General features: G+C 38.6%; 4 protein-coding genes, 1 long non-coding RNA gene and 1 pseudogene across 19 annotated transcripts; 2 read left to right on the forward strand and 4 right to left on the reverse strand.

Annotated features, from left to right (window-relative positions):
- Positions 1-15,203: 15,203 nt before the first annotated feature.
- On the forward strand, positions 15,204-37,350 carry LOC103706510 (kinesin-like protein KIN-4A). Of its 2 annotated transcripts, none has more exons than XM_008790633.5 (25): positions 15,204-15,871; positions 18,488-18,634; positions 18,748-18,897; positions 20,879-21,132; positions 22,471-22,658; positions 22,744-22,868; positions 24,292-24,328; positions 24,798-24,889; positions 25,008-25,121; positions 25,397-25,510; positions 25,704-25,797; positions 25,968-26,086; positions 28,810-28,908; positions 28,989-29,102; positions 29,189-29,305; positions 29,419-29,499; positions 31,775-31,846; positions 33,294-33,387; positions 33,469-33,500; positions 33,591-33,688; positions 33,788-33,883; positions 34,092-34,313; positions 34,966-35,128; positions 36,375-36,530; positions 36,603-37,350. In XM_008790633.5, the coding sequence occupies exons 1-25, from the start codon at positions 15,749-15,751 to the stop codon at positions 36,804-36,806; spliced, it is 3,105 nt and encodes a 1,034-aa protein (XP_008788855.4). In that variant the 5' UTR covers positions 15,204-15,748; the 3' UTR covers positions 36,807-37,350. The 2 variants fall into 2 exon arrangements, with proteins under 2 accessions (XP_008788855.4, XP_088563380.2); XM_088707254.2 differs by having other exon boundaries at positions 36,399-36,530.
- A 1,086-nt stretch (positions 37,351-38,436) lies between these two features.
- Positions 38,437-68,766, forward strand: LOC103706509 (SEC-C motif-containing protein / OTU-like cysteine protease family protein). Of its 12 annotated transcripts, none has more exons than XM_088707257.2 (13): positions 38,437-38,733; positions 54,093-54,199; positions 54,363-54,438; positions 54,764-54,913; positions 60,123-60,184; positions 62,830-62,914; positions 63,051-63,200; positions 63,329-63,434; positions 66,203-66,327; positions 66,422-66,519; positions 67,905-68,038; positions 68,162-68,244; positions 68,318-68,766. In XM_088707257.2, exons 1-11 carry the CDS (start codon positions 38,680-38,682, stop codon positions 68,029-68,031), a joined length of 1,140 nt encoding a protein of 379 aa, XP_088563383.2. In that variant the 5' UTR covers positions 38,437-38,679; the 3' UTR covers positions 68,032-68,038; positions 68,162-68,244; positions 68,318-68,766. The 12 variants fall into 12 exon arrangements, with proteins under 12 accessions (XP_088563383.2, XP_088563382.2, XP_088563388.2 ...); XM_088707255.2 differs by having other exon boundaries at positions 38,502-38,733; positions 66,194-66,327; XM_088707256.2 differs by having other exon boundaries at positions 38,474-38,733; positions 67,905-68,244.
- Positions 68,767-69,423: 657 nt separating this feature from the next.
- LOC103706508 (putative E3 ubiquitin ligase SUD1) lies at positions 69,424-80,071 on the reverse strand. 2 transcript variants are annotated; one of them, XM_088707253.2, is made up of 9 exons: positions 79,509-80,071; positions 76,848-77,543; positions 74,129-74,908; positions 73,818-74,029; positions 73,312-73,686; positions 71,244-71,401; positions 70,966-71,129; positions 70,706-70,852; positions 69,424-70,449 (listed from the first exon to the last, which is right to left on the reverse strand). In XM_088707253.2, exons 1-9 carry the CDS (start codon positions 79,794-79,796, stop codon positions 69,925-69,927), a joined length of 3,345 nt encoding a protein of 1,114 aa, XP_088563379.2. In that variant the 5' UTR covers positions 79,797-80,071; the 3' UTR covers positions 69,424-69,924. The 2 variants fall into 2 exon arrangements, with proteins under 2 accessions (XP_088563379.2, XP_089782274.1); XM_089926148.1 differs by having other exon boundaries at positions 71,244-71,404.
- A 2,539-nt stretch (positions 80,072-82,610) lies between these two features.
- On the reverse strand, positions 82,611-92,756 carry LOC103706507 (polyadenylate-binding protein 2-like). Its single transcript, XM_008790624.6, has 9 exons — positions 92,158-92,756; positions 89,437-89,555; positions 88,639-89,295; positions 88,466-88,543; positions 88,281-88,370; positions 85,324-85,461; positions 83,535-83,717; positions 83,177-83,383; positions 82,611-83,052 (listed from the first exon to the last, which is right to left on the reverse strand). Exons 1-9 carry the CDS (start codon positions 92,432-92,434, stop codon positions 82,804-82,806), a joined length of 1,998 nt encoding a protein of 665 aa, XP_008788846.3. The 5' UTR covers positions 92,435-92,756; the 3' UTR covers positions 82,611-82,803.
- A 6,347-nt stretch (positions 92,757-99,103) lies between these two features.
- On the reverse strand, positions 99,104-102,453 carry LOC103706506 (floral homeotic protein APETALA 2-like; annotated as a pseudogene). The gene is made up of 10 exons (XR_015971347.2): positions 101,370-102,453; positions 101,205-101,230; positions 101,016-101,046; positions 100,800-100,887; positions 100,545-100,690; positions 100,330-100,374; positions 100,157-100,248; positions 99,904-100,055; positions 99,626-99,814; positions 99,104-99,543 (listed from the first exon to the last, which is right to left on the reverse strand). The product of XR_015971347.2 is annotated as a floral homeotic protein APETALA 2-like (transcript).
- A 6,631-nt stretch (positions 102,454-109,084) lies between these two features.
- On the reverse strand, positions 109,085-110,396 carry LOC148700713 (uncharacterized). The gene is made up of 2 exons (XR_015971348.2): positions 109,679-110,396; positions 109,085-109,583 (listed from the first exon to the last, which is right to left on the reverse strand). It is a non-coding gene; the product is annotated as an uncharacterized LOC148700713 (long non-coding RNA).
- Positions 110,397-110,802: the final 406 nt, after the last annotated feature.

Consider the following 110,802-nt stretch of genomic DNA (forward strand, 5'->3'; position numbering starts at 1 on the left):
GTGAGGCATACCGACCCTCGACCCATGGCCCCAGGAGCCCGACCTAATCAAAACTACCTCCCACAACCCAGGCAGCTTCCCAATCCTTCTAACCAGCCCGGCCCTAGCCAAGCACCGATTCGGACATCCCCGATACCTGTCCAGAACTCTTCAAATGATAAAGAAAAGGGCATACTAGGTCCCAATCCTCGTTCTAGAAGCCAAACACAATGTTTCAGGTGCCAAAAGTTTGGCCATATCGCGTCCCAATGTAATGCCAAGACCTATCTAATGACTGAACTTGAAGTAGGAACCCAGGAGACTGGATGTGTCGAAGAAGTCTATGAACCAAACATCGAGGATTTTGTAGAAGACTTTGGAGACGAACAGACCGGGTTAGAGTTTATCCAGTCTGAACCCCAAAATGAGCCCACTGATCGGAATGACCAAAATCCTAGGCTTCATGTGGTTCGGTATACTCTAGCTCAAACCAAGACCGAACAAGATTGGCGTAGAACCTCCATATTTTACACGTTTCTTAAGATCAATGATAAAACATGCAAAATCCTATTTGATAGCGGGAGTTGCATCAACGCCATTGCGTCTGGAGTTGTTTCCCGCCTCGGCCTGAAATCTACCCCTCATCCCAACCCATATAAGGTAGCCTGGGTAGATAAGACATCCATCTCGGTGTCGGAAAGATGCCTTGTACCGATTCAATTCCTATCTTATAAAGACGAGATCTGGTGCGACTGCCTTCCGATGGACGTAGGTCAAGTCATTTTAGGGAGACCTTGGTTATACGATAGGGACGTCACACGTCATGGACGTTCGAATTCGTGTAGCTTTATGTTCCAGGGTCGGAAAATTGTACTGAACTCATTGCCTCCCCGAGAGCCCGCCTCTACAAAAAAGAGTGCTACCCTACGGAAAGATAAATCACTTCACATCATTACTTCGAACGAGGTAATGAAAGATATCGACAGCCAATCACCTGTGTTTAACCTTGTGGCTAGAGTTATCAATGTGGAGTCGAATCCTGAGCACCCACCCGCAGTAGTTTCCCTGTTGGAGGAGTTTCACTCTGTTTTCTCTCAGGATCTTCCAGATACACTTCCTCCGATGTGTGACCTCCAGCACGTCATTGACCTCATTCCTGGAGCATCCGTACCAACTCTTCCCCATCATAGGCTCAACCCAAACGACCACACCGAACTGAAATGTAAAGTTGACAAACTCCTCACTCGAGGGTATATTCGTGAGAGTTTGAGCCCCAGTGCTATACCCACACTCCGCACCCCCAATAAAATTATGGTTAAGTATCGTTTTTCCATCCCTAGGCTGAACGACCTCTTCGATTTTATGTCGAGTGCCACGATCTCATGGCAAGATGTCAATATGGGCTTCGTGTTGGGACTTCCTCGTACCTATATCAAGCACGATTCCATATTTATGGTTGTGGACCATTTTTCGGATGTGGCTCCTTTTCTCCTATGTCCTAGGACTTCTAACAATTCTAGAATTGCCAAACTTTATTTCAATGAAGTCGTTAGACCTCCTGACCTTCTAACACCTATTATATCTGATAGAGATGTTAGATTCGTGAGTTCCTTTAGGAAAATTCTTGGACACATGATTGGCACTAAATTAAAATTTTCGTCGGCCTATACTAGGACCTGGGATTTAGTGTTACCGACCGTCGAGTTTGCATATAATAGTTCGGTCAATAGGTCCTTAGGCGTGAGTCCTTTCGAAGTGGTGAATGAATATAAACCGAGGCAGCCCATAGACTTGATTCCCATGTCACATCAACATAGAGTCTCTGAGTCTGCACAATCATTTGCTTCACACCTGCATTCATTGCATCAGGAGATCAGCAAACTTATTCACTCTAATAACTTAAAATATAAATCCTTTGCTGATTTGCACCGCCGTTATAAAGAATTAAATGTAGGTGATTCAGTCATGGTAAGAATTAGACCTGAACGACTTCCTTCGGGGACGTTCAAAAAGTTGCAATCTCGTAGTGCGGGACCATTCAAAGTCCTAAAGAAAATCAGTTCGAATGCGTATGTTGTAGATCTTCCTGAAGACTATGGGATTCGTGCGACATTTAATATTGAAGATTTAGTCCCATACAAGAAATCAACATTCATTCCTTCTGACCCTTTTGTTGATACATCCACTGTTGGTGATCACCCTGCTCTAGCACCTGCTAGTGAGCCTCCACCTCCCCAGTTTCATGCACGCAGAGAACACATAGAACATATATTAGATGAGCAGGTTATCTCTACCAGGAGAGGAAGCTACCAACGTTACCTTGTTCGGTGGAAAGGTCGACCCGAACCAGATGTGTCGTGGATTTCGCGAGCTGAGTTGCCGCGCCTTGACTCGGATCTTCTGGAGCAGTACGACAGCCGCCCCGATTTACACTCGACGGAGTCGAGTTTTTCTCACCCGGGAGGAGTTGATGGGGACATCAGCTAGGTCCCCATTTTATTTGCATATTTGCTTATTGTTATTTCTGGGTTTATTTGTGTTTAGGGATTTATTTGTGGTTTATTTTATTCTGGGCTTATTTTCATTTTAGGGCTTGTTTGTGGGGAATTATTTTATGTAAGGGGTTTATTTTAATTGTTCTTATGGGGCCCTATTTAAAGGGAACTTGTAAGCTGATTAGGTTTTTTTAATGCAGAATTAAAGAATTTCTTCCCCCACGTTTCCTCTTCTTCTCTTCTCCTCCCTTTTCCTTCTTCTCTTCTTCTTCCCCCTTCTTTTCCCCTCTTTTCCTGTTTCATTTTAAAGTTAGTCCGGCATCAGTTGGGGTCCTACATTTCGCCAATATTAGCCTAGTTTCGGCCTCCAAGTTGACCTACTGTGCCCATCTGTCTTACATGAACTAGTTGAGAAAGCAGCAAGCGCAGTAAATAGGGCGACCCAGATAGAGAATGGTGCGCATCCATATGAAAAATCCGTTCGGCTTTCAAGGAAGCCTTAATTTTTTTGCTTCCAATGCATCAGGAACCCTAGCGCAAACATTGAAAAAGCCGACCTATGTACACAACCTGAACCAGATCTCGATCCTTGGATTTATGATCTCATGCTATAGGCATGCTCACCATACTTCCCAGCGACGGACGGGAAAAGAGATCCCAGTGGGTGGCCCTTCAAGGGGCCGAGGGACCACATCACCCCAATGATGATTCTTAACCATGATGATTTCTCTACTTGAATCATCTCTATCTATGCAGCTTTTTATTATTTTTTCCTAAGAACAATGAGTGCACGAGCCAGCCGCGGTCTTTGCAGTGAGAGCTTCACGACATCATGCGTTGCATCAAGTGAAGGTTTGGGCTTGCACAATGATCGATGCAACGCGGCTTGTTAGAAGACAGGTGTGGAGCATGTGGGATGCATGAGCGTTGGGAGCAACATTGGCGAAACTAGGCACCACACCCATTATTCGATAGTACAAGCCGGTACGAGCCTACGCCATATATTGATACAGTAAAAGAGATTAAAAAAAATAAATAAGAGAAAAAAAAGAAGGCAGAGAAAGAGATGGATGCCGACGGAGGGTGCCGTCGAAGGCTTGCGGTAGCACAGCAACGGAGACTGCAGCCGTTCTTCTATTTCGTTTGAAATAAAAATCCGGCCGCTAAAAAAATTTACAATTTTTAAGTAAAACCGGTGAGCGACGTTACTTAAAAATTTTAATTTTTTTTAGCAGCCGAACTCCAAGAGAACAATCATGGCCTCCACTTGCTGCCTCGGCGCTGGCCTCTAATGGCCTTCTACCGGTTTTCCTCTTTCTTTTTTTTCTCTTTTTATCTCCAATAATTATTTACTAATGAATTGCCGGGATAGCTCAGAACGACTGGGACGGTTCGCCAAACTTGATTGGGAAAGGTTCGCTCGTGCCACAAACTGGATAAAATGCCAACGAGCGTGAAGCGAGCGCACGCGAAGCACTACGTGCTGCGGGTTGGTGCGTTGGATCGAATGCATTGTGAAGCCCCAAGTACACTTCTTTTAGGAACTTTAATGATTAGCTGGTCAGTGCAGCATGTACTTCGTTCCCTTCATGTTGTGCTATGGTGTATCCGGAGGGACAACATAAAACATTTTGGCCACCTACTGGTGTCTCATGCTCAAAGTGATCATTTGATATTTTGGCATGCCAAATGCAATTCCCCTGCCATTTCAGATATGCATGCAGTGTTAAAGGTACATAAATTGAAACATTGAAGGTTTTTTCTGTCAATTATGCAATAGTTTAGTGGCTGCACATCTCCTCTTGATGGAGGAGATCCTACATGCATATAAGGCTTTGAAGAAGGTGTTTAAATTCCATTAGATATAAATTCTTGATCTTTTCCTGAAAGTGATTGGTAATTAAGCACATAAAAAAAAAACTTGAGATTGTTTTCAGGCACAACATTGGTTGTCAATGTAAGTCTAATGCTTGAGCTCAATGCTGCAATTCCTTCCGAAAGAAATATGGTTAAGTGGAGCCATTCCACATGCCGGTTTAAGCAGTTTGAAGATCAATTCAAGAAGATCTAGACTCCAATCGCTTTTTGTACATCGGCAAGATGCCCACGCATTCAGTATGTGAGATTTGGCTTTTAAATCTGCATCGAATCATGTAGTAGGGACATGTTGGCAGAGTAGATAACCCCACAAGTGTATCTTTTCTGAAGGAACCACGTAGATCTTATGATTAAAAGTTACCAAAAGCTCTTCTAAATGGAATCTTAAAACATAGTTAAGTTGTAGCTATTGACCATCGTTGATGACTAACGAGAGGTTCACCTGTTTTTGTTGATTGTTAAGTCAGTCTTCTCTCTCTCTCTCTCTCTCTCTCTCATTTATTAAAAGTCTTTGCCGGTGAGCTAATTAAGAGAAGCACCAAAGACGAAGAAAGGTTTGAAATTTCCTAAATCTGGGAATTAGCAATTTTTATTAAGAACTCAAGAGATAAAGTGGAAAGAAAACAATCTACATTGGACAAAATCATGGTGTTCTGCATATCAGGAGACACGAATATTGTAGAATTGTTGTAGAAATTGAAAGCAATCAAATCTGATTTTTCAAAAAATGATGGTCGAAACATTGACAATCTATCTTCTTGGGAAGAACATCGACAAACTATCAAACGGTGGACCCCTAGCTAATGTTCGGTAGGATTTCTCGACAATATGATATGCATCCATTAACTAAATGAACCATAAAAAAGGGCTAATGTGAGCCCTAGTGATCAATATAAGCAAGGTACTGGTATCTAATTGAATGATTTTTTGCATACATATACTCCTAAAGATTAAAATTTGCATCTACATCTTTTCAAAATTAATATTTGCATACATGCCCTTATACAATACTTATTTTGCGTGTATACCTTTTATTTTTTTCCTTTTTTTTACATACGTGCTCACACCATCTAACACCGTCAAGAAATTAGTAGTTTAAAATTAAAAATAACTGAAATACCCTTAATAGATAGATATACAAAAAGAAATATTTATAAGGATATATATGCAAATAACACTTTGTGAGAGTATTCATGCAATTTTACATATTTAGGAGGGTTTACATGCAAAAAAATTTAATTTTATTTCTTCTATTTCAACCTATTTTAACACTCAAATTTGTCTAGTGTCTGCTCTTCAATATTTTCCATAAAAATATTGCTCAAGAAAAAGATTGATTCGACAATTAGATAACAAAAAGAGTTATAAAAGTTGTTTCACTTATCATGAAATTATTCTATTTTATTCTTTTTTATTTATAACAACCACCATATCTTATTTATTGAAATATAGCTTATAATATTTATTATTATACATGCATATATGCGGACATGTATTAAAATATAGAAAAAAATTAGAATCTCTTAAAGATACACGATAGATTGCAATGATCAAGCTTCCTTGCTACTACTATGCTCATGGATGGAAGAACAACATCGATCATCCTCAAGCAAAATTATTTAGGGGCTTTGAACCTTTCGAACTTATTAACAACCTGTGGCTCTATGGTAGAAAGTCACCCTTTATATTCTGTACCTTACACCACTTTTTTTTTAGCTTCAATTTTTTAGAGAAGGAAAAATTAATTTAGTGTATGGGGCCCATCTTATCACAAAAATTTTAAATGAGCCACCAGCCTGCACATAAGAAATTTTCCAACTCTAAAAGATAACCATTGCAAATCTCATACACTAAAAAGTGACTCACAATATTTTTTTTTGAAATAATTCAAAAAGCTAAATGTATGACCGTGTTATGTAAAAAAATGATACAAAGAAGGGCAGTTTATGGTGGAGAAGGAAAAATTTCTATAAGACCCCATGACCTGGCCGACCCAAGCAACCTATAACCTACTGCCATCACATGACCTAAGTCCAACTAATCCAATTTGACTTGTAACAAAGTTCTAAAGCTTCTTGGTACCTCCATTTGGAAGTGAGCTAGACAATTAGTTGCATGTAAAAAAAGGGACTGGTTACTCCTGAGTCTCCAGCCACTCATTTTTTGTGGTTCTCCAAAAGGTGTTCTTACTTCCATCATCTTTTCTGCAGCAGGTCACTTGGTTTTGCTCACTTTGTACATTCTCAATCTTTTCTTCCAACTGGTTGTACCCTCTGTAAATATTGTATATATTTTGCTTATTAGTCTCCATTTCACTCAAAAACAAAAAGAAGAAAAAGGGATGGGCCACTAGATGGCTTAAATTAATCTAAATAAAACTTTATCTTCATGACCCGAGTAAGATCAACGTCTAGGCCTATATCCAATTCATTTAAAGTTTGAGACAAAAAGATTAGATTTTCAGGTCAGGTGAACTTTTAGCACCTCCAGCATTTCCATTGTGCCACTAGATGGCTCCTTGCACAATTAGAAGTCAAGGTTGGTCTACTAGAGGGAGTAAACCTTTACATTATGACCAAGCAGTAGGTAGATCAACTAGTGTATCACATAATTTAAGGAGGATTCTAGGCCTAGTGTTGTTTAGATTTGCGACCACTTCAGCGAGCATTCATAGTGTATATGTTATATATTGAATAGACCAAGGGAACCAAGTAGTGATGGCTAGGAAACCTTACAAGGAATCACATTGTCGGCTTTTTTTTTTTAGTACGCCGGGACTCACACACAATAGGTGTGAGTGTAGCCTATAAAGTTAGAAAAAAGAAGAAAATACATAGGAGACGGAACCGGAACGTGGTTATTCCAAATAAAATCTCCAGAATGATGAGCTGCAAAGGATGCCATCTAGTCCACTGTAAAGAAATTGAGTCATTCAACTGTTCTTTTAATGCATTGCTAGTTGGGAATCCCATGGTGGGCGTTGTGCGTTCTCCCTAACCAGCTAGCAAGTAGCTCGTGTCCACTTCCGCCGGGCTCATTCTGATTTGCCATCTGAAAATTGCGTGTCTAGAGACAATTAAATTTATCCATAATGACTAATTAAATTTATTTGTTCAATCCATGTATCAATTTAAAAAAGGAAGAAAGTCCATTGAAGACCATACAGTTAGGCGAGACGACAAATGATTGTCAGGATCCACAAATTGCATGGTTATCCATTTTAATTTGGAAGAGTGGTACTTCGTGGTCTATCTCCAATCAGCCCAATGTAACAAACGTGAGTTTGATGAGAGTTTATCTATGGAGAGGATGGAAGTAACCTATGTGACCTTTTACCCTTATAAAAACATAATTTTATTTCAAGGCATGATTGATTCAGGAGAATCATCGACTCAATGCGGTATTTTAGCTACTAAAGACAAAGCTGGACAAGATTTGGGATCTGCATATATAGGAAGTTGAATTATGTGCCAGACTTTCGAAGATCATAATTTGATCGTATGATGGCCGATAGAGGTGATTTGTTTTTTTTTAAAAAAAACAAAATCGAGCTATACGACGTGGCACCACTCCTTGAATAAAGAATGTGATGTACCAACCAATCAAATCTAAATTCTATCGAAACGGATAAACCAATACAAGGGTAAAGCTCACTATTATAAATAGAGATTATGTATCTAAGTTTTTAATTATCAATAAAGAAAAATGGAACTTAGATCTTACTTTCTCCAAATTTTTTATTTTTTCTAAATTTTTTTGAAAGGTTCAAGTTGAACTTGTTGAGCAAATTTTTTCTTATCTACGAAACTAGCCTAGATTTGGTTTCCTTATTATAATACGCCCCTCCCTAAGGATCATCATATATGGGCATCCGGAGAAAATTTTTCAATTTTCATTATTGTGTGCTTTTTTTTTCGGTAGAAAGAGGAGCTTAACGTTGTATTAAGCAAAGCTAATAAGGTGACATCATGCTATAAATACCCTCCCAAAATAACCCACAACTTGGAGTCCCAGTATTGTACATAGTATGAAGATCGTTCCCCAACTAGTGACTGATATATAAATACTATCCATTCCATATATCCGCATTGGACTTCTGGCCCTGGTCACCTTAAACCAATAGTTTTCAGGCATGGTGACCGCGTTGTTCAATTAGCATAGAATCAATGCAATATTAAAACTAGGTCATCGTACATGCACTTTGCTCGGCCAACCTTAATTCATCATGATTAATTCCCAGTTCAGTCCGCTGTGGGCCCATCAATCCAGAAAAAAAAGAAAAGAAAAAGAGAGGACATAAAAGGCTGCTACTGGGCGGCTTGCATCTAGGCCACACTCCGCCAAAGCAAAGCCTAGGACAACTGGAAAGAAGTCCATCAGTACGGGATGCAAGTGCATCAAGAGTTCGAAACTCCTTGAGAAATTGATCGGAGTGTGGTATCTCTGAAGCCATTTCCTATCGCCTTTTTTGTGTTCATTTGATACTTAGATTGCCCGGTGGTGCCTTATTGCTCTCTTGTTGCATGGACCAAATCATAGGCATGTCCCGGGTTTGGCCACCATTGAGAAGCTGCAGCCTAGAACACTGAGAGTTCCTAAACATGAAAAAGTCATGAGGCCACAATTTTGATGTAATCTATGTAACAACCCACGTTCTCATCCAAAATGACTAGCTAAAAGGTATTATTTGGGTTCCTTAATTCTGTATAAATATCCAAAATTTATCCAACGAATAATCGATGTGGAACTAAATACAAGCCACGCCTGCACAAATTCTCACACTCTAGGCTACATATATTAGCTTGTCTTTCAGCCACCGCATGCTCTTTAACCTTCAATTATTGTGGCACATATTCAAAGTGTAATTCACTGCAGGTTGCATTTGACGACCATACATGACAATGTCTGGATATTTTTATTAGATTTTCTTAAGATGATTCTCAATTGGACACATGCTTGCAGGGCTTGCCCCAGATAGTGTGATCAACACCACATGTTTGATCATGTGCAAAGAAATTGGACTATGGCGCCCGAGCAACTCATTCAAAAATTAGGTCTAATTATCGGCGCTAGCTGCGGGAACTGAAATCATGATACTGCTGACAATTTAGCTGACAATCTGAGGATGTAGTTTTGTTCATGCTTGCCTCATGATTTAGTTATGATGGGCAGGTTAAGCTTGCTAGATGCAGGGAAAAATATTTGGTGCATATGTTAAATTTGTAGTCAGGGTTCTGTGGTTTTTAATGCACGGTTCCATGGATTACCCTTTGTTTTTGACGTTTCCAGGATGTTGAATTCTTTTCCACCGGAAAGCGAGGCTCGTATGTATGGATGGCAAAGGATCTGGACCCTCCACATGCACGCTAACGGAGCTACTGAACATAAATAACTAAATATAAACAACAAAATAAAACAACTTTTGTAGATAAATACGTTCATAAATTAAAGAGTGGAAGAAGAAATCAAAACCAATATATTTTAAACACCTAATAAAGACAGAGTTCCAGCCTGCAGCTGAGCATATATACACTACTCCACACCGTTCCACTCTCTACTTAGATCCCTTAATTTATGTTATTGATGGTATGAAAAAACAAACACAATGCATAGTCAAATAGCTAGTACATGATATTTCCATGCATGTCATTACGACTGAAGTGTCTAACTACTAAATTAAGTGTTTGCTGTCAAGACTTTAGACAGAAAATAACAACAAAATGTCGCCTCGGGTGCACCCACCAAATCACATGCAACACTTACAAGTCCACGACACACCTAATACACACACACGCATATATAATATATATATATATATATATACACATACATACATACATACATATACACACACATACATACTAAAATGGAGGTTTTGCTTCAACACAGCTTTTTGCTTGCGACCTATACAGATGCTAAAGCTCTTCATGTATCATGTGGTATCCATATTAATAATATTATTAATAAAGCTCTTATTTAATATTGTATTAAGTAAGAAGCTTGTTGATATATTACTAAGAAATTTATTAACTTATTAAATCATATTAAATAAAAAATATTTTATTAGCTTCACTAAATTAATATAGAATTTAATTATATTATTAATAATTATATTTAGTTAATATATGTTGGTATTAGTGAAAGATATTTTTTTATTAGTATTGTATCTTGTTCATATCCTGCACGGTTTATTATATTACACTAATATTTTATTAATTTTTATTATATTTTGTGATCATATTATATTTTAACGTGAAAATACAATTACTAATAATCCTACTATATTGCATTTAAATATCTTTTATATGTATTACTTTTTTTATTTCTTATTTATACACAAGTTGGATCATAATTTTATTATTTTATAATAATTACTTTTCAGTTATCTATTTTATTATATCTATTTTATATTATATTTTAAGATTAGTTGAAAAAAAATTTGCACTTATACATCATGCAAGTTACAAGGTAATGCTAAACTTAGCTATGTACCATATTTATAATACTATAGAATTCCACCACATACACTATATTCAACAAAACCAAGCAACTAGTAGTATAGAGATAAAGAAAAACACTTACATGCACTTATTTTGTTTTTTTTTTTTTTGAGAATAATGATGAGAAAGCTTGGTTGGGCCCGTTGGGGGGCCAAGGTGGCAGCGAATCTCAAAGCTATCAACGAAGCCACGTGAGGTCGGGTCACGCTCGCTGCGGGTCCCCTCACCACCCGACCCTCCTGGCTCCTCCGCTCCTCCCACAAAAAGCGCTTCATCCAACTTTCTGAACACCCAATTTCATACCCTCCCACTGGATGGGCCCCGCCATAGAATTAATCGAACAAACAAGGGAAGCTGCCATGGTAGGTATCGTTTGTTGAGTGTATCATGTATTACTCTTTTCCAACGTAACTGCACATTTCTTTGGTCAGCGGTGCCTCCCGCTCCCTCTGTGGCACTAAAACTTTGTACTATTGGGAGGAACAGCCTGCGCTAATAAAGATATATGGCAGTTTTTTATTACTTAATATGAAAATATGGCGATTTTTCTGTCCAACTCCGTGACACCTTCATCACGGTTGAGTCCTACTCAAGAGAAAAAAACCCATCTGAGATAGCTGGAGACATCGGAGACACTCGCACTGCTGATATAGCGCCCAGGCTTCTCCTTATCTCTTGTGTGCCTCCACCTCCGATTATTTCAAGATGAAATTCGATGGTAACGTTACCAGTGAGGGAGGTAGAGCAGGTATGGATTTTGTGATTAGAAGTCATAATTCACAGATGATTGATGCGAAAGGTTGAAGCACTGTCGAGCTATCAACTGCAGGGGTGGAGCTCAGGGCAGCTTGGAAGGGCCTCTTCTTTGTAAGACGGAGGCTAAGTGCGGAGCGCATCATTCTGGAGAGGAACTCGACCATAGTGATAGATTGGATATGAGAGGAGAGGTGGAGAGGGGATGTGAACCCTCTACTCCACGACATCAAACAGATGTTGGAAGGTTGCTGCACCGATGTGCCAGATTCTTGCTCTTGATTCAATGGGCAACACTTATACTAGAGTAGGGTGAGCAGCTATGGTACCAAAAACAAGAAAAAGAAAAGAAAAGAAACCCATCTATCAGATCCTTCTCGACTCTAATATCTTTAAGTGACAAGCCCACATGGCCAATAAAGATTGCAATGTACAATAAGCCTTGCTTAGATACTATTTATCATGGATTCATAGTCTCAAAGCTTGGGCTGCTAGAAAGACCGATCCTACCTAGTATCTCCCCCACTTTGTTCAACTCCTCGTCCCACTTGTTCCCCATGGGTTCCTTAGGAAGCCATGTGATCGTTTGATAGGTTGGATGAAATATTTTGAGGGGAAATAATGGAGAAAAATCGTTAAAGGGAAGTCATGGGCATGACAGGGCCTCGTGCAAAAGGGTTCTCACATTCTTCCCCGTTCTTTTGCGCGTGGAGAGAGAGATGAATGGGCGTGGTGGTCGGCTTCCTCACATCTTCAATACCTATCTATAAAGAAAAAGAAGATAATGAGAAGACCCACCTCAAGCTTCCTATCTTGCATCTATTGTCTCCACCTAGATACCAAAACACGTGCCCCTCTCTCTCTTCCTGTAACAAGCGCGAAGATTACAGTTGTCCTTTAGCATTTGGAAGATGGAATGAGTGCAAGAAATGGAGCAACGGAACTGCAGTGGAAGACACGATTATTTGGCTACTTCCTGCACCGTATTTAAATTAGTTCATGGGAGCCAAATCGGATCATATTATCTTTGCTTGATTTTCATAATAAATGCTTCATAAAATTACCATGAGTGATTTAATATTGTACCTTATATACATATATATATATATATATATATATATATATATATATATATATATATATATTGGACTGTGAAATTGAAGGCAACCAGTTATGACACAAAACTAGAGATATTTAGTTGTGGTCAGACCCTGGAGAAGAAGCAACGACGGTCAGAAAGTCTGTCAAATATGAACTTCAGCCAACCACCTGTTTTGCAGCGCCTCCACTCTTATCTTCTTCATTTGTTATATTTCCCGTTCCCCTCACTGCCTCATAGATGGAAGCTCTAATCTCTGCGCAGTTACTGCTAGTGAGAATAGACCTAGCTAGATTAGGAATGATATAGATGGAGAATTCTCCCCAAAGTCAATAGCAATGTTATTGAGCTTGATAGGCTCCATTCTTTCCTTTATCAGGGCAACCATATACACATTCAGCTGGGATATGCTTTTGCTCAAAAATTAGGCACCGTAAAAGAAGACCCTTTTCTGGCTTTCGGCCAAAGCTAATGATGGTCACCCCTGATCACATTGTATCTAATACATTTTATATTATCTTTTTCCTTTCCTCCTCCTCTTTGTTTCCTTGCCGAAGGATAGGGAGCCTTCAAAATAAGCACAGGACAGAGATTTAACAATGTCGACATTCCTCCCTATGTCCAAAGGCATGTTCTCATGAATCGGCCATTGCCCACTTTCCTAACTCTCCTCCTTTTTCTTTGGACCCACCGGCATGTGAGGTGGGGACCGGGGCCGAGTCCGAGTCACCTCGGAGCGGGTTATATTACGTGGTGGGGAGACTGGAGAGCAGGCGCTTTGCAGCTTCCCTTCCCCATGCAATGAAAGAAAGAAGAAAAGAATAATACCCTTGCCACTTGCCATCACCTTTACCTGGCATGCATGGAGGAGGAGATCACTCGTAGCAACCGCATTCTCTTTGGAAATTTTAGTTGAAAGCAGCGAGAAGGAAAGATGATTATTTTTTTTTTTGATAAATTTCTACTATAACTAAATATATTCATGAAAATCAAAAAATAAGATCAGAAAAAATTGAGACAGTAGAAAAAATATTTACTATCAATGATAAATTTTCTAATCTATTAGCTTAGTTAATAATTTATTATTATTATTATTATTTCAAAAATCCTACATATTGAACTGCTATAAGAACGCTCAACATGACAACCTCTCCATTAGGGGCATCATACTGTTGAATGGTACATGTTCATAACAGTACTGAAAAGTGCAGATTATCATTGCTATGCTGGCGTCCTTTCTCTGTTAAAGTGAAGCATGAACGTTCAATGCAATAGAGTGCGACGTATATTATTCATATTGGTGATGCTATAATTAATGGTGCATCGGTTTTCTATGTCTCCATCTGGCTGTGACAAACTTTTTGCCGGACCCACGCATGAAACGTAGACAAGCGCTCTGGGACAAACAATACCACAGCACCTGCATGTTATATATATTATATTAAGCATCCGATGACAGGAGACACCCCCTTAACCCGTCCCCATGTCTTGGTCCAGGTTTTGCTGATGGTGAAATTAATCTTGCATTGAGGGCCAAGCCAAATTCAGTACCATTATAAAATTTTTATAATTTTATTAAAATTTATCATTTAAATACTTGACTCTATATCGATGCTACATTAGCATAATATTAGTACAATACAAAATTTTTTAAAGTACTGGATACTGATATCGAATCGGTACTATATGGTGTGGTGCACTTCATATCGTCTGGTTTGGATCTGCACGGCATAATATAAATTTTATAGTTAAAACCAATACTATTTTATTTTTGACTATTAAAAAATCTAGCCGATATGGTCACGGTAAGCAAAGCTTCTTGGTGCCATCTTAGTACAGTAAAACATGATTAAAATAACACTGTAAATCGTCAACTGGGGATTTAATAAGTAACTTCGGACCCAAGAGAACCTAAAACCAGGGAATAAATTAAGGGCTCGTTTGGTTCGCGGGAAAAGAAAGGGAGAAAGTGTGGTCAACGGGAAAGTAATGATATGCCTCTTGTTTGGTTGGAGTTTTCAAAGGAGAGAGAAGGAAAAGTTGTATTCCCATGGGAATGTGATTCCCACATTTCATGGGAAAGTCTTTTCCATGAGAAACATGGGAAAGTAACTTTCCCATGAGGCGGGAATCACTCCATTTTTACTTTTTCCCAAAAAGTCCCTTCAGCATTAAAGAAGCATTAAAGAGGCATTAAAAACCTAATTTTTATTAAGGGCATAATAGGAATTATATATAACTTTCCTAGGAAAGTGGATGACCAACCAAACATAAGCACCTTGGAAATTTGTCACGTTCTCATGGTCAACCAAACATGCCAAAAGTACTTTCTTAGGCATTCTCTTTCTAGGAATTTATTTCCCAGAAATCATGTTTCTAGGAAAAAAAAATGCTTCCTGCGAACCAAACGAGCCCTAAAGAAGCGAAGCCTTGGACCAAAACCCGGGACCCAAAACCTTGCCCACACCCAGATACAAAGCACGACGTCACCAGTTGGTCGTGAGAATGGCAAAAAAACAAGGGAGATAGAGATAGCAGGGACAGCAGTAAACAGGAAGAGTACCACGTAGTTTCCCCTACGCTACCTTCCTGAACTCCCACCACCACCTCCATAGTCACCACTCCAAAACCTCCAACTTTCCTGGTACCATTGAAGTCTCCCCCTGGTCCTCCCACCCACCACCATCACCACCACCTCCTCCACCTTAGTTTTCTCTTGGGGGAGCTTGCAGTGAAGTCCAAGAAAGAATGATGGAGGTTGTTGCCTCCACCTGACTACGTTTCTCTCTCACAGACACATTTTCTTCTTTCCTTCCATCCTTTTCTTCTCCAACAAACCATCCCATCCCATCCCACCCCATACAATTCCCCATTTGTCCCACTCATCTCTCGTTCTTTCGATTTGCGTCTACCCTCTTAGATATCTGGAGCTACTTGGAAACGAGCGACGAGTCTTCTTCAGTATAACAAAGCTTACTGTTTCTTGAAATATAGACAGAGGTTTATGGTTCTGAGAGGGTAGTTCTTTCCGGTTCTTGGTAAAGATGACGATGGAGAATGGGGAGGATTGCTGCGTCAAGGTGGCGGTCCACGTCAGGCCGCTCATCGGGGACGAGCGGCTGCAGGGCTGCAACGATTGCGTCACCGTCGTCCCCGGGAAGCCCCAGGTTTTTGTTCTTTTTTTGCCCCCTTTTCTCGGTGCTTTTTTATTTTTTTGGTTCATCTACCAGTTTCAGATCGCATTCACTTTTTTTGAAAGAGGTTTTCTTGACAAAAAAAAAGAAATCTTTTTCATTGCCTTTGCTATGAATTAATGGCTCTTTTTGTGTGAATTGGACTGTAGATCTGTAACGAGAGTTGGTAAATTAGTGGCAATCTAACTTTTTGAAAAAAGTTATAATAATGGTGGATAGGTGAATGTAGGATTGTTGAGAAAATAGATTTATTTTTTCCTTTGGTCAATAGATTTATCCCTGGCGTCTCATTTGGCGTGACCGCGTGAGTTGGCTGCTATGCAATCGAGTGGGAATTCCCACTGGAATTGCCTGCTTTTAGATTTATTTTTTTTTGGCGGGGGGGAGCGGGAGGGTTTTTGGAGAAGCGATTTGGTTACTTCTGTGTTTTTGTGTTTTTCCGCCTCTGTGCTCTGCATTATAAAAATCTGTGCTAATTTTCCTTTCTGACCTCTTTTTTGCGAAGTAAGGTGAAAATTTGATTTCATATAGATGGTCATCATTATTCAAAGATTCTGTCAAATTCGCCGAGTTTCATGTATTATAACCTGGTTTGTCATCTCATTCAAAACATTTTTTCTCTTCTGCATTCCTGATAACCTATTTAAGTTGGGCATTTCCTGGCGACAGGTGCAAGATTCTCATCCCTATGGTTGTTCAGGTTCTTCTGGTGATTATGAATGTCTTAAAAGTGAACGTCAGTAGTTTAACAGCTTTATAAATTGCGAATGATGATTGAAGAAATTTCAACAACTTCTTTTTTCTTTTTTTATTTTTGAGGGAAAGAAATTTCAACATCATTTCCATCATTATTCACAAGTCACAATCTTCTACTCCAGTGTGCTAATCTCTTCTTCCTATCATTATTCTCTTAGCCTTCATTTCTATGCTTAAGTAATTTTTGATACTCCTTATGTGCAAAAAGAGAAGCAAGGAAGATAGATTATACAATTTGTATCCTAGTGGCGTTGTCTCTTATAGATCATGTTTAGGCATTAGGAAAATGCCAAATAAATTAGAAGATATTAATGATGATAAGGTACGTAAGATTTGTTCTGAAATCTTTCAACAAAATAATATAAATTAAAGGAAAAATAACCATTAATATTAGGCCTCTCCAAATTTGTTGCCCTACATACACCAATATATAAAAGTAGTAGAACTACAGTTTATGAGTTATCTCACAAGGGTTTCGTGTAGGACTCTTTCAGATATATTTCATCAAAATAAGCTTTACAAACTTTCCGAATCTAACAGACCTTAAATAAATGACATAAACAATAAAATTTACTTAAGAAACTCTGCTCACTCATTGAACATTTTCTCTACACATGTCAGAAGATCAAGCTTACATTTATGTGGCATGTGTCCAAGATTCTGCTCCTCCGTCAATGCAAAATTAATATAGAGAGTTCAAAGTTTCAGAGGTCAATTTCATGTCATGTACTCTTTTGCATGTGAATCTATTTAAGGCTGTATCTACGGGCTAGAATTTGAAAAAGATCATCATTTTTTTAAAAGGAAAATCCCTCCCTTTCCAACGCCTGTTGTCATTTCTGATCGATACTTTGTTCTGCTTAAAGAGACTGATTTCTACTGGTGGTCTACTGATCATGGCCAATGAATTTAGAAATCTTGTTAGTCATAAACCTAACAAAATTGTGTCTATGTCACTGGAGATGCAAAAATACTTGGTGGCATGGTTTCGGATGTCCAGGTAAGCAGACTATAATTTTTAGCCTTATTCATGCCTAGTCGAATGATTTCACTTCATTTTCTGTAGCTGCTTTCTGTTTATATTCCAGTAATTTCTTGAGTTAAAGTTGCCATACGTCAACCATCCTTTGAAACCCGATACTACCTTTTTCTAAGCTAAAATGCTTAACCTTCTGTATCAGTTTGAGGCACACCGGAATTAAGTTTTCCCAAAAATGAATCTCAAGGGAGATGTTTGCGCATCTAACTTTCCTTGGTCTGGTTTATACACATGAACATAATGGATCAGAAGATTCATGTGCGAAAGGAAGGCAGGGGGGGTGGGGGCGGCAGATGTGGAATATTTGATTTACGAATAGTTGTAAGAAGTGAGGGAACTGGTTCATTGTATTTATTTTCCCTTTTCTGTTTGACTGATTTTAAATTACTCCTTTGATTCATCGTGAGATTGAACTAAATAGCTGTGTCATTCCAGTCCAACTGGTTCAAACAGGTGGTATTTTCGGGTCTTGAGATATCTTAGGTCAACTTTGCTGCATAGTTTTTAGTCGTCTCATAGCATGATTGTGATACTGTTGCAACATTGAAATTGCGTGTCAAGAGTAGGATGATGAAGTTATGCAGTTAACACTCTGTTACCTTCTGCAAGTATTGTAATTTTAAAACTTGACAGTTCCCTGATGGTTTACTGCCTTTTTTTCCTGATAAAAAAGTTTCAAATGTCTTGTGTTATTTTATGATGGAATGCTCCCACTGTGATCAATTATTCTACTAGAACTTGTCAGATATTGAAATCATTATTAATAGATTTCATCAAAAACTCCTGATGTGCAGGTGCAAATTGGAACTCATTCTTTTACTTTCGATCATGTATATGGTAGTACAGGTTCTCCATCATCTGCCATTTTTGAAGAATGCATTGGCCCACTTGTTGATGGTTTGTTCCAAGGATACAACGCCACTGTTCTTGCATATGGACAGGTCAAGTAGTGCAATGTCTTGTGCTCCCTAGCAGCTTATTCAATATGAACTGTAATGTATCTGCAGCATGTAGCCGATGTCTTGAAACATCTGAATTTTATAATGTGCCACAGACGGGATCAGGGAAAACATACACCATGGGAACTGCATGTAGGGATGGTTCTCAAACTGGACTTATCCCTCAAGTTGTGAATGCATTGTTCAGCAAAATCGAGACCTTGAAACATCAAGCAGAATTCCAGTTGCGTGTCTCATTCATTGAGGTATAAGGAATGATCACCTCTCCTACTCTTGTTTTGTATGTGCTGTTTTTCAGGTCTTGAATGAGCTAAAAACTGAAATGTACCCTCGCATGTCTATCTTAAAATGATTGTACCATGCTCACAATATTGAGTGTACAACAACTTTTACATTAATTCTCTGAGCTTTTGAGGTGAACAGGTTTGTCTTTTCTCTTGTCGTTAATCATATTTCATATTATTTACCATTCTGGACAACATCTTGTTGTTCTTTGAATATCTTAAGGGCACAAGTTTCTAGCTCCATATATCTGGCCGCTCACAAAAGGCTTAATCATACTTTACCTTTCATTTCCTTTTTCCTTTTTCCTTTTCTTTTAGTGTGGTTGAAAAATTCACACAGAAATGAGTACCTGGACTCAGCTCCAAGGATTAACTGCCAATTATGCTGATTGGCATGTACTTTGCCAGGCCTGGATGGCACATGGCATGGCTGTCTTCCAATGCAGGTATACCAGCTCATGACATGCTTGCCAACTATTGGTGCAATTACACATGCCAATGCCAGGTCAGCATAGAAGTAGAATACAACACTTAAAACTTTGCTCTAATCACAACTATAAAAACAATATTTCTGGCAAAAACAATGATTTGATTATTCCAGGCCACCTGTTTTGATAATTTCTTGGTGTAGCATGGAAACATAAAGAACAGGATGCAAAAATATTTATTAGGGCGAATTAAATATTTGCATTTCGGATGTAAGATTATGGACCAACACTGTCTGAATTATAGTTTCCCAAGGTTCAACACAAATGTATAAGTCATGCTAACTTTTACTTTTTTTCACTTTAAAGATTGCCCACCAGATCACTGCTCATTTCACTGGATCAATGCGGAAATTAGTGATTGGCTAAGTGGTAGGCGGGGCCTGACTAACACCGTTGAACCCGCCATTTACAACATCAATCTCCAACTACCACATCAGCCTAGTGAACTGAACGGTGATCTAACAGTTGATAGGATGCAGTACTCTATTTTTATGATGTGCTGTAGTCTGGAGGGCATTATCATGATAATATATACATCCTTCGTGCTTCAAGTTAGTTGGATTATTTGTGGATCTAGTTAGGCAGAATAAGGATTGGATGTTTCACATGCAGTAATCTCATGAGCAATCATGCCTTTTCTTTGGGTTTATTAGGCTGGAAGGTTCCATTTGACAATTCAATATCTACTGGGGCTTTGTGTGAGCTCCTTTGTAAACTTCACCTGTATGATGTGCAAATTGAAAGAGAAAGACTTCATTTCCATCTACAAAAGTAGTTGCTGATAATGAAGTTTGGGTTTGTTCATGCTTTGCTTCTCCTTTATTATGGCTAATGCAGGCTGCTGGAACAGTTAAAGTGAACCATTTGCTTCACGAGTCTAGAACATCCACATTGAGATTATTGTCGAAGAAAATTTGTATTGTGTCATTGGGATGGTAAAAGAATCCCATGAATGCTTGCTTAAGCAATTAATAACATATGATATGCTTCTGGGAGTGGTTGCCAATGATTTTTGCAGCCTCTCTTGCTACAGAGGATGCTTTGAGACAAAGTCACTTTGTTGCATACATATGGCCTTATCCCCTTTTATATGTTTATTCATTCATTATATATGCATTCACCACATATAGTATAGAAATAGATTGTGTCTATGGCATCACTGAACCCCTGATGTTTAGCACCGATGACACATTCCAAACCTGGCTTCATACTGCAAAAGCTTATCTCTTACATACTGGCACCCGAGTTTCATGTTCCTGTGTTGGTCTCTGATAGCATTATTATCAATGCCCTTTAGTCTATCATTTACATAACGAAACATTGCATGCAAATTTCTATTTTCATTTTTTCTCATTGAAAACAATTTGATAAATATAAGCCTTTGACAATATTTACTGCATAGACATATTACCTTCTCATACCAAGAATGTTAACTAAAACTTTTGATTGTGAAGATTTTAAAAGAAGAAGTGAGAGACTTGTTGGATCCTGCATTTGTCAGCAAAGTGGAGGCTGGCAATGGACATGTGGTGAAGGTAACAGTACCTGGGAAACCTCCAGTACAAATCCGTGAGGCATCAAATGGGGTCATAACACTTGCTGGAACCACTGAAATTGATGTTAGTTCCCAAAAGGAAATGGCTTCTTGTCTAGAGCAAGGTTCACTAAATCGTGCAACTGGAAGCACAAACATGAATAACCAGTCAAGGTTAACACTATACCTGATTTCATATTATGCTGTACATATATATCTTGGTGACTAATATTCATGCACATTTTTCAGATTTGGAGTGTACTTTCGTGCCTTTTTTTGTTGCTTCTGACTCATTGTGATCAAGCATCTTCTGTTGCTGTCATATACTTTCAAGATTGAGTTTAGTTAAATTTATCTCTTCAGTCATCCTCCAAACCATTCATGATATGTTCTTAAAAGTATGAGCATTAAATTCACATATAAAAGAAATTTAAAACCACCATTTAAGTGGACCTTTTCCTAGATGCTTCACTTATTTTTTGGAGAGCACCATTCACCACCCTTGCATTTTGATATGCTCTTTGCTTAGTTCAGAGTATTCATATGAAATTCCACATTTACTCCTAACACTTGGTGAGCCTTCTTTAAATAAATTGCACAAGTAACAGATCACGTCTTTGTTCAACAACTTGCAGAGATATCCTTTCCATCATCATCTTTCCATAGGACCATGTCATCCTCACACTCAATGCATATATAGTGATTTGTTTTTTATATTTCCTGACTCCTATGATATGCTAAATGGTAGATCCCTTAATCATCAAGCGGATCCATGTCACAGTGTAAATTGTCATATGCCATAAACTTAGACTTACATATTAGCTTTCTGTGTCTCGTTAGTTCTTTGAATTCTTAAAAATTACCCCTTCTCAAGAGTGGCCTTTTTTTCCCACCTACTTGATCTTGCCTTTAGATGCTAAAAGCATATATGCCATTTCCTTGCATTTGAACTAAATACATTTGCATTTCAAGAACTAAATCTGACTAATGGATTATATCATATAATCCATTTATAAGTTGAAATTTAATCATAATTAATACAATAACTTTTAATTATAAATGGTTGTGAATCTGAAGCTAGTGTTCCTTTCTTCGTACGCGGTCTATTATCAAATTTTTATGGTGCACACAAGTGAAAAAGAGGAGGGCGAGCCTTGGCGCAATGGTAGGGTTGCTCTACTGTGGCTTTGTTGTCCCTTTTTATACACAAGTGGAAAGGAAACAATGGTAAAGGCACGGTAAAAGATGTTGGTATCTAAATTACTTGATAGTAGAAAATGGTTAAAAAATACAGAATATAATCTGAAGATAGTTAACTTGGTTTGGTATTATGAAATGTAATTTAATTTCATCTGCATCTGTATGGAAATGTGTTCTTCACGTAAGTCAACAAGATTAAATTTCCTTGTTGGCAAAACTGTTAAATAGATTTTTTTTTTTTCATGTTTTATGGTTCTGCTCCACTTCATACTGTTTTTAATGTTCTTATTTTTGATTTCTATACTGTGATAGTCGTTCCCATGCCATCTTCACTATCACATTGGAGCAGATGCGCAAACTTGATCCAATTATTACTGCTGATGGTGTCCCAATTGAGGATGTGACTGAAGATTTTCTATGTGCAAAGTTCCATCTAGTAGATCTTGCTGGATCAGAGCGTGCTAAACGAACAGGTTCCGATGGCCTTCGATTCAAGGAAGGTAGTTTATTTGCTCCTTTATTTATCTAAACCATGGCTTGAACTCAAGAAAAATTCTCTTAAGACCATCTGTTTGCTTGTTGTAGGGGTTCATATTAACAGGGGTCTTCTGGCTCTTGGAAATGTCATAAGCGCTCTTGGGGATGAGAAAAAGCGGAAAGAAGGAGCCCATGTTCCTTACCGTGACAGCAAACTTACTCGACTCTTGCAGGTTGGATCATATTCTATTTAACTTGTAGATATGATGTGTGTGACCTAATTTATTTAATAGGATAATAACAAATGTATGTTTGGTCCAACACATGGATAATTATCAGGATTTTGAAACTCATTTCCTATAGTTTGAGACAACTTGGAGTTTGAAAATGAAATGATTGCGGAGGGGTGTGAGTTTGTCAAGGGACAATACAATTGTATCAACAAAATATGAAGTTTAGTAAGTCTCTCTGCATCCACATCACAAAGAAGCAACCTTGGCAATAATGGTCACGGTTACATTGCTGAGTTATCAGACTTTTTTGAAGTAATGGTAGGGAATACTTTTCATTATACTAATTGTAATGCAATTTTCAAGATGTCCGGGCATATATCCGGGCATGCCATGAATCATGGCACAGGGTGCTTGACTTCCCCCAGCCTTAAAAACTAAAAAAATATGGTGGAGGATTGTACAAAATGGATAACTGGATAGTATAGTTTATTTTTCGTGAATCCGCTTAAACATCTCTGTGGACTCCAGCCAAGAAACTGGTTACCTTTTTCCCTTCCTGGTCACAGAGAACAAGGAATTGTTGATCTAAATCTTATGAGGGAGAGATTGCAAAAGGAAGATGGGTTATTGTTTCATAATCCATGAAAATAAGATGAAGGTTGGCGAGGGGGAGAAAGCAGATGACTCCAGGGAGTTGACTATGACAAAATTAAGTTAAAAATTGCTGTCCAAATCTGAACTCAAAACTTTTATTCTCTTTTTCAACTTTGAACCTTTAATCTAAATAAAAAATTCTTAACAGGCTCTGGCATCTCTTCGGTGATTACAACTCCAAGCATCATCCTTACGAATTTAAAAATCAAAATCAGCAATTTTTGGACTTCCGATGGTCCAACACAAAATGATTTCTCCTGATTCAGTTTGCAACCATTACCTTCTGCTTGACTGGATGGTATAATTATTGCACACAGCCTGATTGAGTGGTGCCTTTTTCATAGAAGCAGGACTCTTTTGTAGCTCTTAATGATAACACATCAAATTTTCAGGTCACATTTTCTTCATGGATTTGATCTCGGCTGCACCCTGATTGGTTGTTACTGTCTTATTTACCCTACATCAGTTTGTTCCCAGACCAAGCATACAACATATAGCATGGGTGTATTTTCTAGGTGGTTAAAATTGGAATACTTAGTCTAACAGGATGAGTAGGATGAATATAGAAATATCCGTAAAAAGCGAAGAAAAGAAAAAGGAAAAAAAGAAAAAGAAAAAGCAAAAGAGAAAAAGAAAACAAAAAAAAAATAAAGAAAGAAAAGAATGACCTCATCCTTCTAATGTTGAAGTTTCTTTTGATAATTAGAATACCCAAGTAAAAAAAAAAACGTATTTCTTCTGTCTAATTATTTATGTACATTTTTTGCAGGACTCACTTGGTGGAAACAGCAGGACTGTCATGATAGGTAACCCATTTTGCCACCAAAAGTCCTTCATGTTATCTCTATTGCCTTTGACTGTGCCAATAAAATGCATGCAAAATTACGGCTCCTGAATTTATGATGCCTTATCGTATGCATCTTATGATTTGGAAAAGGCAAGTTTAATAGCATGTATTCATGTTGTTTTGATTGATAATTTGAATTGTTCTATTGATGTCTAATTAATGATAATGTGATTCATTCTCTCTTTGCCAAATAGCCAAACAGAACCCTAGTTTCAACCGTATCCTTTTTTTTTCATCTGCTCTTTATTGGTAAAGAATGGCTGCTACTATTAATTAAAGATGTTAATCAGCCGTTTCTTGTTATATTGTAAGTATATGTATGTATGATGCTGAATGAACAGCATTGCTAAAAAGACTATGCTATAAAGTTTTTCTCTTTGACTTCCTTCAAACATACTCTCTAACTATGTTATCCCATTTTTTTCCAGCTTGCATCAGCCCAGCAGATATTAATGCAGAGGAAACCCTTAACACACTGAAATATGCTAATCGTGCTCGCAATATTCAAAATAAGCCCATTGTGAGTCTACAAAGGACAATATATTAGCGAAGCAATTACTACCTTCTATGCAGAAATGAATGCTCTTGTTTCTTACTGGTGGAAGTGCATATTTGCTTATATAAGTTTTCCTTTCCAGGTTAACAGAAATCCAATATCTAATGAAATGCAAAGGATGCGTCAGCAGATTGAATATTTGCAGGCAGAGCTACTTTGTGCTCGTGGGGGAGGAGCTGCATCTGATGAGATTCAGGTAAGAAATCTTTTTCCACAGCAGTATGACTCTGCGAATTGGGCCCAGATTCCTGGTCAGAGCAGTTTTAGGCAAGAGAGGGTCCTATTGTGGAACCTAGAAGACCACCAGTTGGAGAGCACAGTATCTATTTTGTAGGACGCAGACCAAGCTCATGCAACCAGTGAAGCAACCACATATATGCACATACATGCATATGTGTTGATGTACATATATATGCATATTCTGAGAATTCTTTTGTAGGCATTAACATTTTAGTGTATTTATATATGTAGGCTCTAAAGGAAAGAATTTCTTGGCTGGAATCTACCAATGAAGATCTTTGTGGGGAACTCTATGAGTATCACAATCATTCTGCTCACACTGAACATTGTGGGACAGATGTTCATGTACACTACTCGACACTTTCTGTTGCTTTAGTTTCTTTCCAATCTGAGTTTCTCAAAATTTGACTTCTTTATTTTATTTAATTTGTCCATTTTCAGTTAGGTTAATGGCTCTTCTATGTATATTTGTAATATTGAGGAGCTTCATTAATTGGATAAATGCTTTATTAGTGTTGCTTTATGCTTACTCTTTCAGAAAGGTGGAAATTGTTTTGTGAAAGCAGAAGGGCTTAAAAGGAGCCTGCAGAGTACAGACTCATTTGATTACCAAATGGCTGAAACCCTAAGAGGCAATTTTTCTGGACAAACTTGACATGCTATCACTTCTGTTGTGTTTGGTTTTCTAAGTTTGCATTCCGTTAGAGATAAACGAAGTTCAGTATGAGTGCGCATTCTTGTTGTTTTGCTGCGAATTAATAATCTTTGGTTCATAACTTGGGATGCAAATTTCTGCTATCAGAAGGTGATAATTCCAAGGAAATTGATGAAGTAGCAGCAAAAGAATGGGAACATACAATATTGCAAGACACTATGGGCAAGGAACTGAATGAGTTAAATAGGCGATTGGAGCAGAAAGAGGTGATCTAAAAATTTCAGCAAACATCTTTATGATTTCTGCTATTTTTTATTAAAAATCTTTACTGAGCATGAACTAGTTAAAATCATGTATGACTTAATGTTTCAAGTAAGATTCTTGTTAATGGATACATTTTTCTGCATAGGTTTTCAAAATATGAATATGAATGCCATGTTCTTGTTTGGATGTGAATTTCAGTTAGGCAAATGCTGTGATAATGTACATGTTCATATTTCATGAATAAATTTCCACAAATTGTGTGAAACATTCAGCATTTCAAGTCCCATCAGTCTTGTGCATAACATTTCATTCCCAATGTGAAAATTTGTTTGAAAAATTCAAGTTGTCTGTTCTAATAAAATTTTATTTTTGTTTATCTAGGGTGTACAGCCAAATAAATCAGCACTTACTGAAGATATTATATTTTGAAACAACATGATAAAAAAAATACTGTCACCAAGAATCTTTAAGATTGTTTCATAAAGTTTACACTTTACACCATCTTCAGACATGACACTAATTATAGAATTGCAATATCTACGTAACATAATGATTTGTGCTCATATATGCACTATTATTTTTGCTCTGTTTGCTTATATGCTGATGTATTGTAAGTACAATTTTTTTTTCTTTTAAATTTCTATTTTTTATGTTAACAATTATGATAATCTGAGGTAACATTGTGTGATGCTTTATTTATGGTGGACATATGCTCTTATACAAATGGACAAAGTACAAAGAATTAATGGTGGATATTCAAATGGTGATAATCTAACAGATGGTATTTTGAAGTTGCACATCTGAGAGTTGCAATCAGGCCCTAGCCTAAAGATATATTTAAATAAGCCAACGCAAGAATTTGAGTTTTAAATGGCTTCTATATGGTTATTTGGGTGCTAAGTGACTGCCTTGCACTTCCAAACATAAATTTTCTGGCTTGAAATAGTCTCCAATATACATTATACTGAGCAAAGTTGTAGAAACCTCGGAACAATATTACTAGAAACCTGCAGGCAATATTACCCAACGTTCGCTATCTCGATACCGAGCTCCATGCCGGTACCATCCTATTATAGTGTTGGTATGTGGTATGGTACGAGACGGCAAGCCGTACCGATTGTCGGTACAGTATGAGACACCACACCAGTTCGGCACCCGTATAGTATGGTATGGTACTGATCAATATGGCAAACCTTGGATATGTAATGCATCGATACAATGAAGCTAATTGTCAGGTCCCATGATGGACATATTTTGCAAACACATTTTGTAGATTGGAGCTGACATGATGTTTGGATAAAAATGCCACAGTTGCGTATGCTAATTGAACAGAAGTTTTCCTTACATTAAATGCCATGCCAATTGAAACAACATAATAGTATATGACATATGACCACTTTCTCTTTCTGATATATATTTTGATTTCGGATGTTTATATCTGCTCACTGAAGATGAAGCCTTTCCTTTCTATATTGGCCAGCCATTTTTCAAGTGAAAATGTCACATTCACTTATTATACCTTTCAGTAAGAGATGTGAACTAGGAAGTACCCCAGTTGTCACACTCTTCCAATTGGAGGATGCCCTGCTTTTGAAACTTGGGAGGCGAACTCCAAGTATTTGGACCTAGATTACTTTTAACTGGATGAGTTGTCCTTCACTTCCCCACTCTTTTTCAAAAAACAGAGAGAGAGAGAGAGAGAGAGAGAGAGAGAGAGAGAGAGAGAGAGTAAAGGATATCGATTTTGCAATAGCATATTAACATGTGGTTATAGAAAGGCAACAACATGCATTCGGAAGTCTTGAGCACTCTTTGTTTAATTTCTGTTTCTGAAAAGAACAAGATCTGGATCATCTTCCAATTTGTTACTGGTCATAGGCTTTTCCTTCTCTATTCAAATGTACGTGCGATCAAGCTTGAGGTAACATAGATGGTTCCTAGGCTGATACTTTGTGCTGGTGCAGGAGGACTGATGAAGAGTTCTGTTGGACAGATGATACCAAGTTTCTATATGAGGATTAAGTGGACAGATCTGCATTGCTAAATAAAAGAAATTCTCAAATTGTTAAATTTCTCACTAAAACTTGGATGTGCGAGAAATTTGTGAGGTATCAGATTTCAAGTTACTTTTTGTGGAGACATAAGGAGTAAAACCCTACAGAGCTCATCCTGCTTTTCTGGGTCTAAATGATCTTATGAAGTAATAGGTGATCCATAGATGGTTGTATATCTAGGGTTGCTAATGAGCATAACAGAATTATGGACTTTCAGGCTAATTTAAACTAGCTGGGAATAGACATGAAGTTTTTTATGCTATAAATTATAAATCCCTGTACAACTTGAACATTACAATAGAGAGGGCAACAAGATCCTGTATACTTAGGGAAGTAATATCTCTATCTGCAGTCTGAGATGGAAGTCTTATGTACTATACCTTGGTTTTCCCCATCAATTAAAGAAAAAAACACAGAAATAACTCTTAAACCTGAAGACGCTTCAATTATCCATGAGATCTATTTACAATCTTGTCCTGTGTCCTATATAATTTCCATTAGTTTCAATTTTTATCCTCTGCTTCGCTAGCAAAGAAATTTTACCCATATCATAGATCTAAATATATTCAACTTCTGACGACCTGTAGTCTGAGAAATTCAGTTAAATGAATTATTAATATTTTAGCTCATTTTCTTTTTTCTCAGTATTAATATTTTGTCTCATTCTGCAGTCTGAGATGAGAATGTTTGGAGGGTTTGGCACTCTTGCTCTTAAGCAGCATTTTGAGAAGAAACTGATGGAACTTGAAGAGGAGAAAAGGATAGTGCAGGTTGATTAGTATCCAGATTTGAGCCAATTGCTTTTCTTGCTTTTCCTGTTATGTCTAAACTAGGGCGGATTAATTTTCAGCAAGAGAGGGATAGATTGTTGGCTGAAGTGGAAAGCCTTGCTGCCTCCTCAGATGGGCGAGCACACAAGTTGCCAGATGTCCACCTACAGAAGTTAAAGTCCCTCGAAGCACAGGTGAAAATAGCGGGCATTGTATTGCTGAAATGTTGCAACACCCTCTTACACACTAAAAGATCCTCAGAGTTATCTTTCCTTTTCAGATTATGGATCTTAAGAAGAAACAAGAAAACCAAGTTCAGCTTCTAAAGCAAAAGCAAAGGAGTGATGAAGCAGCAAAGAAGCTTCAAGATGAAATTCAATTTATTAAGGCACAAAAGGTTGTTGCTTCAACCATTGATTTTATATCATTATCATTCTCATCCATATTATTACAACTTCTATTGACATTTTTTATTTTTTACCCGTTGCTCATTGTTTTTAATACTTTCAGGTTCAATTGCAACACAAGATAAAACAAGAGGTAGAACAGTTTCGCCAGTGGAAGGCTTCTCGTGAAAAGGAGCTTCTGCAGGTTCTTCATTTCTATCATTAGTTATAATTTTTGGATTATGTACAGCATCATGAAGCATTTCATCAGTCATTAGTATTGAAATACGAGCAAATAGAACGTGCATAATAATTTTTTTCACATGTTGATGTGTGATTCTGACTTGAAGCTACTTAATAACCTCATCTGGAACTACCATCCTGTACCAAGATATAATTTTTTTTTTCTGGGGAAGGAACCGGAGAATGTTATTCTATTGATTGAACATTGTCAATTTTTTGGCAAATTGATGTTTCAAATCTACCGAGGAACAAACAAATGATTTATATTATTTTATCATGCAAAACTTTTGTCATATCTGTTGTACTTATAGTCTGTTTGTTGTTGGTTGGAAAAAATATGCTATATGCTGTAATACATTATCATACGTTTTTTTGCATGTTCATGATTATTGACATCACCATGATGCCATCTACTTATAAATAATTGAGGAAAAAACAATTTAAATTATTTTATCATGCAAAACTTTTGTCGTATCTGTCGTATAGTCTGTTTGTTGTTGTTTGGAAAAAATATGCTATATGCTTTAATACATTATCATACATTTTTTTGCATGTTCATGATTATTGACATCACCATGATGCCATCTACTTATGAATAATTGAAGTTGCATAGATCATATTATCATTGTTGACATTCTATTTTACGGTGTGCTGTTATAATATCCATTTTCAAGTGTGTAACAAAGTGATTTGATTTGTAGTTCTTTTTCCACTTCATCATTTATACTATCATTACCAACCCTTTTTATATTTCCAATATAGCTGCAAGTTGTTGGGTTGATTTTCCGGTCCTGCCACTTTTTAATTAAATTTGATGAAAATGGAATGCGCCCACAAGTTTGCTACAGATGGATGAGTTATTGTCTATTATAAGTTGATGGCACGAAAACTAATGCTTAAAATTTTTCCTATTCATCTATATGAGAAACATCTTCATTTATATGTGAAGAACCTCAGTTGCACTCTTTTTCTTTGCCATGAAAGTTTCAGTCATCAGGAGATTTTACTTGTTTACTGCTCCTTCAGCTAATTAGACTCCTAAATCTCGTACTGGGCATGGTGTTATGATTAGAAGGTACAAATTTGCTATGGCACCGGAGCATTATTTTTTATTGTTTTGTGTTGTTGGTCATTTAGAGCACCACTCAATTGGCTGGCCAGTTTATGTTGTCACCTTTGATCCATTTATAGCATAATGTTTCTTTTAGGTTACCACAGACATGCTTTACTGATATTCCTTTTTGCAGAGAAGTGATAATAAAACTGAAGCTCAAGTGGGGAAAAAAGAATCTAATCTTGCATTTGGCATTGTTGCTAATTTTCTACATTTTTTTATTTTTATTTTTGGTATTTTGAGAACACAAACATGCTAGGTAGTTATGGATATTTTCCATTTTTTTAGGTAGAAAACAATAATTACCATAAAAGAATAAAAGAATAGAACACAATAAAATAACTTGTCTGGTCATCGTGATGGCAGTAAGGGATTTTGTAGCACTGCTGTGGTGATGCCATGGCTGCAACAATGGTGGAAATGGTGATCATGATGGTAGTAGCATTGACCATGGTGGCTGTTTTCATTAGTGGTGGGCGGTTGTGGCAAATGGTGTGGTAATGGCAAGTAGTGCAAGCTGAATGGTGGTGAGACTGGTGGTGGGAATTGTGAACATTGTAGCAGACTAGTAGTTGCTGTGGTGGTATGGGTGGTGGAGGTAGAGGTGGTGAGCAGTGGTGGAGTGACAGTTGTGGTGGTAATGGAGGTTGTTGTAAGGGTTGGGGGGCGAGCAACTTGATGTTCTGTTTTTGTTTTCATTCTAAAATCAAAAAAATTTACTCAGAAATTTTAGAAACTTTTTTTTTTTTTAAAGGACATTACAATGAGCAGTTCTCGCCTTGGTTTCCATTTTTCTTTTTTAAAAACAGAAAACAAGAGACCTACCAAATACAGGCCTAAGTTATGTAGTTCTTCTATTGATTATCTTTGTTAGCATTTTTTGTTTTTGCTGAACTGTATCCTATTGTTATAATTACATCATTGAGTTGACAATTTGAATTTTATTCTTGAAGTCATTTCAGAAGCATAACATGTGGCATCCCATCTTTGTCTTGAACTTCTACTGTTCTTTTGTTATGAAAACTAGTAACTTTAACACTCTTGCTTATTGTTTATTTTCTAAGAAATTTCAGATTTCTTAGGATTTTGTGGAAGTTTGATTTTGATACTTTTCATAATACAGTTAAGGAAAGAGGGGAGGAGAAATGAGTATGAAAGACATAAACTTCAGGCACTGAATCAACGACAGAAAATGGTATATATAAGTTTCGCTCTTAAAAATATCTTGTAATCTCATTATTTTGCTGAAAGCACTTGAATTAATGAAAAATATTATCTAAGTTCACTTGATGCCTTCCGAACATCAGTTGCATAAATTTTATTTACATTTGATTCTCTTAATTTGTTCCTATTCTAGGAGATGATCCAGCAGCTGATAGGTTTGATATATTCCTTCAAAGCCTGTGTTCATTTACTAATGGATGTGGAGATTGTATTTTAATTGGATTATGGTTTCTGCTAGATGCTCTTGAATATCATATACAACGATCTTCACTCATATATTATTTTCACTTTTTTCATAAGCAGTACAACACTGCATTAGCATGACGAAAACATGTGAACTGAAAAGCCTTAGTTTTTAACTTTTCATTCTAAAACTTGTCATTCTTTTTAGAGTTAACAAGGCCATACAGAAGATTAAGATTTCTTCTAACCAATCTAATATATACATAAGAGAAAAAAATATTTGATGATAATGTTGATGATGAGGATGATAAGAATAATAAAATACATTGAAGGGGTTCAGCCCATCCCGTGGACTGCCTCCAACTGGGCTGGGCCAAGCGCAAGCGTCTTCAATATTTGCCACCATGAGGATTTGAGCCTGTAATTTCATCCAGAAACACAAGCTCCAACTAGCTCATCCATGCGCTATGCGAACCTTATATTTTTTTTTTATACAGCACTGACATAGTGTATAAGAGAATAAATGCACCATCCCTGTCAGCTCATTGGTCGGGTGACTCACATGTGTTGTAAACTTGTAATATTCCTGATTGCCTTATTGTTCTACATGATTGTATAGCTTAGTAAATGTTTTTTTTGCCTGTGATAGCAATTGATTGACAGTTGACCCTTATCCTTGAGAAAGTTAATGACTGGTCACTTTTGACAACTTAGGCAGCTTAGTGTCATGTTTTCTGTCTGACTAGTTTTATAGCTGACATTATAGCAGAAAGGAAGGAATGGGAATACTGATTATGCAAGTATGATAAGAATTTAGACAAGTAAAATACAAGACATACGAAGGCATTGTTATTACATAATTAATTTTGAGAGACTAATGCAACTTGCTTCATGAGGTGCAGTGGGGGACAAATGAATCTTGCAATGGTGCTGATGGGTTGTAGATTAGTAAGATAACAATAACAGTAAATGATTCACCTGCAAATATTCCTAAAATATTAGAATAACACAAGTCAAAACTATGACTTGACTTCCACACTTAAGGGTGTAGACTTGTAGGCTGTACTTGTGTGCATGTGGTGTGTGTGCATGATGCACATCTGTGATCTGTGACTGTCTGCGCAATAAAAGTGGAGTAAGGTGAATTCTATGTCATGAGCCTCTCCTGACCTTTTAACAACAATTTATTTTGCATTTTGAATTGAAGTTAACCATGTCTAGAGTCCATTCTACAGGTTCTTCAAAGGAAGACAGAAGAGGCTGCTATGGCTACCAAGAAGTTGAAAGAGTTGCTAGAAGCACGCAAATCCTCAGCTCGTGACAACTCTGGTATTTCTCAATGTAAAGAAAACTGAATACACTCAAGCCTGTGGCTGCATGCAATTCTAACATTGTTCTTTCTTTTTCCAGTCAATGCAAATGGTAATTCTCCAGGCAATCAGGTGCTGAACAGATGCTTGTTTATATTTAAGATGTCTAATGTTCAGTAGAAGGAATAATTATTATATAGCAACTGTAACCTTTAAATTCAGATAAATGAGAAGTCCTTGCAACGCTGGTTAGATCATGAGCTTGAAGTCATGGTGCATGTGCATGAAGTTCGTGCTGAATATGAGAAACAAAGTCAAGTGTATGTGTTTTTTTTTTCCCTTTCTTTCCAATCTTACCGCTGGCCTTTTTTTTTAGAGCATTTATGGCTGTCCTGATAAAATTTGTACTTTTCCATTAGACGAGCTGCACTGGCAGAAGAGCTTGCCTTTTTTAAACAGGAGGAGACATTCTATGGGGGGGTAAGTCCCCCAAGAGGAAGGAATGGAAATTCTCGGTAAATAACATTATAAAACTTAAGGTCCAACATTTTCCATTTTTTTTGATACTGTTGGCTCATATATTTGAATTTAGATTTTAACATTGAGTAATCTGAGACAGAATCTTATGCAAATCATGTTAGCCATTGAAGAAACTAGTGTTTCAAGTTAGTATACCCATGGTTAAATTGCTCTCTTTTATTTGGTGTTCTTCTTCTTGTCCAGGACATCAAATATGTTCTCTAATGCAAAGTTAGCAAGAATAGCATCACTTGAGAACATGGTGAGCATTTCATCAAATACTCTTGTAGCAATGGCTTCGCAACTTTCTGAGGCAGAGGAAAGTGAACGTGCATTTACTGGACGAGGAAGATGGAATCTGTTGCGATCGATGGGAGATGCAAAGAGCTTACTGCATTATGTGTTTAATGTTGCGGCAGATGCAAGGTTCAGCTTCGTATTTTAAACCAGTCATGTTGAGAATTTCTAGTCGTCCTTTTGGTTTCTTAATCGATATAATTTGATTGTTTGCTGGTTTTGTGCTCAGTTGTATCTGCGAAGACTTAATTTGGTTGGCTCATCTGAAATATCAACAAAATTAATCAGAATTTTCAGAAATTCTAGGGAAACAAGGAAACATGGGATACAAAAATATTAACCTATTGTCTGTATTTTCTCCATGTTAGGTAAATGCTGTTTTATAATAATCTTAACTTGAGAACAGGGATTATTGGAGTAATGCTTTTGAAAATTGTGGTCTGGTAAGTTTGACTTACTAAGTGAAAAACTAATATTAGAAATTTGTCATCACAGAGCCACCATATCTACAGTACGCACATGCGGAAAGGTGAATATAAATTTTGGGATAATATAAAAGTTTTCTACAGTTAAATTAGCAAAATAAAGAATCCCCTATCCTCATCATGCCAATTTGGTTGTTTTAAAATCCTTCTCATTTATATCTTATGTATGTTGATGTAATCAATCTTTTTTCTTTTTTTGCAATATTTGATGCTCATCCATAAATTCCCTTTTCTTTGTTGACTCCTTCCTCATTATCTTATCCATCTGTGATATACTGATTTTTCTTTGGTAACAGGTGCCAGTTGAGGGAGAAGGAAATTGAGATCAAGGAATTGAAAGAGCAGCTGAATGAGCTCATTGGTATCCTCCGCCAGAGCGAAGCACGGAGAAAGGAAATGGAGAAGCAGCAAAAGTTGAGAGAGCAAGCTGTTGCAATTGCATTAGCTACATCATCTTTGGTGAGCTTATATTCATAATATTTATTATTACATACTTATTAGTCAATGCAGAATTAAGGTCTCATCTCTTACTGCAACCATGAATTTTAAACTTGTACAGCTTAATATCTTCAGTCAAATATAAATTGGAATCTGAAACTTCGATTGAGAGCTTGAAACCTGAAAATGAGGAGGAGACATAGTATGGTTACAGCTAAACAAAAATTCAAACCTAGATTTCTGTAAGCTTGGTTTTATGACTGTGTATCATGTTTCTGTAACCTGGAAATCATAAGCTTTGCCTAATTCTAAGAAAATTTTAAGTGTCTTAACTTAGTGCAATATGTTGGTAGCACTTTGCTTTATCTGTTTATCATATTCATTTTGAAAGTTAATGGAAAACTATTGTGATTCAACTAATTACTAAGGTTTTTCTATGAGAAAATAGCCATGTAAGCATAAATTGTTGCAAGAAACTATTTGAGCTAAAATAGAAAGACCATGTGCCTTTCCTGCTTCCAGATCCACTCCAGGAATCTTACGTGTTAAGTTTGCTTTGTGTACCTGATGCTAAATTATGGTGTAAACTAACCGTTAATGTGGAAGAATTTAAAAGGCTATTAAACCCCTTCTTTTTGAGGAAAAGGCAACTAGACATTTTTATTTTATTTTTTATGTTTTTGTTAATCAAAAGTATTGGGTGTTCATGAAGCATCAAGGACTGCTGAGTTTAGAACATTTTCTCAATATAAATTTATGCTTAAGTCATCACATATAGTAACTCTGAAAGTGCTCTGTCTAAATGAAGAGTAATAAATTTTGATTTACCACTGCAAAAGATTTTTGCAATAATATTGCAACTTTCCTGAATCTGCATTTCTTGGTGACTTGTGTTCTTTCTTTTTCCTTCTCATCTTATCGCCTTTCTAATTTTTATTGTGATATCATCTTTCCTATTCAAATAGAATTTTGGACGTAAAGATTAAAGGAAAAGAAAAAGGATCTATCTTTGTCCATGGTTGGAGACCTTTCTGAAAAATGCCTATTATCTGGGCGACAAAAAATCGAAGGTGTGATAATCTGGCAATAGAGAGTACAATATTGAGTGCCTGGAGGGAAGACTCATTATCGGACTGAGGGATTTTTGCCCTTTCTTGTTAGTATAAAAATATATGTAGTGCTCATGACATGTCTCTTGGACTCAAATCAAGAGATCCTGGATATGAGCTTTGATTATTCTCCTCGATTTTGATATGATAATTTTCAGGGGAACTCAAATGGTTCGTTGAAGCATTGTGCTGATGAATCCAACACTCCATTATCTCCGGTTGCACTTCCCGCACAGAAGCAACTCAAATACACTGCTGGCATTGCTAATAGCCCTAACAAAGGGACTGCAACATTCAACAACGAGCCGCTAAAGGTTCGATTCCTTCTCTTACTACGATAATTGTAGTTTTTCTTTCAGATTGGTTAAGAAGTTCTTTGACTGCAGATGGTCCCAATTGGGCAATTATCAATGGAAAAGAAAATGGCAGTAGTAGGAAAAGCAGGAAAGCTTTGGAGATGGAAAAGGAGCCATCATCAGTGGCTATTACAATTCAAGTGGAAATGGCAGAAACCATGGAAATTGTCTGAATGGATCCGGCATAGTGATGAAACAATAATGAGAGCTAGGCCTAGACCTCAGCTTCGTTGAGACTTGATGTGATGTGACAGCGTCGTTCTTTGTCACATGTCAGTTCTCGATCCACTCTGCTAACTAATTTTACAGGGTAATAATACAGCTGGATGCAAGTAAGGTTGGACAGAATCCCCTTCTTCAAACTCTTAGTGAAGCAATCAACTTGTACATGTTCATAGGATTTTGCTTTAGATGTAAATTCTGACCATATGTATGAATATATCCATACAAACAAGCAAATACTCAGCCCCATGCTTATGTTTCAGTCTCCATCGATGATTAGATGCCAAAAAGACCATTTGGAATGTAAAGATTTTTGCTGGTCTGTGAGAAAAGTGAAACTGTGTTCGCTTGCTTGGTGTTTTAGCTTGAATGCATTGGAAGCATCTTGTAAAGTGATTTTGATGCTGCTGCCTTCCTCAAAGAATTGTTGGGCTGAGCTGAAGGTACTGATGGATATAGAAATTTGCGAATGGAGGTGATGTTATTGTTTATTTTTCCCCAATTATTGTATTACTAAATCAAAGAAATTTGAATCCATGTTTTGACCCTTCTGGCTTGTTTTGAGTTCTTTGTAATGTTGTCCAGTCTTCTGAGTGTGGGAAGCTATTTTTGTGATCTGTGTATTAGCTACAGTTATTGATTGTCCACACGAAAGGTTTTGGCCCCAGCCATCTCTTTTAGTTGTTTTTAACAAGAGAAAGTACGACCAATATTATTCTTCATTTCGTTGTTTTTTTTTTTTTTTAGGATGGCCCTTGATTCACCTTCTCTCTATAAGACATGTCTTTTAATGTGTTTGCTGAGCATAACACACTGCAGCTCTGATTCGTTCCATATAATAAAACCTCAGTTTATAGAGACCCAGCACCTGCAATATATTTTAATCATGATTATTAGTTCAGAGTTTGTCAGTGTTAGATTGATGATTGATGTCAAGCTGAAAAGTTTCGATGATGAAACTCACAGACAGCATTTTGGAAGTCTGGTACTCCTAACTGGGAAACTGAAACCAAACGAAAGAATGTTAAATAATCTCATAACAGCTGAATTATGCTGTAAAATCTTTAATTATACCTATGTGGCATGGATACTTTTATTCAGCTTGAAGTCCCAGGACTCAGGAGTAAGACCCAGCCTAAGAAAAGAACTCCCAGTAAGACATGGGATTTCCCCTATTCCCTCTGTCAGGACGAAGACAAGCATCGCTTGGAAAGGTTGATTTGGCGAGGCAACCAGATATTTTTGCATGATGTTTGGAACCCAGACTTTGTCATGCTGAGTTATGTCTCCAATATTAAATTTAGAGTTAACCCCACCTAAGCAAAAATTCTTGTTCTGAACGACACCTTGGCTTGTGTTAGATTTGATAGTGAGACTTCTCAATCCGATCATAGGATGGAATTGAAGCTCTAGGTTGCTATTTTTCATATCTGGACGACCTAATAACTCGGTTCTCTTTGTATTGTATACAATTAGATGCAAAAATATGTTAGGTATATTGTTTATGGGGTAAATAAAAAATGGTACTTAAATAGTGAATGGCGATGGATCTTAATTTATTTATTTTTTTTAAAAAAAAACCGGTCCGCCAATAATGTAGGCGCATGAAACTATTTTCAAAAAAAAAAAGAACCATTGCTACGAATGGAATTTATGGTACAACTCAACTCGCTCACTACAACCTACGAAGATACCTATATTTTTCGAGTTTCTTTCCTGAATTGAAGGTTTTGTGCGGAAGGAAGCCGTCCGAGCCCTAGCGTAACCCCGTTGGGTGTGTGCTCGGAATTCAGGATTTGATCCTGGGAAGCCATATATAGGTCCCCCTCTCCGATCGAACGCGAACGCGAGGGGAGATCTATGTCCGTGTATCCGTTTCGTCACCATGGTTCAGGCCAAGCACCACAAGAAAACCAAGCCCAGGAAGCAGCACGACGGCGTAAGTCTCCCCGAAATCTTATTCTAAATTTCTTGGCAAGATCTCATGATTTCTTGGCGTGTCGAGTTTTCAAGAGTCTATCTATTTCCAGTGGTAACTTTGTTTGATTTATTTCAATGATTTCAGAGTACATCGAACGGTGTAGGCGAATCACTTCCGGTTCGCTTCTTGATTCTGTTAGAATTTTCTGATGCCTATCGCAATTTCTTGTGAGACCCAGGCGAAAATTTTAATTCTTTTCCGCTCTCTTAGCTCGCCAGAATTCGTTTCTTGGGTAATTACAGCACTCGGTTACTTGGGCTTGTGGATAAATTGCACCTCTTCGCCTCATTAGCCCAAAAAATTGTTCTCAGAGATCAGGTTTTCTTGATCTTGCTGTCTTTGTCAGTGGAATTCTTGTCCATAAAAGAGTACAATTCCATTGCCGTTAACATTCCTGAGTATGCAATAAGAACTTGTTCGACGAGTCTCTTATAAAAAGGCAGTTTTATGACCTAAATCAGTCTACAACACTCCTTAATATGCAAACTCGAGTGAATTTAGAAAACATATCTGATTTGCCTCCCAGGAGGCATGCGCCATTCTCAATTGCTTAGGAGAATACTTAGGGGAATTTCTCATCTATCTGTTCATCTCTAGGGTGTGTAGGTCTTCTTTGCGTGTAGGACATGCACATGACTACCATAAGGAAATATCAGCACTCCAAATGTTTCATCATTGGAATTTTGATCATCATTTATTGCCTTCTGTTATTAGATGTTCTTAATTTGCTATTTTACACAAACCTCATCTTGTCACCCTTATTTGCGAGATTATTTTATCATTCTTCATGAAGCTTATTCAGAGATTTTGTATGAGAAATTGTACTCAACTTATGAAGTTTTGGGTAATCAGAGACTATGGACACACATACTGCACCTCCTGGCTATTTTGTTGACCTGTAGCTGTAGGTCGGGTTCCCAGAGTTGATACTATTAGTAAGATTATAGTGAAGCTCAATTGCATCAATTACACTGTTTCCACTTATGGAGTTTGAAGGTTGTGTGAACAAATTGATGGGAGGAATCTTATCTCCATTATCAGTGCTAATTACAAAGTGTTCTTTAAGTTGGTAGTTGTGCTCTAGACGTCACATCTTGTTTAGTTGTTCTCTCCATTTTGCAGCATTTGATTGATAGGACTGTTAATGGGCTCAAGCCACCACATGCTCAGGTCTAACCTGGGACTAATTAGTACATATTCAAAACCAGCACCAGCTCAAAGTGAAAGTTCCAAGCATAGCCTGAGACTGAACTAAACTCTCCAAGGCGTGAGTCCATACACAGCACAATTTGGGCTTACCATTCTTAGTATAGAGATGCGGCGGCAAACAGACGTGCAAAGGGCCGTATGGATGGTGACATAGGGCACTTTGATAGTGGAGGGTAGAAGGCACTTCCATGGTGCATGAAAATGGGTGTAATTAACAACTAAGTACATAGAAGAGAGATGAGAGAAAGATTTAGAGAAATATTGGATGGCTAAGATGATTAAATATGGAGACTGTATATTGGTCTCATAATAGGTTCACGTATGGGAAGGAGGTGAATACAGAAAAGGAAGTGGCTGGATTAGATATAGGAGCAATTGAATGTGTTTTAGGATTTAGGGTTCAGTAATTATTGTGTCTAGCCTATTCATCTATTACGAAATGTATCCCTAAATTTTTCACATATGTTTGTATAACTTCAGTATGCTATCAATACATTTGGGCTTTGGGTGGTCTGAATTAGTTACTGGCCTAAAAAGTTGGCATGACTTGACCCAGAGCACAAAATTTAGAATCTCTAACTATTTGTCCTTTAGTGATTATCTTGTGATTCTATTCTTATCTAGCTAGTAAGGTTCTTCATTTCATATTTGTATATATAATTTTTCATATATGTATGTAGTACAATTAAATTTTTCACATATTGTTTATTTGTTATGAGTACTTTTGGGCTTTAGGTGACCCAAATTAGTTACCAGCCTAAAAATTTTGCTTGACTTGACATAGAGCACAATATTCTTAAGCCCAATCTTTGAGTTTTTTATTGCTTATCGTACGATTTTATTGTTCTCTAGCTAGTAATGTTCTTTATTTCATGAGTATTAATCTCTAAGATCAATAATTATGTAAATTGTTTAGTTAAGCATTATAGAGCTTGATTGAAGATTCATGGTTTTGAAATAACATTAGGTTTAGGTAGCAGGCCATATGTATATTGCTATATTTATGCTTTGCCAATGATCATTATATTAGCTTTGCATGAACTGTCTGTCTTCGTAGAGATTTTGTGATTATGATCAACATCCTTATGTCTATTTTAGTAAGATCAAGGTATATGTCCTATCTTTACCACTGTTTCAAAAGGAGGTCTATGTAGTTGCACAGGCGTATGTGTATGCACCTTTCCATTTGCAGGTTGCATGGAAACTGCAGTTGAGTGCTATATGGTACACCGCCTCCTCTCCTCATCTCTCCTACTCCACTTCCTTTCTCTCTCTGCCTATTCTTCTCATTCTTTTCCCCTCCACCGTCCCTCTAATTCTTCCCTTCCCTCTGCCTCTTTGCTTGTCCTTGTCTTTTGCCTTCTCGTCCTTACCCACTTTTTCCTCGAACACCTCTTTCTCCTCCTCACTTCTTAATCTTCTACTTAGGCCCTTGCTTAGGTGGAATGCAGTATGCTTTCTGCACGAATAATGTAATGTCCGGGCCCAACACAGACTGGGCCCAATACTGTAGGGCCCAGTTTGAGGGTATTGGGCCAGGATGAAGGGTTAGCAGGCCCAGAAAGAACAGGCTCCCATCTTCCCCGAGGGCTGAAAAGACAGGATCACAGATGGCCAACGGAGAGACCCCCACAGGCATGCACAACCAGAGCCCGCCACCTCCCTCCTCCTCGGCAGCTGGGCCTTGAGCTGGCCTGAAGAGGGGGGGGTAGCTGGTGGCTCCCGAAGCCCTGAGCAAGGAGAGGATGCCACCTCTCCTTGGGGTCAAATCACAAGCTTAGTTTTTATAGACCTAAGCCCTGCTAACCCTAATCTTGGATATACCCTCCTAAGCTTCTAACCCTCTGATATTCTGTACCAGAGAGCTAGATCCCGGAGCTGGAGGTGGAAGGTGCCCCGCAGCCCCAAGGGAGGAAGGAGGGAACTTGCCGAGAAAGGGTCACTGCCCGACTCCAGTCAGCCAAGTCAAGGTAAGCACACTGCCAGTAGACTAAAGCGAGGGAGGAGGGGAGGAACCCCCTCGGTGGGGGTGTTCTCCTCTCTGTTCCATCCATGGAACAGAGGGGAGCACACCGGCACAAGGAGAAAGATCGGGCAAGAAGAAGACAACAACAAAACCCTAGGCCGGACCCACGGGCCGCGGGCCGGACCCAGGAAACCCAAGCCCAGGCCCGGCTGCCACCCGGGCCGAGCCCAACCGGACTCGGCCTGCGGGGTGACAGTCCCCGGCCGCTGCCACCCTAGGGCAGAGGGGCAGCCAGGGGTCCGCCGGTTCTGGCCGTGCCGGCGACCAGTGCGGCCCCAAGGCCGCCAGCCTCCGCCCCCGCCTCTCCGCCGGCGAAGGGGTGGCGGTGCAACTCCCATGAAGGAACCCACAAAAAAAAAAAAGGGAAAAAGGGGGAAGAAGGAAACAGAAGAAGAAGAAAGACAAAAAAAAAATATATAAAATACTTACCTCGGGCCACGGCCTTATCTAGCCGTGGTCGGAGCCGGTGAAGACCCCCGGAGGAGGTCCGGCCTCGATCTCACCTCCCGGCCCTTCCCCTCTTCTCCGGCAGCACTTCGGAGAAGAGAAGAAGGGGCCGGCCTCCCGCCGCCGTTGCCGAGGGAGGAGCACCCTTTTCGGCCGGTGGATCGGGGGGCGCTGCATCCCCCGGTCGTCCGCGAAGGAGTGAAGGCGGTCGGGAAGGGGCTTCGGCCGGAGCGGGAGGGGACCGGAGGCGGAGGAGGCCGGGAAGGGTTTCGGTGGAAAGCGGGGGAGACGAAGAGACCGGAGGGGAGAGAGAGAGAGCCACGAGCGGGAAAAGAGGCCGAAGCCTCTGGAAGCTCCCGGAAGAAGAAGAAAAAAAAAAAGAAAAGAGAGGAGGGCCATAACGGGCTAGCGGGTCGGATCCAAGTCCAGATCCGAAACCCGTTAGGCCCAAATGACTCAAACGGTTTGGGTGAGCCCAATGTAGGGTTGATCCAAGCCCAATTGAATTAAACGAATCAATTAGTCCTAATTGATGTTGGATCTGAACCCGACCAAGCCTGAATGAACCCGAATCAAGCAAATTGGGCCAAATTGAACCCAATTGAGTTGGGTTAGATCCAGCAGACCCAATTGAATATTGATCAGGCCCGATTTAAGCCCAATTAAATTGGCAGAAGGCCAAATTGGCTAGGAAAAGTGGACTTAACCACAAATCAGGCCCAATCTTTCCCATAAGAAACCCAATTAGGCCTGGTAGACTCAAATTTACTTTAATTGGGTTAAAATTTATGATAATAGAGGATAATGTGGGTCTTATAATATGGTCCTAGGAATTAAAGACTTGTCGTCCGGACTCAAAGGATTGATAACAACTTATTGTAAGTAACCTGTTCTAATCCTGTTATGGATCATGTCATGTTATTAATGTTTCCTCAGCATTTTTTTTAAGTATATATGTTTCATGCATGATATGTTACAATGCATAAGTAACTTGCATGATCCCAGAAGTTATGGCTATGTATGCAACATGATGATGTTGATATTTTAATCATGCATGTAAGTTTATAAAGTCTTAGCTAGCCCAGAGGCACTATAATGGGCTCAAAGATGCTACTGAGAATGACTGAGCTTGCCCCGCCAGTGGCTGAATAGTAACTGGGCCTGCCCCGCCAGTGGCTGAATAGTAACTGAGCTGGCCCCGCCAGTGGTCGAGACTGACTTCGCAGTAGCATCCGAGAGAATGGACCACGGCATGCCGGGGGCACGGTTTCATATGCATAATTTTATGAAAATTTTTGTGATTTGCACTACTGCTTTGTTTAAATTGCATACATGTTATGCCATGATGATTATTAGATAAACATGCATGTCAGCTTCTCAAATCCTGATTTACATGTTTAGCCTACTGGTTGATCCGGTAGGATTATGCAGGATTACTTACTGAGCCGTGTAGCTCACATCTGTTTATGCTTCGTTTTCTTTCAGATCCTCACCAGTGATCGCTATCAGATATGTTTTTATTTTGTTACAGAGCTTCGTTATTTTTGGAGAAGCTTATATACTTTTGTACATTTGAATAGCATAGAAGTTCTGTATTTTTGGTTTCAAACTTCAAGGTTGTACTGCAAAACTTTTAACATATATAAGTTGAATCCTTTTGGCTACCTGTTACCCCTGTATGAGGCTGCGTGCTACTGTGGGCGATAGTCGGCAATAGCACGGCCGTGTCACGGATCCGGGTCCAGGGCGTGACATCTAGTGGTATCAGAGCCTTAGGTTAAACAATAGAATAACCATAAAATGCCTGAGGAAAGGGGTAGTTAAGAATGTCACCGTCATGGAAAATGATTATAATATGCTAGTTTATCATAATCTCACTTTAAAAATTTTTGACTGCTAGGCGATCATTAGGAAGATATGGACGACGACCGGAGACCACCCTCCCCGGAGCCCAGCGAGCGGTCAGCTTCCCCGGATACTCCACGGTCTGCAACGGGTCAGGCAGGCCTAGCCGGAGTGTATCAGCTCATGGCACAAGTGCTGCAACAGCAGCAGATGATGCAGCTGGCCGCTATGCCATCAGCAGACTCCTGCTATGAGAGGTTCCGCCGACTGAACCCCCCGACCTTTGAGGATGGGTCTGACCCCATGGCGGCAGAAACATGGATCCGGGAGATGGAGAAGATGTTCCGAGCCCTCCACTTTTCTGATGAGGTGACAGTCCGACTGGCGACCTCTATGCTGACAGGAAACGCTGAATACTGGTGGACGGCCATGGAGACGGCTTATGCCGTTGACGGACTCACCTGGAGGGACTTTAAGAGGATGTTTTACAACCAATACTTTCCGGACTCAGTTCACCTGGCGAAGCAGAATGAGTTTTTGACGCTGACCTAGACTGACCAGATGTCCGTTCTGGAGTACGCCAATAAATTCAACGAACTGGGACGATTTTGCCCCTAGTTCATGGAGGAGGAGAGAAGCAAGGTAAACAGGTTCGAGCAGGGGTTGAGGTACGGGATTCGGTCCCGAATATCCTCCCATCTGTTCTCAAGCTACAAGGATGTACTGGACCGAGCCTTGAAGGTTGAGGCTGGCCTGATACGGTCCGGGAGAGAGAGGGAGGACCTGAAGAGGACCCGGTCGTCGGGAGCACCGAGTAGTGGGTCCGGAGGCAGCAAGGGGTCTGTGCCCAAGAAGAGACAGAGCAGAGGCTGCCCCACCTGTGGCGGAAACCACAAGGGTACCTGCATGAAGAAGACCGGGGGTTGTTATTCTTGCGGGCAGACAGGACACATCGCCCGCAACTGCCCTAGCCGAAAGAAGGACGAGCCCAGACATACTACACCAGAGGACCAGAGATCGAGGGGTAACCCTCGAGTTTTCGCACTGACTCGACAGGATGCCAGTGCTAGCGATCAGGTGGTGACAGGTACACTTCTGGTCAACTCGGTTCCTGCCCTCATTCTATTTGATTCTGGTTCTACGCATTCTTTCGTGTCAGTTAGCTTTTCCAGACAATTACATAGCACATCTGAGAAATTAGTGGAACCATGGCATGTTGCTACACCCCTTCAGAAAACCGCAATTGTTGACACTAAATATAGAGATTGCATAATTCAGATAGGGGAAAAAGAATTAGAGACAAATCTTTTACAGCTTGACATGCAAGACTTTGATATTATCTTGGGCATGGACTGGATGTCACAGTATCACGCCCACATTGATTGTTACCACAAGAGGGTGGTATTTCGGATACCTGGGGAGCAAGAATTTTTCTTTCAGGGCGACATACCCCTTCAAGATGCTCCTACACCACACTTTATTTCTGCCTTGAAAGCTGGAAAGGCTCTGAGAAAAGGGTGTATGGCCTATCTAGCCTGTGTAATGGATACCCAAAAAGAGGTCAAACTGGAAGATATTCCAGTAGTCAGAGAATACCCGGATGTCTTTCCGGAGGAATTACCAGGATTACCCCCAGACCGAGAGATCGAATTCACTATCGACCTCGCACCAGGAGAGGGGCCAGTCTCCAAGGCTCCTTATCGGATGGCCCCTGCTGAGTTAAGAGAATTGAAGGTACAACTACAACAACTCCTGGATAAAAAGTTCGTCCAGCCCAGTGCGTCGTCATGGAGAGCTCCTGTCCTGTTTGTGAAAAAGAAAGACGGGAGTATGCGGCTATGCATCGATTACCGGGAATTGAACAAGATAACCATAAAAAAAAAATATCCCCTACCCCGGATCGATGACCTGTTTGATCAGCTGCAGGGCGCCCAAGTCTTCTCCAAGATAGATTTGAGGTCGGGTTACCATCAGCTGAAGATCAAATCTGAGGATGTGCCAAAAACTGCATTTCGAACCAGGTATGGGCATTATGAATTTCTGGTTATGCCTTTTGGACTGACCAATGCCCCGGCTGCATTTATGGACTTAATGAACAGAGTCTTTAAACAATATTTGGATCAGTTCGTGATAGTTTTCATCGATGACATTTTGATATACTCAAAGAGCCGGAAGGAACATGAAGACCATTTGAGGGTGGTGCTACAAATCCTTCGAGAGAAAAGGCTGTACACCAAGCTGAACAAATGTGAGTTCTGGCTGGACAGTGTGGCGTTTCTCGGCCATATAATCTCCAAGGAAGGAGTGTCAGTGGACCCCAAGAAGATAGAAGCGGTGGTAGATTGGCCTCGTCCTACCAACGCCAAGGAAATAAGAAGCTTTTTGGGATTAGCCGGGTATTACCGGCGATTCGTGGAAGGGTTCTCCAAAATAGCTACTCCCTTGACCCATTTGACTAAGAAACGGGCCAAGTTTATCTGGGACGGCAAGTGTGAGAGGAGCTTCCAGGAGCTTAAACAAAGGTTAGTTTCTGCCCCAAGTTTAACATTGCCGTCCTTAACTGGAGAATTTACCATCTACAGTGATGCTTCCAAGAACGGGCTAGGCTGTGTGCTGATGCAAGATGGCAAGGTGGTAGCCTATGCCTCGAGACAGCTGAAACCCTATGAACAGAACTACCCGACACATGACCTGGAGTTGGCCGCGGTAGTGTTCGCCTTGAAACTTTGGAGACATTATTTGTATGGCGAACACTGTGAAGTGTACACCGACCACAAGAGCCTAAAGTATATATTCACCCAGATGGCACTCTAAGGTTTGGCCACCGACTGTGTGTACCAGCAAATGTTGATCTAAAAAGAGAAATCATGGAAGAGGCCCACCAATCCCGTTTCTCTATTCACCCGGGTAGTACTAAGATGTACCGGGATCTTCGGAAACATTACTGGTGGAAGGGGATGAAGAGAGAGATAGCTGAGTTTGTGGCCCGATGTTTGACCTGTCAGCTGGTAAAAGCAGAGCACCAGAGGCCGGCAGGGTTGCTGGAACCAATAGAAATTCCTGAATGGAAGTGGGAGCACATCACGATGGATTTTGTTACAGGACTCCCTAGAACAGTAAGGAAGAATGATGCGGTATGGGTGATAGTTGACCGTCTCACAAAATCGGCCCACTTTCTACCATTCAGAATTGGTACTCCTTTAGACAAGCTGGCCCAATTATACATCGACGAGATCGTACGCCTGCACGGAGTACCAGTGAGTATCATTTCTGATCGTGACCCCCGATTCGTGTCCAGATTCTGGGGAAGCTTTCAGAAGGCCATGGGTACCGGACTGAGGCTCAGTACAGCGTACCACCCCCAGACTGACGGCCAGTCAGAGCGGACAATCCAAACTCTGGAAGATATGTTGAGGGCTTGCACTGTGGACCTAGGTGGAAATTGGGATAGTCATATACCACTGGTGGAATTTGCTTATAACAATAGTTACCATTCCAGTATCCAGATGGCCCCATACGAAGCTCTCTATGGGAGAAAATGCCGATCCCCCTTACACTGGGATGATGTCGGGGAGCGGAAAATGCTAGGCCCCGAACTGGTCCAGCACACCAGAGACAAGGTACTACTAATTAAGCAAAGGCTTCAGGCTGCCCAGGATAGACAGAAAAGATGGGCTGATAGAGGAAGAAGGGCCTTGGAATTTTTGGAGGGGAACTTTGTCTTCCTAAAAATTTCTCCATCAAAGGGTATTACCCGATTCGGAAGACACGGCAAGCTAAGTCCTCGCTACACCAGCCCATTCGAGATTCTTGCCAGGATAGGCAAGGTTGCCTACAAATTGGCCCTACCCCCGGAGCTATCAGGCGTACACGACGTCTTCCATGTCTCACTACTGCGGAGGTACATCCCGGATCCTAGCCATGTGGTGCCACATGAGCCTCTGCAATTAAATAAAGATTTAACCTATGAGGAGGCTCCCCTGCGCATCATAGACAGAAAAGAATAAATCCTACGAAGGCGCACCATTCCCTACGTTAAAGTTCAGTGGACCAATCACACCGAAAGGGAAGCTACCTGGGAGCTGGAGGATGAGATGCGCCAAAGTTACCCTCAACTCTTCGAGAACCAAGGTATGTTTAATTTCGGGGACGAAATTTATTTAAGGGGGGAAGGATGTAATGTCCGGGCCCAACACAGACTGGGCCCAATACTGTAGGGCCCAGTTTGAGGGTATTGGGCCAGGATGAAGGGTTAGCAGGCCCAGAAAGAACAGGCTCCCATCTTCCCCGAGGGCTGAAAAGACAGGATCACAGATGGCCAACGGAGAGACCCCCACAGGCATGCACAACCAGAGCCCGCCACCTCCCTCCTCCTCGGCAGCTGGGCCTTGAGCTGGCCTGAAGAGGGGGGGGTAGCTGGTGGCTCCCGAAGCCCTGAGCAAGGAGAGGATGCCACCTCTCCTTGGGGTCAAATCACAAGCTTAGTTTTTATAGACCTAAGCCCTGCTAACCCTAATCTTGGATATACCCTCCTAAGCTTCTAACCCTCTGATATTCTGTACCAGAGAGCTAGATCCCGGAGCTGGAGGTGGAAGGTGCCCCGCAGCCCCAAGGGAGGAAGGAGGGAACTTGCCGAGAAAGGGTCACTGCCCGACTCCAGTCAGCCAAGTCAAGGTAAGCACACTGCCAGTAGACTAAAGCGAGGGAGGAGGGGAGGAACCCCCTCGGTGGGGGTGTTCTCCTCTCTGTTCCATCCATGGAACAGAGGGGAGCACACCGGCACAAGGAGAAAGATCGGGCAAGAAGAAGACAACAACAAAATCCTAGGCCGGACCCACGGGCCGCGGGCCGGACACACGGGCCGCGGGCCGGACCCAGGAAACCCAAGCCCAGGCCCGGCTGCCACCCGGGCCGAGCCCAACCGGACTCGGCCTGCGGGGTGACAGTCCCCGGCCGCTGCCACCCTAGGGCAGAGGGGCAGCCAGGGGTCCGCCGGTTCTGGCCGTGCCGGCGACCAGTGCGGCCCCAAGGCCGCCAGCCTCCGCCCCCGCCTCTCCGCCGGCGAAGGGGTGGCGGTGCAACTCCCATGAAGGAACCCACAAAAAAAAAAAGGGAAAAAGGGGGAAGAAGGAAACAGAAGAAGAAGAAAGACAAAAAAAAAATATATAAAATACTTACCTCGGGCCACGGCCTTATCTAGCCGTGGTCGGAGCCGGTGAAGACCCCCGGAGGAGGTCCGGCCTCGATCTCACCTCCCGGCCCTTCCCCTCTTCTCTAGCAGCACTTCGGAGAAGGGAAGAAGGGGCCGGCCTCCCGCCGCCGTTGCCGAGGGAGGAGCACCCTTTTCGGCCGGTGGATCGGGGGGCGCTGCATCCCCCGGTCGTCCGCGAAGGAGTGAAGGCGGTCGGAAAGGGGCTTCGGCCGGAGCGGGAGGGGACCGGAGGCGGAGGAGGCCGGGAAGGGTTTCGGTGGAAAGCGGGGGAGACGAAGAGACCGGAGGGGAGAGAGAGAGAGCCACGAGCGGGAAAAGAGGCCGAAGCCTCTGGAAGCTCCCGGAAGAAGAAGAAAAAAAAAAAGAGAGGAGGGCCATAACGGGCTAGCGGGTCGGATCCAAGTCCAGATCCGAAACCCGTTAGGCCCAAATGACTCAAACGGTTTGGGTGAGCCCAATGTAGGGTTGATCCAAGCCCAATTGAATTAAACGGATCAATTAGTCCTAATTGATGTTGGATCTGAACCCGACCAAGCCTGAATGAACCCGAATCAAGCAAATTGGGCCAAATTGAACCCAATTGAGTTGGGTTAGATCCAGCAGACCCAATTGAATATTGATCAGGCCCGATTTAAGCCCAATTAAATTGGCAGAAGGCCAAATTGGCTAGGAAAAGTGGATTTAACCACAAATCAGGCCCAATCTTTCCCATAAGAAACCCAATTAGGCCTGGTAGACTCAAATTTACTTTAATTGGGTTAAAATTTATGATAATAGAGGATAATGTGGGTCTTATAATATGGTCCTAGGAATTAAAGACTTGTCGTCCGGACTCAAAGGATTGATAACAACTTATTGTAAGTAACCTGTTCTAATCCTGTTATGGATCATGTCATGTTATTAATGTTTCCTCAGCATTTTTTTTAAGTATATATGTTTCATGCATGATATGTTACAATGCATAAGTAACTTGCATGATCCCAGAAGTTATGGCTATGTATGCAACATGATGATGCTGATATTTTAATCATGCATGTAAGTTTATAAAGTCTTAGCTAGCCCAGAGGCACTATATGGGCTCAAAGATGCTACTGAGAATGACTGAGCTTGCCCCGCCAGTGGCTGAATAGTAACTGGGCCTGCCCCGCCAGTGGCTGAATAGTAACTGGGCCTGCCCCGCCAGTGGTCGAGACTGACTTCGCAGTAGCATCCGAGAGAATGGACCACGGCATGCCGGGGGCACGGTTTCATATGCATAATTTTATGAAAATTTTTGTGATTTGCACTACTGCTTTGTTTAAATTGCATACATGTTATGCCTTGATGATTATTAGATAAACATGCATGTCAGCTTCTCAAACCCTGATTTACATGTTTAGCCTACTGGTTGATCCGGTAGGATTATGCAGGATTACTTACTGAGCCGTGTAGCTCACATCTGTTTATGCTTCGTTTTCTTTCAGATCCTCACCAGTGATCGCCATCAGATATGTTTTTATTTTGTTACAGAGCTTCGTTATTTTTGGAGAAGCTTATATACTTTTGTACATTTGAATAGCATAGAAGTTCTGTATTTTTGGTTTCAAACTTCAAGGTTGTACTGCAAAACTTTTAACATATATATAAGTTGAATCCTTTTGGCTACCTGTTACCCCTGTATGAGGCTGCGTGCTACTGTGGGCGATAGTCGGCAATAGCACGGCCGTGTCACGGATCCGGGTCCGGGGCGTGACAAATAACACCGCTGCTTTTTACTATTTTGGTTTTTCCCGTATCATCTAGGGTCTAAACATGTCATTAACTCTTTATTTTAGAAATCCAGCCAGACATCTTGAAGGAAATTTGACTTATGATAAACAATGCCTTTTGTTTTGCTATGAGAGTGAAAGCTGCTTAGAATGTTCTACATAGAAAGTTTGTTTGTGTGATCAGATCTCACCTATCTCCCTACATTATGCTGGTATGAGAATAATGTTTTTCAGGCCATGAGCATGGATCAAAATGCCAGTTTTATAGCATGATATGTACCTTGCAAGTGTTAGCTTTGTCATGGCATCGGTCGTACCCATTCTTGGCATGCCAACGTGCTAGTTTGTGCTAAGCACTAGCATGGCACAACATGGTAGATACCATGCTAGTGCTACACTGTCGTGATACCTCAATGCTTGATCACAAATATGGTGTTTCAAGAATGTAATGAGCATACTTGAGTTTGGTTTTCACTTTTTGTTCAACATTATTATTTTCCTAAGAAGCTTTTCCTCACCATTCACTTTATTATAACATGCTGGCCAAGGTCCACTGTACCGACCATACCGACATACCGGTGGGCATCGGTACCGGTACCATACCGAACCGAACCGGTATTGTACCGGTTCGGCTGGTTCGGGCCAAAAGCCAAAAAAAATTTGAGGTCGGTACAAGCCGGTTGGTACGGGCCGGTACCGGTTCGGTACGGATTGGTACCGGCCGGTACCGGCCGGTACGGATTGCGAATAGTCGGAACCGAAAAATATAGCTGTACCGTACTGGTTTCGTCTGGTACCGGTACGTATCGGCCCATACCGACTTGTACCGATCGGTACGGCAGACCATTGGCTCTACGATGTCACATCATGTGCACCAACCATTTTCTTTGATTTGTGTCAAACTCTCCATGTAACTGCTTAAACAAAAACAAAAATGATGTAAATGATCCAACATGTCTGCTAGGTGGTAGGGGTTGTCAATTGTATACATTCAGCTGTTTTGTGTAGATTCTGTGGTGTGCTGAACGCTATGATGACTACATCACTATTTTCCTTTTTGCTTGGTATATCACCTTGTTCTTGGGAAGACGTGAACCCAAAACCCTTCTCTTTGGGTGTTTGTTTTGCCAAAATATTAGCTATGGCTCTATCACATTGTCAGTTTAGTTGCATGTATGTATTGGTTATTTCCCTCCATTTTGGATAATATGAATATTTGGATTTTTTTCCAACTCTTATTTTTCCTGTAGACATATCTGGATCATTTACTTGCTGGGTGTCCATAGGGTCGTCACAATTATTTATTGTTGAAAAGATTGTTACTACTTCGTTTGATTTCAAGGTACCCTCTTCAAATGCCGACGGTATTAAAATATAATTTGGTTGTCCACCAAGAATGTAGGTTCTGAATTGTTGCTTGTCATATGACTGTTTCAGCTCCAACAAGGATTGTTTTAGAAAAATATTGGTATATAATATATTCAAACTAGAAGTTTGGTTAAAGAGAACAATGGGGACCTTTCTTGCCCAATTCACAATCTTTGTTGGACCATGTTTCAATAAGAAAAAAAACTGTAGATCAATATCTGTATATCATCTGACAATATTCTTTGGTTTTGGTGCGAGATATCCATGAGCTGCTACGTGACAATGCACACCATGTTAAACAAAAGTGCTTACCTCACACATGCTCAACAAGGAAAACATGAACTTCCATGGGTGTAGACTGACTCAAAATCATAGAATTGTTTTTACATAGATTGACATAGTCATGCTTTTGTAATCATCTTTTTACTGGCCACTAGTGTGGCTTTGGTAAATTTTGCTACACCATATCAGGTTTGATGGAGGTTTAGGGAGCGCATCAGGGTTAGGATACTAATTTGAAAAATTGGTGCATAGAAAGAAAATATGCCCTTGTATTATAGTTGTTGCAAGTGGGAATTTAAATTTATGCTTTTGACTTTGTCATAGACAAAGAAAAGATGAGCAATTAAAGTTCTGATCAGCATTGCTGATGCAGCACAGATGTACCATAACAGTGCGTAACTGGCTGCGTGCCATGTACTTAACATGCCCTGATGGCAGTGTGTTTCAAGCACTGGTATCACATATCTTGACACAATACATACCATGCCAATGCCAGGCTGACATGCAATTCGCCTCTCCTTACCTAGCTGAGCTCATGTGCCTAAGGTAAGTTTCCATTAAGAGTTAGGAAGTCATGTAATGCCTATCCGTTTGCACCACCGGTATCACCTCTACATGAGATATGAATTGATTTGGGCAGAGGTTTATGTATGCAAAGACGCCATTAGAATAGGCTAAAATGATATGAATTAACTGGGAGTATAGAAGTGATTCAAAAACTTTCCATGTTCAAGTAAAATTTCAGTTGTTTTTTGTCAATATCACCATTGCCTTTGCTGTTAAGATTACTTGCAGAGTGAGAAACATATAATTTTAAAGAAATTTTGTACCATTAGATCTTGGGAGACTCCAGAATGCTTTGGTTTTTAATCATATCATTTAAATATCTTTATGTTACTCATGTCTTCTTGTCAATTTTAGGAGTTAGATGCACTTAAATGTAACTAGGTAACAATTTCAAACAGGAGCAAGGAGCGTCACTACGAGCACCAGGCATGCATGCCAATCAGACCAGAACTTCAAGCTTTATGTTCAGTTTTATATGATTAAGTTTACATTTAACAAATCCTTCTTTTCTTTTCACTTGAAATCAGCATATACATTTCCCTGCACAGTGATTCTGATCTTTTGCTATTTCATACATGATTATTTTGTATTACGTTAGTGTCTCCTTACACAGGTGAAGCAGCACGGAAAACTGGATGCTGTAGCAGAATTTCGTTCTCAGCTTGATGTCTTGGGCTTAAAAATAATTCAAGTGACAGCAGATGGCAATTGTTTCTTTAGGTTTGTAGAAGATTTCTTTTCTTTTTCGTCAATACTCATTATCCAATACTAAAGAAGTCTTACTTTGCACTAACTAAAATTATAATTCACATTGTTTGCGATAGATGTCATGTTAAGTTTCGCGTGTCCATAGATTATGCTGAGTTATTGAAATAATTTGCAGGGCTCTGGCTGATCAGCTGGAAGGCAACGAAGAGGAACACAAAAAGTATCGTGATATGGTGGTACAATATATTTTGGTATATACCTTTTCACCTAAAACAAATGAGACATGATTTACAATGAGCAGATCTTATACCTTTATTAATACATGTATTGTTCCCGATCATTTTCATGTTTAATCAAACTTTTAAGTGCAAGTTAAGAGGTAAAACTGTAAAAGTTACTGTCTGTCCATAACATTTGCTCTTTATTGTCAATAGCTTGTTATTGAACATCTAGTGATTGGTTAGACATATCTGATGAATTTTGATATGAGGCAACTTTGCTATTCTGTAAGATATATTGCTTGATTTCTTTAAATGATCAACTAACATAATCTTGTTTTGTTATTGTATTGCACAGAATCACCGTGAGGACTTTGAACCATTTATTGAGGATGATGTTCCATTTGATGAATATTGTCAGTCCATGGAAAAGGATGGTACATGGGCAGGCCATATGGAACTACAAGCAGCTTCTCTTGTTACTAGAAGAAATATCTGTATTCATCGAGCAAGTTCTTCATAACTTTTCAAGCAACTTAATTTCTTTTGTGTTTTTAAATGAACAATTTGCTGGTCCTTTCATTCTTTACCTAAGAAGCACGGATACTCATGTCAGTATCAAATATGGATCGAATACTGATACTCATTGGATATTCAGATACATGTCCGATACCTGTGTAAGATATCCTCTTTTTCAAAATATAAAAAAGAAAAATACTCTGGATACTTTTTGAAAACACTTGAGATACTTTACCTCCAAAAACGAGGGGGAGGGTGTTTCTTTCTTTTGATGTTAATCTTGTAGCAATGAATGATCAATCTTTTGTAGTTGATGATGTTAATATTCAAATATGAAGTATGGATTGGGTTCAAGATTTGAATGATGACTAAATGATAAGCTTGTAAAGTTGATACTATCGTGTAAAGTACGGAGTATTCTCATACCCTACTACATTTTATGGATTATATATATATATACACACACATCCATATATATATATATATATATATATATATATATATATATATATATATATATATATATATATATACACATCCACACACACACACACACACACACACACAACCATATATATACACACACACACACACACACACATCCATATATATATACACACACACACACACATCCATATATATATACACATCCATATATATATATATATATCCCCATCCATATATATATATATATATACATCCATATGTATATATACTTATCTATGTATAGATACTTATCTATGTATAGATGCATGCATGAATGTGTAAATATTATTCGTTGCATATCCTAGCCGTATTATATCCTACTTTTCAAGGTCTGTCGTACCTAATACGTCTTATGGATGTTTATACACACACACACACACACACACACACATGCATATGCATATATACTTATCTATGTAGCTATGCATACATATTATTTATTGCATATCCTAGCTGTACAATATCCTACTTTTCAAGGTTTGCCATATGTGTCGTATCCGTATCCTATATCCATGTTTGTGCTTCGTAATACTTTACAAATGATGTCATTGTGGAATAAAAACAAAACATTTCTCATGCTTTGATCTAATTGATACTCTTTGAGCCTTTGAGGTCTAAATCTGTTATAATCATGGGGTAAAAATTGATTTTTGCATGAGAGAGTTGTTAGCTACCTTCATGCAATCATGTTCTCTTGCTGATGCAATATTTATAATACTTGATCGGAGTCTTTAATTCAATGTGTCGAGATGGTCTATCTGTTTCATTTTGCCAATAGTCTATGTTTTTGTTTTCATCAAAAAGCTTCATGTGTCTCCAAAAGTGTTGTGATTAGCTGTAAATGTTAGTTTTGTGTTAAAAAGAAGAGTAATAAGAAAGATCTAATGTAATTGAAACAAACAATAAGTGGGAAAATGTCGGATGAAAATCTGAGCAACACCAATAGTTACGGGAAGAAAACTGCTTTAAATTTTACATCCTCTTTGTATTGTTCATATTACCATTACTGGTGGAAGGAAGGAGGGGAGAGCCACGTACTTTTTTTTTGGTTGGTGGGGGGTATGCAGGGTGGGTGGGGGAGATCATTTTTTGATTTTTGGAAGCTATAACCCATGGATTTATAAGTTATGTTGCAGAAAAACAAAGATCTCAGCAACCTTATACAATTGATGGTATTCATTTGATGTTCACCCACTTCTTTAAAGTAGACTAGCATCACCATGAAAAATAAGTCATGGTTATACTCAGAAATCTGTTTAAGCGTTCAAATCTAGTTGCATTGCACATCTGCTGCTTATATTTCACTTTTGTTTCTTTTGGACAGTGAGAGGATTGTTGTTATGTTTACTGGGCCTTCATATGTGATTCACTTATTTTTAGTATATCATTCTGTGGTAGATCACATGCATATTTAGTTCAAATTGTTCTCAGATTGGACCACTTTGTAAAATCTTTATTTAATATTTCCTGGAGGGAAACTCTTCTATTTTCCATCTTTGTTTCTGGAATAAAGTCCTCCACAGGTCATAAATAAGCTGGCTATTGTGGTTCCATGTAATCCGATGAGCTGTGCACCAACAGTTGTTAGAATTTTGTTCGAACCCAGTGAAATCTTAAGGGTTTAGATTACCATTGCAGTAATTGGTGTTTGGTCATTTGCTATTGCTCTTTTTTCCTTGCTTTATTTTTTGTCATTGCTCATTCCCCTTCCCACATGTGAAAGGCACGTGTTCGGATTTTAGAGCTTATCATCTGTTGGAACTTTGTTTTAGAGGTTCAAGGACAGATTGCAACTCACTGACCTGCTTCATTTTCATGTTTGTTTCATTCTCATACATGACAAGTTACAAACAAAAAGCATCAATACATGTTGCTTTCCTTCCATCATAAACTAATTTGAATGGTTCCTTCCGGGGTCTTTGCGGACATTCATCTGGTTTGTTTGAGTTTTGAGCCTCCCCATGTCAATTACCCTGCCCGAACAACTTTGGTGCAGCTTAGAAGTCCTTTTCTGGTTATTTTCAACTTAAACAATATTGGGACCTTTCTTTTGGCTATCTTGTACATCTATCACTTTGTTGCAATTTTTGAACTCCAAAGTCTCTAATTCTGCTTTTGTTGTTTTTTGCTATTCAGGTTGCCCATTCATGTCATTTGTCCTTTTGGGCTAATTTTGAAGTTTATTTGCATTCTTTTTCACCCTTGGAGATCGTGATATTCCTTGTCTTTCCTTTCTTCCTAACAATTGAATATGTTAAAAAATTGAAACTTGTTAAGTTATAATTTGTGTCCCTTATTAACGTTTTTCTTGCTTTGAGGAGCTTGTGATGTGGATTTTTGTGATGAAATAATATAATACCAAACAACTTGATGATGATATGAATTCTGGTTTTAATTTAATCTTTTTTTCTTCCACTTTTGGACTCATATTACAGATTAGGTCTGAATCCTGTGTGCCAGATCTGATATCTGTTACCTTGGGTGTGGTGTAGCCTAGATCTGAGTTTCTCATCGGATAACAATTTCAATCACGATTGGTACAAACACGCATGTTTGTATTATAGACTACATTATGTATGTACGTACGCATGCATATGTGCTCATGTAAATATGTGGAGTTGAGCTAGTATTTTTCCCATACAATTATAGCCTCAACTCTGGATCTTTAAGACTGAGGGGCCTATATTATGGATGCCTCTTACCATTCATCAAGTAGAATCCAGACTATTTATATTGATCTTGACATCTTATAATATAAACGGGCCAACACAATTGATTGTGATGCTACTAATTCTAAGTATTTTGCCTGTAAAATATAGGTAATATTGGGACTACTTGATGTGGTAGTAGAAAATCTCCAAAAGTTTTTGATTACTAAGCATTAAAATACTACTAGATGCTTTTTTTTTCCTTTTGCGAACAAAAATACTATTAGACATTTAACATTGCGTGTATTCAATTTTAGATGTTTTATCATTGAATTTGCATCTGTAGCATTGATTTTCAAGCCTGCCCCAAAAGTGTTAGCTCAACTTCCTCTCTCATTCTCCATGTCTGTCTCCATCTCCACATGCAAAGTAAACTGGCACATGCAATGCATGTTGGGAAAAAAGCTCACCAAAAAGGTAATGAATGAAAATTTGTTATTAAAAAATCTAATCAGTCATGAAAATCAATCTAATTTTAGCTGTCAAATTATTGGTTCAAAAAAATACATATCAATTTTATTAAAATTTTAGAGATCATATTTTTACATAGAAATGCATAAATAAGACCTACCAAAAAAGCCACCCAAGCAAATTAAAACTTGACCATGTAATGTTTTACTTCTCTAGATATTATGAATATATGAACATCGTGTTGATACTAATTCCACACAGAAAATAAAACAAAATAATGAAATTGTATAAATATTAGAAGAGAAAATAAAAAAAAATAAAATAACAGGAAAATTTTGAAAATAATAGGATAGAAAATGCCATGTCGGGGAAAGAATAATACAAATACGGAAAAAAATAAAAAAATTATAAAATAAAGAATACAATACCAAATGTATAAACAGAAAGTTTGCAGCTAATGCGAAATTAAAAAATCATAAGTGAAAACAGAAATTTGTATAAAACTAAAACAACAAGTGTAGTGGCCTTAACTGTGATTAGTGATGCTGCTTTCCTGATCAATGCTATAATTATAGAGAGAGAGAGAGAGAGAGAGAGAGAGAGAGAGAGAGACTTGGGTAGAGAGAGTTGCATCACAGTGGACTTCAGGACATAGAGATGTTGATAATAAGAAAGGTAGAAGGAGAGACAAGTTGGAAACTGTGAAAGGAGACTGATTCCATGAAGAAGTTGGATGCCACAGGAAAGGGGGTTGGGAGGATTGATGATTTGAGGAGTTATTTTATGGAGAGACCTGAAACAGTATGGTCTCCATTTTGTAGACAGGTGACATAGGTTTGCTTTTTCCTAATGTTTCCTAAAATTAACCATGAAATAGATTGCTTTGATAAGGTTAGGTTGAAAAAACTAATGGCAAAGTTTATGGGAAATCGACGTGCTCAAATGTTAGTAGCTGTGTTAACTAGTATTAACACAATGTAGCAGACCAGCTGGTATGTTTCAATGTTATATAGTGTGGTAATGTATTGGACAATTAATTGCAGGTAGGAGTAGGACTTTAAATGATAGTTTTGTTTGATACATCTCATTTCCATAAATTGCCATTTTTTTAATATTTTTAAGGCCACAACCATTAAAATAGTTTCAATGCTCATTAGCAATTTTCGAGTTGCATTTTAATAGAAAAATCCTCATAATTAGGTAGTTAGTAATCACGCTGACGTCAATATAATACAACAATATAAAGCATGTGTATGCTAAGTTGTAAACTTGCATATTCTCATATTTGATCCTCTCCCCTTCCTTTTCCCTTGTTGTTTCAGTCCATTTGACTGGTTACAGTCTGCACATCAAGAAAGTATCCTGCATAAATCATACTTATTGCCGCTCTAAAATTTGCACCTAGTTGCATAGCAACTCATATGATGGCATATTTAAGAAACGGAATGGTGAACCTACAAATCACTTGTTAAGATGAATGCTTAGTCACCTAGTTGTCTTGCAACAGGCACATATGACAAATTTTAAGGATAATATTTCCCATGTAGTTTCCTCTGATAAAGATTGATATACTGATCAAGTTCTTTTATGCAGCTTAGGTCTCCTCGCTGGTATATAAATAACTTCAGCAGTCATGGGGCTAGTATGATTCATTTGTAAGTATACCTGACTCTAATAAGCTAAAATTACAATTGACCACTGACTGCTATGTCATTTTATTTGTGATAATTTACTTTATACAACTAAACTTTGCGATAATAAATATAATGTATAGATAAGGTTTGTGACTACATTTATATAGGATTTTTTTGGGTAGTCATTGTTTAAAATTAGTATACCTCAAGAATCCAAGATATGAATTTTTGTGTTATTACACTATTACTGGATAAATTCTACAATTACTATGTGCACTTATCTTGCAGCTGGTCGCTATGCGTGTATTAGATTCATATATTATCATGAGACTTCTTGGGTTGTCATCTTGTTTCGCTAAAATGTAGCTGTGGCCGCATATTTGATTAATGAATAAAATAATTGACAAAGAAGTGAAGCTTTTATGTTGCCTAATATTAGTTCATTTTGTTTGAACATAGAACTGGAACACTTTTGTCGCATAGTATGACAATGTCGTCTCTGTTTAAGACTCTTGATATTCTTGGTAGTATTGTATGTGTTAGAATGTTCCTATAATAGTTTCTTTTATTGAAAGAATTAAAACACTCTTATTGCATAATATGACAAATTATATTTGTCATCTATGTTTTTAAGACTCTAGGCATTATTGTACATATTCTAAGGAATGGTGGTTTGGGCATCAACTTGTCAGAGTACTGTATAAATCTGCATTATGTATCATCATTGTGCTTTTTAAAGTTGAATTATGGAAGAATGAAATGATCCTTATGGATGTCATACAAATTTCCTTACATACTTGGTGATGTGAGGGGCATAGAGAAGCATCATTCGCATGATAAAGATGCATAAATATGAAGCTCGAAGGTTTATTTATCGGTAGATTTAGAGTCCAATCAAGAAGATAGTTAAACCTAATGAGAAGAAACATCTGATCACAAAAGGTAATTAACACAAACATTAGATGATCTTTTTTGTCTGCTCCCATTCCGGTCAGGGCTTAGCATTGCCACATCACATTTGACATTTGCATGCATCAGTACAGCAACATACTCCAAATCTGTAGAAAAATTAGCAATTGGCATGTTAAGATGAGCTGTTTTATTCAATTTTCTAGAGGTGTACAGACTATTTGCTTTATATTTGTGAAAAGAAATATTTTAAATAAACAACCGTGGTTTTTAAAACTATACAGATACATAATCATAAATCATTCTATAAATCCATGCTTATTTTTGTTCAGTAAGTGAATTGCATTGCTTTAAGTAATTTGTTATACATACTATATCATAAAAAAATGGCACATACTAACAACACAAATGAGATCGACTTCATGGTAGAAACTTTACAGAACATAAGAGTCTTTTTACACAAAAACCTAGGGTTGTTTCACTATATCAAGTTAGCCCTGAAGCACGGAGTACATTGATAGGATCTGATGATTGTCTTTTCTGTTCCTTAGATACTCTTGTATTTCTACCAATGAAACTATTCATATGTTGCTTCCCTTATTCTTGTTAGAACTTGAAGCATGATGCTGATTCTCATTCAACTGATGAGGTGCTGACACATCCAACATGATGTTATATTACTTTTATTAAAGGATATGTGGGTTATTATCATATCCATATTTTAGCTTTTATACTACTGCAGAAAGAAGGGTGTGCAGACTACTAGCTATCATTCCATGCATGCAGCTAGCACCCTAAGATCGTTTTCTGTTTCTTCGAGAATGCTTAATAATTATATGTTGGTTGGGATAATAGAACTTATATACATTGACATTTTCAAATAGGAACCGCAAGAAACTTTGAATTTCACAAATATGTTAGATAATTATTTTATTTTAGGTGATCCACAAGAAGATATGTAGATATATGAGGAATATGATGAATCAATTTTCTTGTTTATTGATCAAGGTTGGCTCGTGAGAGGGATACTCCTTTAGGGAACCTCGTTAAATCCCATCATGCTGGTCTTAAGGCTAGAATGATATTCAACTCAAACAGGAATGAATGTTTTTAGCTTGTAGAAGTATTTTTATTTTTCTACGACTACCTGGATGTACAATATATTTTAGTTGCTAAATGACTGACACCTTTTGATACATTATATAACTTTCTATTACTTTGCACCAAGGTTCGCAATCTTGGTACCCGGACCAGGTGCAAGTGCCACATTGGTATAGTGCCGGCATGCCCAATACGGGATTAGTTCGACACTCAGTACCCTCAAACCCCCCCCCCCCCCCCCCCAACCCCCGGTGTGTGGTTATCGAGTATTGGTTCAGTATGGTACAATACACCCAGTTTTTGCACCCTAAGACAAACATCACTTGATACAATTACTAGTTTATAAAAAAAAAGGGGCCCAATAAATGAGACTTCTACTCAAGTTCTAGATTTTTCTTTTAGTGTTGCATTGTTGATTGTTCACTGAAGTAATGTACTCTTAGTAAGATGCCTTCACATTATATATGCATTCAGATATCATAGAGGTCAATTTCCTGTCCGTTTCTAATATTATTCCTTATAATTTTTCATTTTAACACTTTGTTTCTGTTGCATTTAATGCAAAATTGTGCAAGTTGCTAAAGATTCCATATTATCTCTAGTTTTTTGCTTTGTGTATTATAGGTTCTGATTGAGTCATTATTTGACATATACAGGTGCTATCACGATGGTGAACACTACAATAGTGTTCGGTTGAAGGAAGATTCTTGTGAAGGACCTGCTAAGCCAATCATTATTGAGGTTTTTCCTGTAGAAGTTCTCCATAGCTAGTTTCATTTGTGGTTCTTGAAAGATTTGTTTTACACTAATATCTCTAATATAGAAATCCAATACGCAAGTATTTTATATCTTACTTTTGGTATCATTCTTAAGGTAGGTGGATGCTAACTTCCCTGTAATGGACCATAACAAAAAGTTAACAGTTAATGAATCAAAAGGGTCCTCTCGTGAGCGAACTTTTGATGCTCGATCAATTAAAATGGTTATGGCTGGAACAGGATGTCAGGATGTTGATAAAGTTGAACAGGTGCCCGTATGCTTATAGTTTCCAAATAATGCAGGAAATTCATAAGAAAAAATAAATTCATGTTTTTGTATTTTTAATTTCTTTGTTTTACAAAATATAATTGGACAATTTATCTGATTATGAACCAGGTTTTACAAGAAGTAGATGGTGATGTTGATGCTGCAGTTGAATTTTTGATAGCAGATCAGGACTCAGATGATAATGTACATGCCTCTGAAGACAATGTCTATCATGGTAATGTTCCATCCAATAGCAGTTGGTAGACATAGTTTGTCATAATGTAACATTTTTTCTTTTCCACATGGTGGCTCTGGTGTTAAAATTAGTTTCCTTTCTGAAATTCATACTTCACCATAAGTTCTGCTGTTGTAGCATTTGGAATAAAGTGTTCTTGTAATTTTAGTTAGTGTCAGCTCAGCCTCAGACAATTATATTATTGATGACAGTTAACGCAAGTTTCATAACATAGCTAGTTTCATGTTTGATTTCTTGGTTAGATTTCATTCAGGTTTTGGTCTGATTGTTTTAGTTTTGTTTCTCTTGCTAAAAATCTGTTAGGATAACTACTGCAATATATGAAATGCACTTGGGCATGCAAAAGTGGTAGATAGAACTTGGAAATTATCTGTTTACCATCCATTGAAGCATTAACTAATTATAAGTCCTGATGAGATACTATGACAGCATGTTATAGACTGACCTTTAGTTAGTAGTTATTGCAAAGAGATTTTATTTCAATTAGCTTTAGTATCTTTGGCCATAAACAAACAAGTTCGTTGTATTCATGAAATCACTGCATGTGTTATGGTAATGCATGCTAGCTTGCAGTCATTTAATTTAGCAGTATTAACTTCAATTTTCTTTTTTCTAAGATCTCCATGCTTGAAAAACATCCACATATAATCATTCAATTGGAAAATACTAAATACTTTGTTTGGAGTTTTTTATTGAAGTTATAATGGCCACCCTCAACCACCACCACTACTACAATGACCACTACTACCAAGGTTTGTTGAACTGTGTTGAATTGGACTGGTCGATTACTGGCACGGTTCATTCCATTGGCTCAAAATGTAAGCCTTACCACGCCTATGGAGAGAGAGGGAGGAGAGAGAGGAAAAGAGAGGGAGGGAGAGGGAGAGGGAGGAAGGGAAGGAGAGAGAGGGAGAGAGGGGAGGAGAGAAGGCTCAAAAGTTCTCATCGGAATAGGGGATTCCCTTTTTCAAGCAAACAAAATTTGGGATCCCCTATTTTGAAATGAAATAGGGGGTCCCTTGTTCTGATGAGGGCTTTCGAGCCCTCCCTCCCTCCCTCTCTCTGTCTCTCTCTCTTTTTCTCCCTCTCCCCCTCCCTCTCCGGCTCTTCCTGTATCAGTGTGCCTAGAATGGCACAGTATGGACCTATACCATGAACCGGACGTCGGCTGGTACCTCCTCTGGTATCGGTTGGCAAATCTTGACTACACTAGCACTAGAACTACTCTCTCTCCCCTTCTCGGTTTTCATTTTTTAGGATGACTATCTCATGGATTTTTATTGGTAAACTTTATTCAACATATTGTATGTTGGTGCTAGTACTTAGCATGCTATCATGCCATTATGGGCGAAGCATTTGCATGGAATGGCATGGTAAGTACATATCATGCTTAGTGGGAAGAACTTAGTTCTTGGATAGTTTGGCAATCCTAGGATGTCATAACTATATTAAGCATCTCTTTGATGCTTATTTGATACAAACGAAGATTAATAAAATGAGTGGATAAATAAATAAAAAATAGATTATAACATAATGGCAGGCAAAATGTAGACTTAAATCATCACATTTCCTTTACTGCCATGCTTGTATTTGATCCCTTTCATTTGTCTAATAGCTATTGGCTACTAGTATAACTAGGAATAATGTGGAAGCTTGCCTAGTCTTACATGTTCTAGATAGCCTCACAAAAGCAATACTATAACGGCCTCAAACCTCACTCGAAATGGCTAGTTATTAGCTGGGGTCCCTGGCTCTGGTTGAGTACCCAAGGGCTCCCCAACACACCAAGTGTGCTAATAAACAAATGCTTGCATGGGTCCTCACACACTCCCTCTATTTAAGCTCCAACGTGCACTCCAAGGGTTCAATCACAAGCACCATGATCAGCTCGTGGTCAACCCTAGAGGGGCATGAGTTGAAGTTTTTCCTAGCCACATAGCCTATAGGGAACACTAGAATGTGGGCTCTTTTGGGGCACAAGTACTTGTTTATTAGCACATTTGGTGTGCATCGGGGGGCCTTGGCTACTTAAGTAGAGCCAAAGACGTTAATTAATACATTCTGGCTAGCTCGTTCTAGGTGAGGTCCTACATAGCAACCCACTCTGCAGCCCATGTGTGGGTAGGGGACATAGCGTAGATCCTTTTAGGACTGACCACAACCTGGTTGTAGTGTGTGTTTAGACCCCACCCCTGGCATCGGTGCCGAGGCTTAATGGGGGAATGTGTGAGGATCTGCTCGAGCATGTGTTTACACCCACATTAGGTGTGTGTTGGGGAGGTCTTGGGTACTTAAACAAGTCTAAGAATTCAAATTAATAACTTCTAGCTAGTCTTTTTTAGTGAGATCTTTGGTCCTAGACATCCTTCTTTAAAATTTCTGCTAAGTAAAAAAACGTTGAAGGGGTTTTGACTAAAATCTTAGCACAGAGTGAATTCCTATGCTAACCTAGATGTATTTGATGCTCTTGATTTTACATATCATTAATCTGTGCAATGCAATATCAATTTAGAGAAAATTGTTGTCTTTTTGGACATATCTGATAAATTTGGAATGTGGAGAAAATTGTCTGATTGCTTTTCTCCAAATTATCCCTTTCTTATCAAATATATATAATATTTCTTCCATTTCAAATGTTAGACAATTATTATAACTAGGTTTGTATATATATTAGGTCCAGAATCATCATGTTCTCACTTTTTAATGGTAGTTAACCACTTCATGCTTAAACTTTTAAGATTGTCCAGGAGATGATCAAAATGAAATCTGTGGACAACCAGAGACTGCATCAATGAATACCAAATGTGAAGCTGGTGTAGCCAGAAGCAACACTCAACCAGTTCAAAGCCATAGCATTCAGCATGAGGATAAGGTATTAGCTATGAAAACAATTTAAAACACCTATTTAATTTGCTGAAATCTGTTTGGAGTTCTTAATCATCCTTTATATGTTACTCTGCTTGAAGAAAATACCAAGAAATAAAGAGTGCCCTTGTGGATCAAAAAAGAAATACAAGGCTTGTTGTGGTTCAGCCAAGGGGAAATCCTCTGCATCACTTGTAATGTATACTTCTTGCAATCCTTTTCTATATCTTTTCGTAGAAATTTGTACATATTTAATTTTCTGTTGAACGTGGAAAATAGGCACAACATTCAACTCAATTTCTTACAGCACTAATTTTTCGCTTAGCTCTGCTGAATCAGCAGAACATTTTATGCGGCATAAAAGAATGGTCAAAAAACTGTTATGCCGATACTGTTTATAGAATGCTCTATATTGTGCTGTAATATTATATGAGATCAAACAAATGGTGAAAACATAGTTTTCAGGATAAGCTTATAAGAAATTATGCAATTAGTTTTCAGGTGCTAAGGTACTTGATGCCTCACCCCTTGTAGTATGCTGATTCTTAGCCAAAGGGATATGTATCATCAGGAAATATATGGTACAGTCCATTACTTCTATTCAATGGTACAAACTGAAGAGCCAAACTAGAGCACAAGAGGAAGATTTAACCACTGCCTCAATGAGCATCTTTTTTTTCCAGAGCTCCCGTGAATCTTTCTTTCTACTAGTTTATCATCATTTCTCATAATTTCATTTTTCTGTGCTTTTTTAATCAGTTAATCGAGCTTCTTGGCTATCTTCTTTTCCATGTACCTGGAAAGAGAACAAATGGAAGGACTATATGCAAACACAAGATAATTGCAAATTAATAAACTTAATGAAGATTGTGATTCTTGGCAAAAGAAGGCTCAAACACAAGACAACTGAAGATGTTAATGTTACCGCAGATGTTTATTTAACCAGGAAGAATAGTGTGAAATGATTATAATAATTGAAATGTGGGAGTTGCACGGTTTAGGCAGAGTTGTAAGAATCCTTTTTTTTAAAAAAAAAAGAAAGGGTATGATAAGACTTATCATTCCTGACAAACCTGCAAACAGACATCAATAACTCTGCTGCAACTGTTCTCGACATCAGTAGATAGCTTTTTGTGGAAAAATCTTTCGTAGATAGCTAAATTATGTGATTTTTTGCATCAAGAAAGATCAATAGCTTTAGTTGCTTCACAGCTCTACAAGAATCTAACAACATATTAAAATATGTATAAGATATCAGATCTTTTGCAACAATCTTCAAGCTCTATAAGTTTGTATCCGGCAATTGTCAATGTTATTAAGAAATATAAGCAAGTATATAACGTATGACAGTTGTAAAGTGTCATACCCTAGAATAAATGGAAAAATTAGAAGTTAAGAGCTTTCGCCTTTGTATAACATTGAGCATTATTTCCACCAGCTTAATAGAATCCTAAACATCATCATCAATTTTTATAATTTAAGATTGTATGATGATTTCTACAATAGTTCTGAGTGCCAAACATGAGAATAAGATATATCTAATTTCTGCATTCCTGATTGGAAAGTCGAATATGCATATGGCAGCAATGACAAATCTGCTGCCAGTAAAGGCCGGAAGGAAACAAAGCGCAGCAGGAAAAGAGAAAGCATAAAAGAGGTACCAGGCAACGGATCTAGACCTCTACCAGATATGGGAGCTCTTTGCATTTGATCTTGTGGTATGTCATAAAAAGATGCGCTGAAGCATGAGCACACATTTACAATCTACATTTGCACTTCTGAATGATGTTATTGTTTGATAATTCTACACCTGATCTCCGGCATCATAATTTGGTTGGAAGAGAAAGGCCAGCTGATTCGGTGGTGGGATGAGGTTTCATGTTGAACCTTCAAACACGTCACTCAGAGCAGTATAGTACCCCAGGTGATGTATGTTATTTTGACAATACAGATATGATATGTTTGTCTTGCCACCAAACATTGTTTTTTGTTTGCAGGAGCAAAAGAGAGACAATTATTAGCATCTCCCGAGGAAATGAAATTCTTTCTGATGGCATGGTTTCACTGAGTATTTTTGTATGAGCTATTCATCAACAGCTGATATTTTGGTTTAGTAATGCGCAGTTCAATTAAGACTTTGGTTGGGTGATTTGGCATTGAAATTTTTAGCGCGAATATTCCAGCAGTAATTATGGACCGCGTTGTTGTAACCATCTCCAAGGTTTTCCTTGGGGAATTGCTTATGCATCCTTAGCTGTATAAGCTTTGTGCTTGGATCAGATGTAACATAATTGTCAGTTATGGTGTTTGATTAACAAAGTAGATGATGCCGGTTTGGAGCATGCTACAATGTACTTCAATATTTAGATGCTCTGAGTAATGGAGGATGCAGGATTTGTGATTTATAGGTTTTGATGCGATGAAAGAATACATGGTTTTTGTTACAGTGTGGACATGTGGTAACATGTGACAGTAAATGCGTGTATTTAATAGATATATTTCCAGGTATGTCGTATGTGCACATACATGTAGTACATGAATATGTGTATCTGCCTGGTCCAGAAGTTCTTACAGAAGCTTTGATTCTTGGAGTAACCATCTTCCTATGTGGAATTCATGCGCTGCTCAAAGTTTGGATATGATAATGGTATGGGCACTTGAATCGGTACTGTGGGCTCTTTATGTCAAATTCTTGGTATTTGATTATTAAAAACTGAAAAAAAAATCTACCCAAACGATAGGGACAGACTTTTTTCCCTTTTTTTTTTTTTTTTTTGACCGTGATCGCCCTTATCGTCTTCTCACTTGTGAAAACTAGAAGGTATCTTACCCTTAATTACCAACCCTCTTATTGTCCTTTACGCTGCATCACACCACATCTCTTAGAGTTAAATCCCAGGCTATGTAGATTTAGAATCATGTCCTCAATATATACCGCACACTTGCATGTCACGCCAATGACCGAGTGAGTCATCAAACCAGCATACCATCAGCAACATGCTGCTAACCTTGCACGCACAAGTGCCGTGAAGCCCGCAACCGTCAACATCTGCTCGAGAAAATAAACTTGGGGGCGTGTTTTCCATACTATAACATCATCTAATTTTCTCCATAAAATTTATATATGATTATCAAAGACTCACTACATGTAACCTGGCATGCAACTGTCGTGCATCGCCAACAGCACCTTGACCGATTTGGGACGCGCTGCATTCACCATCTTAGAAATATTATGGCGTTACATTTATGAGCTGAACTCCTTCACATAGCTCATATGAAGTGTTTTAACAGCACACACCGGAATCCTTCCCTACTAAAACCATTTACGCTCGCGTGGTGAGAACTCAGTTCCACCAAGCCTCCCATTACACCACAAAAGTCCACGAATGCTTTGGTGGTGCAGCACCCTATTCACAATTACAGACAGCACTTCAATCTACCCACAAGGAGGAAATCCCTAATGCGGTTCACTTCACAATTCCAGGAATTCTCAAACAGGGAACATCCAGCGTCTTCCCCTCCATCGTGGCATTGTATCTTAAGTGCAATAACAAATTCAAATAGCAGCAGCAGCAGCAGCAAAATTCTCTGGGTAATCTTCCAGCTATATGGCCAGCCTCTGTTGGTGGTTAGGATGCTGATTAGGATGTCTCTGCCTAAGCCCATCTGCTTCTTGTTCACGCTGCATCACACCAGCATCAGCTGGGTTCATGTCTTGGTTACGTGGACTGATGATCTCTGACTCGCTGTTCTCCACCTTTTCCTCCCCAAAGTTATGCAACCTTCGGCCTATCAGATAGCGGTCATCCCTTATGGTATTGTGGAGGTTAGTGAACCAAACATGGAACCGCCTGGCGCAGAAGCACATCACACTGACAAGGAGGCAGCCCAGCCATGCAAACCGGTACACAGCAGAGTTAACCATTAGTGGGTAGCCAAAGAGAGGGAAGATGCCCTTTGCAAACACATAAGGCACACAGAGTGCAGTCAGCAGCTTTGACACAATTGGGATCACAATCTCACGCAGGACCCAAAGCCCTCTCAGCCGGGAGAACCCATCGTCTCGCACCCTCTCAAACTTTCTGCGCCATCTTTCATCTACCAATGGTGCCATATGATCCAACATAACCTACAACAACACAGAGCGCACTCAAATATGCTAAAAATGCTGGAGGAACACCAACTCTCTGCCCAATTGATTTATGGTGAAAATAAAATTGTTCAAATATCAATTGTGACTTTAAACCCCTCACCCCCACCAAAAAAATTAAAAAAAAAAAAAGAAAAGAAAAAAAAAAATCAAGAATATGATAAATCTATAAAACTTGAAGCTGCTGGTATATTGAGCAAACTCAATAAATAGATAAAAGAGATAGTAGTAGTACCAGTCTAGTCCATATCTTAAGAAATATCAGCCCCAGAGCCCAATCCTGGTATAGGAGGAAAACTGGGCTTTCATCCACAGGCACCCTCATCGGCACAATCACCAGAAGCTCAAAAAGGAGACCAATCAGCACAGGGATAACAAAAATCTGAAAACAATGACATATGGATAATTGAAAGGAAAAAAAAAGGAAAGAAAAGAGAAGAAAATTTGAAACAGTTCTAAAGAGAAGGCCACACCCAGCATACAGAAATTACTTACCCATATAGACAGAAGGGCAGAACTCTTGAGAACAATTGCACACCACTTCAAAATCTGTGATACCAGAACTTGTGCTCTCCGGGTTTTAATGTATTCAATTGAATATCTGGCTCCAGCTACGACAGCCCAGATGATGTAACACCCAATACTGAATGCAAATAAATCTGACAAAATAAGTAATGAACATGTCAAGTAATGAACATGTTGATTCCCCATGATCAAAAAGGTATTGATAGGTTGACCAATGATAAAGTATTGCTTTGGTATTTTCTTATTACCATTGCACTTGATACCATGAGTAATTGGGAGGCGAGGGATGGCATTAAACAGTGTGCGCCCAAGTGAAATAGGTATAACAATCATTGCTGAATTAAAGAGCAGAAGAGTCATCCATGCTAACACCAGCAATAACACAATACGGAGTACAAAACCATACCTGCTGAGCATTGAATAAGCAATTGTCATATCAGAAGATAATGCCCTAAAATTAGTGTTTTCCCCAAGACAACTGAAGTAATAAACCAATAAAAGATGCAAAAACCTACAGAAGATAGATACAAGAACCAGGAGATAAAACACCTCCAGTAGGCAAAAATAATAGTCAACTTCTCCCAGTATCTTGCATTCAATTATCAACTTCAACCAAAACATAATTCTGATTTAACCCAGTTTAATTGTGCTTTAATTGTTGAAATTGGTCACAACAAGTCTCTTTCATAATTAAGTTCCTCATATAACTGGTCAATTCAACACTTCTGGTTTCATGAACATGAAAAGAAACTATCACTACTCTTTAAAACAATATCAATAGTATCCTCTAGGACGTCTACAACATATATAACTTTCCAGGGTCCCCCCTCAACTACCAGAGAAAAAAAATGCCTACGCAGCTTTCCAACTGCAAAGCTCGATAAGATCTTTAAACAATTCAAATAATCTAAATGGGAATTTCCAGATGCCCCATAAAAAAGCTCAATGCCATAAAAATTGCAGCAAGTTCAAGAAAATCAATAATAACACATGTCAAAATAAACATGTTAATAAAAATCTCAAAAAGTTCTGTAGGAATGCAGTTTCCATTCCTAACAAAATTTTCATGTGCTATCCTCTGCTAAAGTTCAAAAAACAAGGACCCAAGCAGACAACAAGTAGGATCTTCTAGCATGTTCCAGATCATTCTTCCGGTGGTTAAGCGCATCCTTGGAGCAATTTATGAACGATATAACACTTATTATTCTCTCCTCAGGTTGGAAACCACTCCCAAGCAAGGGGGAAGGATGCCAAAAACTCGATTTTGTTATGAAAACAGTCATCATCCATAATTATATAAATCTGGTGAAGCATATTACGTGGCAAAGCCTCATATGATGACAAAAAGGCATCCTCCACGGGACAATTGGAAAGTTGATGTGTGTGTGTGTGTGTGTGTGCACACACACACACTATCTCTTAGAATGAGAAAACGGAGACAGAATGGCTTATGCAAGAAACACCTTGTTGAATTTTGACTAAGATGAGGGTATTTTCTGCACACAACCTAAAAAATGATGAACAAAGAAAACATATTACTAGTGATACAGGAAATTCTGTCACGTATATGCTTATTATGTCTCCTTAAAAGGAAAAAAAAGTCCATCAATGTCTAATCATAAATGAGTATGGTATCATACATATTTTTGTTTGCTGTCCAGTTGTCTCTTCCTTTGGATGAGTATTTGATGTATATAACAGGGGTTCCATATTTTGTAGGTTAAACTCTACCAAAAGTGTTGTACCCTTTGATATTTCTTTTCAATCATCCTCTCATACCCACAACCTGATGCTTCAATATCCCTCCAAAATAAGAATCTTCTAATTTAGATGCACATACACATGTAAACACACAAGGGTAGTTTTTAATGTTTCCAAGGCATAAGGATTTTAATTGTTCATTTGTTCCCTGCACCTCACACATGATGAGCTAATCAACTTCATATGATCCACCACTCATCAAGCTCTGAATATTTGAAAATGCATGTAGACTATAGACCAAAATTCAAGTTGTTTTTTGGCAGTTCACAGCCATAGATCTAAACAAACCTTTTGTTTTATTGTATAAAAACCTTTCACTTAATGATCATTGAATATACAGGTAGGTGTATTATTTTATTATATTATATTATTTAACACCTGATACAACTTAGGTGTATTAGTTTCCACTCTAGCTTAATGTTCTTGTTTTCTATACATGGACCCCCTACTACAAGTGTCTACTCATTGAATGTGAGTGATGCAAGAGTGCATATATTTATCATGTCTTCATGTGTGTGTAAACATATGTATTTCAAACTGTCTAAAAGTGCTTACTCGGAATCTGCCTGATCATCTACATCAGAATCTTCAGCAACATCAGCATTTCCAATAGGATGACCTCTCCTGTTATGATCATCAACAGCAATTAATGGCACCAAAGGCAGGTCAGGCTGGCCAGCTCCACCTTGATTTGCATCATGCATCCTGTCTCGTCTTGCTAGTTCTGCATTCCCAATTTCCTGCCCAGAATTTTCCACAGGTCTGGGTAGTAAGAAATCAGTTAAGCCAAGAGCCCAGCCGACTGCCATAAACCAATGACGCAAAAGGGATTTAATCGTCGCTCGTGGCTTAAAATGCTCAATCGCAAATGGAATGCAGATTTGGAACAGAAGCACATCCGCAGGTATCTCCGTAAAAGGGTCAAAAACACTACACGTGTAAAAAGAATGCTAACAGATTACAAAAAAAGGATTTATAGTACAAAATACAAATCAAAAAAGAAACAAGCAAAAGAAAGTTTCCACTCTCCTGCCTATTGAATAAATAAATTAACAACTCACGTGATGTCCAATGGAAACATGGAAGGTGCTAATCGCATAGCAAGTTTGACAGGTAAAAAGACTAGCATCACAATCAAGCTTCCATAAACAGCAACAGACAGCAAAACTCGACGGGCATGTTTATGCACAGGGTCATCAATTAGATCACGAAATGGATTATAATTTGGATCTGCTGGGTCCCGTAGAAAATATAGAACTCCATTTCGCAATACCTATCAAAAGAAGAATACTGATAAGAATTTTTTTTCTGGATTGGGTGATGGGTTGGGGGGGAGAAAATGAAAGACAGAGCATCAAAAACTAAATCATACCCCTCGAAGAAGGCTGACAAAAATGCTTATTTGGAGCATGTAAACAATTCCAACAAGCCAATGCATTGAACAACTTGATAATGGGGACATAGAAAAGAACTTGACCCTTTGAGAAATTGTTGCACCCAGCATCCTTAAAGTACATACATCAAGCCACCACCCACACATCAACGGAAAGACTCCAAGTTCAATCACCAGAAGAAAAGCGACCTTAACCATAGTCATCAGATGCCTCATTGCTCCCACAAACTGTCTGAAAAGAGATGGGATTGCCTCTGCTATTGTAGCCATCCCATAAAACCTCCCCATAATCAAACGCTCGCCCCTAGTGTATCGAATCAAAGTGAGGAGACCAAGATAGAAGAATACCATAGAAAATATGAACATATACCCAACTGCAAGTGTAGTGACATCTGAAAGGCGTGAATAGCCAAGAAATGTTCCTTTAAATAGATCTGATGCAACATGTGTTCTAAGACTATTAGAGACTTCATCTAATACAGTTGCATTCAATTTCAATGATCCTGCAACTGCCTCCACCATGTGACCAAGAACACCCTCATTATTGCTTTCAGCCGACAAGTTCTTTACAGCAGTAAGTGCATTCTTGAAGGTAGTGTTAGCCAATGAAAGGGCTGATTCTGTAAGAGGCATGACTTTTGCTAACATTGGACTAGATGCAGATGAAAAGAACCATGACAGATAGTAGAGTACTATCCTTCCTAATGAAAAGGGTACAAAAACTACAACACCCAGGAATATCGCATTGCTTGCCAATACCTGGCAAAAAAAGACAATTATTCGGAATAATCTACTAGTAAATTAACACAAAGTAATATGATAAAGCATTAGCTTAAAAATACAAGCTAGACATTTCACAAGGCACAGGTAATAATGATCAAACACCTGTAGGCAATTAGGTAAGTGCAAAGTGGGAAGTTTCATGAACCACTACAGTGTTAATTTGAGAAGAATACAAAGTCAAAGATCAAAATGAATCAATACAAATAATAAAGAATCTGCACATAAAATGCTATGGCAGAAGGGAATTTTTTTCCTCATTGTTGTGCGTCTAGATTCTTCTAGCGGCAAACAATACCAGGATCATACACAGAAATTAGACAACAACAAATTAGAGGTCTAAAATCAGGCACTTGAAATTGCATAACCATGAATTCTAGTACGAGAGCAAATGCAATAGGAATTTTTTGTCATCATTATCATCATTAATAAAGTTGATCATGAAGTTAGAAAGAGACTATAATTTTAAAAATGTAGGCCTATAATTTTGAAAAGCAATCAATTCGCATATAACTAGGGCAAACAGTACATTCAGCTCAGATCTGCCAAACTGACTTGTACAAGCATAAACCAAGCCTGAACTCGAATTGAAAAATAAAAAATAATAAAAATAAGCTATGAAAGAAAAAACAGGGCCAATTTTCTTGCAAAGAAATTGTTGAAAGCAGAGCTGATCATGGGCCGGGCTTGGACACATAAATGGTCAAATTTTAAATAGGCCTGGCCCGTAGCACGATTAAAAATGAATAGAGTGTAGGCCTAAGGCCTAGCCCGTGATCAGATTCAGTTGAAAGGTCCATTGAACAAAAAGGTGAAGGATGAAGATACACAAAATCAGAGAAGTGCCTCCGACTGCAGGAAGAATAAAACAGCAATTCAACCCATAATACTGCATGCCTCAAACTTTGGGCAATATTCCTTGGCTAACCATGAATATAGGTGAGGTAAAGATGGCATGCCAATGTGTAACAGGTAAAAAATGATGCACTGCAGGAAGCTTTGGATTTGAAGTAATTAAGTAGAAAGTGGTAGAGAACCAATTAAGATGGTATAGGCATGTGAAACAAGTGAGCAGACCCTCATTAGAGGAGCAGTCATATTTGTTTTAAAAAGTCAGGTTTGAGGGAAAAAAAGAAAGATAGAAAAACTAAAGTGAACGCAACTAAAAGCTATGAAAAAGGACTCCTAAGAGCTCATAGTGATGCCAAATGCAGGACTGATGAAAAGAATTCAAACACTGATATGGTAAACAACTTGCAAAGGTGTAAGCAGAGGCATCAACAACAATCTACGTAACATAGTAGAGTTGTTCACAAAATGACTACTTCCACCCAAATTTAGAGCCATAGCCATTGCAACAACTGAAATAAATAACTAAACAAATGATCGAAATATTAATTTTAGTTTTTAAGAAACTTCAATGATATATAGAAATTATGGGCACCTAGAATGTGTGCACAACAAGTTGCTCATCCATAAAGGCAACCACTTGATCGCAAAATACACTATCATGAATTTAACTAATTCCTAATTGTCCTTGTTCAAACAAGTTAGCTAGATGCTCCCCCACATATGTAACACTAAGCATAAAACCATACTAATTAGATATAAGATAATCATAAACTAACATCCTCTTTATGTCATAAGATAGATGTGAAACTGCACGACCAACTAGTCCCATGTTGCATCACCATGAACCGATCCCTGTAACAAGTAATGGCTTTGAGCATAAACGACCAACACAACAAACAAAAGCCATTTTTTCGTAGAGAACAGAATCGTTTTCAGAAACAAACTAAAATATAAACAGCCAACTAATGATGGAAGGAAAGAACAATAACATCAATTAGTCTCCTTCAATAAAGAAAAGCTAAACATGTAACACAGATCAGAAGCATAAAAACATCAATGCACTTACGGTTATAGCATTTTCAACCAAATGGAATACAGGCCCTTGCATGCCAACAAGCTCATCAAACGGTACATCTTCTGCACCATCTGCATCATCCAGTCCATCAAACATCTGTTCAACATGTGCTTCAAGACGAGCAGCTTGCATTTCCAAACGTGCAGCAACATTTTCTGCATTTCTTCTTATAATTTGACCTGCCCCAGCGATTCCTTGGGCCCCACCTGCATCTTCAGCATTCCCATCACCAGCATGGATCCTGTTAGCAGGGCCAGGAAGTCTTCTCACAGCACGAGCACCATGCCTTTCATGACCTTCATCATCCCTGTCAGCATCATGTCCTCCAAGTTCACGTAGGTGTCTAAAATAATCCCTTAATGAGGTTGCCCCAAGAAATATAAACACGATGCTAGCAGAAAGTAGGAACCCATGTAAGCAATCAGTTAGAATCAAAGGTGCAGATATGTGACTCAGAAACAGCCTTTGAGCTTCACCAAGACTCTTCACAAATGTCAAGCGCCATATCCAGAAAGTAATAAAAGGTATTATAAGGAGCCAAACAGAAAGAACAAAAGCAAGCCGGAGGAAAAATTGGAGGACATGACATGCTTTCATTGCCATCCCAACCACAAACTCCTGGAAGGGAAGTCTTGCAGGAGCATTCTCAGCATAAACAGGGGAGAAAGAAAATGTGTGTTTGCACACCTGCATAGCATACCAAATGCATTAAGAAGAGGTCATAACTAACTAATAGGCACATTAAACATGTTGAAGCATAAGCAGAGTGAGAGAGCGACCATGCAAACCACGAAAAAGAATTTATGCACCCTGAAATAGCACATGAAATCTTCAAAAGGCAAGACAAATGACAAATCTATATAACAGCATCAAAGAGGTTGATACATGTGCAAGTACTACAGGGAACATGTTGGCTGACACATTATATCTTCTACTATTATAATTGGAACTCATGGGATTCGACTCCATCCCTAAGTTTGGTTCAATACGTGGTATTTTTACAAAGTCGAAAGTGGAGCTCATCAAGAGTGCGCAACTTCACAACAGAGCCATGACATAAGCATCCATAACTCTGTCATGAATGATGATTCATCATGCCAAAATATCTTCCTGTAAGATTCCACTTCTCATGTGTTGCTCGGCCTGGAGTCTAAAAACACAGAAAATTTTTACCTCCATTATCTTGTTGGATTTTGTTCTCTTTTCCTCCTCTATCACCAGTTTCATGGTTTTGTACATTTATCCTCACATTCCACATATTGCACATGTAAAATGTTAGTGCTTCACTCAAAACAAAATAGAGGCTGTGATAGCTGCAGTTTGTCATTTAAGGTGGCAAAGAAGATCGTTCAGTGAAGATTCTCTTTCTTTTTAAATGTTTAAGTGCATGAATAAGAAGCTAGTCAAGAGGCAAATCTATGATTTGAACTAGCTCTAATGCGAGCAATCATTTGCAGAGCCAAATATACAATAAAAAATAGAGGACAAATGAATCCTATGCAAGGTCTGACAAGATTGATGTTGTTAGTCTATATAAATACTATCACTTAGTTTAAGAAATCAGCAACTTGAGCTTAAAAATATATCAATATCAACCTTGCAAGTACAGCCTGGTATAAAACATTATCCTACTAGTTACTCTTTTTCAAATGAGAAATCATCTCTTTAGATTGGAATGATAGAGTTTTCTCCTGGATTTTGGTTTACGAGGTAACATCTACCAAATGAATATACATCATCTCTAGTATTGTGAGACAGAACTGACTAAAATAATGGTCTTCTCTCAAATAAATGTGTTTGATCTCAGTTTGCAGCAAAATTTTCCTAATTGGAAGTTATTCCTCAAGAATGCTGCAGATCACCAGTGGGGCTCCAATTGGAAACCTCAGCATATGGTTCAGCAATTCATGAACTGCAAGAGGCTAGATATGATCAACTGTCATCCTAGCATACCTTAAAAGACAGTATGCTACATCAACATGATGAGAGAAGACAACACATGCATAACAAGTGACAATGCAAACAAAGCGTTATAAGTATGTTTTACAAGTGTGTCGTCTCATCAAAAATTCAACACATCACATCCATCATCATCGAGAATCATTAAGTTTTTATTAGTTTGACATGAAAAGGACTCGTACATTTAGAGCATGCAAAAATTTATGCTTGGCTGTCAAATTCCCTATGCATAAAAAGGACCTACACTCCAATTTTTCAAAGCCAAGTTGACTTGCACGTATCCCTGTTGAGTCTTTTTGCAACACAATTTAAGAAATTATTTATTTAAAAAAAGGGAATCCGAACTACATATGGATTGGTCTATGGAACAGGTGGAAGATTAATTAGCTACAAAGATGAACGATCAATAATGCAAATAGATTACTATCCCAAGAATATTCGCGGTATAGAGGACCTTTCAACAGACCAAATTTCCAGATCAAGAACAGCAAAAACCTTAAAGAATTTCACACGATCCACATCACGACCTCCAAACACGATTCCTCAAAGGCGCGCTATAAAAATCAACCCAACATCCAACGAAGGATAAAGAAAAGCAATCACAAACCCTAATTACACCACCAGATTAAAAAGATCAAAGGAAACCCTAACACCAGACAGAGGGATCGATCGAGACGAAAAAAGAGGGGGTACCTCGCACTGGCGAGCGTTGCTGTGGTTGAGCCACTGGAGGAGGCAGTCCTGGTGGACGTATTTGATGCTGCCGCTGCAGGCGCAGGGGTAGCGGAGAGGGTTCTCGGCGTCGCCAGGGTTGCGGCAGATCCGGCACACGTCACCCTCGTCCTCCTCCTCCTCGTCGTAGCGGGAACCGGCGGGGCTCACCGACGGCGACGGCGACGCCTGCTGGGGCAACGAGGAGGGGCCCGCCCCGTCGGCGGGCGGAGGGATGACGGGGTGGTGCTCGGCGGAGATCTCCTCCATCGGGCGCGAAGCGCGGGCGGGCCCTCCGCTGATCGCTCTCTCTCTCTTTCTTGGTTCCTTCTTTCCAATATGGAGGCGAGGAGAGGGGGTCAAAGCGGGGAAGGATATACATATATATACCAAAACGCGGCCAAGGGCGCGGGGTTAAAGAGAAAGGGGAAAGGAGAGGGGGACAGGGGGTTGGTTATCAACGGAGAGAGATCGGGGAGCGATGAGATTGGATGGTAGTTATCGCGTAACAATGGATCCGGTAGAGACCAGCCGCCCAAATGGCTGGGATATTTCGGTCTTCTGATTCATTTACTTCTTTTGTTTTTTTGGTAAAAAATTATTTACTTCTTTACCATGGGTTTAAGCTAGCTTTTCTGAATGTCGGTTAGTCGGGTGCCGCCTTCCGTGGTTGTCCTTTCTGGAGGACGGTTGGTGGACCGGTGGAGACATTAGCCGCCTTAATAGATGGATGGGGTCAAGTCATCTCGCATGTTCGTGCAGGAGAGGGGAAATGGGAATAGGCTATCTATATGCCTATATCCGACCCTTTATATAATTATAAAAATTATAAAAATTGGATGCAAAATTTGAAGGGTGCATTTGATTTGTGATTGAAATTGGAACAAAATAGATTGAAATAGAAATTGGAATGACCATGTTTCTAATATATTAGTTCGTGATTGAAATCGAAATTAGAATTGGAATGACATTTAAATGCTAGAAAAATGTTTGTATTAGGTTTTAAAAATTAAGATATTTAACATTTTCTTCTAAAATCGGAATAGGAATAGGATTTTTTCCTCTACAACCAAACGGTTAGAATATAAATTACTCATTTTTATTTTTATTCCAGAGCCCAAAATCTTCTAATCAATCATGCTTGAAATAAGTGGATCGGTCTAAATCTAGATCTAAGATTTTTAGATACTTGCAATCGAGGGAGATGACCACTAAGCTAATACTTAGATTTCGTTTAAAAAATCTAAAAAAAAAAAAGCTGGACAATATATATGGTGAAACATTTTTGTTTTTAAAAATATTTATAAAATCTTTAAAACTTTTGGAAGTGAAGATTTATTGCTCTTAGCAGGGATAGCTGAGGTTTTGGAAAATTGTTGTCTTCCACAATAATCTCCATGTCGAAGTTTATTGATTAGTAGAGAAATAAAAATATAAAGTTATTACATAAGCTAAATAATTTTGAAAATTTTCAAACAAAAAATTTTATCGCTTTTATGTACCACTACCATTTTTATTGTGCTTGACTCTACCATTAAACTTCACTTTTGTCATCTCTATCATCACTACCACCACTGCAATATAGCTGTCATTCTGCCACCATTAGACTCGCCAGCACAAATAAAGAGCCGCCGCCACCATTGCAAGTTGAAATTTTTTTAAAAAAAATTTATATTTATAAAATTAAAATAGCTGATTGTACAAAAAATGTTTATTGCCTTTACAAATCTAAAAGAATAAGCTAATATTTTATTTTCTTAAAAAATGGAAAAGAAAGTCAGATGTCAAAATGTAACCTAAACAAGTGGAAACCAATTATTTATAATTTTTAAAATATTATTTTTAGTTTTGAATAAAAGATTACTTAATAAGATAGGGTTTTCCAATATATTATACATATAAGTTGTGCTTAAGGCATTTCTATGAGCATAGGTCGCAAATTAGGGGTTTGAGGATAATTCAAACCAAAGCTTCAAACCTCTAGCAAAAAATCCAGTACCCTCACCAAAAATTCAAAAGAAGTCCTGTTTTTTCTTATTAAAAAAAAAAAAAAAAGTTGTCTAAAGCATTTGCACACTTGATTCCATTGAAATAAATACATGAAAAGTAAGAATAACGAATAATAGCAAACCTAGAATAATAAATAATAACAAACACACAAACAATAACGTAACGGAAAAACTTGAATCCGTTGTGAATAATTAATAAATAACAATACCTCTTATAGTTTATGAATAATTCTGAATTGATTGGTCCTCAATAATTTAAGGAATTACCAGGCCGCAGCGAATTCAATAATAATTAAAGACTTTTTTGACATTTCAAATTTTATTCTTTTGGCTCTTCTTTTCCTTTCCTTTCAAATGCCACGAGAGCGCCATACTTTTCTCAGTTCCATGGTAAAATAGATAAAACAGGACGACGAGACGGGCAGGAGCTGCGGGATAGTTGTGTGCCATCTCACCCGCCTGTATTTTCTCTGTCGTGTTACAAACTTGCAGCTACAGAAGTTATAGCGTGAACAATTCTAGGATATGCTCTTAAGTCGAACATCAGATTCATCATGAAGAACAAAATTCAAGAAAAGAGCGACTTTGAAAATTCACAAAAGAGTCATTTGAAATCTCCCAAACTGAGACAATCCAACAACAAAAACAATAATAAGTTCCAAGTTCAAATCCAAAACCGATTTTTTTTATGAAGAATGGATTGGGATCATGTCATGGAACAATAACAATCCACATCCACCTTGTTTACAGTACTACTCTTTTGCTCTCTTCTTCGTGGCCCCATGGCCACAGATATGTGGACTTCATCTTGTTGAAGAATCCTTCTGGTTTCCATAGTGCAAGCGTGGACAAACCCTCACCGCATCACACACGGTAACGTGATGGAGCTTCTTATAAAGTGTAAAGTCAATCAACTTACGACCAGAACGACATGCAAAGAGTCAAGGTAACTCCAAATGTACCATTAAACTACCTCACCAGAAAGGAGATGAAATGGCAGCCACTACCAAGATATATCATAGGGTGGATGGAGGGAAGAAATGAATGCAAAAGAAAACTTGGGAACACGCTAACAAACATGAAAGTCACAAATCTTATGAACTCTGAAACAACATATTGTGCGCAAACATAAAAAGTCAAGCCTACTAGAAAGCCCGCTCGAAAATTTAAAATCAAAAAATACCACACCACAAAGCCATCTGCTGCTCAAACCAATCCAAATTGTTCAAGCACAATCTCCTAACAATCTGAAGGACTAAATGATCAACTCAACTAATAATGCCATCATTCAACGATAGAGCAGCCAGCTGATCAGCTGGGGTGCTGGCCTGCTGCTGCTGCTGAGCAACATTTCTCAGAACTTCCATTGCCTCAGCAACTTTGGCTTTCAAGGCCTCTGGGGACTCGAGCAGATGCAACACTTCAGGCTGGTCCATCTCCAGAAGCATGCCCGTCACTTTGGCTGCGTGGTCATGCTCCAGCTGATCCACAAGTGGATATAGACTCTCACCAAGCATCTAAACGGAACACAATCAGATTACTGACAATGCTTCGACAAAGCCAGAAAATGGATGCATGAATAGTAAAGAAATCTGAGCTCGTGCAAACTCATGCTGATGGACTATAAGATACAAATATTACCGTCCGCTGCTGCTCAGGACTAGCATTTGCAAGAGCTGAAGCCAATGCTCCAATTGGAATAGGCTGTGACATGCCAGCATCTCTCATGGGCATAACCCCCATGTCATATGGGGCAGAAAGCATTCCTCCAGCAGCACCAGGCATCGGAACTTCTGGCATGTTGCGCCCAGGAGGGTAGCGGTAGGCACGTCCCCCCCGAGGAAGCATCTACAACATTTAAATTATCATTACAGATGCACTGCATTAGCTGTTGCTTAATAACAAAATACATCAATGGTGATGAGAAGAGCTAAAAACATGCTTAAGATGAAGTGGTAGCGGATAAAAACATGTTGAATATGATGAGGTAGTCACCCACCTGTTGCTGAATCAGTGGCATAGGGTGCTGCTGTGTTTGTTGCACAGGACCCCCACCAGCACGTCTACCACCTGGGCGTTGGGCCTGCTGACCCTGTTGAACGAATGGCATATAAAAATTTGGCATAGGAGCCACTCCAGGCCTCATCCCAGGAACAAGTGGCTGTTGGAAGCCAAATCCAGGCTGTGAAGAGAGTAAGAATTGTGATTGATGGTCAATTAAAAAAAATCAACTCCTTTAGGAAATAATTTATGCTCACTAAGATCCAACAAATGTTTGTCAAATCGAGACACAAGTCAACTAAGAAAGAACATGCAACAAAGCCTCAAAAATAGTTTAGAGTAGGAAAACAAAATAATTCCAAATTACAACAAAAATAATGAACATATAAACAAACAAAAGAAAAATATATATTGATTAGAATTATGATGAGTTAGCTAAGTAGACATGGTCTGTAGCACTTTGAATCATTTTGAAAATTAAATAACAATTCTCATGATTTTCATTCAATACACCAGTGATGTGTACACTCTGTTTGGTACGACAGATGGACCGGAGGATGGATAGAAGAGGGAGGAAAAATGGATGGAAGAGAAAGGATGGATGGGTCTTCCATCCATCCTTCCATGTGTTTGGTGAAATATGGATGGATGGAAATAATTTCCTCCTTTGTTTGGTATAGAAGGAACTAAAGGAAGAATAGATGATATTTGTATGATATTTTTTACTAAACTACCCTTAAACAAATAGTATTATTATTATCAATTTATAACACTTTTTATACTAAAGTAGGACAATATATAAACTTATATATTTATAATCTATAATTATATAAAAAATATTAAATATTTAATTTTAGTTTAATTTAATTTTATAAATTAATTATATATGAATTAATTAATTTATATATTACTTATATAAATAATTAATTAAGTTATAATTTAATTTAAGTAGTTAATTAATTTTATATAAATAGCTAACTAAAAAATAGTGAATATAAATAGAAAAATAGAAGAAGCGTTGGCTTTCATCAAAAAATTAATAAGGGGTAATTTTATCAACTCAGAAACCTACTACTCTTATATGCTCCATCCTTTCTTGCATCCTCCTAATTTGAAAGGATGCAAATTGGTGGGCCAAGATGGATGAGCAATCCCTCCTAAAAATTTTTGAACCAAATGGTGGATGGAGGCTATCCATCCTTCCAACTCCGTCCATCCTCCCTCATAACCCCACCCAAACACAAGGTTAATAATTAAAAGGATGCACAGTCCATTATGAAATTCAAACTCTTGTATAAAGCTTCAACCACTATAATAACCAATGTTGGACAAAATCTGACACCTTAGGGCTCTGTTTGGCAAATTGCAAGTCTCCCTACTTTTAAGAACAAAACAGACTGTGACTTTATTTTGCTTGCAGTTATTCAAAAAAAATAATCATGTCTGGTGGTCTCAAATAATTTGTTCTTTAGAAATACAAAACTGAAAATCATGTTGATTGGTACTAGTGGCAGTAGCAGTTGCGGACGTTATGATGGCACAGCAATGTTCTTGGTGGTGGTGACAATGGGGTGTCAGTGGTCATAGTGAGTCCAGGTGCTATAGGCTGTAGCATCAGTAAAGGCAATACAGGCAACCAATTATTGAAGGGGCATATCAATTTCGAACCCTTGGCGCGACTTTTACAAGCCAAAGCACATGGCGCTAGGATAGCTTGAAACCAATACATTCAATTAATTATTATTGTTGTTGTCGTTATGATATATTTATATATATAACAAAGTTACCTGAGGAGGTATAAGGGTGGGAGGTGGTTGACCATAAAATAGCTGTTGTCCCATACCAGGAGCACCAGGAGGATACATTGGCACACGAGGCGCAACTGAAGGTGGGATTGCCACTGGACGCATTTGAGAAAATTGGGCCTGACAAATGAACAGACTATCAGCAAAAGAGATCATAAAGATGATGTAAATTATACGAGCAGTGATAACAAAAGGTGTTATAAAATGCATATATCCATTCGTATATAATGTCAGACAACATAATATTGATTGGAAAAAATGGAATATTTATTAAATCTGGTTGCTGATAAATATGACCTACCTAGAAGCTGATGTCTTGCTGAGACTAAATTGAACATCTAATGCAGCATACTACTCATGATAACTGGAAACAATTTATTCCAATAGGTCAGGTAGGAACCAGGCCTTAAAAAACAGCACTGGTCATGGGATCTTGCCCAACTTGACATGAAATACAAACCTGAAGAAGTGATGGCATAACCTTTTACTCTACAAGTAGCCAAATTTCAAAGGGCCACAAAGGAGATATCCCAAAAAAGACACGACAATTCAATTGCTGTTAATGTAATCAAGATATATCATCAAGAAATCATAAGATGGATGTGCCATAGATCCTACTCTGAAGAAAGTAGGCAAGAAGTGAAGGCCAAAATTGCTAAAAGGAAAAGTGCATTTGGTCCAGCCAAAACTGAAACCAAGTTTTCAAACCCTTAAAGCACAAATGCCTAAAATTACTTGACATATGTACATATGTGTGCATAATAATACTAATCAACAATTTTAAACTTTTCGATCGTATATATTGTATAGGAAAATATGTCAACATATTAATAAAAGAAATGATGCATAAAGTTACACAACAATAATTTAAAAAAAAAACTTGAGTTTGGTGAAATTCAGTCCATATGATGACCAAAAGAAGCTTATAATTGAAGAATGTATTGAAGCAACACTTGTAGATGCAAGTGCCCGAGCAAGTTCCCTGGAAAAGTCATGATGCTGCTCAACTTGCAGATATAATGACAACTTTTGATATAAAGTATTCTGAGGATATCAGTGTGCAATTACTTTTTTTAGAGTAGATTCCAAATCATTCTAGTGTCTTTTTTGTTATGAAGTATATCAAGTTTAAAATACATGGATCTCCAGTGTGGATGTACTAAGAACTGGAGTAAATTAGGGGTCCTGATTACCTGATGAGAAAATAGTTTTCACATGTAAATCCTAGAGAAGCTACACTATTAAAACAACTTGTTCTTTTATTTTTTTTTGTATTGCATGCAGAACCACTAATTTTTACATCAACTATTACTTTCATGGATTTCAAGTAGGAAAGTCAACTATATAAGCCAATCTATCCTGTTTCAGTTACAAGATGAGTAATATTGAGGAAAAAATCATATGATCATTATTCACAAAGAAAGGATGTATACTCTATGATAAAACTTATAGCTAAGCATCAAGGAGAAAAAGTGAATCAAATGAGTAGGGTGCAACAAAAGAGTATGCTACAATCATGAATGATGTCAATGGAACAGTTTTAGGGATTTTTTTTTTTTTTTTTGAAAGAAAGAACAATTTTAGGATTCAAAGGTAGCTACAGCGAAACAAGTGATACTTGCACACCAGGTGGCCAACACAAAGGGTTAATTTCAGGCATTACCTCAACAAACTGGTCAGATAACATTACTACTGATACAGAGGCGATGAAGCACTGAGTGCAGATGACATTGTATTAACCAATAAGCCAAATAAAAATATAAAGGCTCAAATGCTTTTTAATATACAAAATATAATGAAACAGAATTGTAACAGAATGCAAATCAAATTGAATCAAGTTTTAAAAAAATGCAAAATAATAACCATTGTAATTTATGCTATCTTGGTTGGACTAATAAAGAACAGAACAACAGAAAATGGTAGAGATATTGAATTATAACAAGATGGATGAAATAAACAGTTACGGAGTATCTCTAGAATAGTACACGGTGAAAAGGTAAAAAAAAATGTACATCAGAATATTAAACAGTTTTTAAAAAAAACCTAATACACACAAAATGCATGTTGCAATGATGAGAATGTTCTTCTTGTGTGCCACAAAACCAGGAATATAGATTGCAGCAAGTTCATTTTAGGGAGCGCAATAGTTGCACCAATCAAGAAAATAGTCATGCGCATAGCTGATTCAGACACTGGAGAATGTGAGGCCTAAGTATGGAAAGCAACATGGGTTGTGTGTCATAGGTGAAACAAGACAAAATAGGTTTTGCAATTCGCACAGAAAAACGAACTGCACAGAAAGAAGATAAAGACTGTCTATTAGGAAAGAGTAGTAAAAGGGATTAATCAAGTACAGTTGAAATATCAACAAACTGTTTCTTGTAAAACATTCATAAACATTTGCATAAGAAGTTGTATCATAATCAGTTCAACTATTTTCACATGACAAAATTCTGGTATCCAATTTGAGAACACATAGTACCGACACCACTAGAAAGCATTAAGGAGAAGACTAAATAGGCAATGTAAACGTACATGGTTCATGCTTAGAAAAAAAGAAAGGAATGATGCCTCTAACCCTTAGCCCAAAAATAAAAATACAGCAAAAGAAACTCTCTGGTGAATATAATACAATTACTTTTTGCAACAATTATTAGTAATTCCAAGAATGACATTAGAAATCAAGCCCTTAAAAAATTAGAAAATTTTAAATCAAACAATACATGAGTGAGAAACCATTATGCCTTTTAAATGACAAAACAGATAACTAAAACCACTGATATCCAAAGAAAATATAACTCAATCAAGAAATGTGATAATAACAGCAAGAATATTCCAATGATATAATGAATGGAATCAGCATGAGCATTAGTATCACCTCTTCCTTCACCTAGTGTACCTTATATGCGTCTTGAAAGAACTGCTCTTAGAGAAATTACCTGCAGCCTTGCTCTTCTGTCTTCCTTACGCTGTGCAAGTGCAACATAGAGAGGTTTGCTGCCAATCATCTTGCCATTCATCTCCACCAGCTACAGGAATGAAAGACCATGATATAAACAAAATGGAAAATTCAGCTATCAAACTGGTTATTCATAGAACTCGCAAGTAACAGAGCTTAACTTACAGCTTTAGATGCATCATCAGGAGACTGGAAAGCAACAAATCCAGATCCTCTACTTGCACCATTGGGATCACGCATAACCTATACAAAATTCCAAATGTTTATGCCAACTTCAACCACAAGATTAATCGGCCAAGACAATAACATATAATTAGTGACAACCAACTTAAACATACCTTACAAGAAGTAATTGTGCCGAACTCGGAAAACAATTCTCTCAGTTTGTCATCCCCAATGCTATCATCTAAGTTCTTCAAGTATAAGTTAGCCCCTTGATTTTTGTCAGCTGCCTCCTGCATCCTCTGTTCAAATCTTCCTTTTAGTTCCATCTCCCTTTCCGATTTTTTCTGTGCTTTTCCAACATACCATTCTTTACCATCAAATTTCTTCCCATTAAGTTCCTTAACAGCCTTAGCAGCATGCTCTGGATCCTCAAAATTAACAAATCCAAAGCACTTTGACTTACCATCACCCTCCCTCATTATAACAGCACTTGTAATTTTTCCATATTCTCCAAAAATTTCTAGTAAATTATCTTCTGTTGTAGATTCTGAGAGATTTTTTACAAACACATTATTAAATCTTGTGTTGTTTGCAGCATGCTCCCTCTCATGTTTACGAAGAAAAGGTCCAACAAAGACTTTCTTATCATTCAAAAGCATGCCATTTAGCTTCTCTATGGCATTATGTGCTGCTTCCTCTTGATCGAACTGAACAAATCCATAGCCTTTTGACTGACCAGATGGATCTGTGGCAATCTTGCAAGAAAGAATGTTTCCGAATGCAGAAAATGTATCATATAGTGCTTTGTTGTCTATTGACTTGTCCAGATTCTGCAAAAAGAGCGTAAATACAATAATGCCATAACACATGTATATAGGTTAAATCATGCAAAAAAATCAGATGAATAACTCGAACAAACAGTCAGAAGAGTGCCAAAATGATAAACAAAATAGATGTAAAAGGTATGATACCTTAATAAATATATTCCCTGCCCCACTTTTACGCATGCTAGGGTCACGATTTGAATACATTATCCGAATAGGCTTCCCATTTAGTGGGGTAAAGTTCAGCATCTCTAATGCCCTTGCCGCTGTTGATAAAATTTACAAAAATGTGAATCAGGAAGACCACAACCCCAACAAAAAAAAGGTCAAGAAAAAGGTAAGAGGGATATGAATTTTCTCATAAATTTTACATGCAACTCAAATTAACATTTCCCAAGCCTTTAAGAACATTCAAAAAATTTCAGATTCAACCCACGCCCTCCCCCCCAAAAAAGTAAATTAAAAGAATGAAAGAAAGAACACATCAATCAGCAAGCAATCCAATTTTACATTTCAAAAAAAAAACACTTGAACAACTGACAGATTCACCCGGAATTGAATTTTAGCATTTGATAGAAACAGGAATACAAAATGCAAACCAAATCCAATGGAATTATAAAAATGTTAAGTCTAGCACAACCAAATTTCACCAATTACAGTTCAATATCTAACACAAAGCCTATAATACTAAGCCAAAAACCTACATATACGCCATTCTGGTCAGATGACAACCTCCAACAAAACTTTAGCATCTACACCTTCAACAATTTCTTGCATACATACTCTTTACAACATCCTCAGTTATTTATCTCTCAAAAAGTAAAAGCATGCATTAGTACATAAGGAAAAAAAATTCAAATAGGCATGCCCCTCAATATTTTCAAAAAAACATATATAAGTAACAGCAATTGTCAATGAACAAGCAAACTTTCAATCCAGACAAAGTAAGGATAGAATGATGATAGTGAACGAGCAATGGCAGAAAAGGTATATAATGAAATTCAGACAATTCAAGGGGCAATAAGTACGAATTATACAAGAAGGGTAAATATGCAAGCAGTTTTTGTTTTTATTTTGAGGGTTACACTAAGAAAAACTCCTTAAAAAAACTAGAAAGCTATTTTAGGATGGATCTCCAACACTCTAATAAAAATAACAGTAAGTACCAATATGGTTATACAAAATTAATCGCCCTGAGCAATCACATATCAGGACAACATCCTGCCACAATTGTTATATTTAACTTCCTCTTTGGATAACCATGTTCCACTTTCCGGTTTACAAATGGGAACCTTCAAATTAAACACAATTTTTATTATAAACAAGGTCTACCCGTTCTTTTTTCAAAAGAACATATATAAATTGAACTCCAATATCAACAAATTTCAAATGTCTCAACATCCAAACTACCAACAACAGTATATTATATGAATTTCAAGCTTATTCAGAAACCAACTTTGACTTAAAAGATCATAAATTTAAACATTAACTGAAATCTCAACCAAACATAAAAATACACTGAAGTACATTAACTCTTTTACATGGGGGACAAAACAATATGGTAAGAACAATTGCATCTTTTCAACAATCTGAAGAGGCTGTCTTGAGTTAATGGTGGCTAAGCATGCCATGTGTCCTTTTAAGAAGCTTTCACTCAAGTGGCCATTATAGTCGACACTTAATGGTAATAATCAACGAAACCTTTTAGTACAACAGGAACGTGAACATTCTCAAATGCTAGAGATGAAACAATAGAATGGAACACTATCGATGATGCAAAACAAAGTGTCATGATATGGGAACTAACTCTCTGATTTTTTTTTTTGTCGTGCTTCTTCAAGGTAAATACTATTAATTTAAATTTCTTTGAATTCTAAACTTTTAGTTTTATGAAAAAGATAGCAAGAATAACTTATTCAGTAATATTCCAATACAGAAAATACCTTATCTCCATGAAAATAGCTGTTACATGCACCTGCTAAAACCTGGCCAAAATGCACCTATTCACCTACTGGGATCACATCCAAACCAGGCCACAATATTTCTATTTTACCAACATCATGAGAAATCATAATAATTTTAACAACTTGCAGATATTTAAAAACTACATGATAGCAGACCTTAATTTATAACAAGTTATCTAATTCTTGCATTATGTGATACCGGAAAGGAAAATCCATAAAGTGGGAAGTGGACATTTCGACAGAGTCCAGCAATTAAAATGAGCTCAGATATTCCCGTCTTACCTCTTTAAAGTAAGTGAAATATAAAGTCATCGTTATGAAAAAGCTTCTGAAACTAGTTCGAGCTCATGATCATCAAATAATTATAGCCCTTGCACAGATATCTAATAATGTGCTAATAAAGGTCAATATAAAGCACAGCTACATAACCAATATAATCAACACAAGTCCAAACACTAAGACAAAAGGATGTCCAATTAGTTAAGTTGAATTAAAAGTATTGCAGTAAAGCATCATATAATTCAGTGAACATTGCTGGAAAAGTGGTCAGAGCGCTTATTACCACCACGAAGACCTACATAATTCTAATCCATCCAACAGTTCTTCCGAACAATAGGTACTTGCCTGGGCCACATGTGGCCAGTGGATTCTTGTTAAATCGTATTAAGATATAAACAGCACAAAACGATTGGGACCTAAAATAGCATGCAACACAGCTCTCAAATACTAGGTGCCCCATCACAAGACATCAACTAATTTACCATTTATTTCCAATTCCTAAAATCCCAAGGTTGGACGAAATACCAACAGAGAATCGATAGTAAGCAATGCAACATAATCGCTAAAAACAGAGGCTACCGTCCAATTAAACGAAGAAAAACATCGACTAAAAGCCTAAACTCACCATCAACCGGATTGATGTAGTTCACGTATGCATAACCAAGGGAGCGGCGGGTGTTGACATCCCGGCAAACACGAACCGACACCACCTGCCCGACCTGGTGGAACACATCGAACAGCTGCGAGTCCGTCACGCTCAGCTCCAGGTCCCCTACATACAGAGAGGTGGACGGAAACTGGTTCCCCCCACCTCCGCCGCCGCCGCCTCCGCCGCCGCCCGCCGGCCCCGTCCCCGCCGGTCCGGACGCCGGCGCCTGCGGCTGAACCTGTACCTGCGCCATCTCTCGGATCCAAAAACAAAACCTCTTTTTCCCCTTTAATCCGCACTCCTCTGGCACAAGCCCTAGGAGATCAAAAACAACAAAAACAAGAACAACAACAAAAGCAAACCTTCCTTCCTCCTAGGGATTCAAAAGGATAGATATATAGATCGGAGAGAAAAGGGAATAGCGATTTCTCCTTTTTTTTAAGGTTTTTTCCCGATATTTTTGGTATTTTTCTCAAGGGATCTGGATAGGATCGGAGATCGGAAGGGCGTGAAGAATTCTATCTAGAGACAAGAGGGAGGAGGGTTTGGGAGGGCAGCCCGAACCGCACCGCGCCGGGTCTTGGGGGGCGGTTCCAGGAATTTATAGCAGGGTTGGGGCAGGGGTGTGAGAAACCCTAGCCCGGTGGCCGGGCCGGATGGCGCCGCTCGGGCTGAGTCGGTTCGCTCGCAAGCCGACAGAGTGCGCGTCTCCCAGGTCCCAAAAGGGTGGGGCGCTGCACCTGCGGTTCGTAGAGGGACGGGGCCTAGTCGTGACCAAGCAGGGAACGGAGCCGCGATATGGCTCGGCTCGGCCAAATGGCATGGATGGGCTAATCCTAGTCAAACTGGGAGAAGGAAATATGTCCATGGGATCTGATTACTTCTTCTCTTGGACCAGACCACGGCTCCCTCCAATAAGGAGTCGGTTGAGAGCCCCGTGGGCTCGCCGATCACAAAACTTTTAGGGCTCGTTTGGTTCGCGGAAGATGTTCTCCTTCAGATTTTTAGGAAGAAAATGTCTAAAAAAGTACTTTTAGCATATTTGGTTGACCATGGGAAAGTAACATATTTACAAAGTGTTTATGTTTGGTTGACCATCCACTTTCTTAGGAAAGTTATGAATAATTCTTATTATATCCTTAATAAAAATTAGGTCTTTAATGTTTCTTTAATGCTGAAAGGTCTTTTTGGGAAAAAAATAAAAATGAAATGATTTCCGCGTCATGGAAAAGTAACTTTCCCATGTTTCTCATGGAAAAAACTTTTCCATGAAATGTGGGAATCATATTTTCATGGGAATACAACTTTCTCATCTCTCTTCTTTGAAAACTCCAACCAAACAAGAAGCATCTCATTACTTTCCTGTTGACCACACTTTCCCCTCTTCTTTTTCCGTGAACCAAACGAGCCCTTAAAACATATGCGTTCTGAGATATCCTGTCCACGCCATTAAGATTTAAGCTTGAATTAGGTGTTGGAAGGGAGAAGTTAGAGATAAAGTGCTACTTTCAGCAGTAAAATTAACTTTGATGGGTCGGTTAGCTCAAACAGAGCTGGTGCAGGGCTTTTGATTCGTGATCATGAAGGTAAAGTGCTACTTGCAGCATCAATTCTAGTTTATACCTCCTTTGTTCCAGAAGCTGAAGTTATGGCAGTCTCTGCTGGTATGGAGACGGTGGTAAATCTTATACAGAATGATAGGATTATAGTTTATGGTGATTCCATGACTGTCGTCGATTGGATCAATGGCCAAGGAGAATTTTCTGGCTAAGCAGGTGTGCTCCTCTCAGTGTGAGTCTATGTGGACTCCTCTTCTACCGAAAAAATGAAAAAGAGCAACTGCGGCTCTCGCGAAAATGGCAGTCGGTTGAGAGAGCCCATGGGCTCTTCGGGCCGCTCTTTGGTCACAAAATTTCAGGGCTTTTTCTGGTGCAAAATATTTCATGTACATCCAAGATAAAAAGCAGCTTAGTTTGAGCTCGAATTTATAGGTGTTGGAAGGAGAAGGATGGGAGCAGCCAATTGACCCCAAATATCTTTTTCTTTTACATTTTAGAATTAGAAAATCATCTGGAAAGGCTTTCAACGGGCAGTAAAACCTCAAGGATACTGAAAATTATCGGAGAGCTGAATTACACTATGATTCTTACGTTGGCTAAAGGTCTCAGATTTTACAGATATTGACTACTCAATTTTACAATATAATGAAAACTATTAACTTTTTCTTTATCTCAATTGATGTAGCTTAGAGTATATAAACCAAGATATCAACCAGCACAACATTTATGTATTAGCCAACATTCTTTAATCTTATATTTTTTGCAGTCTCTTTTTGTGTCTTCTTTTATTGAACAATTGAAATTGAGGGAAATGCTAAGGTGTACTCGGAAATTCTAACAACACTTGAACATCGATATTATCTAGGTAAGCTAATCTTGGATCATCATAATATTGGTTACTTGTCAAGATAACTAAAGTATTAGACTTCAGAAATTTTTGTAAGCTACAAGATTTGGGATTAATGATGAAACTAACCCCCTCGGTCCTCACAACTTCTCCCTTTTTGTTAAATGAGTCCTCTTTTGTAGGTTATATCTAAAACCCAGGATAATTATGCCCCCAAACAAGCCTCCGTGCCTAAATTCCTTTGCCATTTGATATTTTCCTAGCTAGACCGAGGTTCTATTTAGGGTATGCTCGTTATATTGCTTCCACCTAAGTATCAAAATTGTGGACATAACTAGATTTATTTTGCAGAACTACATGAAGAACAAGTTTGAGGCCTTAAGATTATCATTTAATCGCAATTAATAATCATCGCTTAAATAGTGCCTAAATGATTCATGCTTAAGATTAATGTGAGTGGGAGAGCATTAAAGCAACATTCAGTTTATCTGCACACATCTTGGATCAGAAACACCCTAATTGATTAGTGATTCCATATAAGTACAAACTTAGACTAAACTCAATTACAAGAAACCAAACAATTGAAGGCAAGTATTTCTAACTTTATCAAGTTTAGGCCTCTTATTTTACTGAAAAATAAATATGCCCTTGAAGAGGGAGGAGGGGAGAAGTTGGAAGCAAAAAATACTACCTCTAGGGAAAAGAAAGACCCCTCCCGTTGCAGTATTAGCATAGAGTAACCCAGTAACTCATTGGTATCCCTCGAATCCATAGCTATTTCCTTCCAACTTGATGCAAAACATGTCCATGGATCATAAACAAATGCCCTTTCATTCCCTAAACCTCAAAGCCTTCTATAAGAAAGTTCAAAACTATAAATAAGGAGTTCAATGGTGGCGCGTAGGAAAGGGTGATAGATCCCTATTTGCTGGTGCTTGTACTCTCAAGTGGTCCTGCAGCCTTGGCTTGAGACGGAGGCACTGCTTTCGGTCTGAACGCAGTCACATGGAGAGCCACCTTCTCTGGTCCTCCGTAGCCAACCCAACCTGACCCCATTCTCCACCCACACCCCCAAAAATGAGAGCGAAGGCTACATTAGAGGGTGGGCCCCCTCTCCGCCCACCAGGCAATTGAGATCAAATCCCATCGTAGACATTGGAACAACATTCCTAGGTCCTCTCTATCTACGTAGATAGAGGTCCCTCTATCTTTGTAGACAAGGGCTTGGAGAAAGCATCAATGGCTTCATCGTTACCATAAATGATTGTCATTTTAGCAATGTTCGCCTTTGGAGTTTAGCTCATATCAAAAATATAATAATATATCACTAAAATAATAGCAGTAATTAGAGTAAATTATAAAAATCTTCTTGAGATTTATGCTTATTACACTTACATCGATTGTTTGTAAATCTATTGTTTACCTTATGTGAATAGAGGAAATTGTCGTTGGATGAGGTAAAGGATGTCACTTAAGTTTATTTTGGTCATTTTAAAATTTTCTCTGATGTGGTATTTGGTTAATGTTTTATTAAGTTATAGATTAAGGTGTTGGATAAAAATAAACTTCAGAAGAGTAATCATAGGTTTTGCAAATTATCGGATGTAATTGTAATTAATCTCTAATCTCGAGAGGGGTTTTTTATAATTTACTCTAGTAATTACATATTCATAGGAAATGAGTGAAGAAAATCATTAACGGCTTTCACTGCAACAGTGATGGCAAGGTTCTTGAAACCCTTGTCAATATTGAGTTCTAGCTTCGCTTGCTCAACTATGAACGAGATGAAGCATCAACTCATTACCTTGTTTCGATTCCCCATTGGGAACGTTAATAGGATGTCTGTTACTCTCTATCAGCTCAGCTTCCATCTAACAATATGACACACATGCACACATGAAAATATAGAAATGGTACCAAGTAGTAGCATGCAATAGGACATTAAAACAAAGCAGTGCAAGGATATAACGTGCATGAAATGTCATGAAAATAGTGTGGTAAATTAAGTTTTTACATAGCATCAGAATGAAAATTATTTGTAAGCTTTCCATACAGGCTTCATAATTTGCTCATGAATAGCAACCCAATCCTCAGTATCCTCCCTTTGCTCCCTCACATTTCGTGGCCGTGGGGACCTAGCAACATGGGCCTCACTCATTTTAACCCAATCAAGCAACAGAAAAATGTCACTTATTGCACACCTAACGCCCACTTACATGCATCCAAACACTATCCAAGTTTGAGTGACCACATACTATTTGCAAGACATTATGCCTATTATGAAAGAGAGCTACAACAGTTTAGTGCAGGAGTTAAAAGAAAGCATCTCCCTCTTCTTCTAATCAGAGTCCGGGACCGCTTCGAGCCAAGGACAGCAATGTGATTGGAATAACGTCAACTAAGAAGTAAACTAGGCGGAAAAGCCGCAGCTCCTTGCTGCCGGCCATTTTGAGATCCACAGCTACTTTTCTACTCAAACCACGTACTGAGGCAGAGAAAAGGAGCACTTGGACCCCAAGGCCTTGGCAACCTCGGTCGGCGATCCCTTTGTCCTGCAACTTGGAGGAATTTTTTAAATGGACATTTGTTGATATCATGGCAGATGAAAACTCGGTTACCAAAGTAAGAGACAAGTGATGTACATCCAAATTGATCACAGCTCTTACGAGAGGCTAACCAACCAAAACTCACCACAAAGCCAACACACCACCTATTAGGGCCAACCATTTGGCATACTCGAAAGTGCACAGACAAATTCAAATTTCGAAAGCTCTTCACACACCACAACCAAGATTCCAAATAGTCTCTGAAATCATGCGTCGAATTCTGGCCGATCCGCATGCCCGAATTATATGGCGTTAGACTTTCTTCCTTGCCTATACAACCAACTCTTCAGAGGACCTTCCAGACTGCTACAAATCTCTCTCTGATCCTTGAGTATCGTCTTGACTTAGGCATTAGAGGATCCTCCACTGAGCACACTCCGGCAAAAAGACTTCTTCGTTTTTGTTGTTTTAGGTTGAAGCGCAGTCACGAATCACGATCCCAACAATTGATGCCCGCATTGAATTGCAACTTAGCAGCCAATCAGCAAGTCCTCTAGCACCAACGCTTTACTAGCTCGTCGTCTAGGATAGACCGATTCCCAGGGGCAACAACTAAGATACTCAAATGCTGGCCGGTATGGAAGTAAGAATAACAACTTTTTTCAGTTTCAAACATGTTAATTTTAATATTTAGTGATTCAAAGGCCCTTAATATTACGTCTAAAATATTAAAAGTCTTGGTCTCCAAGTAAATGTTAGTTGCTAATAACTTGATATATGGGTATATGAAGATGCACAATTAAAAACAAAAAAGAAAATGACTATTTATCAACACATATCCACTGAGATAGGGCTCATACAAAAGATAACATTAGTGAATGGTAAGTGCGGAATTGATAGTTAAAAAAGTGGACGTGATCTCTCTCTCTCTCAAAAAAAAAAGTCTGACCATGATCTCTGTAATATTCAAATTAACAAATCATAAGAAGTTAGAACATGATTTCTGAACAAACTTTTATTCATAAAACCAATACAATTCTAGCAGAAGTACCGACAGAACAACAGACCCAACTGGTTCTACTTAATTAGCTATCAATGTATCCATACATGATAGATATCATTATCTCCGAGCAAGATAAAAACAATGTCCTTATGACCAATCATCAATAAATGACTACTTATCTCGCCAACTGCAGAATATGTAAGGGAGTTCTAGGTATCGTAAATTTGATAGACTTGCTGCAGTCAAACCAAAATAATGTCAAAGCCCTTGCTCTGATTCATTCAAAGCTTATAACAGCAACATAACACCCCCCCAACACACACACACACACACACATATTGCGAAGTTAAGCATAATTTTTAAGAAAGAAAAAGAAACATAGAAGTAATATCGGATTTCTTTAAGCAATGACTGCATTAAGTAACCCATGATACAACACTTACATGACAGTCATAACACAGATTAATGGTGCCATCAGTCCATTATGCCTGCCTGCAGCACAAAGGAGACGTTTGGAACCATCATACTGGCTGCTGTTTGAAATTTTCCTAACCTCAAACGAGTTAGATGACACTGACAGGCAACCCAAATTATAGTGGAAAAAAAAGGATAAAAAGAATGAGAAAGGCCGAAGCTCCCATCTCCCACCTTGGCCTGGTATAGGGTTGTGAAGTCCCTCTCACCATAATAGCCCTTCTCTGGTTCAAAAGAACCTATCATGCAGTCGCATTATCTCTGATTGTATTCTCCCTTTAAAATAGACACTGTTCTTTTTCATCACAGTTAGAAGTTTTCCACTATTTCAGTGACAACCTTCTTTGTTGCACTAACTAAACATAGTTTGCTATTACTTCAGCTCCAGCCTTAAAGTGGTAACAGTACCAATATTTCTTCCCCCCCCCCCCAATTTTCATTGCCCAATTCTTTTTGACCTTACCCTAGCAGTACATAAATTCCAAGGGAGAGATGGAAAATCATAAGACCAAACAAATTAATCAGGAGTCATAATGTCAACGGAAGGTCAGAAAAAATGGAAAGCCACCCTCCAGAAAGCCGTCTGCCAATATATGAAAGCTGAAACGAGAAAAAATGATCGAGTTCTTGGCCGGTCAGCAAGGGAGTAACAGATACCATCACTGCATGTTGACAGTGTTTCGGCTAGGTCTAATGAGAGACTGGGAACCATTCTTCCGCTGCCAAATGAGGGGGCAGTTTTGTTATCTGCGGTGGGAATCCCGATGATGCTGCATCAGTGGTCATAACGAACTTTTGGGAAGGCAGGGTGGTAGCTGACAGCCAATTGTTTCGATGCTCTCCCCAATCTGAATTCTTCTGTTGCTGCTCACTGCCAATTGCTAATGAAAGGCTTCCTCCTCCAACCCGTGATCCATCGCTGCTGCCTGGATGCTGTATCGCAAACCAAGCAGTGTTAAGATTAGATTACAGAGTATCAAGCAATATGACAGACTCTATTCAATGAGCTACCCACTTGACGAAAACCATACGAATCAAACTGCTGCGGTAGGAACATAGGGTACATGCCACTGTTCCTCTGAAGCTGTGGGTGCTTGAAAATCTCATTGGCCTTGAAAGGAACTGGAGATTGGATGTAGGCATTGCTATAGGCATAATTGATTCTGCTTTCTTTGTCTTCAGGCAGCTTAAATTTGTCATCAAACTAATAGGGAAACAAAAATGAATTATTTTTAAAGTTATTTCATCAAGTTTTCACTAAGGCGATGCAGCAAAGAGGTGGATTATTGATACCTTCAGCCTACTGCTATGGTTCCATTCTGGGTCAAAGGCCATTGGAATTCGCTGATCCATTCCATTGGAGCCTTCATCATCCACTGGTTCAAGATTCCTTTTGAAGCCTGAGCTCCCCAAACATAGGTCAAGATTGTGCTCAGTGTGGCTAGCTGCAAACAATGTTTAACACTTTGAATAGAATTGAGGCATGATCAACCAGATAAACAAGTGCAAATAAAATAAAACAACGAAAAGCTAACGAGAAACTTACCAGGGACATCAAGCTCACTCTTGTAGATGCTAGGATCAAAGTTGGTAACTGCATCCTTCCCATGACACTTGATTGCAGCCTTATCATAAGCCCTGCAAACTCCGGATTGGCACTTATTCAGAAATATTTCATTCGTAGTCTCGCTATGTAAGAATTAAGAGAATCTAGTATACCTGGCAGCTTCCACTTCAGTGTTGAAGAGGCCCAGGTACACGTATCTGTCAGAACAAAGATCATATACATTAAACCAGAGGAACCATTAGGTATTCACCAACAACAATTACCATCAGTTGTTCAACAAGAGACAGAGATGAACTCGACAAGGAAGTTCTTCAAGAGGAAAAAATGAAGTTGGTAAATAGCCATTGAAGAAGTAGCCGTGGTATACTTTTTCCCCAAAAAGTGGCCCATTCTAGCCTCCCATCTCCCACACTTGTGCAAGGTCACACCCCTAAATTTAGAGCTTCCTCTAGGAAATCCAGTGCTCTGGCGTCGAAGTACATGGACAAATTCCTCCTTGGTGAGATTGCTCATCTGTCAACCAGCATCCATAACCCTTTTCTTAGATTCCAATTCATGCGTAAATACCTTACTACAGGTCCGATAATGTCACATTTAGCCATATCACTCACACTCCCTTTACCTGTTTCAGATCCTCCTCGTAATCATCCAGACTGAAGTTTATATCTGCATCCTCCCCGCGAAACTTGATCGCTGCCCGATCATATGCCCTGCATCAAAATATCTATAATTCAGAGCTAAGGGTGGCTGGGTCTTGATTGGTTTTGAGTCTGAAGAACTAGTTGCAAAAGATTATTGAATTAACGAAATCATGTGAAGAGAATGTCGATCAGCTCACCTAGCAGCAGCATGTGCAGTGTCGAACCCACCTATACAGTCAATTCCATACAAAACATCAGCAATTACAAAAAAGAAAAGAAAAGAAAAGAAAGATACATTCATAGACACAACCATAATCATCAAGAATGAAGAAAAATTTTACCAATTAATTCATATATATTCTTCACATCAAACAGATCATACATACCTAAATAAACTTGCTTTCCACAGTCCCTGCACATAAATGGGGGAGAACAGGTTCATCTAATGCTTAAAGAGGAGAAGAAAAAGAGAAGAAGCCCAAACAGTGGAATTCAATTCCAAAAATCCCATCTTTTTTCAGCTTTTGAGACCGAGGGAGGAGAAAGCTAACCATATATGAGATTCCCATCGCCCGGTCCTCCGGTAGAAAGTGACCCCCCGGTACTGGGAGCTTCTCGACCGGGGCCCTCGCCGATTCTTCTTCACGGGCTGCGGCGCCTCCATGGCCTTCCCCACCGCCGCCGGCTCCGGCGACTGGCAGAACCGGACTCCAACCCAGTGAGCCCGGGGCGGCGGCTCCATCGCGGCCCCGCCGGCCCGGCCACCCGTATCCTCCGGGGCGCCGAGGGGGAAGAACTGGTGGGTGACGACGGCGGAGGGCTGGCCGGTGATGGAGAACCCGAAGAGCTTCCCATCGCCACCGCCGTCGGCCTCCCCCTCGTCGGAGGCCTCGATGGCGATGGCGGAAGAGCTGGAGTCGTCGTTCTCGTTGTCTGCCACGGTGGTGGCGGAGGCAGTTCCTGGCGCCGCCTCCTCTCCGCCGTCCGCGGCGGCGGATGCGGAGGCGGAGCGACCGTCCTCTTTTTCCGGGGCGGCGTCGTTGAGATCCCACATCCTGGCTTCCTCGCCTCCTAGTCCTGCTTTCTCCCCACCATCCCCTGCCATCGAGAGGCTGGAGTTTTGGTACTGCGTAAAAATCCCACCTTTATCTCCTTAACTCCCTCCAAAAAGAACCCTCTTTCTTTCTCCTCCCCACCCCAAGTTATCTTCTTCTCCGCCTCCCTTCTCCTCAAATCCAATACCTAGGACAGGGGACTGAGCCAAAAAGCAGCAGAGGAGAGGATTAATGCCCAAAGGCAGCAGCTTTCCCAAACTGGGAGGCAACCTTGATGATCTCCTTTAGGTGGCCATATATGTCCCCTGTCTCTCTCTCTCTCTCTCCCCAAACTTCTCTTTCTTCTCCTGCTTTCTTTTATTTACGACCTCTTCTTTTTTGTTGGGAACCAACGAGTAATGGAGATGGCTGCTGTTCCACTCACTTCCCTGTCCCTTTGACAGCCCCCAACCCACATTTTATGCCCGTGGAAATGGGAAAACGAAGGAACCATCCCTTCCTTACTTCCCACGTTAACCAAATCGAAAAGCATGATCCGTGTGTCCCCTCTCACCAAAGGAGCTTAACCACTCATCAGTATTACTTTCTTCTCCCTGTCCTTTTGATTAGTATACTGTTACTCTCCCAAACACTTCAATTTGACATTTATAAACTTTGCACGAAGACTAGTGCATGTACTACGATCTAGTCATTTAGGTTCGATTAGCATATGAGCATTTTTAGCACCTAATGCTGAGGAAGAGCAATGCCAATCTAGCATCAAACCGCATAGATAACCCTGAAGAACCAAAATTAGCACGGTCTAAATTTTTTTTTTATTAGGAGACCTGCGAACCCAGACATCCGGCCCCTCACCACCAAACAAAAGTCAATTTTTATCTTTCAAATTAATATAAATAAATTTAGTGCAGTAAATTATTTTTAACAATATAAATTTGATGATGATGATGATGATAGAGATGATGATGCTATGGAGGTGGCGATACTGACAGAGGTCCATATGGCGGAGATGGTGGCGAGGTGCTGAATATGTAGCAGCAATGACGACGTTGGTAATTAGGGTGCCAGCAATACGACAATGACGGCAATACTGATGATGCTGGTGCGATGTGGTGAAGATAGAAGTGCCAAAATAAAAAAGGCAGAAGCAACCAGTGTAGTGGTGGAGGAGGCAACAATGATTGTAGTGAAAAATAATTTTTTGATATTTAAAATACATAAATTTAGAATTTTTTATTTCTCAAAAATAATAAAAGTGATTTTTTAAAATTGATTTGGTATCTATGATTTTATTTTTTTGAAATTAAAAAATAAAATATGAAAAAACGAGAAGAGACTTAGCTTCTTTGTGCCGAGATAGGAGGTGAGGCAATTTCAACTTGTATAAATAAAGTTTGAATAAATCAAAGAATATTTCTCTATCACGCAAAGTTCTCGCCCTCAGTCGACAGCATTGAACTGTTTTCATCATGCCAGAACAATCATTAAGTTCTGTGGTCCAACATCTTAAATGGAAAATATATGCCAATCATCAAAATAGGCGCACATATAAATACAAATATGCTGAATAATTTATATGGACTAAGAACCATCCATAGCTGACCGAGCTATCTATGGCTGGCTTAGGAATCAAAGTGCTCTGTTTTTTGTAATCATTTCTGAAGTCCCATGTTTATCGTGGGATGTTTAATAATCTCCCAGTTGGCACATAACTTTCAGGTGGGCTTTCCACCGGAATGAGACCTCGTCACTTGCTGCACTAGTTAAGTGAGCGATTTACTTAAAAAATAATGGGTGGTTTCGGTTAGGTGTTTGTTTGGCCTTCCCGGGGGAAGAGAGAGGGCCGGTAAATATGATTAAAAGGTGATAGTGGGGGCACTAAAGTGAAGCCGTAGAGGGCATCTTGCCACCAAACCCATCAGAAAATGGAAGGGAGGTATGACGAGCAAAAAAAAATCATATGAGTAAACAAATATTTTAAAGACATCTGTCTCAATACCCATCTTCGAATAAATTGATGTATAGTTCCAAAATATGATATTCATTGGTACATATTACATAGCAAGATGATACATACCTAGCAAAATAATCATCGAACAATTTAATATATACCTTTAAGTAGATTGATACATAATTTTAAAACATTGTATTTACCAACACATAGTATATGACCAAGTGATACACACATGTCGACTTCTTAATGCATGTTGTAAGCTTTTTTTAATACAGTGACTTAATACACACTTACAGATAAATCGACATATAATTTTCAAAATATGATGTTCACTAGTATACAGTATATGGTCAAGTGATATGTTTACGATAAAATAGTCATCTAATATTTTAATACATATTTTTGGATATATCGAAATATAGTTTTTAGAATATAGTATTTACTAGTACATACTCGATGATCACGTGATATCTATCTAGCAAAATAGATATATAGTAATCTAATATATATCTCCAAGTAAATTGATTTGCAGTTTTTAGGCAATCAATTGATGAGGCTTGTTCACTCTGAGGTGTGTATTAGGTACTTTAGAATGAAGAAGGTTCGCAGGAGAGAACAAAACTCGAGGATGAGAAGAAAAAGGCTTGTGAGGAAGGAGAGAGGAAATAGGCAGATGGCCTTTATTATTATTATTATTATTATTTTAGGTCACCTAATTAATAGCATTTGGTAGTAGGAAGAATTTCACTTCGATTTTTTGGATTTTCTCATTGAAGACTCGTGCCGGTGAAGATGTGGCAAAATAGGAAGGTACCTATGGACTTTTATCCGGGAGTAACAGTATAAAAAGTGAACGTGTTTCCAGAAAAGTTCAATCCAATTGTACGAGAGAGGCAACGTTTCCCCTTTTCCGCCAATCACCGCCGACTGCCGAGATGCTGCACCTTGCATTATTTCGATGCCAACCAAGAAAGAAAGAAAGCAAGAGAGATGGATGGGTGTCAGCCAGCACTGGCTTACCGGTGGTCTCCACACCCCCATCTCGTTCCACCGTTGCCCAGACCTTTCCAATAATGGAGGCGGAACGAAGGGCGCCAATCCCTGTCCACCATCCCTTGCTAAACATGGACACCAAGATTCACCCTTGAATTTTCCAACATTTTACTAACAATTCCTATTGTCTACAACTTTGCATGCCATTCTTTGTGCATCATTAGCCTACAAACTTAGATGGACATATCACATGGATACATATGTATATGTATTAATTAATGTTTTTTTTTTTTGACAAAAAATAAGAGGAGGGAGAGGAAACCTCACCTGCGTAGCAATCCCCAATGGCTCTCCTTCCACCAGAGAATATTCGATGCAGGCCGCAAGTTTCCGCATACCCTTTCCGACCTGTAGGTTACCTCCACTTGGTTCATTACCTATGTGTGAGTATGTCACCCCAGCGCCACCTCGGTACTGGCGGATTAGATGGCGACTCCACCGGGCAAACCAGGCGGAGGATATCTGAGCCGACTCTTATATGGCAGATTTCAGGTTTCAGGTCGGATCAAGTTACCTATTTATTAAATATGACAGGTTTCAGGTTTGAAATTTTTTGATCGACTCATATCTGAGCCGACCCTCATATGACTTGACCCGACCTGATTGCCACCCCTATTTGGCGTGTTACAAAAATAGCTATGGATCCTACACTTATTGTCATGAAAGCTTATGTGCAGGCTTAGGAGTTTATTCAAGCTATTGCTCCGAATGAAACTTTAACAGCAGAGGAAACTTCTGGCTCCTCTTCAGCTGATTCTGTCCTCCTTCATGTGATTCATTTCTACTGGGAGCCACTGCCACCTTGTTTAGTCATGATTAATTTCAATGGCAGTGTCCAAAATAGAAATGCTAATGGTGGTTCAAGTTTTGTTATACCACGAGTTTTCTTATATCTACAGAGAGAGTTAGGATCTTTGATACCAAGTTTTTGATAGTAGAACTGCTGCCAACATGGAAAGATTTGACATATGCTCTTGAGATCTTGAGAGCGCCATTAATTATTTTGGAGAGCCATTCTATGATAGTTGTTAGATGGTTATTGGCCTCTAAATTTCTGAACTTCCAATCGCATCCTTTGGTATAGGACTATTAGCGAATATTTGCTTTCCTCCATTCTTTTAATGTGGCGTATATCTGTCAAGTGCGGCTTATTGGATTGCACCCTATATGGCTAATCATATAGATAAATTATATTGTGGAATTCTAACTGTGTAACTCCCATCTGCCCCTTAAATATTTTATAAGGAAACTTGATTAGCTGTTCTTATGTGGATCGGACTCTAACAAAAAAAATCACTATTTGTCAACTTTTTAAACTCCCGGTCCACCAAGCATATATTTTTTGAAATTCTCGATTGCCCGAAAAGCATGCGTGCCGGGTATGGTGACGGATACGGGAGGGACCGGAAATTAAAAGCCCGGTCCACAACTCCTTGTCGTTACGTGCAGTAGTTCCACTTGGGGACCGCATGTTAAAAAGTTCTGCTGGATTTATTCAAGGATTGGATAACGTATTCGGCTTAAAAATAAAATAAAATAAAATAAAGAACCATAGGGCTTCTGGTTTTGGCATGAACAAACCATGTACTTACAGAAAAAGTTATTTTAGTTTTTCTGGACTGAAATATCCCTTGCCATGTTATCATATAATAGGAAGGAAATGGGATTAAAAAAATATGTACATATGAAATAAAATATCAAAAATTAGTTGAAAAGTGGAAAGTGATGATGAGTGGTGGGCACCGTCAATAGTAGTAGATAGAGGTGGAGATCAGGTAGTGGTGGACGGTGATGAAGATCATTAGCAACAGGGGACGATGATGAAGAACTTTGATGATGGAGATTATTAATAATGATTTGGTTGGTGATGGAGATTAAAAGGAGGTGTTGAGTGGATAGTGGTGGAAAATGTGGACACTGGTGGATAACGGCGGTGGAGCATCAAGTGGCAAGAGAGAAAATAGTTCCCCTTCTGTTTTCATTTATTTTTCTTTTAAGTTACCTTTTTTTAATTCATATTTTATTTCCTATATGCTGCTTTTCTCATTCCATCTCCTTATTTTTTCCAACTATATTTTGGGGTGACATGAAAAGAGGCATTTCAGTAATCAGAACAGCCATTCATGCAGATAAGAACAAACTTGGAATGATGCTGCAAAAAGTAAGATAGCCTTGTTACTCTTCTGTAGTATAAACCATTGCTTTCAAGCTCTAAACTTATTGGTCCCACTATTATCAGGATGCCATAAGGCATCTTGGCATCACATGACGGGCTTCACCTAAACATGGAAAGAGAGGGGAGAGAATCGCATAACCCTGAGATTTTTCTGATGGAAGTAGTTGGAGTTGAACGCACCTACCAATTTCGATAAATATTCTGATGCCCCATTGGCTCGCTTCTCCTCCAAAGTTTCCGCCAATGGTTGATTAATTGATGCGCAGTGGATAATTATGTCGGCATATGATGCTTGCTAAAGTAGTTTTTTATACATCTCGTGCATCTGATTGAGGTGACAATGTTCACCTATCTTCTCAAAAAAAATTATGGTATACTGTACCGTACCATACCATACCGATTTAGCACAGGTAGCATATCGACATTCAATATGCTAAGCGTACCATTTATCATGCTGATACTATAATTACGTGGCACCGATATGGAATCCAGCAGTACGACGAGCTTCGAGATCAATCAAATATACCTTATAATTTAGGTAACCACCACATGCATTCCATGTATACACATAACTCACACAAATAAGTTATTTATATTACTTGGGGAATAAAAAATAGTAGTCCATTAATGAGGCGATCTCATTGGTGACGGCATCTAAGCTGTGGGCCAAAGGTGTCATTTGGGGAGGCAGAGGCGTAGTGATGTGAAATTATTCCTATTGTTTGCAACCAATATACGGCACTAATAATTACGTATACGATTTTTTGAACGTAGAAAATGTAACATTATGGTCCTTTTCCTACATGACAGGAATCCGCACAGGGAATCCTAGAAGATATACATAGTCTGCAACGATGCTCGAATCACGTCCGACTCCTTTATTTATTGGTACGATGTTGGGGACAAGAGGGAAGGTGGTTGCCGGGTCCAAGAGAAGCATCGTAAGGATCCGGCCAGTCCGATCCCTTCCTCACACCTTTTGTATGCGTGATTGGGGTGGAGTCCGTATAATTCCAGTATGGCCCTACTAAGTTCACAAATTTAATTATCAACAAATTATTTTTTATTTCAATAGAATTAATTATAGAATAAGATTTTTTTTAAAAAAAGCAAAATTTAATTATAGACACCACAATCGGCTTTTATGAATCCGTGTTGTAGTGTTTCATAGTTTACATAGATTATGAGTCGAGTTCGTTCAGTTACATAGATTAAGAGTAGTCAAAAAGATATTTTTAAATTTTTTAGTTTTATATAAATATTTAAAAATTAACTATTGTACCCAGAAAAAAACTTAAAATTTTTTTGACGAATAAACGATGTGGGAGGCCATATATATCTGTATGAGTTCTATGAGTCGGAGCAACATCACATCCACTGGGACCTAACATTGTGAACAAAATTTAGTCTGGTTAGCATTTGATTAGGCTGAAGAACCGAGTATTAGCTTTGACCTATTTTTGAATAGAATATAGATTGGATACTATATAGTTTCCCGAGTCACATCTAGATCTACCAAATCCACCTGTATCTTCTTCACAGCATCCATGACAAGATATTCTTTTTTTCCACATAGGGTACGAGCATTACCATGGCCTAAGCAGATAATCCGTTTACTGTTGGTTTCCAAAAGTGACAAGCATGCTCTGCTGTCCTCCTTTGTCCGCTTCCGGAAGTTGCTCCCTTTACCTTACTCGAAAAGCAATGTTTCCTACTTATTTTAAAAAAAAAGCAACATAAAATGTGCTAAAAAAATCAACAGCAAAAAAAAAGGTTAAAATTAAAAATAGTTTTTTATAAAAATAAACTTTGTATATTTTATAAAAAAATATATGGGGCTGAAAATTAGAATATTTTTTTCAAAATAATTTTATTTTTTTTGGTATAGGCGGTCCACATTTGATGAGAGTGAGAAAAATATTCTTAAATTTTAAGATAGAATGAAATAAATTTTTTCTCTTTATTCAAAATATGCTATACAATTTTTTGAAAAAAAAAAATCTTATGTCAAACATAAATAACTCTGAAATATTATTTTTTAATGATCAATTAAATATAAAAATTTTATTTTTTCAAGCATTATGTACGATGATAGATCTTAAGTGCTATTAAATGCTTCGACCTAACGCGGCATCGCAGCCCGACATCGGTGCCTCCCTAGTTCCTGTCCTAAATCTCCAACCATTTCCATCTGAAAGATTTCTTCAGATATCTTTTGGAGGATACGTTTAATGCGATCGGACCGGCTCCTTGCGTGGGGTTGGGAAACTGGACAACAAGCGCATCTCTGCTCTCTTTACTCGGTTCCTTAGCCAAGCAAGCTACATTCTGTGTTAATCTGAATTAATTATACCTGTTTAATCTAAAAGAAGTTCACAAAGAAAGCCATTCCATACTACATTTTATTCTGTTAAACGTAAAAGACATAACGAAGGAAGAAACGTATCTGTAACCAACGATGTTGCTTTTCCCATAATTTATGGAATCTGAACCCCTGCCACATATAGAAGGGTCCTCAGCTCTGAAGCTTCGCATGAAAAAAGGAAAAGAAAAGCCATGGACAACGTTCAATGGTTAGCTTTTCCAAGAACAAGCAAAAAAAGTTGGAACTTTTGTGGTCACCTGAGGTGAAGAAAGGCTCGTAAGCCAATGGAGATAAGATGGTGTTTTGCAAGAAAATAAATGGCGGATAATATCCTCATAATTCAGCAACAGGACCACTTTTAGCTGGACCATTCCCTATAAGGTATTTTTATTCCAATTTACTCAATCTTCACTGATGGAAGTGTATTCTTATATTTGGCTGGTGGTGTTGATTTAGGGAAATAGAAGTACCTTGTTCATCAAGCCAGTTCAGATCTATCTATAGCTTGTCTACCAGCCAGTATATTTAATAATTACTGCATGTTTGCTGCAAGGTGGACATGGTTCCTTGGTTTTCAAGCATTTTTCTTTCCAGAGAATTCAAACACATTTTTATTAAGATATAAAACCATTAATAGCTAGCTAGTGCTAACTTTGATCTGGACCAATAGGAAATTAGACACAAGATATAGCCCTCTCTAGCAATACATCTTACGAGGGATTTTCACCGGCTTAGCGTTCGAAAGGTAATTGTAACCCTATTTTTGATTGGAACATGTTCTTGTAGCAAGTTTATCGTAGGGCATGTTTAAAATTTATTATTAATAGCTGTAGTAATTTTAAATAGTTGAGCACCTCAATTCAATTAGAAACCATATTTCTCAAAATAGATATGTTGAGGGTAGTCCCATGTTCGATAGCTTCCTATCAACACTGAACACTGGTCTTGTTGGTCCTCAGAAGAGTGAAAGGGTGTAGTTTTTTAAAGGAAAAAAGAATTATTTGACAGATCTTGGGTACTTATGTAGGATCAAAAAATTTAAATAATAACTTTCGGCTAGTTTTTTTGAATTAGGTACTAAATTATTACATATTTGGTAGGATATTTTTTTAGAAAAAAACATACCTAGTCACTAATACCTAAGCTAAAAATGGGAAGATCAACGATCTACCGTATTATCGAATGGATTCCAATGGTCAGACATCCCACTGAAAACCAACATTTGATTTTAAAAATAATTTTTCTCCACAAGAAAGACATAATTCTGTTTTCTTGATTCAATCACATGCATTGCATATATTTAGTAACAACTTCATGAAACTAGAGCAATTCGTTACAAATATGGGAAATAAAGGTGAGTAGAATGGTGTCCGCTGTATAG

Source organism: Phoenix dactylifera, chromosome 11, assembly GCF_051530095.1.
Source record: "Phoenix dactylifera cultivar Ajwa chromosome 11, Ajwa_hap1_PhDact_Kaust_v1.1, whole genome shotgun sequence".
In the NCBI taxonomy this organism is placed as follows: Eukaryota; Viridiplantae; Streptophyta; class Magnoliopsida; order Arecales; family Arecaceae; genus Phoenix; species Phoenix dactylifera.

Coding starts and splice junctions, on each gene's coding strand:
- LOC103706509 (XM_088707255.2), top strand. CDS start 38,680: ATGGTTCAGGCCAAGCACCACAAGAAAACCAAGCCCAGGAAGCAGCAC. Junction 54,914..60,122: donor GAAATATCTGTATTCATCGA/GCAAGTTCTTCA, acceptor TCTTTTATGCAG/CTTAGGTCTCCTCGCTGGTA. Junction 60,185..62,829: donor GGGGCTAGTATGATTCATTT/GTAAGTATACCT, acceptor TGACATATACAG/GTGCTATCACGATGGTGAAC.
- LOC103706510 (XM_008790633.5), top strand. CDS start 15,749: ATGACGATGGAGAATGGGGAGGATTGCTGCGTCAAGGTGGCGGTCCAC. Junction 21,133..22,470: donor AACATGAATAACCAGTCAAG/GTTAACACTATA, acceptor ATACTGTGATAG/TCGTTCCCATGCCATCTTCA. Junction 33,388..33,468: donor CTCAGCTCGTGACAACTCTG/GTATTTCTCAAT, acceptor TTCTTTTTCCAG/TCAATGCAAATGGTAATTCT.
- LOC103706508 (XM_089926148.1), bottom strand. CDS start 79,796: ATGGAGGAGATCTCCGCCGAGCACCACCCCGTCATCCCTCCGCCCGCC. Junction 74,030..74,128: donor TTGTCAGCCTTCTTCGAGGG/GTATGATTTAGT, acceptor TTCTTTTGATAG/GTATTGCGAAATGGAGTTCT. Junction 70,853..70,965: donor CTGCCCTTCTGTCTATATGG/GTAAGTAATTTC, acceptor CATTGTTTTCAG/ATTTTTGTTATCCCTGTGCT.
- LOC103706507 (XM_008790624.6), bottom strand. CDS start 92,434: ATGGCGCAGGTACAGGTTCAGCCGCAGGCGCCGGCGTCCGGACCGGCG. Junction 89,296..89,436: donor CAGGGAATATATTTATTAAG/GTATCATACCTT, acceptor CTCTTTTTGCAG/AATCTGGACAAGTCAATAGA. Junction 83,384..83,534: donor TGCCACTGATTCAGCAACAG/GTGGGTGACTAC, acceptor TAAATGTTGTAG/ATGCTTCCTCGGGGGGGACG.